General features: G+C 30.6%; 11 protein-coding genes and 1 pseudogene across 16 annotated transcripts in view; 7 read left to right on the forward strand and 5 right to left on the reverse strand.

Moving 5' to 3' along the window:
* LOC100814538 (serine/threonine protein phosphatase 2A 57 kDa regulatory subunit B' beta isoform) overlaps nt 1-2,641 on the forward strand; it is a 7,063-nt gene extending 4,422 nt beyond the window's left edge. The window contains exon 2 of the mRNA XM_003542513.4: nt 2,026-2,641. Coding sequence (XP_003542561.1) covers nt 2,026-2,346 — 321 coding nt within the window. The 3' untranslated portion in view covers nt 2,347-2,641. The remainder of the gene's footprint in view (nt 1-2,025) is intronic.
* Nucleotides 2,642-11,629: 8,988 nt separating this feature from the next.
* On the forward strand, nt 11,630-13,670 carry LOC100814530 (transcription factor MYB27). Of its 3 annotated transcripts, none has more exons than XM_041008117.1 (3): nt 11,630-12,070; nt 12,370-12,499; nt 12,635-12,861. In XM_041008117.1, the coding sequence occupies exons 1-3, from the start codon at nt 11,956-11,958 to the stop codon at nt 12,834-12,836; spliced, it is 447 nt and encodes a 148-aa protein (XP_040864051.1). In that variant the 5' UTR covers nt 11,630-11,955; the 3' UTR covers nt 12,837-12,861. The 3 variants fall into 3 exon arrangements, with proteins under 3 accessions (XP_040864051.1, XP_040864053.1, XP_040864052.1); XM_041008119.1 differs by lacking the exon at nt 12,635-12,861 and adding an exon at nt 13,271-13,670 and having other exon boundaries at nt 11,667-12,070; XM_041008118.1 differs by lacking the exons at nt 11,630-12,070; nt 12,635-12,861 and adding an exon at nt 13,271-13,670 and having other exon boundaries at nt 12,369-12,499.
* Nucleotides 13,671-18,064: 4,394 nt separating this feature from the next.
* Nucleotides 18,065-23,686, reverse strand: LOC100815062 (probable pectate lyase 12). The gene is made up of 3 exons (XM_003541382.4): nt 23,394-23,686; nt 22,376-22,836; nt 18,065-19,039 (listed from the first exon to the last, which is right to left on the reverse strand). The coding sequence occupies exons 1-3, from the start codon at nt 23,522-23,524 to the stop codon at nt 18,198-18,200; spliced, it is 1,434 nt and encodes a 477-aa protein (XP_003541430.1). The 5' UTR covers nt 23,525-23,686; the 3' UTR covers nt 18,065-18,197.
* A 14,661-nt stretch (nt 23,687-38,347) lies between these two features.
* On the forward strand, nt 38,348-41,464 carry LOC100819340 (alpha carbonic anhydrase 7). Its single transcript, XM_006594104.4, has 7 exons — nt 38,348-38,569; nt 38,669-38,886; nt 39,954-40,057; nt 40,475-40,589; nt 40,720-40,881; nt 40,972-41,025; nt 41,201-41,464. Exons 1-7 carry the CDS (start codon nt 38,455-38,457, stop codon nt 41,279-41,281), a joined length of 849 nt encoding a protein of 282 aa, XP_006594167.1. The 5' UTR covers nt 38,348-38,454; the 3' UTR covers nt 41,282-41,464.
* Nucleotides 41,465-43,681: 2,217 nt separating this feature from the next.
* LOC100812398 (triosephosphate isomerase, chloroplastic) lies at nt 43,682-49,787 on the forward strand. The gene is made up of 9 exons (XM_003542509.5): nt 43,682-43,989; nt 44,299-44,325; nt 46,129-46,198; nt 46,578-46,701; nt 47,921-48,005; nt 48,114-48,246; nt 48,559-48,732; nt 49,284-49,366; nt 49,477-49,787. The coding sequence occupies exons 1-9, from the start codon at nt 43,825-43,827 to the stop codon at nt 49,531-49,533; spliced, it is 918 nt and encodes a 305-aa protein (XP_003542557.1). The 5' UTR covers nt 43,682-43,824; the 3' UTR covers nt 49,534-49,787.
* A 9-nt stretch (nt 49,788-49,796) lies between these two features.
* Nucleotides 49,797-51,779, reverse strand: LOC100820403 (aquaporin TIP1-9). Its single transcript, XM_003542523.5, has 2 exons — nt 51,291-51,779; nt 49,797-50,405 (listed from the first exon to the last, which is right to left on the reverse strand). Exons 1-2 carry the CDS (start codon nt 51,663-51,665, stop codon nt 50,028-50,030), a joined length of 753 nt encoding a protein of 250 aa, XP_003542571.1. The 5' UTR covers nt 51,666-51,779; the 3' UTR covers nt 49,797-50,027.
* A 5,442-nt stretch (nt 51,780-57,221) lies between these two features.
* LOC100815595 (zinc finger protein ZAT5) lies at nt 57,222-58,411 on the forward strand. The gene has a single exon (XM_003541383.5). It carries the CDS (start codon nt 57,377-57,379, stop codon nt 58,241-58,243), a length of 867 nt encoding a protein of 288 aa, XP_003541431.1. The 5' UTR covers nt 57,222-57,376; the 3' UTR covers nt 58,244-58,411.
* A 4,878-nt stretch (nt 58,412-63,289) lies between these two features.
* LOC100527544 (uncharacterized) lies at nt 63,290-65,736 on the forward strand. The gene is given in 6 exon segments (NM_001250669.2): nt 63,290-63,545; nt 64,531-64,622; nt 64,798-64,876; nt 64,963-65,057; nt 65,218-65,313; nt 65,577-65,736. Coding segments are annotated over 6 exon segments (615 nt in total). The 5' UTR covers nt 63,290-63,370; the 3' UTR covers nt 65,655-65,736.
* A 2,791-nt stretch (nt 65,737-68,527) lies between these two features.
* On the reverse strand, nt 68,528-72,498 carry LOC100818801 (ras-related protein RABC2a). The gene is made up of 6 exons (XM_003542520.5): nt 72,059-72,498; nt 71,524-71,592; nt 71,270-71,335; nt 70,652-70,773; nt 69,494-69,622; nt 68,528-68,842 (listed from the first exon to the last, which is right to left on the reverse strand). Exons 1-6 carry the CDS (start codon nt 72,195-72,197, stop codon nt 68,732-68,734), a joined length of 636 nt encoding a protein of 211 aa, XP_003542568.1. The 5' UTR covers nt 72,198-72,498; the 3' UTR covers nt 68,528-68,731.
* Nucleotides 72,499-80,619: 8,121 nt separating this feature from the next.
* Nucleotides 80,620-88,950, reverse strand: LOC100804387 (phosphatidylinositol 4-phosphate 5-kinase 9). The gene is made up of 9 exons (XM_003542494.5): nt 88,546-88,950; nt 86,457-87,838; nt 85,307-85,474; nt 84,343-84,508; nt 83,480-83,590; nt 83,088-83,275; nt 82,530-82,678; nt 81,594-81,753; nt 80,620-81,032 (listed from the first exon to the last, which is right to left on the reverse strand). The coding sequence occupies exons 2-9, from the start codon at nt 87,704-87,706 to the stop codon at nt 80,756-80,758; spliced, it is 2,469 nt and encodes an 822-aa protein (XP_003542542.1). The 5' UTR covers nt 87,707-87,838; nt 88,546-88,950; the 3' UTR covers nt 80,620-80,755.
* Nucleotides 88,951-102,347: 13,397 nt separating this feature from the next.
* Nucleotides 102,348-108,073, reverse strand: LOC100816131 (uncharacterized; annotated as a pseudogene).
* A 6,183-nt stretch (nt 108,074-114,256) lies between these two features.
* LOC100776408 (iron-sulfur cluster assembly protein 1) lies at nt 114,257-116,921 on the forward strand. 4 transcript variants are annotated; one of them, XR_005887836.1, is made up of 4 exons: nt 114,285-114,741; nt 114,986-115,040; nt 115,898-116,144; nt 116,672-116,921. XR_005887836.1 is itself a non-coding variant. In XM_003542526.5 (3 exons), exons 1-3 carry the CDS (start codon nt 114,438-114,440, stop codon nt 116,055-116,057), a joined length of 519 nt encoding a protein of 172 aa, XP_003542574.1. In that variant the 5' UTR covers nt 114,257-114,437; the 3' UTR covers nt 116,058-116,921. The 4 variants fall into 4 exon arrangements, 1 of the variants encoding a protein (XP_003542574.1); XR_417581.4 differs by having other exon boundaries at nt 116,691-116,921; XR_001384124.3 differs by having other exon boundaries at nt 116,461-116,723.
* The last annotated feature ends 11,445 nt before the right edge of the window (nt 116,922-128,366 follow it).

Consider the following 128,366-nt stretch of genomic DNA (forward strand, 5'->3'; position numbering starts at 1 on the left):
ACCCCCCCCCCCCCCCCCCCCCCCCCCCCAAAAAAAAAAAAAAAACAAGTGTTGCTGGCTTTACTTTTGTTTGGATGGCAGGTGATACATTGCAAATGATCTTCAATTCTTCACAAATAAAGTATGAATGGGTTTAGTTTCTTAGATCATAAGGGTGTTGCAATTGATCTAATAAATCAGGAAGCAAAGTGCAATTGAGCCTTCTTTTAACTTTTTATTCATGCATTAGCCTTGTTTGCTTCTATCGTGTTGCTTTCTAGTAACATTATGATGAAACTGCCGTCTCTTGGTTTTTGTAACCCTTAACATGAAAGGCTGGAAGAAACTGAAGGGTACAGAACACATTTTCACCCTGAATTCTCTGGATATAGACGAATTGGGTATACTGTTACTGTTTCTTATAAGCCTCTGCATGCCTTTCAAATTCCCAACAAGTGGAAAATAGCCCCTTTCATCCAAAATTGGCTCAAATCTCTAAAATTTCAATTGAAAATCCAGTTGCCCAGAAAATTGAGAGAATTTTTATCTGCTGTTTGCCAAACCCCTGCACAGCTAATCCCATTTTTTCCTTTCTTTATTCTGGAAAATTGAGTGAATGGAATACTCTGGAAGTTTAAGCGGGTAATTTTTAAAGTCACAACACAGGCTTATTTGGTAAAGTTGAGTTCAAGAGGGTGTTTTGCATTGTATTCCAAATTCTATAATGCTTTTGAATTAAATTTTTGAGTAAATTACACTCCCTTTTCTTGATAGATGCTTAAGCCACATTCCTCTCCTGTATTTTAAAAAATTACACTCCTGTGAGAATTATGTTAACCTTTAATCCATTTTATTGTGGACTGGCCTTTTAGGACAGTTTTCTTCTCTCTTTTTTTGGGACAATGTTAGTTGTTAGTTTTCCTCTCTTGACAACTCAGCATCGTAGATATCCTGTTTTAACCCCCTATGGTCAACTTTGGGACCTTAGAAGATGATTTGAAGATTTTGGATTGATACTTGTAGCAGAGGTTTTTAAAACTTCATTGAATTTTCTTAAGACCTAAAATCAATAATAAGATGTTCAAAATTAGTTGTCAGTGACATTAAAAATTAGAGAAAGGGAAAAAAAATGCCTCTAGGAATCTCATTTATAGTTTCTCACAGTGGCTAAGATGTTTGTTTAAAATTAAATGGACTAAAGGATAGTATATTTTATCTCTCATGGGAGGAGAGTATAACACATTTATCTCTAACGGGAGGCGAGAGTAATATTTAAAGTTAGAGGGGAGGGTAATCATGTGAATGTTATGTACCCTAAAAAATTTTAGGCTTCTTTTTAAAATCTCTTTACGTTATGCATTGATTCCTTATATTGAACAATTTTCTACTTCCTTTTTTTATTGAGATCAGTTAGCTGCAATATCAGTATGGATGTTTTTTCATATCAGACAAGTCTTGGGTACTTTTATTACTCTTTTAAGAGTTGTTGATGCAGAATTTTGTCTCAAAAAATATTCTGGAAGATTTCGCTATATAGCCCTTTTTATTAATGGGTATCATATAATGGCTTGTACATATTTTTTTTCAGTTTGTGTCATTGTCTGAATATTTGTTCTTCCTAGAACTTAAATGAAGGAAATGAAAGGGTGAAACCTAAAATTTAAAAATCCTGAGCAAACAAGATAAGCTCTTCAACTGGTCGATAGTCATTTGTTGAGAGCACCATGAAATACCCTTCTAGTGTCCCAGCATATGAACCCCTCTAAAATACCCTTAGTTGAGCACCATAATAAGTCTAAGAATATGGTCTTTAGTTAATATAGGATTGAGGACTTTTACGTCTTAATTTTTCTTTTATCCTAAAAAGAAAACTTTAATCAAACAGCTTCTTTAATTTACCACTGTAAATTTTTATTCATGTCTTTTTAATCAGCATACAGGGTTAAGAATCGTGAACCGTCAGAACTGAATTTTGTTTACTGTTATTATTTTTCATGGTTTAAATGTTCTTTCAGAAGTCTTTGCTTAGACTCACTTGTTTTGCAGGTTGCAGAACGAGCCCTCTTCTTGTGGAATAACGAGCATATTGTGAGCTTAATTGCCCAAAACAGGACTGTGATACTACCAATAATATTTCAAGCATTTGAGAAAAATATTTCGAGTCACTGGAATCAGGCGGTGCACGGACTGACCATGAATGTTCGCAAAATGTTCCTGGAAATGGACGCAGAATTGTTTGAAGAGTGCCAGCGGAAGCACGCAGAGAAAGAGGCTAAAGCCAAAGAACTAGCAGAGCAGCGGGAACTTAATTGGAAGAGACTGGCAGACGCGGCTGCACAGAATGGAGTGGAGGACATGGTCACTTAGCCTTGTTAATTTACTACCACAACTGGAGGTGTGAATTAAATAGGTGAAGGATGATGAATGTGCTCTTATCCATTTTGGTGCCATTATTTATTGGTTTCTTTCTTTTCAGCCTAATTTTTTTTCTCCTCTTCTATCTTATTACATCAGTTGGATCATTAGAATTTTAAGAAATCAGTGATTGATCTAACTTATTGGAAGTTGTAGCAATATCTGCAGATTAAGAATGTTTCGTGAAATACTTTCTTGTATTTTTCTCCTTTTATAAAGAGAAATACGGAAGATTTTTCCCTTTTTACTTTTCTTTTTCATCGACAAAATTGCACCTTTTGTTTGTTCTGGATTCGTTCGTAATCAATGGAAATTTGAAGGCATTGTGCAGTAAACCTTTAAAACTAAGGTCGTTTATGAAGTGACCTTGCTATATCACTTTGGCAGATTGGCACATTTTAATAAGGAAATTGTTATGGCTCTCTTTTTCTGTTGGTCATGGCTCAAAAATCTGGAAAAAGGAGTTGATATTCCTTTCTATTTATGGTCCGGCAACATCAGAGCTGCTTTTTTTGTATAGGGGGATTGGTCTTTAGAATTCTTTGTAGAAGTGTACCCCAGCATAGATATAGATCTATGTTGCTTAATATTTGCTTTCAATTGCTAATATTAGGTTACCATAGCTCAAAGTAGGGTTATCTTGGGATGTACATATCACAGTACCTCTTGTACTGATTTATTATATATATATATATATATATATATAAAGGAAATTGTTATGAACTAGTATCAGAGTAAGAGTAAATGGACATTTAACTTTGGTGACAGTGGTTATTCAGCACTGCTTAGTGAGCTTAGTTCATCTCAGGTTTGCTATATATTAATATTAACATTACTTTCCGTTTTTTCACTCTTTTTTGGAGGAATTTAGACATTTTTTTTGCCTTTCAAAACACTGAATCTTGCTTCTTGTATAACATGCAAACACGATTAAGACTCATTCCAGCCTCAATTCATACTAATTGATGCACTTTGATGCATTCCCTTGAGCTTAAAAAAAAGTACATTATAAAACATGATACGTACAAACTCAAGCATGCCTGAAGCCGAAAAAACCAATAGTAATAAGGAGAACTAAGGAAAGAGAGGGAGGCATAGAGAAAGAAAGAAGAGTAAGGGGGAAAAAATGGGTATTCTTCAAAGTTCACATGGCAAAAGCACCACTTTAGGTTCTTTTTCCAAACTATTTATTAAAAGGGGACTGTTTTCAAACTATTTATCGAGGGAGTCTGTATTTATTTGCATTGCGCCAAAGGCAGAAGTGCAATTCAACGAGAAACTGACATGTGACATTGAGCTATCAACAGCTATGCGCAATGGGTTGCTACAGCTACTGTGGCGCAATCACTTTTGGACAGGTTTTGCCAGCATGTGTAGTGTTGACTGTCAGTGTTGATTGCTTTTAGCAGCGTGTGACCAACTGAAAAGGTATTGTACCATGTCAGTTGGAGTAACCCTTTCCTCAAATTCCCTAAGTACAACATATTGCGCCATTATTACTGGCGTAATATATGCCTATATAAACCCTCATTCCCCTTCCATCCAGACACAGTTTCTGGTACATTGTTTCCGCATCTCTCCAAATTTCTTTCTTTCTATATTACAGCTTTGTTGATATTTTTTCTGTGGGGTGAAAATCAGTAATATATTTATTAATTTGTATTATTTTTTGATGTTATTATTGTTAATGAAAATTGTTGATGACATTATTGATTTATTTTGTAGGTTTTATTATAAAAATGAGTTCTTCGATTATTGTTCTGGTTTATTTGAATGGAAGAATATTTCAAAGTGACGATGCCATTAAATTTGAAGGCCCTAAAAAAGCTATTCAAATTAAACGTGGTGTAACTTTTGATGGGTTAAAAAAAAGAATTTGTGATAAGGTAAAATTAGATAAAAATGAAGTATATTTACTATGACTTGTCGATTTTTAGTTGTAGGTAAATATATTGCATTGCAAATTTGTGACGATGAAGATGTTGAAAGAATGATTGAAAGTTTTCAACAATAACAAGAAATGGTTGTCATTGAATTGTGTGTTGAAGTAGATATTGCTTATGCTTCTGCGTTGAATGTGACAAATTCGCTATTATCATGTGGGAATAATATAGTTGGCAATGAATCAAAAGTTCAAAGGTTTGCAACAAATTTAGATGAAGATTCTGACGATGATGATTAAATGATATCTAATTCATATGTTGAGGACTCGTTGGATGAGGAGGAAAATATCAATGATATATCTACTATAGATGAAGAAGGTATATTTAATTAAATAATATTGTAATCTTATAATATGTTTTTGTAAATAGTATACAGAAGAGGCCCGTATTGGTATATAGTTTTAAACCAGTAATGGACATTAAATAGCACTAAAAGAGGTCTGTTTTCATAAATACTTTTGAGAAAAAAATCGTATATTAAGATTTATTTGCAAGTGGAAGTGAGACTGCATTTTGGGAATCTGCTTCTAATTATAGTAACATTAATTGGAGTCATCCCGATGAAGAAGACATCTGTGGTTTCGATATGGGATCAACCTTCAATATTGGCCAATAATTATTTGTTGGTATGGAATTTGAAAGCAAAAATGCAATAAAAAAATGCATTGCAACAGTATGTTATGAAGGTGCACCAAACTTTTAAAGTTGTTGAATCAAAATCACAAAAATATGTTGTTTGTTGCGCAAATCGAAATGATGACATCCCATGCCCTTTTTATATGAGGGCAATTGTATCTAAAAAAATTGATACATGGAAAGTTACGCAGTGGGGGGGACCACACACGTGTTTGAATATAAGTATAACATAAGACCATGACAAACTTGATTCTGATTTGATTGCTATGTGTGTAGTAGGTATGATTTTAACTATTTTAATTATTCATGTTTGTTTATCATTGATTTGGTTTATGTTGATAATTAATTTGTTATAATTATTTTCATAGGGATGATTAAAGAAGATCTGTCATTGAAAATTTCTTTGATTCAAGAAAGGATCAGTGATATGTTTAACTATAAAATTTCATATAGAAAGGCCTGAAAGGCTAAACAAAAGGCCATTATGATTGAATATGGTGATTGGGATGAATCTTATGGCCAACTTTCGTCATGGCTGAAGCACATGCAAAATCATTGTTCAAGATCGTATTATCAAATATGTGACGATGATTTTGTAGTTGGCAATACGGTGAGTCGTGAATACCGTCAGTTCCATCGAGTATTTTGGACTTTCAGTCAATGTATAGAGACTTTCAAGTATTGCAAGCCAATCATACAAGTCGACGGTACATTCTTGTATGGAAAATATCATGGGACACTGTTAATGGCAACAATACAAGATGGAAATGGCCATGTTCTTCCGCTTACATTTGCTGTGGTTGAGGGAGAAATATTAATAGCATGATCATGGTTTTTGGCACACTTGCGTGAACATGTCGCAGATAAAGATGATATATGTCTCATTTTTTTATCGTCATGCAAGTATAAAGTCAGACGTTGCTAATGAAGCACTTGAGTGACAACCTCACCATGCTTATCATGTTTAGTGCGTGCGACATATCGCAAGCAATATCAATCAGAAGTTCAAGAATGAGAAACAAAAACAAATGCTGAAAAAATTAGGTAAGATTTGACTTATAATATATCTTATTTTTATGATAATTTTACTGAAATTGGTAATGTGCAGGATACACTCCTTGCAAGCATATATTCGATAGGAATTTTGATAAATTGTGATTTGAGTCTTCCATAAAAACATGGATCTGGATTCTTGAACTATCGCCCCACATGATAAATTTTGTTATGGCGGGAGGACGTCCCACATAGTCATTCCCATCTCCGAGCTTGCCGATTTGGATTCCTTCTCCTATCGCCCCTCCTTTCATCAGCCTCAGTAGGAAATTCATTACCTAAATCTACCCCTAATAAATCAATAATGTTAGGAATGTTTCTCGACACACTCCATGGAGGGCCCATTGGGGCGTTAGGCGTTGATATCAGACAACCATGTGCAAATGAAGGGGTTCCCGCAAGAGAAGGAGACCCAACTAAGTCAGCTGTAACATATCCTAGTTGTAGCGGAGGTTGTGTTCCCATGAAATATGGATCTACATATCACAATATATAACATAATAAATAAATAGTAAATTAAATAAAATACAATAATTCTATCCTCTTCCTCAGCTAAAAGAGTCATCTTATCAAGACACGGCGCCAGATCATCCAAATTTGATACCCTTCTCCCATATGGGGACAACATGAACTTCATTGTTTCTATAATTTCACTCTGCATATAAATTCTTGTTAAATAATACATATATTTAGAAAATGTATGTAAATAATAACCAATTTTTAGAATATTAAAATAAATAAGTAAGAGCTATGATAATTAATAAATACCATTAGTCCTTTTCTTGCATGTTGTCGGCTGATATACAATTTGGTTTTACGCCTAAACCACTTCATATACTCAGAATTCACATTGAGGGGCCCAACTTGTGGTGGCGTTTCTTTAAACCGTCTTTCATAGCGACTATTTCATTCATTAAGCGTTGGTTACAGTAGTCGCCTCGAATTATGTCCATTTTTTCCTTTTAGTGTTAGGCCATGTATATTGCTAGGTTGCAGTGGAGGGCCAGGTATAAGTTGTTGCAATCCAAATTGCCTCATGACTCTATTTGGCTGATGCCATTCAACAATGCTTGGACTTCTTCGAAGTAAGGGACCCACAAAAACTACAAGGCAATTTAAAAATGTTAAATAATTACAAATAATAACATTGTTCATTTGAAAAATGTATACTTAGTTACCTCGCCCCTTTTCATGGTGTCTAATTTAAAACGATAGTGTTCCACACTATCACTAGCCATATGAGGATTTTTGTTTTGTAACCATCTGTATAACAATTATGCAACAATAAATAATAATGTGTTACATACAATAATAATTAAAATTATAAATGAAGATCATAATTTAAAAATTTGTGTACCTATAGCCAAGTGGATTGTTTTGTTGTTGTGTAGGCACAATCGATGAGACTAATTTAGGGCATCGTTCCCATGCCCACAATTGAATTAAGAGAATGCAACCACCAATAAATTGCACATTATAATCTGTTGCATTACACATCTCTCTGTATAAATAACTCAATGCAGCAGTTCCCCACGCATAAGTACTGCACTCTTCAAAAGCTACCATAAATTGTAAATATCTCATAGGGACTCTTTTACTACTTTTATCCACCAACATGACACCTCTAATAAATCTCAAAATCCAAGCACGTGCAAATATTTTGAGGTGCTCTTCGTCGTCCACATAGTCCTGAATATTTGCAAACTCTGAAGCCAACCAGCTTAATTTCAATGTGTTTCCGTTAGCCAATGCATTAGCATTTGGCCTGACTCCAAGGTATTGTTCACACATATTAATCCCTTCAATATTTGTGCTTCCAATTAAAGGATTGCCATCCACAGGAAGACCTAGCAACACAAACACATCTTATAGTGTGATGGTGGCATTCCCGCACGTCAAATGAAAGGTGTGTGTCTGTGGCCTCCACCTTTCAACAAAGGCATTTACAATTCCTCCATTGATTTTGATTCTACACAATTTTATTGCTGTGTATAATCCAGACTGCTGTAACAGAGGAATAATTTCTATCGGTGATTGTTCTATACCCTGATAAGTTGGAATCGCTTGCCTCATTCTTAATTTTCTATCTGCATCTCCGTACTAAATATGTTGGAACACATGTTGTTTTTACATCCACAACACATCATTTTCACGTGGTCCACATACCACATCAAAACTGGATGAAGAGGATGATGAACTTGTCATATCAAATACACTACATATTACAATCATAATTAAATTTATTTAAAACCTTATTAATAACAAAAAATATCACAAACAATTTAAAAATTCCATTTACAATCTCACATATAATAATTAAGTTACATGACAGCTTAAAAAAAATCACAATATCATATATTACAAAAAATTGTAAAAAGCTAATATTCCAAATAAATTTCTAAACCAAAATCATAATTATTTTAAAACATGTAAGTGTTATTTAATGTCATTAAATATTTTAAATATAAACACAATATCACATATTTTAAAACATGTAAATGTCATTAGCAATAATAAAGAATATGAAATAAAAATATTATGAGAGAGAACAAATTACAAGAGAGAGAGCAAGTTGGGATGGAAGGGAGCAAGAAAATACTTACGGGAAAGAAGGAAGCTGCTGAAAGAGAGGGGTGTTATGCAAGTGAGAGAACATGTATTTTCAATTTATAAGCGAAGAAGGAAACGAAGGAGTAAGGAGTATTGTGTCATGGGGGGTTGGCACAACATCCTCATGTGCGTACTTGCGCGCCACTGTGCCCTGTGCAGCACCTGCGCCCTGTACCCTGTGCCTACCTGTGTCTATGCGGACCAAAAGTGGTTGTGGCACTGTAATTGTAACAACCCATTGCACATAGTTGTTGGCAAAACAACTCTAAAACAACTCTCTTTTGGTAAATAGTTTGAAAAATGAGCCTAAAGTGATGTTTTTGCCAAGTTCTGATGTATAAACAATCTTTACAGCTCATAAAATATATACACAGCATAAAAAAAAATGCAAGTATTCTTCACAACTTGTATTGTATCCAAGTATACGGGTCTCTGGGCCATTCTCTTTATTATCCTGTGGCTGTGTTGGCCTGGTAATACAGGTCCATTGTTAACCACTACACTTGAGGATGTATCACCCTAATCCATGTATAGAGCCAGCAATATATAAAGTTAAACAGACATGACATTACGTTTAATGGGATAGAAATCGTATTCCTCACGGACTCTATCGGTAGCTTGATACTGTGAAAAAAATAGTCTTCATTAATGAAATTGTGGTCTAATAGAGAGCACTTACAATCCACCATGCTGCGTTTTGCTTCATATCTAAATCCAATTGGTGATGTGCTTTTCTTCGGAGTCACCAATTATTGAAACGAAATATCTACCATCCTAGCTTTGCACTACTTAAAAAATTTATTCTCACACAGAACCATAATTAATTTGATATAAATTTTAGACTTAAATATTTTCTTATTCTTTACAATTTAATTTTTTTATCCTTGTAATTTTTTTTTTGCTTTTAGATTTTATAAATTATATTTATTTTATTTTTCGTCTTTATAACGCTTTAGATAACATTTTTTCAGCTTTCAAAGTATTTATCTAAAATGATTTAAGGAGAACAAAAAATAAAACAAACATAGTAAGTATTAAGAAAAAAATTACAAGGATTTTGCAAATATATTTAAACCTAAATTTTATGACCCAAGAATTTTGCAAATTTCATAAATTTGACGATCGAGGAAGTCAACTAAATCAAAGCATGTATTTTGAAATCATGAAAAGGAAAATAATCTATAACTTTCGTTCTTAGCATAATTTAGATGACAGATTCTTTATATATAATGTAGGATTGGATTAGCTTTTAACAATTTTTGTATTTGTTTTGATTGCTCCAGGCAAGTTGAAACCTGAGACTTCCTGGCAAATTGGCAATGCACCCGAATGCTGTTACCAATAAGGTACTAACTTATTATATATTTCCAAACGTTACACAAGTATACAGTTTCTAAGGACAGGAAATAGGTGCACAGTTTTAAGAAAAAATATTAGTAACACGTCATTTTCACGTACCGTTTTTTTATTCTTAGGAATTAAAAATGGAAACAGAAAATTTATAATACTCACACACCTTACTCAATTAATTGAGTTAAATTTCTTTGTTTTTAATACACTCTTTTAAAAACATTTTTTATTTATTAAAATTTACAAGATTTTATAATCATATAAGTAGTAGAGTGTGTAAATAATGTGTTTCAAGCACTTCTTCTTTAATCTTAATCAGTTCAACCAAGCATACTTCATTTCCAAAAACTCCCAGCGGTCATGTCATTCCAATTGGGAAGATCACCATGATCTGTTGGATAAAAGAAAAGCAACTCGAGCAAATAAAAATACTTGCCTTGTTGCAACTTACAATTGCAAAAGTGCATTTTCTTTTTGAATTATTCTAATTTTACAACATTTTCTTATAATTCATTCTTTTCTTTCCATCTTTTTTTTTTATCACACCCATTCATCTTCTCTCACACTGTTTTTCCTTTTTGTTTAATTTCTCTCCTAATCGTAAAAGAATTTGTAGAAGACATGAGTAGGAATAAAATTTATCTTTTCTATATTTCTTCTAACTGGCTAAGAAGAATATTGAATTGTCTCGATTCAACTCACTCAGGTCTTGTTCTCATTAGAATGTAAGTCCGTGATAAATTTCTTTCAAAAGAGCATCAAGGCTCTCACTTTATGATGGTTTTGTTGGATAGTCTCCATTTACTTCTGTAATCATTTGCTTCCTTAATAGCTCAAAGAGTCAAGTAACGTTTCAGCATTAGTCTAATTCTAATAGGTAGTTTATCTTGTTCAAGCTTAGGGTAGGTTGGTTTTTTGTCCTTATTATTTTCTTTAGTCATACCATAAATAAATAAATCATGCAGTGGAAATAACTAAGTGGGACAAGTAGGTAACAAAGCAATACTAAATACTAATGAATCACAAGAAAAATATGAGAAAAGAAAGGTGTTATCCTTTAAAAAAAAAGAAAAGAAAGAAAGATGTGTCACTTTGCAAGAGTGTTAACAACGAAAATAAATCTTCAAGAATCTGTTTTCCTTCTATTAAAATGTATGATTATTTTTTCCTAATCTAATTTTTGCTGAGACAAAATTGAGGAAACAATCAAATTAGAATTAGTAGCTATAGCTGTCAAAGGAATTCTAAAATTTGCTCGACAACATCAATTTGAGCCCACTTCTTGCGCACGAGTTAAAAGCTTCATCCCTTCTAATGTTCCCTGGAGAAAAGCTAGAGACATAGTAATGGATTTGCAAAATGTTGGTTTCCTCTACCCACCCAAAACCCTATCCCTATCCCTTATCTCTTAATCTCCAAACATGTAATTAATTTATATAATGATTTAATTGAATTGTTTCCTTTTTTCTTTTCTCACGTTTTAATTTTTTTATACATTAAACAATAAACATCCTTATCTTGTTTTTAACACTATGCAATGACAAAAAGATTTGTATCCATGACCACAATCTATATATCTTAACCAGTTGTTGCTGCTGAAGTAGAAGCTAGAGTTATGGAGCATCTCTTCACAAAAGGCCATAATTGCTGAGGCCAAGAATAGTGCATCTAATCTTAGATGAAAGAATGACCTAATTATATAATATAGTTTGATAGTTTGATACCTTGCATATTACCTCGTTAATTAAATGTTAAGCCAATAGTTGGTGGACTTCCCACACACAATTCAGCAATATTATCCACTTTAGTGCCCTTTTTTGTTTCTGATCATCTTCTGCTTTTCTCTTTTCCAACTTCGTTTTTATGATTAGTCACTTGTCATGTCCTACACTTTGTGCATATATATGAGGCCTTAGGACCCTCTTCATGGACTTGGGAACATAAAGTGAAATATAAACATTTATAAGCCATGCAAGGAGAAAATTTGCGTAAAGGGACTTGGCTCCAAGAGGAAGATGAACAATTGACTAGCTTTGTGGCCCGTCTTGGGGAAAGAAGGTGGGATTCCCTTGCCAAAGTAGCTGGTATGTATATGAAGATTTATATATGTTTATGATGATATAGATGAATAAGTGAATAAATCATAAAATCAAGTTTTAAATTGTGATTGTGATTATGATTTAGTTACAATCTTTGGTATTTCGGAAATTATGGACAAATGTGATTAATGCAGTTGCAATTACAGTTGTGATGTGATTAGAAAGACCCCAAAAACCTTGATGTCCAAGTGCATTTGTTGTTGTTTTTTTATAAACCTTCATAAAATGTTCAATTTGATATTAATCCTTGATATTGTGGGCAAACTTTACTTTTTTTTTTGTAGGCCTTAAGAGAAGTGGTAAAAGCTGTAGGTTAAGATGGATGAACTATCTTCGTCCAAATCTCAAGCATGGTCATTTTAGTGTTGAAGAAGAGCAGCTTATTGTTCAGCTTCAGCAGGAATTGGGTAACAAGTGAGATTCTTCCCCTGCTTGAGGCTGAAAAACTAAGTGTAGTTTGTGTTCACAATGCCACGTTGCTAGTGTTGGAATTGGTATATTATAACCAAAAAATTTCAAATTTGTAACCTTATAGTACAATGAATCTAGGTGGGCAAAGATTGCTCGGAAACTTCCAGGAAGAACTGACAATGAAATCAAGAATTACTGGAAAACTCATTTAAGAAAAAGAGCTCAAGCTCAACAAGGTGCAATGTGCCTTCTATTCTTTATACAAACGCTGCTTATAAAAAAAAAATCTTTTTATAAATGCTTACTTCTCTATAGACATGTTTATTGTAGAATATCATGACTTTGATCCATGTCGTCCTATAAAACTTGAGTCTCATTTTGGAAATTTTTTTTAATAAACATTTATATATAAAAAGAAAATAGATGGTAAAATAAATTAAAATTTTCCATTTCTTTCATAAGTTAAAATTAATTTATTTATAAGTTAATTTATAGAAATTCTTTCGTTTAACTCTTCCAAAAGTTGATTTAACTTATATAAGCTAATTTTAATTTATAGAAGCTTAATTCATTTTATCATTTCACTTTTACTATCTTATAAGTAGTTATTCAGGAGTTTATCAAATGAGACCAATGCGTGTTTGGTATAACTTTCTATCAAATAAACCATTCCAAACATGCCCTTCATTCTTGTTGTACTTACTACTTGTAAATGATTGTACTTTTGATTCTTATCCACTTACACTGGTTTCATGCTTTCATTTTGAGTCTCAGGAGATTTTAAGTACAAATTAGAAATAGCAACACAAGAAGTCAACCAGAAAAGTATTGACATGGATTCCAAGAATTGCAAACATGGAAACGTTTGGTGTCAAGATAGTGAGTGGGAGACAAAGGATAGTAGCTCCACAGACACTTTATCCTTATCAGATTGGGAATTAAGAAGCTCACCCTATGAAACTAGGATATTGGATTGGATAGCAGAATTGCAAAATGGATATGGTGAGAACGAACTAGAACAAGATTGTAATAGCACAGGAACGTGCAACTATTATCCTCAAGAATTTGATGAGGGATGTGACTCATGGGATTATTCAGGTTCCTTATGGGATATGAACTAAGATAATACTCTGTCTTGAAAATGTTAATAATTTTGTAAATGAACTTGAATTACACCCCGCGAATAGAGAATTTTCCATTCTGAATTTACTTATTACCATAACAGTGGCTTAATATAGGTGACACTTGAGATTATCTCTCGAGAAAAAGATATATTTACATACACACAAAGCAGAGAGTATTTAAAAACATAATTTTCACAAGGAGTATAAATACAAAACACTTAATAACCTTTGGTATTATAAAATCTTCCTAAATAAGCTCTCGTTTTAAGGTGTTCACTGTATACTCATTTTTATCGACAATATTACTTAGTTGTTAGTTGTTAATTTTTTTTTTTTAAATATGATACCTCGTATCAAATTTCAGGAAAAAAATTAACTTTGTAATCAAATAATTTTTATTTTCATGTATTTTTTGAGTATATAAAACTTAATTAATATGCATTGTCATTGTAAATAAATTTCAAATTAGTATTTAATATGATTATTTATTTATGATGTTTTGTCACATTTATTATTAATATTTTTATTTTATTAAAATATTTTATTCAATTAAATAAAAATGGTGTGTGAATCATGTATTCATGGCACTTCTTTCTCTTATTCTAGTTAATCGTCCAACTTATATATTAAATATGTTAATAATAAAGATCGATTGATACCCTCTTTAAGTTGTCCATCATATTTCAATTTTTATTCAATCCTTGATTCGAAGTTTAATCATATTAAACTTATTGTCCATTCCAAAAATATATTATGTGATAATCAAATTTAAATTCTTTCTGACAAACTGAATTAAATTCATTTGATGGTATTTCAGTTGATTTATGCAACCCACCTAAGACAGATATTTCAAGGTAGATTTTTTCAATTGATCAATTTTTAGCAGCACACTGCAGCCAGATTTTTCAAGTCCACGAAGCAAATCGATTCCGTGTTAGAGTTTTATGTTTCTCAAAAGGCCAAGCGTACAAAATCAATTGAAAAATGTTAATGTTGGAGATTTACATGCTAGACAGGGGTTAATGGTGTGTCTTGTCAATTTAGCTTTTAAATAATTTCCACCCATTTCCTCTTATGGATTCTGAGGTGGCCAATGCCGGTGACGGTGGTTAAAAATATTGCACCTGTGCATATTACGCGTTGAACCCATTCTTATTTATATTTTCTTACCAAACTTTTTTTTTTGTGCTCAAAAGGGGCAACAGCCCCACTCAAAAACCTCTATTAAAATAGGTACCAGCTAAATCAGCTATATATTGTTGTATTGAACCCATTCAGCTGAATGATTTGGTTTTTGTATTGAAGAGTTTGTTTTGATTTGATTGTCAGTAACACGTTTTAATGCACTTGTTGGAGGTTCTTTTGTATCTTCATCAATTATATTGGAGTTATTTCTTTAATTTGGACGACCCGTGGTTTTTATCCTTGCATTGAGGGGTTTCCACGTTAAATAAATTGTCTTTGTTTTCATCTATTTTGTGTTCTATATTTTATTGGTGTTCCTTCCAAGTTCTTACAAGTTTGAAAAAATTTATTTCCGCTACTTATTAATCTTTGATAGAGTTTGTTATTGTGTTGGCCTATTTCCCCCATCCGAAAGTAGCAAAATGAGTTGAATTGTTCAAATTGACTTAAACTTATGATAAAATGTAAGACTTGAGCTTTAAATTTTAAGCATGAACTAAATTTGAGCCTATTAACTCAATTTCATCATGTCTTGAAATGGACATAACCCAAAAAAACTCCATATAAATCAAGTTTTTTTTTATCAACTTTGGATCTTATTTTAAAAGCTCAAATTGAATATAATTTTCTGGGGGGACTTTTTCCAACCTGTGATTAACATCGAGTTTTTTATTAATCCAACCTCAACTCACTCGAAGAAATATAAGATTTGGACTTTAAATTGTGAGCACAAACTTAATCTGTACCTTTTTAGCTTGATCTAGTCAGGTTCCAATTTATACTTAACCATCAAACCCCTATACAAATTCAGTTTGAGTCTCATTTTAAAAGTCTAAATATAGGTTTTTTTGGTGTGAGTTGCTATAGTTGTGATTGATTTTAAATTTTAAACACAAATAAAATCTGACTCTTTTTAGCCTTATTCAAGCCTAGCCCGAAAAAGTTACTACAAACTGAACTTTTACTAGACTTGGATCACAATCTGGATTGAAGATAAGCTTTTCGGCTTATCCTATAACTTCAAACCCATATTAAGATCGTGACTAGCCTAACTCAAACTTGTTTGATGAAATGTAGAGTTAAGTAATGATTTTAAGCACAAATTAATGCCGAACTTTTTAGCCCAATTTATCATATATGGCTGTAGCACACACAAGTTTGCATAAATCAAAATTGAGTTTCATTTTAGAAACTCATATTGATGAGTTTTTTGGTTTGAACTACTACAACCAGTCCCCCACACCGAGTCTATGACCAACCTATCTTGAACCACTCGACCAAATGTAAGTCTGGTCCGCAAAAATTGGAAAAGAAAACTTTTTTTTTTTTTAACTCCAGATTGTCTCGTCACAATTTCATGTGAAAAGTCTCACATTCTTTTTAGTAAACTTTTAAAGGAAACTTATAAAATTGACAATAAGTTTTAAAAATTAAAAAGCAAAAGAATAAATTAAACGATAAACTAAGATCGGAAAAGTGATTTTCATATTTAAAAATTTTAAATTAAAATTATAAAATTGACTACAAGTTTTTTGTATAAAAAGAATCTTTTTTGTGACAATTAATCCTTCCATTTTACAAATATTTTGAACTCAAATAAGATTGTTTGTGTAGAGGATACCTGCTTTTTTATAATAATAAAAAAAGGAAAACTACTCTATGAAAAATTAAATTTAAAATTAAAGGAACACCACCATTGTTCTTTCCGTTTTTTTGGGGGGCATTTTTCTTTTAAACAATCATAGACATATGGAAAAGCGTATATGCTACCATATAAAAACACGAAAATCACGGTCACCATCGGCCACAAGGTTGGTCAAAAGGAAAAGAAAACAATATCTATTCGTCAAAGTGGAACTTAAATTACAAGCTACATAATATGCATGGAACGTAGGCATCACGTTTTTTAATACGAAGATGATCTATGTTACTTTGTCTCATTTTTATCTAATAAACTAACATAATTATAGATAAAGTTTAAGATTAAACCCTTCCCGACATTTACATCATCTTCTTCCTATCTAATACAAAAAAGTGGCATAAAGTTCAGAACTCAGGGTCAATACAATTTCAAACACTAAGGTACAAGATTGTTCGCTCACAACAATTTGTTTGATATGTAAATGGGCAGGAACTAGCAACGAACTCGTTATATCTTTCTATCCATTTAAATATCCTTGAATTATAATACACCATAATTGCTGGCCATTGGTGAATATCCTTGTTAAAGTAAAAGGGGAATGAATGAATAAATAAATAAAGATAAGGGTACAAGGATTGCGTGATGGATATACATCCTCCTCGTTCTTTGTTAAAGAAATATTATAAAGCAAATGATAAGATATTCTATGTGAAAAATAGAATTAAGAAAAAGTTTAAAATTATCAAATAGTTAACGTGTTAAAACTTAACACTGAAATTTGCATTTCAATTTTTCAAAAGCTCTAAATACCTACACAAACATATTTTATTTAACCTTTTCAGATATGAGCTGGGTATGCCTATTAAGGGTGACTAAACTTTTTTTTAATTAAATTTTAGACTTAATTATACCATTAGTCCTCTTGATTACAATTGAAAGTACAATTATATCCTTTAACAGTTTAAAAACATTTTAATTGGATCCCTCAATTATTAAAAAATCCAATCATGTCCTTCAATTTTTTAAAAACATTATAATCGTACCCTTTCATACCAGCTATATTAGTTTGATAAATGAAAATTATGTAAATAGATATTTTTACATAGATTATATTAAATAAAGGTAAAAATATCTATTTTTGTCAACCAAACTAATAAAGTAGACAAAAAATAATACAATAGTAATGTTTTTAAATAATTGAAAGACATAACTTTTTAATAATTAAGAGATCTAATTAAACTATTTTTAAATAATTAGAGGATCTAATTGAACTTTTTTTATAATCAAAAGATCCAATTGAACTTTTGATTATAATCAAGATAGCAATTGTATAATTAAACCTGAATTTTAAAGCTAGACTTAAACTCAAGATTAATAATTAAACCCACAAGGGCTGGTGGGATTATATATCTCATGGTTTGCAAATCACCTTCAACACTTGAGCTGGAATTAATAACTTCCAGGAAGGTATATAGCATGTTTTCGTGACTTGCAAACTCCAGGTCATTAGTTAATTTTAATTCTTCTCCTTTCTTATTGCTGATGTGCTAGAAGACTAACAAATTTACAATTTCCTCGTTGGCATCTGAGATCAGATAATGACTAAGCCACAAAAAATAAGATAAGAGAAAAATAAAAGAGACCGGGGAAGAGGGAGGATATGGTCTTAGACTCTTAATTAATGGATCATTAGAATCCGGCGATTTCATTAATTCTAATAGAGACATGAAGCATCATCGAATTGAAGTCGCTAATTGGGTAGTGTTGTTAAGGTTGTTGTATGACCTAAGAAGCATAAGAGTGCAGATACAAGAATCAAAATACGTGAAGGTAGCAACGGCATTGTACTCCGGGACATTTCGTCTGTGTATTCTGGGCCAGAATCTGAAAAATATACAGTGCCATCGTTGGGTCCTCTGATCCACATTCCCAGATTATTGTCCCTAGCAACGCCGAGAACACCGGCGGACATAGTGAGAAGCGAAATGCGATCCACGTTCTTAGGTTGGGTGCTGTAGGCGTTCTGATAGTTAGGTTCAGCAACTGCTCCCGAAGCAACGAAGAACGCGCCATTCAACAAAACATCCCCTTCGGACCGCCAATTCCACCCGCTCCACTCCCCTTCTCCGGCATCCAGCCTCTTCGTAACCTGCTTCGCGTACGGATCCTCCGGCGCGGTGTAGCGGTTTCCCTGGCTGTTAATGGTGGGTCCCGCACTGCCGCCGATGGCGTACATCTCCCATCGTGTGAAGTCATTGTTCACCACGTGGATGTAACCTCGTCGGCAACGCGGCATGCGCTGGACGAGGCCCTCCCCGAAGTGGTTGAAGCCAATGGTCACCTGCATGCCGGAGTCTGGGAGGTAGTGGTCGCTGTGGCCCAGGAGCATCACGTCATTGTGGTGGGAGAAGTGGTTGTTGGAGATCGTGATAGCGCTGGAACCCATCACTGCATCGATCAGGCCGTCCTTGCACCGGGAGAGGGTGCAGTGGTCGATCCAAATGTCACGCGAGCCGAAGATGGAGATCCCGTCGCCGTCCGACTCCGTGCGGTACCCATAATGTTCCGGGCTCGACCGCACGTTAGCGTTGCCTGAAAGCCACCATAACAACAATATATAAGATTGATCTAATAATAATAATAAATTTGATAATCTTCTCATTTAATATTTCTCATAAACTAATCTTTATCAATTAAAAAAAATTATAATAGTTATCTTCACATATCATGGTAATAATCATAAGTCCATAACATACGATCTTGATAGCTGCTAAGTGCTTATTTAGATTAAAGTTGAAAAGGTAGAATATGATCAAACTTAATTTTAGAAACTTAAGTTTAATTAAAAGTAATTTGATTTGTTGTAGCTTGATTTATGTTTAGAGTTTTTACATTTAACAGAAAAGAAGTGTAACATTAGGATAAACTTTAAAAATAATTTGTCAATCAAGCAATTGGAAATTTCTAAATAAACTAAAACCTCAATTTGGAGGCTCACACACCACCAAACCAAACACACTAATAAAACACTTGTTAAAGGAATCAAAGTAAAATATATTATTATATGCATCTTAATAAAAAAAAATACTTTTTCATTCTTTAATCAGCACCTACGAACGCTTATTAACATTTTTCTAACCATAACTTATACATATAATAAAGACAATATTCATATTTTAAATTTCACTTTTTAAATTTTATTTATCTTTTATCTTTTTTTGGTTACATGTATCTTTTATGTATTATAAACCACCATTAATTGTTTTGGATGATATGCAGTCTTATATTTAGTTTTAACGCAGTTATTATATAAAAAATTATTTATTTTAATCTTATATTCATAGTTTTTATTTAGTCTTTCACATCTTTTCATATCTATTTATATTTTAACTTTCACGCTTTTCATAAATAATGCAATAATTTTTTAATACAAAAATTAAAAATATGAACAGAGAGATGCAAAGTACTTGTCTTGCCAGTTTCCACTAATAACCATGATGCGTTTTGACTTTGACTAATGATCGATGAATCTAAATCTTTATTTGCTTAGAGGGCCTTGTTGTCTGACCCAGTTACTCCTGTCTTGTAGCAAAATCTTTTTTTTTTTTTATCAATAATGTTATTTTATTTAAGAATTTTTTTATTAAATATATCATAATGATTTTTAAAACTGAGAGATAAAAAATAAAGTAAAAATTATCATAAGAATAATCTTATTTTTCGCTTTTACACTAAGTTTTGTTAAAGCGAAATGAAAAAAAAAGAGATTTAAGAAAAGAAGAAAACGAGAATTTCTTATTTGATAGAGGAGAAAAATAAAAAATAACAGGGTCTTTTACTTTTTAATCTCTTCTCTCAGAAAGATATGTACTTATATTTATATTTTTTCTAAGATACATTTTTATCTCTGTTTATAATTAATCATCCTTAACTAGGGAATAATTGTTTATTAAAAACAATCACTTTTTTAAAAAACTTTAGTATAATTTTTTTATACCAAATCATTCTTAAAAAAATTCACTCATTTCTTTTTTACTCATTTTTTCTGACAGTCTTTTCTCTTTCCTATTTTCTTTCTCAAACCGAAAGAATATAATGTTAAAGTTTTGGATTGTACCTTTTAATTATGGGTGATGAGTTGGTGAAGTTTTGTATTTATAATTTTTATATAATCTTTTTACGATAAAATATACTATAATAAAAAATATAGTGACTTGTAACTGATGTTATTAATTGATAAATATCATTTCACAGTCTTCTTAGAGGGTGTATAAGTGCACAGAGAAGGAAGATATAAAAAGTAAAGGAAAAGTATGAGAGGGAGGAGAATGTGATAATGAAAAGAAAAGAGGGTAGAGATAAGGAAGAGTGATTACTCAATAGTCAATACCCACGGTCAGGGTAATAAACATTGACTGCTTCAGTTATGTGGAAAAAATACAGACGGTAAAAAATCAACATCTTGGAGGGAGAGAAGGACGGAGAAGCGGGAAAAAGGCATCGCTATCTCTCTCCACTTGAATCTGACTTTTAATCTAACTTTATTGCATGTCTAAAGTAAAGAGGTCCAATATATTTATAGTCCAAAGATAAAGTGATATAGGTTGGTTTCTATATGTACCATGAATAGTTAAATTGATTTTATTAAGATTAAGATGCTTGGCATATCTAATTAGTCTTTCATAACATCAATGAGCTCACGAATAATTATTTTTGACATATTTTATTTATTAGTATTAAATAAATTTCACACAAATATAATTGCAAAATGATTTCTTTTTCATATTTAGTGAAACCCACCTTAAATTCACCTAAAATAAAATATGAGTTGCTATTATTTCTCATATACTCCTATGAATTAAGCTTTAGTTAGGAATCAAACTGACTTCAACATATACATTAAAAACTAAACTAGCGTCCCTTTTTAACATTGAAAGAGTAAATTATGTCTAATGTTTTTACAGGACAAATTTAATTTAATATTACTCTTCTAGGTAAAATGCTTGGTAAATTTGGATTTTCCATAAACTTAATTTGAGAATATAAAAAAAAAAACTGATTTTCTTTTCACTCTCGATTTTTTCACTCACTTTCTTTCACGCATTGTTCATTTGTTATAAGAAACTAACAAGACTTTATATATGAAATACCGCTTTTTAATTTTTATAACTGATAGTAAAAAGGTGACAAACCAAGTTGCTACTTAGTAGACCGAAGAATAAGACACAGAGAAAAGCAAATTGCTATAACTATTAACACTATTTTTACACTGACATTTTTTCTTTTATTTGGCTAAATTTATCTGGATTTTACTAAATATGTGAATTTCACTAAATATGAGGTTACCCTCCATTTGTTGAATTTTTAAATTAGTGATTAGTGAGGCATACCTAAATTGTAATTAACAGAAGTTTTTTTTATTACACAACTAATGGAACCGATTATGTAAAGCTATGGAATGATTTATTATTATTTTTCTCTTCTACACTATGTTTTGTTAAAGTGAAATGAGAAAACAAATTAAGAAGAGATTTAAGAAAAAAGAAAGAAACTTTTCTAATTTAATAGAAGCTAGAAGAATAATACTTGAATTAAATTATAAAAGCTTATTTTATTTCTTAAATGTCTTAAGGTGACAAAAAAAGTTGCTACATAATATCCTAGTGAAAGACCAAAGGGCAAGACAAAAAGAAAAGAGAATTGCTAGAACACTCTCTGGAATCTTCTCTCTTATTGTTGGATTTTTAAATTAGTGACAAAGACTTTCATTAATAGTAGTACAGAAGAAAGTTTCTTTCTTTTTTAAAATTAGTGAGACATACCTAAATGGTACTAATAAATAGAAGAAAGCATTTTTCTTTGTGTAACAACTAATTAATGAAAGAGAATGCGTAAATGTAAGGCTAACTATTGAATGATTGGTCTTACCAGAGGGATGGCAATGGTGGATGTGAATGTTGTGAATAATGACATTGCTAATATACTGAAGAGTAATGCAGCCTCCACCCACAATGTGCACGTCAGCTCCACGCCCATCAATGGTCTTGTAGCTATTAAAAATGAGTTCTTGAGACAGCTTAATCATCATGTTACTGGGGAACACTATCCACAGTGGCTCGTTCTGTATCACTGCATATCTAAGTGTTCCAGGTTTTGGGTTCACAGGGTCCTCATCTGAGGAATCAGTGACTATGTAAAATTGGCCACCTTTTCCTCCCTTTGCGTTCTGCCCGAACCCTATTGCACAATCTGCTAGCCTCTGCCTGTTGTTGGCCCAATCTGGGTCACATTTCCAACAATCATCTATGGGATTCCCTGTTAGACATGATGCCACCTCTTTCTCTGACACTCCCAGCATTTCCCTTCTTGCCATTGAAGCATTCACTTTCCTAAACAAAAAATTAAAATTAGTGGTAGAAGTGTAGAACAATTTATATGTATTTTTATATATATAAAAAAAAACATCACTAAAATTTGTTCAAGTCTGAATTTTTTTTATCCATAGAAATAACAAATAGGTAACAGAAATTTATAATAACTCAAGCGTTATTCTCAGCAAACCGAGTTAGATTCTTTGGCATGCAAGTCTGGATTAGTAAGGAAAAAACAATTTTCCTCGCTAAATTTAGTCACCAGTTGGTGAAATTTTAGTAACAAAATTGAGTGACTTGTAGTAACTAACTAGTAACACATAGAAGAAGAAAAATGAAGAAAGGGATTATGAGGTGGTAATGACCCAGATGCAAAGATTGTCTCTTTATGTTTTAACTTTTATGTAACTAGGATGGGAAGATAATTTGCAATGTAGGGTCTTCAAGATGATGTAAAAAAAAAAAAAAAAAGTGTTAGGTGAGTGAGTGAGTGACTCTGTGTTTTGCATCAAACACCCAAGAACAAAAGAGTAAAAAGACAGAAAAATGCAGGTTGTTTGGAATGATGTAAGTACCTATGAACTTCTCGAGCAACGGCTTCAGGGTCTGGGTGTTGTCCTGGGAGAGTGAGGTTGAGCATTGCTGTTCCATGAGGCAAAAATATGGCCACAACAGAGAAGAGTATAATGCAGGTTGTTTGGAGCATTGTTGATGAAGAACAAGAGGGTTGCTCACTGTGCACAAGTGTTGTTTTGTTGCCAATACAATACAAGTATGAACACTCCACTCACACAGTCACCCTCCTTAGTCACTGGGGGTCAGAAAAATTGGTACTTGTTGGTGTTCGTTTTTTAAAAAATAAAATAATGTAGCTCCGTGATTAAAGGGATTAGCAGTTAAAAGTGTGACTGCGTAAACAGTACTTTGAGTTTTTTTTTTTACTGTGTTACAGTGTTTAACCTTTTTGCAATTTGAGTTTTAAAAAGTAGGGAAGTGGGATGGGAGGGTGTGAGGAAGAGCATTGAGCAATGTTACCAGGAAATCACGCTGACCCTGTTATCGAGGAAGTAGTAGTGACTTGACTAACCTCGGGAGTGGAATAAAGTTATTATCGTTTCAAGCTATGGTAGTACTAGTGCCATTTCTGACAACTTCGTTAATTAGAGAAGGACAAAGAAAAGGGTGGTTAATTAACAACATCAACATTCTTCCTTCCAGCAACTCAACTGTTTTGCTTCTTTTCACTTTTTCATCGCCCAATCTCTCTTACTAGTAGTACTAATCATTGCATATTTTGCAAATAGATAAAAAAAATTATGTTTCTGATCAAAATATTTAGTAAAAGGATATGATTTCTTACTTTTATTTTAATTTTATTTTTATCCGTTGAATTATGTTTTAAAATATATTTTACCGTTCTAATGGCAGAAATGAAACATGTATTTATGATCTATTTAGATAAGTTTTTTTAGAAATATTTATAAAAAAGAAAATAAGAAGAAATAAATTAAATGATGGGAAGAGAGAAAATGGAGAAGTGAAAAGGCCGGTTGGAGAAGCTTCTAGAAAGGATAAAATGAGACACCATTGAGTAAGGGTTTTGCTTTTTCTTTTTCAAAAATAAAATGGGGGATAAGAATTAATTGTGACGTTGGAACAAAATTAATAGATTAATTTTACTACTCACTTAAACATCAATATTTTTTAACTTAATTATAAAAAAAAACATCAATTTTTAATATTTTTATAAGTAATAATTTAAAAATTAAATTAACAATTTTATTGAATGATAATTAAGTGAAAATAAAGAAAAATATAAAAGTGTGAATTTGTTAAAGTTCCTTATCATTAAAACAAAATTATATGAGTATCTTAGGAATCACAAGAGACCAAAACAAAAAGTTTATATGCTTTTAAGAAATACAACATGAGTTGCTTAAACATCTCTCATTGGATATGTCTTTTATTTTCTTCTTTTAAAAATATGTATAAACAAGATTATCTACGCATGTCCTTACTTTTTCCTTTTTCTTTTATAATGAAAAAAATTTGATTTTATACTTATTAAAAAATAGTTAATTTTATTAAATTGTGTCTTTTTCAATTAGAAAGTATGTATATTTCTTAAATTATCATTCATTAAAATTTGATACTAAGCATAAACTCTCTATTAAATGAATAATATTTTGAAGATAGTTTCATCAAATAAAATAAAAGTAGTTAAATTTTATTTATATTTGAGAACTAAAAGATTAAACTTTTTTTGCTTATAAAAAAGAACGGAGGAAGTATTATGTTCATATTTATAAGACCCAATTATCTAATTTTTTAAGGTTATGAAAAATGATTAATTTAATTAATGACATTAAATTTGCCTTAAATTGTAACTTTTTTCAAAATTATTTTTGTCATTAATACTCTACTCTCCCTTTTAATCGTTTGTCAATACATTTTTTCTCTTAATTATGGGTATTCTAGTCTAAAAATTATTAATGCAAGAGACATTATAGATCGTGTCTTATAAGAAAGAACAAACATTATTTTAAATTTGAGTCTTATAAATAGGAATATGGATAGTACTATTTTTATTGGGTTAACTAAGGTTTTACATCCTAAATAATTTTAAAATTAAAATTTTTAGTTTCTAAACAAAAATTGTTTGATCAAAATTTCTAAAATATAATTCAGTACAACTTTTAGTCTTTGTCATCAAATTAACCGTAAAATAATGATGTGACATTAGTATTTTAATCTTATAATAATATTTTGTGTTTTGGACATATAAAAATCATTAGAATTTTTTTATAAGGGACATTTGATAAATTAACAAGAAAAAAATTTGAAAGTTTAAAGTCCCCAGAAAAATAATTATCCCATTATTCATCAAAGCCCAAAATTTTGATTGAGCTAACTTGTTGCCATGTTTACCTTCTTGTTTTACTCATTCTAAAACCATACAATGCTCTTCTCATCCTCATTGCAAATACTTGACCCTCCACTATCGCATCGTCCATTCCCTGTCACTGCCATTACCATCCTCAATCTCACAAATCACTATCGTCATCCTTGATCTCGCAAGCTGCCACCATACACCACCATCATCATCCTCAATCTCACAAACCATTATCGACATCCTTGATCTTTAAGGCACTACCATATCGTTTGAGATAACATTTTCCAATTGTTTTTGTGGTTGGAATGTCATCCTTGTCATGCATGGTGGTATGCATTGTGTCACTGGAAGAGACAAAGCATCACATATCTAGGTTTTTTTGGACAAAAAAAAACAATCATTTTGGTGGAGGCACATATCAACTCCAAGATCTTGTCGTTGATGTCAATGCATGCATGGTTGACAAAACCTACAAGGCGGGCTACACCCGCCGACAAGCTCAATGAGCCTCTTCATTCTCTTAACCCCTCTCTCTTGAAAAACTCAATTCACATAGCTTTATTGCCTCTCATGAATGTTGAAGTGTAAATTGTTTGAAGTTGATCTTGTTTTTCTATATCACTATTGTTTTGATTATCATTGTTTAACAAAAATAATTGGGGTTGAATTAGGGAAAAAAGTTATGTGATTCTTGTGAAAGAGAAGTAGAAAAAAAGTGAAACAATCCGCAAAAGGAGACAACAATTTCTATCTATTTTTAGCTGTAAAAAATAATTTTATACCTTTTAAACAAGATAGTCAAATATTTTTTTGACGATTTTCAACTATAAAAAAATGAGCCCATAAAATAATTAAAAAAATAACATGTGGTGTTCTCAATTATTGGCACGTCAACAAAACAAATGGTATAGACTAAAATAGGTAACACAACGAAAGATCAAGGATTATGAATAGTCAAACTTCTGCATATGGATTAAAAATAATATTTTGAAAAGGTTTAAGACTACAAATTTAGCTAAGCAATTTTATTTATCTATTTACTTAAAAATTGAAAATAATACAACAGAAAACAGTGAAAATTACATTACAAAGTTAAATATTTTTAATATAAAAGAACATTTAAATTATATTTCTCAAACTTTTTTATCATGCAAATTTCTCAAACCTTTTATTATCAACAAATGTGAATAAAGAAAAGAGGATAAAATATGTTTCCAGTCTTGTATTTTCAATGAAATTTGATTTTAATCCTTGAACTTCAACTTTAATCAATTGGTCCCTAAATTTTACAAAAATAATGATTTTGTCCGTTCTTAATCATGGTGAAAATGGTTTCTGATGAGAGACAAAAACATTTTTTTAAAAAAATTTAGGGACGAAATTGATCAAAGTTAAATTACATGAACTAAAAACACATTTTATTCAATAAAAAATACAAAAAATATATACCATCTTGCCAGTTATTATAAATAATGTCTAAAATTTAAAAAATGAGAAAAGAAGTTTTTTATGTTTAATAGAAGAGAAAAAATCAAACATATTTTATATTTTTTTCTTAAATATTATATTTCTAAGAATCTTATTTCCAAGAAAGTTTATTTAATTAAGAATGAAATATTGTTAACACTAAATGTTACCAAAAAAATGGTGTTAACAAGTAAAATAAAGGTTAAATTAGTTTTTGGTCCTCTAATTTTTATTTTTTATTCAATTTGGTCTTTCAAAAAAAAATTGATTCAATTGGATCTTCTAATTTTTAAACATGTTCAATTAGGTCTTGACCATCATTTTTGTCTTAATCATTAATAATATTTGATCACAAGGAGACGACACTTCACTGACCATGTACGATTCCACTGTTAAGATTGACACAAAAATGACAATTACATGTTTCTACTTCTACACTATCTATCATCTTCACTTGTAAGTTGTTTCTCTTGGTATTTTTATTCTACTTATTCTAAATTTCTTAAGACATTTTTGAACTGAAGGAGTAAAATGAGAAAAGAAGGTGAATGATGTAGAAATTAAAAACAATGTCTAAATAGTCACTATGATTGGTTGTTCACATATATAATAATATGGGAGTCATTATGACACTTAATATGAAAAATAAGGAAAATTACACAAATAAATTATAACATTTTAAAAAATAATTGTCTTATATCGAAGGAGTAAAAGTATATTTTAGCTAAAAATGGTTTCAAGTACCAACCCTCGCAAATTAAAGAAGATTAAAAGAAAGGGTATTGGATGGAAGACGAGAATAAAAGTGTTTGAAATTAAGTTTGAATAATTGTTTAGGGAAAAAAAGGTGTTATATGATAAGCATTATGCCGATACTAGGGCAAGTCACTTGTGTGAGCCAAATTTTCTACCCTTGTCCATCTGGCCCAATTTTTTATAAAATAATCCATATATATATACCATAAGCAATGATATTATTGCATTCCAACAAGAAGTTAGCATTCCAATTATGTTGACACTTCAGCTCCTTATTGATTCTCTACAATATACCAAAATAATTTATTATAAATCGAAAAGAGAACCAAAGAAAATTGGGTTAAAGTGTGGTATTAAGTTTACTTATGTAGTTGTTCATAACTCATTGGAGTAAATCTCCTCAGGGTTTGTCCCCCTTGATTACACAATAGTTGGTATCAAAGTTGAATGATCTTGTGGCCCAGTGTTTACCCCCCTCGGTTACAAGTCTTCTTGGCGGTGGGTCCTGATGGCATGTCTTGTGGGTGGAGCAGGGGTACAAGTATCTAGAATATGTGGGCTCTAATGACCACCATGGAATACTCATGGATGATAATGGTTATCACTCGGGGGGAGGAGGAGACTACCATGTGAAAGAAACTCACACTTAAGGAAGAGATTGTTGGACTACAAGTGTGAGGTGAAGTCTCACATCGTATAGGAATGAGAAGGTTGAATACCATATAAGTGAAAGTAATACCTATAAACCTGAGTCTTAAGGTTGTAGGTTAAAGTGTGGTATCAAGTTCACTTATGTGGTTATTCATGACTCATTGGTGTAAATCTCTCCAGTGTTTATCTCCCTCGGTTGCACAACAAATTTCTTCTCTTAGACAAGGAAGCTTTTGGAAAAGAATGTTAGGAATGTGCCAATAAGTAAACTTCTATCCCCATTACCAATTTTCCAAGATTTAATGCCACTCCAAATGAAGGAACTAATGTTATAAAGCATATGTTTGGAATTACGAAACACCCTAGCCCTCAAACAACAAAACCCAATCCTATTGAGTTCCAACCCAACTTAAGAAGAGAAGCATCATTAATTACTTAGGGAACAAAACCCCAAACCACCTTCAGGACTACAAATCGTATGCCATGGAATTGTAACTATTTTTTTGGTATCAACATCCCCAGACGATATGAAGTTCCTCATCCTCTCAATAGACTTCATCAAAGAAATAGGCCAAGAGTAAATAAGCATACTATAAAGGACACTCTACACCAAAAGCATTTTTCCCATAATAGAGAGATGAACCTTTTTTCATCTGGCCATTTTCAGACGAATTTTGTGATCAGCAATGGGTTGCAAATGAATAACTCTTGGTTTCCCCTTAAATAAGGGAATACCCAAGTAAGTGAAAGGAGTAGCTCCTGAAGAGAAACCACGAATATCAGCAATGAGGCTCTTCATGTGTTCTGAAATCCCACCAGTGTAGCATTTGGATTTAGCAAGATTAACAAGCTGGCTGGATTCCTGACCAAAAAAAGAAATAAACTTTTTAAGATTCTGAAATTTTCAAGGGATCCCCTGCAGAAAATTAAAACATCATTGGCATAAAGCGCATGGGAGGGCATGGAAAAGTTTCTTGGGCCATCCATTAAATAAAGATTACCATAATTCACCAATTTACTAATCCCCCTCCTTAAAAATTCTTGCCTAACTCCTTTTTTGCAATTGAAGAAGCCAACAACCTTACCATTCACTAGAATAGACAACTTAGTCGAATGTAGAAGAACACTAATCCAATCACAGAACTTGGCATGAAATCCAAACTGGCTAAGAACCTTGAGAAGAAACTTCCAGTCAAGCATATCAAACACTTTTTTGATATCCACCTTAATAGCCATGTTGCTTGCAAAAGTTTTCTTGTCTAACAAATGAATGGATTTTAACAAACGAATTTCGAATGAAATTGACTTTTTTACTGTCCCTTTTCAAGCTATCCTCGTGTTATTCCTTTAAAACGATACTGTTTTCATGATTTTCATGGAGTGAGTTCACAATTAAATATTAACACAATTTGATTTCTTTTTTGTTTTGAATGAACAATACAGGAACAATAGATAGCCAAATCCATTTCGAATAAACTTTTCAACGAATTTCTATAAACATAAATGGTCATTTATGGCAACATTTGTCAAGAGTACGGTCACATTCAATTTCTTGTTTAAATAACTGAGATTTTCTATATGTGTGTTGTCGACATGAAAGAAAATTAATACTCCATATTTTAGTGGCCTCGTAACAAAATTATCAAGTAATGTAATGAGCCTAAGTACAGATAAATAGAATATATTTAATCACCTTAAAAAACTGTTTTCAGAGCTCCAACCTAGAGCCCTGCTGATACCTTCTTCACTATGCAGGAACTATGAGCAACAATGACCTTTCACAGATTCCCTCAAGTCCATATTACATCCACCCTAGTGAGAGTCCTTCATCCATTATTGTTACACCATCTTTGACTAGAAATAATTACCAATCTTGGTCATGATCAGTTAAAATGATCCTTATTCAAAGAACAAAATGGGTTACCTTACCAGCGCTATATCGATTCCAACTTCCACAGATCCTTCACACCCCTTGTAGGAACGTTGCAATACCTAAATCATGTCCTAGATCTTAAATTTCCAGTCACCATCCATTGCTCAAATTGTTATATATTTTGACCATGCTACAAACATTTGGAATGATTTGAAGGAGTGTTTTTCACAAGGGGATTTATTGCAAATTGCAGAGCTTCAAGAAGAGATATACAGACTCAAGCAAGGGTCGCACACAGTTTTGGATTTTTTCACTAAGCTCAAATTTGTTTGGGAAGAATTAGACAATTATGGACTCATGAACCCTTGCACTTGTCCGAGCAGAACTTACCATCAACAGGATTTTGTCATTCACTTTCTCAAAGGGCTGGATGAACGATTTTCTGTTGTGTGCTCTGAAGTCCTGCTTATGGATCATTTACCATCAACCAAGAGAATCTTTTCCATGGTGATTCAACACGAAACTCAACATGCTAGCCACACCTCTGCAGAAGACCAGAATAGATTCATCAATGTTGCTGAAAAACGATCCTTCTTTAAAAGTTGTGGGAACCCTTATGAAGAAGGGCACAATCAAAATGAAGAGTTTCTCTATGGACCAGGTCTAAACCCTACGTAGGCCCAAAATCAAAGCCCAATCATTCTCATCCAATAGCCTGGTAACTTTGTTTGTTCGAGCCCAGCTTGCAAATCCCAATCCAGTGTTGCCAACCTCTCTCACACTTCACATAATGGGTTTTTTAACCCTTCATGCCCATGTCTTAGTAACAATTGTGTTTTAAATATTTCCACTTATTCACATACATTAAACACTAACCTTGGATAATTGATTCTGGGGCTACCGACCATATAACCTCTTCATTGGATTGTTTTCAAGTTTATTCTAAAATAAATCCTATTCACATTAAATTGCCCAATGGTGCCTTAGTGACATCACACTGTTTGAGCACAATCTAATTTTCTTCTCATTTCATTATTCATGATGTGCTTTATGTTCCTATTTTTAATTTCAACCTTATTTCTATTTCCAAACTTTTGTCCAATCTTCCAAACACGCTTATTTTTTCTCATGATTTTTGTAAAATTCAGGATATGAACTCCTTGAAGGTGATTAGTTTGGCTAAATTACAAGAAGAACGCTACCACCTAGCCACCACACATCAACCAGAACCTACATCCTCATTAGTGACCCACTCCATAACTGCATTTATTACCACATCCAACCTTTGGCATTTTAGATTAGGAAACTTGCCTCGAAATTATTTGGATGTTTTACACCAACAATTTCCTTCTATCTCTAAATCTAGTAATGAAACATGTGATGTTTGTCATTTGGCTAAACAAAAAAGATTGTCTTATTTACCAAGTAACAACAGAGCTTCCAAGGTTTATGAAGTATTCATATGGATATTTGGGGTTTTTTTTTTCTAAAACCTAAGTACATGGGCATAAATATGTCCTTACCATTCTTGAATATTGCAGTCATTTTACTTGGATTGTGTAACATGCGGGAAGTAAGAAGGAAAATTGGCGCGAGTCAGTTACAAAGGAAGGACACGTGGCTAATGATCTACATGTGGGGGTCAAAAAAAGCACACGTGTTAGGAGGGAGAATATAAGGTTGCGTGCATACTCATTCTAGGTTATGTTGAAGGTGAACACTCTTCCTGTTTGCTTCTCTGATCCTTCTGTTAATTCCTTCTTCTCTACACTTTCTCTGAACCTTTCTACTCTCCTTAATCTCAGGTGCTATTCTGAACCGGTAATGATTTAGTTGCAAAACGCTGACTCTGTGTTGTTGATTTCCCCTCGTTCATTTTGCTGAAACACTGTAGTTATTTTCAATTTTGTTGTGAACATCGTTCCTTGTTGTTATAAACACTATTTTCTGCTATCAATACCAATTATACGTTTCAGATTGTTTTGTTAAAAACAAAGGTGCATGTCCAAAACTTAACTCAAATAGTAGAAAATCAATTTGAAACAAGGATTAAGTGTAATAATTCAGATAATGGACCTGGATTTTTTCTTAAAGATTTCTTGAATTCAAAAGTTGTGTTGCCACACCCTAACAAAATAGGAGAGTTGAAAGAAAACACCCCAACCTGGATTTTTTCTTAAAGATTTTTTTGGTTTGTTTATGTTATGCATCCACATATGTTGTCCATTGTCTTAAATATGATCCTTGCTCTAGACGAGGGGCTTTTTTGGGTTTTCAAAATGACACAAAGGGTTATGTTGTATTAGACTTGGATACAAAAGAAATTTTTATTTCCAGACATGTTATTTTTCACGAAATGACCCTCTCATTCCTTAAACCCAGTATTTCTTACCATGCCACTACTTTTTCTCTTCCCCCTAACCCACTACACCTTCCTCCCTTCTTCCCTAATTACCACCCCTTCCCCAAATCAAACCACATCACCATCACTCCTACAACATCACTCCTACAACATATGTAACCTTGTCATTCCACTCGCCCACATAAATCCTCTGACATTCTCGCAGACTTTCATTGCACTCCCATTTTCGAATTAAGGACCTTGGGCAGTTGAAATATTTCTCTCTTGTTAACTCGTTGGTTTCTTGGAAAAAGAAGAAACAAGATATTGTTTCCCATTCTTCCTCTAAAGCTTAATCTCTACTTGTGAGTTGCAATGACTCTCCTATTTGCTCCAAGATCTTCATGTCACTTGCTCTCAACTTGTGCTATGCAATGATAACTACAGTGCTTTGCACATTGCAGCAAAACCAATCTTCCATGAGCGAACTAAGCATTTGGATATCGATTGTCACATAGTTCACGGTCAAAGCAACCAATTGTGACAACTTGAACTCTTCCAGAACCACCTAGAATACTCTAGAATTGATGCTAAGTTGTATTTTGTTTTTTTTGGCAGTATTAGCTGAGTTGTTTAGTTTGTTATTTTTCTTACAAGAAAAGATTCCATCTTATCCTTTAGTGAGCTGTAATAGGTTCTATATATATCCTTTATGTTCATCCTTTATGATTATCAATACAAGAAAGCATTTCCTACTCCCTCGTATCCAAATTTGTTATAAGTGTCTTTAAGTATCTTCCATCATTGCACTTTGAAGGCCAAACCTAATAATTAACTCCTCTTTGCACTCGAGACTATGAAATTGTTTGTATCAATTACTTATTTAAAGCAGCTGCATCTCCAATAGTTCTAAAATTTGTAGTTATTATTTAGGAGAGATGGAACATTTGCCATATGCCATCCTTGGAGCTATATCATGTGTCTTTGAGGTGAAGACAAATTAAGAACTTTTAAGTGAGTTCAGAATTGTTATAATGTCTATTTATGATGTGTTTAATTTATTGTTTTGATCTTCTGGACATTCAAAGAATTATAATTGTTGAGGAGGCTGTCCAAATTTTTTAGCAAACATTCTACTAATTATGTTTTTGAATTGGTTTAACATTCTAAATAGTTTCACAAAGACTCAAAGGTTTCTGACTTCATGATAATGTATATATATGTTATTAGTTAGTAATGTAATTAAGTGTATATCTTCGTTGTTTTGATGTTATATGTTTTTAAAAAAGGATTTCTTGATGAAAGATTTGTTATTTACAGATTTATAATTTTTTTTTCATAATTTAATTTTTTTTCTTATGAACAACTTTAATTTATTAAGAATGTCTAACTCAATTGATTAAATTGGATACGTGAGTTAATATATATTTTCTATATCTATCTTCTATTCTTACGAATTAAAAAAACTTTAATTTGACAATATATAACTTTTTTGTAATTTTATTTTTCACACCCAATTATTAAGAATGTGCAATGTTTAACTCTATCCCTGAGTTTTTTGGGTGACTTAAGTTGTATTCATTTGATGAATGATAATTAGTTTTGTGGTTTGGGACTTTTTGTCCAACCCATTAAAAAAAAAAAATCTAACCCATACATAATTAAATTTATTGATTCGAATTAAGGACCTAACAATATAAAGCTCAATCCAGTTCAACTCATGATTTTTTATTTATTTTGGATTTAATTTTTCTCTCACTGCAATCACGCCAAAACCACACTCCGAGGGTTTCTTCGTTGAAGATGTCTGCTGCCTCGAGTTAACGTTAAAATATTGATCTCGGGAAGATTAAGGACAAGCACGACACCTTTTCCTTCCACGAGTTAACGTTAATTAAAATACTATGAGACAGCTTCGAGAATCTGATATATCTCAGATTACCGATTATATATAGAGATAATACTTATTTTTGTTTGGCGACAAAAGAATTAAATTAAATAAGACTTATTTCTGGTTCCAATATTTTCTTAATTTCTTAGTTGGGTTGGGTAGATTTCTGAATATAGATTTTTCTTGGATTCTTCCTTGAAGCAGGCGTTCGTGCGGTCTAAAGTGTCAACTCTTTCGTCCTTTTACCAACCCAATATTTTGGAAGACAAAACAAGTCAAAAGCAAATATTGTACATAATTATAAGTCATAACTCATAACTACCGTACAAGGTTTTAGTAAAATTCTTTTGTGCAATTATTTCATGATAAGATGGCATGACTCTATTTTGTGTAACTTGGTCGTAAAAAACTGCTTAATGTTAAATTGTACGTAAAGGTCTAGTTTTCTTCGATTAGAAAATATCAAACTGTAAAATTTGTATATTAATAAAGAAGAATTAAAAATTACAATAATAATATTGTATTTAGCTTCTATCAGATTTTTAATAATATTAAAAAACGGTATATAATTCGCTGAATTTAGAAGTGTATGTTAGCAAAATCAAATATCTCTTGGTTTAACTGGCTTGTCAATTACCAAGTTTTAGGTATTCATTTTTTTTTTTTTTTTTTTTTACAAAAGGTGTTCAGAAATATTATTATAAACCACCAGTTGGAACTCAGTTCGTCAGACTGAGATAGCTGTTTCAGTTTTTTTTTTTCTTTCTTGTTCCGTTTATGTTGTTTTCTTTCTGAAGAAACAAAAATCACCACTTGGAAGATATTATAAACTTAATTAGTTAATTATAAACACAACTTCATCATCACCCAATCCCGTTTTACTTTAAATTTTGTTGTTATTGTTATTAACCTAATTCTTCATTTTCATAAGGAAAGTCAACTTTGTTAATCTAGAATATCTGAACTAGAACTTGCGTTTACATTAATTTAATTTAATTTTAAGAAAACACACTAACTTAGATAGGAGAGTGATCAAATGACACGGTTATTACACCAATAACTTTGTATAGCATGTGAATTTGAATGATTTAATAGTTAAAAATTATAGTTATATATTACTTTTGATTATTTGTATTAAATTTTATAGAATTGAACAATAAAAGACAATCAAATGAAATAAATTCTCAATTCAACTGTAAATTTTAAAAAATATATTATATTAATTTTAATTTATATAAATGAAGTATTAAATAATTTTGTATTAATATAAAAATTTGATAAATATGCTGTATATATATAAAAAAATTAATCCAGTAATCAATTTTTAAATAAAGTTATCCCATTAGAAATTATTAAAAATGTAATAGTTGATGTAACTTATAATGTGTTAATTTCTCTATGTTTATACTAAAATGTAAGAATAAAACAATTTTAATCAATGAGAGAAGCTTAGTTGATAATATACACCATGTTTATGATATGAAGAAAATTTAGATATTTTCACATATGACATAATCCATCTTTACAAAAAGACGGTGAATGTTAAGTGTAATAAATAAGTCTTTGAACAAATTAGAATTAGTCTTATACATGACTTAAAACACTAAAAATTTATAAAGATACCTTAAAGTCTTATAGAAAAAGTGATGACCATCAAGGATGAGAAAATCTATCCGAATCCTTTAGATAGTTGTAAAAATATTCACAAACAAGATGAATAATTATTTGCAACATTGAACAAATTTATATGTACTATAATACTCAACCTATCTCATCCCACATATCATATATATACTTTGTTGTAAAAAATAATTATATTTTTATAACTAACACTAAGAATTTTTTATAAACGATTAGAAAATTAACTTTAACCATTATTATGTTGAATAATTATCTTTATAATTTTATTTATTTATAACTTGAGTTTGAACAAATTAATGTTATATTTTTTGTTTTTAATATTACATATATATACTTTTAATGTTATGTTTGAATTATTTAAGAATGAATATTTATTATATTTGTAATAATTGTTTTAATTAATTTTTTTTATTGATTTGTTATTTTTAATCTTATGTATAAGTAAAGTGTGGATTGTGGATGCAAATATGAATATACAGATATTCAATGGGTACGAGAATAAGATTTAAAATTACTATATTTAAGTGAACATGAAACTTAATATAAATACTATTTTTAAACGTGAATATAAAGATAAATATTATAAGATTTTATTCAGACTTACCCATTCTCATTCCAAATGATGACATGATAATTAAAAAATAAATAAAATATATTTTTTTACCTGAAAAATAAATATTTTTACTCCTATATTTTATAAATAAATAAATTAACTTTTGCGAGTTGCATACGAATAACCGCGTTAATATAAGAAAAAAAAAACGCGTAGTGTGTGGTGTGTCTCAACTCTCCACGCGTGCGACGCTCAAATATAAACAATCTTTTCTAGACAGTAGTGTTTCTAATTATTTATTTTTACAATTTCAACACACGTTCAAATTTCAAATTAATACCACCATCACCATTTTTTTTACTAGAAACCACCACTACTTTCAAAACAAATAAACAATAATAATACCACCACCTACTAAAGTTTCTTGGAATTTGGATCCTCTATGATTGGTTTTTCCTTCCACGCATTTACATAATCAACGAACCAGAATTATCGAATGAAATCGAACAACAACATGAAACAAAAAATAAAAAATGAAAATGGGACCACTCATACAAATTTAAAATTTAAGCCATGTGATCTATATCCAACAAAACTACGATGCACTAACTGTACAAACCCATGAAACATCGTAGTGTAGAGAATTACGCTTACTAAAGTTTCATCTACCTTCTACCTAACAATGTGAGCTAGATCCAAATAACTAGAATTGATCAAATTGATTTCACATGTCCCTGCCCTACTCATAATATTTCATTTCACGGAAAGGTTAATCCTCATAGAATAGACCAATTGATTTCATTTCTATATAATTCTTTTTAAGTATTAAAAATAAATAGAGCATAAATTCAATGTCTCTATTTAAGTTTGATTCGAATTCTTATCAACTAGACACGTCAAAGGACATCAATAAATGTTGAAATTTATTCTAATGTTCTTCGTAGTAACTAGAAACAAAAGGGAAATCGATGTATTAATGTAGGGTTACTTGTTAAATGCATTCCAAAAAAGAAGAAAACACGGAATTGAATTTAGCTACTCCATTTCTTACTAACTTTATACGTTTACTTATGTTTCACTTTTTTCCAAGACTAATCATATAAAATGGAAAACCAGTTCTTGTTGGACCGAGACTCTCGTTTCCTTGCAAGTACAAAACATTCGGAGTTCACATTTTAAATAGGATAATTTTTCTGATAAAAATTAATCATCGATCAAACTAATAGATATTTTTCATCAATATGATAGTAACTAAAGAATAATCAAATAGCTAATAAAAAATAGAAATATATTTTATTTTAAAACTGAAGGTCTTTTTCTTTTTTCTTTTGATAACAAAACTGGAAAAAAAAATCAGTTTTTTCTATAACAAAACTGAAATTCTATGACTAGGAAGTTTCGCTTTCCCTCACCAAACCTTAAAACATTTTTAATGCCTGGCAATGTATATATATAGTATGCCTAGCTAACGCCCTTCCATGTCTCAAAAGATATCCCTCCCTTTGATTGCATATATCTGAGAATCACCCTTTTATTGATTCAAACTTTGGAAATCTCAATCTTCACCCTTATGATTGAAATTAACATGAAGCATCAAGGCAAGCTTAGAGTGTTTCTTCCAAATATGATAATACTTGTAACCATCCTTCTCCATTCAACAACATGGATTAGTGCACAGGAAGTTGGTAAGTGGAACAAGTCTTTCAATTTCCTTCTTTTAATATATTCATGCTTTGTGACTTAATTTGATGTGCTAATGATATCAAATATATGTGGTTGTGTAGAGGATGAAAGTGAGTTTGATTACATAAAAGGGAGTGAGAAGGGTCCCTCACACTGGGGGGAACTGAAGAAGGAATGGGAAACATGTAAGAGTGGCAAAATGCAATCTCCAATTGATTTGTCAAGCCACAGAGTGAGAGTGGTGCCAAAGTTAGGGGAGCTTAAGAAGTACTATACGCCTCAGAATGCCACTATCAAGAACAGAGGCCATGATATTGAGGTAATCAATCAATCACTCATCACTTATATCTCAAAACCTCAAAGACATATATATATATATATATATATTCATGCAAGAACATATATGTTTTAATTTTATTGCGTTTAAAATAAAATAAAAAAGGAATAGAAAGAACTTTATTGTTACAGTTTTCTGGAGTGGGGATTCCCCAGCTTTTCATCTGAAAATGTTTGCTGAAAGCTGCTAATTCCTGAACCCACCTACAAATTCAATGAGTGTGGGAAGAGACATGATAGTGTCTTGAGTCCCAATTATGCACCATGATGGATCATAGATATTTCGTTCTACAGAAACATTAGTTTAACAATTTCAAACGGCTATAATTTTTCTTTCTTCTTACGTTTTGTTTACATAATTTTTCCCTTTTTTTATTACATTTCTCTATTTTTCTTCTATTTGTCTGCTTCTTCTATTTCTTTTATTTACCAAGTGAGCCTAATTGATTTAATTGAAGAGAGTATAGAGTAATTATAAATTTTTCTAGCTTCAAATCCTAAGGATTAAAAGAAAAATTTACAGTCTTCTTATTAATATTACAATTATTTTGTAAAAAAATATTAAAGATGCAAATTTAGTATAATATAAAAAAATACGTAATATACTTTTTTATTTAATAATTAGAAAGATAATATAAGGACTTTAGAATTATTATTTCACAAAAGTCTCGTACTTCTCGCAACCTGACGATGTTTTCTTATCTGTCTTGCACATGCCTTAAAAACATTTAGGCCAATTGACTCTCGTTTACATGATACTATAGTGCAACGGTAAAGAACAGTTTGCATAATGCAATTTATATACTCAATAATTCTTATTTATTTTTTAAGTTTTGTTGCTTTATAATAAGATGAAAGATTTTTTTTATGATTGAGTATATATGTATAAAATTATAGACAGCTCAACATATCTGGGCAATTAACTGCCATTCATATATTAGCTAGCTAGCACTTAAGATAAGAAATCCATGCTATTTAAATTTGGTTGGTCGCTTAAACTTTGATTAAAATCTAAAATCTCTTTATAATTTATGTAACGTATATATGCAGCTGAAATGGGAAGATGCAGGATCAATAAACATCAACGGCACCGAGTTTTTTCTTCATCAATGCCATTGGCATTCACCTTCAGAACATACCATCAATGGCAGGAGGTTTGTGTTGCTTCAAAATCATTGTCTTTAATTTATTGTTTTTATCTTTTATTAATAGTCTGAGTCCCATTTGTTTGTTATAGTGGCACTATATAAATGTTATTTTAACGTAAAGTATTTCATTAATATATCAATACAAGAATTCTTCTTGATGATGAATATCATTTTATGGATGAAAAGTATGCAAAATATTTTAAATATTTATGGTGTTGATCACGTGTTGTTCTTTATTTAAAATTAGAATTTCACCTTTGTAGTTAAAGTCAACTCTTATTATGTCAGTTATATTAAGGTGGAATTTCAATTCTGATTAAACACTTAATTAAAGTACCCTAGTACAACTAAATTTTTTTTCCTTTATTTTATTTGATAAAAAATATTAAAACTTTTCTTTTAAAAAACTGAAAATATTATTAGGTATGACTTGGAGCTCCACATGGTTCATGAAAGCAAAAACATAAAAGGAAAAACCAAATTTGCTGTTGTTGGACTTTTCTATAAGATTGGTCGGCCCGATCCTGTTCTGAAAAAGGTAACTTCATTTAATTTGTTTAATGATCCAAAGCGTAGGAATGAAAATTTACACACATGTATGATAGATGAGGAGCTTAATCAGTATAATTGTTTTCTGAATAATAAGTATATGCTTGAAATGGTTTCAGTTGTCAAAATTCATAAAAACCATGGTGTATGGAGAAGAAAAGAACATTGGGGTGTTTGATCCCTCAAAAATTAAGTTGGGTGGCAAGAAATACTACAGATACATGGGTTCCCTCACTGTCCCTCCTTGCACAGAAGGTGTCATTTGGACTATTAATAAAAAGGTACTATATATATATATATATATATTCTATGTCATGAATTATAGTGATTACCTTTTTAATATTGAACCTTCAAACTTGCATGTTCATCAGATAAGAACTGTGTCGAGGGCTCAAGTCAAGTTACTTAGAGAGGCTGTCCACGATGTAAGTATTGCACTTTGATTTACTGTACTAATAATGAAAATAAACATATATATATATATATACAAATTGAATTCAATAATGTTTAGCTATTTCTTTTTGAGGGGAAAAAATTAAGGATATATATCAACTTCAACCATTTCTAACTGTTAGCTATGTGTGATTCACTCTATGACAGCATGCAGAGAAGAATGCCAGACCTATACAACCCATAAATAGACGAGGGATACAACTCTATGCCCAAAAGCGGAAGGAATAATTAACCACATAATTTATTTTTGTCTACAATAATATTTATTTGTCTGTTAATATTAGTCGTCATTCCTATAGTTCTATCATGTTTTCTAACAACTTGCTTTGTCGCTATGATTTTGTATACTCATGCTGTCATGGTTGTAATCATATGTAATACTACAATAATTACATATTAATTTATTGGTTACTTGTTGTTCTCTTGCATTAGAGTTATAAGAAAGGACAATTTAAATAGTATTCTCAAACCACTTGTTAACATTTTCCTAAAATATCAATAAAATAGAAATTAGAAAAAGTAGTCTATACTTTGTTAAAAGAACTATTAAAACCAAACCGCGCACGTACAGCTGGAATATTAAACGCCTCTCTATAAAACAAACCAAATTAGTATTTATTTTTTACAGAAAAATAACGAACCAAATTATTTAAATAAAACCAAATCAAATTGTTTGTTAACTTTGTTCAAAATCATCAATTCAATAGCAGAACTGATAATTTTTTACTTTTGTTGACTATGTCTGAGTATATAGCATAGGGGTGTTTAAGGTTCCGATAACCCGCTATTCAAATTCAACCCAAATCAATTTGTTTATTTTGAGTTTTTTAGAATTCAGGTCAAATTAATCAAATTTGATTAGATGGAATAACTTGTTTTACTTTTTGAACCTGCGATCCGGCCCGACTCATTATTTAAATACAAAACATTATTTTTTTTAACATAGTCTATTAAATTATTAAATTAAATCATCCATGATTTTTTTTAACTGCTATTTTTATTTCTTTCATTATTTTATTTATATTTTATGATGCTAATATAATATTTTATTTTTATCAAAAATAAAAATATAATGGAAAATATATCACAAAAGAGCATGATAAGGGAAACGTGGCGGAACGTTCTTTTAGTTAGTTTTTTTTTCATTCTATTTTTGTTCCCAGAAACGTGCTGGAAAATGAGATTTTAGAACAAACACCGTTTTGAGTTGTAAGGGTGCCTTATGTAATGAGAATATAAAAATTAGGAAGTTTTTTTTATAAAAAAAGAAAGAAAGAGAGAAGGGATATCAATTGTAATATAACTAAAATATAGGAGAGTGTAATTTATTCAATTAAATTTTTGTTTCTGAGCCCTATAACATTTGTCACCACCTATCTATTGTGATCTTGCCTTTAACAATGCGTTATGTTTATGTAATATGACACTTTTGGTTTTATATTCCTATAAAATATTGTGATTTTATTTTTAGTTTTTAGAAACTATTTCTTAGTCCTTACTTTTATGTTTTTAATTATTTAGTGATTTTTATTTTCAATTACTATTGTCATGAGAGAAATTAAAGCAAGTGATGATAAATGTTACAAGAATAAAAAATATTTTTTTTACTAGGAACTAAAAACAAAAACTTTAATATTTGCAAGAATGTAAAAATATACTAAGCCTAATTAAATTTAATCCGAAGCAAAGAACTTTTGAGAAAAATCAAGAGGTAACTTGATTTAATTATCAAAAATGAAAACCTAATGATAAGAATATTTTGGTTGATACCACCTTTGAGCTTTTCTTTTCTTTGCTAAAAATGATGAATGGATTTCCAAAATTGTTTCTCAGATGATGTAACTACACCATCTAGGACACAATTTTATTTAAAAACCTAATTTTAAAATTAAATTTTGTTAAAAAAAAATTTTAAATTAACTTTGATTGAAAATTAATTTAAAAATAATTTTTAACAAAAATTTTTGATAAATAAGTAATTGAATCATTTATTGAAAATAACCAGTTTAATTTTGGAATTAATTATATTTTTTAATCTTTTTAAATAAAATTTAATTAGTTTTAAAATGATTTACTTTATTTGATTATATATATTTTTATTTAGTTTAATTTTTCTTTTGCACGATCTTGTAAGTTATATCCACACCAGTGTGAAGAAGGGCACATGCGTTTTAATTAATTAAGAGATTTAGTCTAAGATTTAGAGAAATTCTAGTGAAATTTTATCTAGTACATTCATTTAAATACATTTTTTTTTATTATTAGATAAAATTTATAAAAAGCTATAAAAGTATGCGTGTCTCACTCATACTTTATAGCAATTTTTAATAAATTTTAATCATAATGAAAAAAACATGTTAATAAAAGTGTGGTAAAAAACATGTTATTAATACACCTTTAATAACAATTATAAGGAAAATACTAATTTATTATTCTTTAATAATTTTTTTAATTTTTCATAAAAAATTATACTTTAAAAAATAAATGAATTTAATATAATTTTTTTCTCATAAATAATTTTAATGTAAGTGTTGTTTTTGTACAGATATTTTTTCTCTAAAAAAAAAAGATTGTATCCAATTAGACTTGAGGAACGTGACTTATTAAAGTCACAGTGGCGCGCACACACACACACTGTCTCCAACCAACCAAACCAAACCACTGAACCAGGATAATCTGTCTTCACTCTTCAATCCGAACTTAGATTGTTTTACTGTTAACACCATTCCTAGGTACCATCTGCACCACCCTTTCTCCTTCTTCTTCAATCAATGGCAGCAACCTCAACATCACTCTTCTTCTCCAATCTCCATTCTCTCAACCCTCAACCTTTCTCTTCCTCACTCTCCTTCTTCCGAAATGTCCATTCCACCCTCTCTTTCCCTTCCTCTTCTAAACCCTCCCGTGGCGTTGTTGCCATGGCTGGCTCTGGCAAGGTACAAAGCTTCCATTTTTTTTTTGGTTTCTGAATGAAGTTTATTATCATGCCCTTTTTAAAAAAATTACCACTTTCTATCATTGAATTATTCATTTCTTTGAGCAATGTGATTCTTCTTGATGGGTTGCGCTTACTAGTTCCTAATCAATTCCATTGTTGTTTTGCCGTGTATAATAACTCAATGTATTGTGATACGATTTTGTGTATGATAATCTAGCTGGCATTTATTTACTTCTGAGTTCTTGTTCGTGGTAATCGGTTTTTATTGTGTATATTGATATTTTCCTTCCTTTCTGTGTGGATGCAGTTCTTTGTTGGTGGCAATTGGAAGTGTGTAAGTGTCTTACCCGGAAATTCTTTTCCTTTTACACTCCCTTCTGTTTTTGATTGGTTGAAAGGGGTTGTTTGTTCATTATTAACATGTAATGTAATGCCTCGTGTAGCTGATTTAATATTTTAATTTACACATGAACTTCTTTCTCATGAGTGATCCATGTTTGAAGTTACATTGGTTATTGAGGGCCTATAACAATCCTTTTCCTTTACTTGGATTTGGGACTGACATCAAGGGCCTGTCACTATGAGACTGTGGATAGAGTTAAAAAGGGAATGATTTAAGGCCTTAGATGAGTGCATCATAACAAAAATGGTGGGGACTTTAATAAAAATGTCACACAAAATACAAGCTAAGTGGCTAGAATGGAGAAAGACATTGGGGGTTATTGGTGATCGCAAAGTACCTACTAAGCTCAAAGGAAAATGCTATTGTATTGTTCTATTACTAGCTGTACTTCATCATAATGAATTTTAGATTTTAAAGGGACAACAAGAGAAAAAAATGAGTAACAAAAATGAGTATGCTAAGATGAATGGGTGACCACACAAGAAAAGATGGGATATGGAATGATTGTATATAAAGAGATATTGGTGTGACACCTGTTAAGGAAAAACATAACAAAAAATTGATTAAGGTTATTTGGACATGTGCAAAGAAGGCAATTGAAGAAAATGACGAGGAGAGTAAATCACACAATTTTTAGCTCTGGGAAAAGGGTAGAGGGAGACCAAGAAAAACATTGAAATAAATTATTAGAAGAATCTCATAGTAAATAATATTTATAAGAATTTGGTTTTTAATTGAGTTCAATGGCATCATATGATTCATGTAATGGATGTCACCTAGTGAGATAAGGCTATTGTTGTAAAATTCTCTCATTTAGCAGCTCTTTAGTTATTTTTGAATTGTAAAGTCTGCATCTTAACTCTTGAGCATATATTTTAGCTGATAATCAATAGCCTTTGTAAACTTGTTTCCTTAAGTATTGAACAAATGTATTTTTCCTGATATTCCATCTGTCTCAATTCAACTCAACCCTCCACTATGTGAGCTCCACGTGGATTCAACTCAACCCTTAATTAAGCACTTATTCAATAAACTGATAAAATTAGAGCTTATTCATAAGCTTAGTTGTGAACCTTATTGAATAAAAACAGCTTATACGAATGTCATAAGCCATTTTGACTAGTTCAAATAAGCTCTTCCAAATTTCACATTCTAACTTCCTGTAGCAAAAGCACTGCAGAGTTTGCTTCAACCCTTTTTTCCAGCCATCTCTCCCTTCCCAAACCTGAAATTTTAGTGAAGCAACCTTTTCCCATTTCTTTGGAAGGAAGCTTTGGTAATGTCATAATCATAACTTGTTCTTGTTATCTGACTGGCAAACAACTCTTTTGCATTAGAGTATCATAATTCATTGCAGGCTTTCTGACTCTTGATATTTTTGTGAAACAGCTTCATGTAGAAGTTTTTTGGCTGTAAGATTTACCTCCACTGTTCAATGTTTAAGCTGTTTTCCTATCACTATTATTTTCTTTTGTGTGAAATAATTAAATTACTGTTATTTTTACCAGATTTCTGAGATTGGCACTCCCTTTTTGTTTGCTTTGTTTAATATTTGTTTTGTTTCATTTGCTCAATCACTTATAATTATATATGAACCATTTTATCCTTGTCTTCAGTCTATAGCTAATTCACTCAACCACTAGCCTATTGCATTACATAGAATATTATTTTCTCCTTCAATACACTGCCTCTTTCTCTACTTTTTTTAAAAAAAAAATTATTTCTTATCTCCAGAATGGGACCAAAGACTCCATCAGCAAGCTTGTCTCTGACTTGAACAGTGCAACATTGGAGCCTGATGTTGGTAAGATATATTCAATTTTCAATTTGATGCGTTTCCGGCAGAGTTGTAGTAAACAAAGAAAAACCTATTTTCTTATTTTGAACTCCTAAATCTGTAAATAAAAGAATATCAGTTACTGAGATTGAAAATGGCTTTTTCCCTGTGCTAATACATTGGGGGTTAACAAAATGTTGATGAAATATAAATATCTATTCCCAAATATTGTAATACTTTGGAATGCTGTCCAACATATGGGTGTAAGTGGAACCTTCCCATCATAATCAACATTTAGTATGTGATTTATACTAGAAACATATTCGTAATAACATTTGTTATTTGTCAGTTTATTTTGTCTTTTTATCCTGTTTTCTAATCCTTTTAATTTTTGTGAGAAGTACAGATGTTGTTGTTGCACCTCCCTTTGTGTACATCGATCAGGTGAAAAACTCAATTACAGATAGGATTGAAATTTCTGCCCAGAATTCTTGGGTGGGAAAAGGTGGGGCTTTCACGGGAGAAATCAGGTTAGCTTGCCTATTCCTGTTAAGTTTCACATGTTAATTGATCCTGGGTCTTCTGTTTTCTTTATAGAGAATGTTATGCCAGTTGGATGGTGATGACAGATATAACACTTTTGAATAGACTTTTTTTAACCAAAAATAAATAAAAACTGGAAAATGAAATTTTATGTAAAATGTTTATGTTCTCTTAAATCAAACTTGTCTTCAAAATCTGAACGCAGTTCTTTCAAAAATTGGTTTTTCTTTTTCTTGTTTTAGGTCATGAGCTATCTCTCTGAAAAGCTTAAGCAATTAGGTGAAGGCTCATGAATAGTTTTTGTATCCAATAATTATATTACATCAGGTCTTATAACAGAGACCAAAGTCACCATAAAATTTTCTTTGGATTAAATCCTTTTCTCTCCAGTTCAGTTTGAGCAAGAAGGTTTTCTTTATATGATTCACTTTGAATTTATTTGAGCTTACATAGTCCTTTACTCGTGATTGTTATATTAAGCCGAATAGTTTTGGGGAAGATATGCTCTTATACCATAATTTGTATTTTTTCTGATATAATTTCTGAAATTTTATCTGTCTTAGAAAGTGAATGTCACAAGTCATAGTACTTTCTCATCATGCACTGACTGCACTGAAGTTTCACTTTGAGTTTTTTAAAGACATAGGTGTAAGTGTAACATATCATCTGAAAGCCAGAAACCAATCTCTTAAGTTACACGTGCACTCCATGATCAACATCTCGCATTCCTTTTGAGTATTTCATTAAAACATTAGCATTATGAAATACTACATATTTTTGTGCACGTTATATATTACCTTCAGTGCATTATGAACTTATATTTCCCTAGGTCCTAAGTGCACCTAAGTGTTTTGCCTAGGTCTTAAGTGCACCTAAGTGTTTTAGTAGGCATGTATTAGTGTGATATATTAATTTTGAGATTTTGCATGCATAATTTCTCTTGAAATTGGAGTTAGATTCTTCCCCTGCATGGGTTCTGTACTATTTTCATCTTTTCTTTGGGTATTACTTATAGCCCTGCAAGTGGTTCATTTCAAGCTTAACATTCTTCTATTTCCTCTAAATGTTTCTATGGTGGACGTTACTTGTTCACTTTTTCTTTTTTACGGTTTTGAATGTGATGTTCAAGCCAATTATGTTGTTACCTTCTTGTGGTTCTTTGAACAAGTTCACTTGTTTACACTTACTTCCACCTGACTCTTTAAGTGTGGAGCAACTAAAAGACCTTGGCTGCAAGTGGGTTATTCTTGGACATTCTGAGCGAAGACATGTAATTGGAGAAAATGATGAGGTGAAAATTTTGGAGATAATTTCTATAGTAGTTTTCCTATGGACCAGTATTATTTGTAAAAGATGAAAATGTATAATAATTATAATAACCAAAGATTGCAAACTCCAGTTTATAGGAAAGAAAACTGCCTATGCTTTGAGTGAGGGTCTTGGTGTGATAGCATGTATTGGGGAACTTCTACAAGAAAGAGAAGCTGGTCAAACTTTCGACATTTGTTTCCAGCAATTGAAGGCTTTTGCAGGTGAAAGTTTGTTTTTATTTATAACATCAATTTTTATGCATTGCCAATATAATTTTTTTTTTACACTATTAACCAATCAAAAATCATGATAAGTATGACTTTTAAGGTAATTATTATAAAAGTCAACAACTTATCATACATGAAAATTATGATTGAATGATAGTATAAAAACCATTTACATTATTAGTACATAGATTATACACTATTTATAATTCATTAGAAAGTCATCTTCTTTTTAGGTGGAGAAAAGAATAGGAGCAAGAGGGGATAGCAGATTGTTTCCATAACATCCTTTATGTCCATTATGTGCAGATGCAGTGCCAAGTTGGGATAATATAGTTATTGCATATGAGCCTGTATGGGCAATTGGAACTGGCAAAGTGGCCACACCCGAGCAAGCCCAGGAAGTCCATGCAGCTGTTCGTGACTGGCTTAAGAAGAATGTCTCAGCTAAAGTTGCATCTAAAACACGAATTATTTATGGAGGTACATTAACTCTTGTAACTATGCATGCTGCACTTGTTAGTGTCAGAAATTTTCAGACTCAGTTTAATCAGATAAAGTGGTGTATTATTGGGGATGAGAGAACAACTTTTGCAATCTCCCTTGGTCTTATGCAAAAAGCCAGCTGCTATTGTGCTTCAGACTTCAGATTATATGCTGTTTTACTAGTATACTTGCATTTTTCTAGGTACAGGTCAAGTGAATTTATGAAAGATGAAATTGATTTAGAAAGGAATTTAAGATTAACCTAAGGAAAAAATGTATTGTTGATTTGTTACAATTTGTGAGCTGCTTGTAATTTCTTGATTGCACTACATGATATGCTTGGCGACCGTAATCTTATCCATGCACAAACCTCTTATTGGTATTGGACTAATAGATTGACCCCGACATTGTCAGATGCAAAAAATTCTGTTTAAGTTTGGCATTTTTTACCATCTCAGAATTGGTTCTTATTTGAATGTAATTTTTTTTTTCAGAATACAGTGCAGCAGCATTCTAGAATACTAACATCAAAGTAATCTGTCTTTCAGGATCTGTAAATGCAAGCAACAGTGCTGAGCTTGCAAAGCAAGAAGATATTGATGGATTTCTTGTTGGTGGTGCTTCATTAAAGGTACACACACGGTTTATTCAAAGTTTCTTTGACCAGATGTGTTTCATTCCTAGAGTTTGTAAATGAACTCGAATGATTGTTTATTAATGTGTTGATTTTTTGCTGTACAGGGTCCTGAGTTTGCTACCATTATCAATTCAGTCACTTCCAAGAAAGTTGCGGCTTAATTACTTATTATGTTTTTTTAGGAGCGCATTAAAAATATGGCAATGACATGGGTGTATTATGAGTTTTATTTTTATCACTTCTATAGTCCTATGGCTATGATGCATGCGTTTAGTTTGGTACTTTAGCTTGAAGAAATAATCGTTTATTTTTGTCAGCACCTTAAGAGAATAACTTTTTGCAAAATAAATGATTATTTCTCAAAATTCAAGTGTTTCTAAACATGTAAGGTATGAGAAACATATTCCTTTTCTCATGAGCCATGTTTTCTTGGTTTCTTGGAACAATTGCATAAACAAAAATGTGATAAAGGCGACAAATGTTCCTGAATTGTTGAATACATCACATCAATATTAACAAACATTACATGCAATGTAAGAATGTTCATGATCACCACTGATTTATCACAAGAAACACAAACCATGCATACACAACAAAGATATCAATGTATCATCTCTGGACCAAAGAGCTTCCATCTTTCCTTTCCATTTCTTTTTTAATAATAACTTCTGCGAAACCTCTGACGGCTATGGCTAACAAAGATGAGCTCATACATAAACCCAGCAAGCCCACCGCCAACGAGAGGCCCAACCCAATAAACCCAATGATTTTTCCAACTCCAGCCCACCACTGCAGGCCCAAATGATGCAGCCGGGTTCATGGATGCCCCATCAAAAGGCCCACCCACCAAAACATTCGCTCCAACGATGAAACCAATCACAATTGGCGCCATCACTCCCAAACTACCCCTCCTGCTCCTCGGGTCAACGGTGGTCGCGTACACCGTGTACACCAACCCGAATGTCATCACCATCTCCAACACCACCGCGTTCCCCACTCCCACGCCACTCGAAAGTTTGAAAACCGGTACATCCTAAATAATAGAAGGAGTTTGCTCCTTAGAACTTGAGAATCAAAGTATAAGTGTGTTTGAACTAGTATAGACACATTAATGCAACATATCAATATTTTTCTTTATCTTCTTTGTAACTTCTCTAATGGTAGTCTTATTACTTGTTGTAGCTTCTAGTATTAAGGGTCGTTCGGATTTTCAGTAGAACCGCATAAGGGTCTCAAAAATACTTTTTGAGAGTAAAATGAGTTTATGGTCATGTTTAATTACTCTTTAAAAAGTATGTTTGAGAGTAAAAGAATTTTCTTGAAATTCAGTTTAGAAACTTACATTTGACCCAAACTTAAGTTTATATACTTGTACCCAAACATACTCTACTTTCTATAAAAAAAATTGATTTTGCAAAAGTTAAAGAATTGGTTTGTTTAAGTTTTAAAAAATAATTTTTAAAAAAGTGCTTATATATAAATGGCTTTTTAAGAATAAGATATAGTTTACTTATTTAAAAAAGTAAAAAAATTACTTATTTTAAGTAAAAACTTAGACATAAAAAATCATAAAACTGTTTATTTTATTTAAAAAAAACACTTATTTTAAAAAAAAATAAACTAGACCAAAATTGATTCTAAAATACTATAATTTTTTAATGTTTTTACAATGAAAAATGTTATAATTAAAATTTAATATAATATTTTAGAACATTTCAAAAACTTACAACTCAATTAATTCTGAAATTAGAATAAACTCTTTTTACCAAAATCAAACATGTGAAATTTGCTTAAAATCACATTAATTGTATGAGTTCATATATGGTAAGTTGTTCACATTTTTACAATAACCAGTGGTCCCAACGGATGATTTATGATTGAACAATAATTTTAAGGTATGAGTGCATTACTGTGGTACCTGTCCGCCGGTGATGAATTTGAGGAGCAAGCAAGCGATGACGGAGCCAAGAATCTGCGCGATCCAGAAGAGCACGCAGCGGAGCAAGGTGAGGTTGCCGCCGACGAAGGCGCCGAACGTAACAGCAGGGTTGACGTGGCCGCCTGAGATGTTAGTGCTTACAGAGACGGCGACGAATAGGGCGAAGGCGTGTGCGACGGCGGCGACGACGAGGGCGGAGGGCTTGTCGACGGTGAGCTTGTTGACGGCCACGGAGGAGCCGGAGCCGGCGAAGACGAAGATGAGTGTGGAGATGAATTCGGAGAGAGCGGCTCGCCATGTGTCGCGGTGGCTGGCCTCTTGGGCTCTGCGCACGATGGCGCTGCGGTACGCCATTGTCCGTGCGATCGAGATCAGACGGTGATGGGTGCGCGTGTGAGTCTAGTTTAATGGTTCAGACCAAGAAGAACTAATGGTGCGGTAGCTTAAGTCAATGCTGAGTTTTCTTTTTTTTTAAGGATTTTGTCATTTTGAAGATAATAGAACACATCTGGGCTTTTTTGTTGGACCTCAAGAAGAAGTGAAAAGAAAAAAAAATAAAACTAACTTTTTTTTATGTTTTAGAATTTTAGACTGGGAAAAATTAAAAAAAAGAAGTGAAAGGGAAAAATAATTCTTAAATAAAATTTCTAAATTATGGAATTCGCTATACTTTTATATATATATATATATATATATATATATATATATATATATATATATATATATATATATATATATTTAGCTATTATTTTTGTGGGTAACCAAGCAGAGAAAGGACCAATTGGCAATATCTACTTCCAATTTCCGTACTTTCCCTTTCATTTCTTTTTCACTCCAATCATATAAACATTCCACCATCAAGACTTGTGTTTATTTTTTATAATTCCATTGACATTCCCAATTTTATCGCACATTACATATTGCATTGCACTTAGATTCGTAATTTATGTATGTGAATGTGATGCAACAAGTGGAAGATTTGCTTTAGAACTTCAAGAATGTCTGTACCTTGCGAGTCAAGATGAAGAAGAACGAAGCAATAAATATTGTCCGTTTTGAAATTCAGTACAAGGCCTAGGTTAAGAACTTAGATACTCAAATCTCTTATAGTTAATTCTGGGAGTTACATTCAACTAATTTGTATAAGTTCAGTTAATTGTCTCAGTTGAATTCGGTTGATTGGTATGAATTCTGCTAATGCTGAATAATCCTTGTGTTGTTCACTATTCCTAAAATCTAGCTTATTTAAAAGCATTTCTCGTTTATCTTATGAAATTTAAGAACTTTAGTTACGTTTAATTAGTACCTAGTTGAACCAATTTGCATGTATTTACACATCATTTAATTCATTAATTTACTTATGAATTAATTTTAATATATTAATTTATTGTTTATTTATTTTTGTTTAATTTTCTACTGAAAGTTTAATCATTAGCCAGGTTTTATAATTAATTAAGTATTGTCACTATATATACTATTTTAGAACATTTCTTATGGTAAAATGACGACTAAAAAATTGTGGTTTAATCGTTTAGACAACTATTATACAATTATTGGCTATGCTATTTGTCTACATCACAAAATACGTTGTCTAAAATATATGTCCATACTTCTATATATAACCGTGGCTTAAACATATAACATGTATAAAATTACTTAAAAAACCATGGCCTTAAGGTTTAGACAACGGTTATAGAGCCATAGTTTAAACACAACAATTGTAGATTATAGTATTTGTCCACATTTAAAAAACGGTGGTCATAAAATAAAGACAACATCTAAAAAAGTGTGATCTTTTTTATTGTTTGAGGCTGTGAAAAGATTATGATTTTTTTCACATATGAACACAATTTTTTTTGTGATCTAAAGCCAAAAATGTTGTAGTGAACCCACATAAATTTAAAATTTTTAATAAATTTCAGTTAATAATAGAAAAAATATAAAATTGAGTTTGTTAACATTTCTCACTGAATTGAATTGTAAGCCTAAGAGACATATTGAGTCAGGACTTATTTTAATCCTTAATTACACATATCAAAATCAAAAGAGGTCATCTTTGATCCACAATAAAGTAAAAGCAATCTAATCAAAAGAATTAATTAAAATAACAGTAACCCGATCATCTATACAATGAATTGTCATGTGCATTGGCATATTTATATAGAGTTCAGAGTGTGCAAATGCACTTTCTGAATTTGATTTGTTACATTTAAATGTCTTAAATTTTTATTTTTTTTAATCCCTTCTGGTTCATTTATATTTGAACCCACTATTCTCCTATTTTTTACTCTCCAATAACACTAGTTGCACGTAATCCAGGATCCTAGATCCGCTGTTGGATGTTTCATGTGTGAATTGTTAATTATCTTGTATGTAGATAACATGTCATATAGGCATGAACATTAACTTTAACAATAAAAATTAAAATTAATAGTAGAATTAAAATAACAAACAAATTACACTTTTAAAGATTTAAATGATATTTTAGTACTTTAAGAGAGACCTAAGTGATAGTAGATTTAATTTTTGATACCGAAATAGCAGTTCACCCAGGTAAACAAATTACATACACTTAGTATTAATTCCTATCATATCTCTCTTTCACTTTATTTTCCACTTGAACTTTCTTAATTATTTCCTATTTCTCCTCTGTAGTGGGTCATTGATAGATATTACAGAAATATATTACGCTATTAATTAATAGCTAGAACATGGCGATCCAACAGAAGGCAGTATGTAGCGATGTGAATATGTAAGGCGGTATATAAGAATGAGAGTTTTTATGTTCCACCTAATAGTTTGAGAGATTTTGATGTTTTTTAACCAATCAAATTATATGTTATTTTTTTATTAATTATTTTTTTAAAAAAATTAATTCTTCTTATTATTTTTAAAACTTTGAAATTGTATTTTATTAAATTAGAAAATATAATTAAAGATAACTTTAAAGTATAAACCCTAAAATCTTTTTAGTTATTTTTAACACTTTTTATAAAAAAAAATCTTTTGGGTTTTAGGGTATAAAATTGATTATTATTGTTTTTAAGCATATGTTTTATAAAAGTGTTGAAAGTAATTAAAAAAAATTAGGATTCTGACTTCTAAAGTTATCTTTAATAATATTTTTTAATTTAAAAAAATTTCAATTTTAAAATTTTAAAAATAATAATTGAGGAGTAATTTGAGAAAACAAAAAAATAAAATAAATGATATGTAATTTTATTATCGATGGCACAATACGAACTCTCATATAAGAATACGTTTTCCGGAGGTTTCCTTCACTTTTCAATCGGCTAGGTTGGCATACTTTTCCAATAGTACATAGTACAATGAGAATATGACCCATGAACGTTTAATATTATTGAATTATCCAAATATGACCTTTTTATCATGAGCTGCTTAAACCTTTGAAAAATAGTATAGGGAAGTGTAGATGCAATTTATATCTCATATTATTAATAATGTTTTGGAATACATCTAATTCAATCAGTATGTCCAGCATATATTCCTACAATTATGGAAATAAATTACAGATAGATGCCTGTTTTAACTTTAATAATTCCAGCTGAGAAAGTATAGCTAGGGATGTTGTTTTCTCGATCTTGGAAAAAAAAATAAAGCCTCTGAAGAAATTAAAGTGGGTAGAAATAATAAAATTATTCAAAGTATTTTACATATCCCAATTTCTGAAAAGCAAAAGTTTAAGATAATGAATAATTTTAAAATTAATTAAGGCAAATTATCAATTTGAGTTACAAGTTGATAATAAAATATGGTACATAGATATAATTCGTGAGCTGAACCTCAATTGGTGCTAATCATTGATCTCTTGCTCTAAAGGCTCAAATAACCGATAGTGGTACCTGCAGCATGTGAAGTGGAATATCATACACTACTGTAGTGGAATACATGTTATATACGAATTCTCACCATCAAACTCGCCTCGTGTCTTGTCTACGCTTAAGCAAGATTGTCAGATAATGTTCCCCCAATAAAAAAAATAAACAACTAAAATTATCATATAATAATTCATATATTTTCTTAGATACAAGAAGGTGGTGAGTTAGTGTTGTAGACTTATAGGCATTCTTGCATTAATTAAACACTTTTTTTTATATTAAATCCAAAATAATTGAGAATTGTTCTTATTAAGATTATTTAGCAGTGAACAAGATGCTTTGCTTTAAGCCACTAACTGCAGCTAACCAATACCTGATGCTGTTACGTGCCCCTGACAACCCCTCCATTCCATAAGAATTCCTTACGCTAAGAATCTCTCTTACCCTCTTATATCCATATACTCTATACCTTACACCACCAATTGATAACCCCTACGTCATAGCCACCGTCCATGCATGTATACTACTTCACCATACTCCACTATCTTTTTCTTTTCATTTTTTTTTTCATTAACATCGCTTCCTTTCTAAAGAAAACAAATCTTGTTGCATATGATGTTGTATTAGGCCTTTTAACACAGCACTAAAGCTTCTTATAATTATGTATTATTCATATATTAAATAAAAAGTTAGATAATACATTAAGGAGTGATTAGCACAACATGCATTTTCATACATAAATTCTCATCTCACAATGATCATTTTAGAAATTTAATTAACAAAGTTTTTGAAGATATCTCTCTGTGACTCTACTAAAAGTTAAGGACTAAGACTAACCTCTTCAAATAGATATTTTTTTCATACAAAAATTTGGATATTGAACCGGACCATCAATTTAAGTAACAAATTGTTACTAAAAATTGGTCTGTTTAATAAAGTAGTTATTAATTCCGGATTCAAACTAATTTAGGAGAAGAAAAACAAGTAGTTGACTATATATAGAACAAGTATTTAAAGTTTCCTTGGTGTGAAAGCGCCACTACACACAAGTAGTTCACATTTTAACGTAAAAAAAATAACAATGATAATGAGGGTGTACATTAATTGATGGTAGTAGTTAGGACTCAAGACAGAGTCACGCTCTGTATATAATATACAGTGCTTTTTACCCGACACCAAATGATTGGGAAAGACTATGAAATTTGAATCACATAATAAGGGCCATGCATATATGCGGCGTGATTGTTGGATATTATTGTCCATTGAAGTAGTGCCAAATGTGCAAAATAAGTGGTTGGGGTCAACTGCACATGAGTTCCCCTTCTTAGCAAGTGCCTATATTGCTACTATTAATCATCAAGTCATGGCTGCTACAAGCTAAAATATTAATTATTAGTACAAGATAATCTCGCATCACAAGTCATAAGGATCGTGTCCAACCCATAATATATTTGACATATGTTTAGTTTGTTAACTAATTATTGATTCAATTGGGTTCTAATTTAGTTAAACTAAAAGTTATACATGTAACCATCAAACATATGATCCGGATCAATTGTTTTTGGATTATTTTAGTTTAATAAAAGATTTTAGATCCAAGTTTTAAATATATAATTATATTAAATACTTAAAAGAAAAATTCTATCATTCATAATAATTTTATCTGATTCAAATAAGATTACATTTAATAGAAAATATATAATTTAAACAAAAAAAAATTATACATGTACAACTAGAAACTAAGGAAACTATAACTAGATAAGCTACTACATATTAAGAAAGAACAAAACACTAACAAGAAAAGGAAATAATTAAAAAAGGAAGATAAAGAAAAAAGTGAGGTGAAAGTTGCAAATTCTGTGCGGTTCCAGGCTTGCAAACCAATCCTCCAGAAAGGAATCGTTGAGAAAAAGTAATGGGTTTCCTTCAAAGCCAACCGAATCTTGCTCCTTTCCTCACCTCCTCATACTTCACATTGCATCTCTCTCTCTCTATACACTTCACACCCTTCTAATACATTATTATATATCCCTATATATATAATTTTTTCAAGGTTAGAGAACGCAAGTCTGGCAAAGCCAAAACGCGGTTGTATACTGTTCAATTCACGGGGTGTTTTTCTTTTGCCTCTATTACTTGAAACCTTTTCTCTCTCACACCAACCACCAATATATTAACCCCTCCACTCTCTTTCATTCTTCACACAACATCAAAAGCAACAACAACATGCAAGTCCAAGAGGAATTACTTGTGGCTTCCAAGGATCACACCCACCAAATGATGATGATCAAGGGCAAGCGAACCAAGCGTCAAAGGGCACCATCCCCTCTTAGTCTAGCCATGCCTTATAATAATTCAACCTCAAGTAGCACCAACAATTCCATTGATAGTGCCACAACCTCACCCTCTCCCACCAACACAATTGAATTGAGAGAAGACGAAGACATGGCGAATTGTCTTATTCTTCTCGCTCAAGGCAGACACCACGTGGCAGCACCAACGTCGTATCACAACAATGACAACAACGATAACCACAAGTCAACAAGCCTATACCTTTACCAGTGCAAGACTTGCAACAGATATTTCCCTTCATTCCAAGCACTTGGAGGACATAGAGCCAGTCACAAGAAGCCTAAGCAAAACGGCACCTTTTCATCAGAAGCAGTTACTACTTTTGTTGAAGAGAATAATGATCGTTATGACCCCACCACAAGTACCACCCTCTCCTTGAAAATACCAAATGGGGTTAATAATAATATGTGTAGCACAACAACAACAACAACAAAGGCTAAGGTTCACGAGTGTTCTATCTGTGGTGCTGAATTCTCATCAGGGCAAGCTTTGGGGGGCCACATGAGGCGCCACAGAACTCTTGTGAATGCTTCTTTAGCAACTTCTATGAGTGGTGGAAATGTTGTTGGTGTTGGTGGTAACAATGAATTTCAAGAAGCCAAGAAACCCTTGAAGTTGGACTTGAATCTTCCAGCACTACCAGAGGATGATCATAGAGAATCCAAGTTTTCGTTTCAGCAAAGAGAAAAAAACGTTATTGTCTTCTCTAAGCAGTCTTCTTTGGTGGATTGTCATTACTGAAGTTGGAGTCTGTGTTTCTCTATAAGTTAACCTCATCCCCAAGAACCAATTTGTATTCAGTGTTAATTATTTACCTTACTTTTATTTTTATAATTTTTTTCGTTTCAACTTGTATATGGTGATTCTTTCCATTCATTCTGTGGCATTCAATGAAATTGAATTCGATCATTTATTGGCTTATACTTAAATAGATTCACAATTTCGTGAATATTTAGTTTTTTTTTTCAAGGCTGTTTATTGTCTTAATTTTTAGAAATTTGTTTTTCTTTTGTTCTGATCTGATTGGCTATCAATATGCATGTGATCAGGAAAAAAAAAGCAATAATAACCTTCAATATGTATAGAAAAAAAAAAGGGAATTGAGCATGAAAGGAGGAAAAATAGTAAATATGATGTATCATGTACATAAAAGTAGAAGAGATAGAAATGAGTACAAAATTAGTGTATCAGAAAAATCAGGATTATTTAGGATGTATTTAGTCTAGAGGATAGAAATAAAAAAAAATTGAATCAAAGTAAAATATAAGAGACATAAATCTCATGAAATAAAATATATTTTTTTATATATTATTTCTTTCTTTCCTATCAAACGTTGCTTGATCAGAAGTCGAGATCGAGAAGTGTAAGAGAACAAACAAAAGGAGGCTTGATAGGAGTTGCCACCAACAAAACAAAATCACAGGCCGAAATCTATCAATTAGTTTCTCTGTGCCTCCTCTTTCGTGTGCAAGAAAGTTTAGTTTTATGAAACTGACGACAAGAAAAAAAAATTAGTTTCTCTAAAATAAGGAGAAATATAAGTGAAAAAGTGAGTGAAGACTTGGTTAGCATTGACTTGAATTAAAATATTTTATAAAAGGATAAAACTTGAGATTTTAAAAACAATACGGTAAAGGTTAACATAAATTATTAAAATAGAAGTTCCTTTAAAAAAATTATTAAAATAGAAGTTTAATCTGATTAGCAAGCAAATTAATAATTACCAAAGTCATAGTTAATTTACAGACCATGATGCAATTTTTCGCGTTACCACTGCGTAATCTGTTGATTCGGTCATAAGTCAAACATGCCAAACCCAGACTATACGTTTTTCTGCGGTATTCTTCTTAATTAACTGTGTTTAAAATTTTCTCTCCTCAATCATTGTTTCAGCTAAAAAGTACAACACTGTTTTTGACTTGATTAGTTAAATAATATTATTATTTACAAATTATTTGTAACATTTTATCATTGGATGAACCATAAAGATAAGGAAACTTTCAGATTTAAGTATTATTAATGAAATAATGTAAAATAATGTGATTAAATTTCTTTTATTAAAAATATTAATTTTTTAAAAAAATTAATCATTATGTAAATAATATTATTATTTACAAATTATTTGTAACAACATTTTATCATTGGATAAACCAAATACAAAGATAAGGAAACTCTCATATTTAAGTATTATTAATGAAAAAAATGTAATTAATTTTTTTTATTAAAAATATCATTTTTTTAAGAAAGATTAATCATTATGTAAATATATAACAACAATTGTTTAGGTTGACAAATGATAAAAAAGGTAAGGTATCTCAGATTACCGATCCAAAAGCTAAATAATTTAGCCACTACTTATTCTTTCTCTTTTTCAAGTTTCAACGTGTTCCATGAACCTAATAGTTAAGTCTTTCTTTTTTTTTCGTTTGAGAGGCAAGAGAGACGTAGATGATGTTATATTTTTAATCCTGTTCGGTAATATTTTGCTAATTATTTGGATTATCGGTGGAATCATGGTGGAAAATGAAAAGCATTATTCTCACATATGCATGTGACTATATTTACGACAAGAAAATTAAGATTCATTCACGAGATATGCTCCAATGTATAGCTCATTAAAAAGAAAGGGACATACTAGCAATATTTTTTTAACAATTTTTTTATAGGGTGAGTTTTATGTGGGCGGAATTAAATATATAATTTTGGACATATTCTTTATTTAACGAGAGTCAGATAAAATTCATTCAACGATAAAAAGTTTGTTAAAGAATTTAATGTGAATGAAGTTACAAATTGATCCTTCGATGATAATTCATGTCAGTTAGTTTTTTTATATAAAAAAGATGGATATTATTTACAGTTTGTTTAAACTTATCTTATAACATAAGTATTTAAGAGAGTGTATAACAATAATTTACTCTATATTCATAAGTTGTTTTCAGCTCATTTCAATAAACTTTCTACAATATTTTGTGAAAATAATTTACACTCTATGAAAAAATTTCAACTATATTATTTATCTCTTTGATTTTAAAAATGACTTATACATAAGTATTTATATGATAAACATTTATTTAGGCCCTATCTAGGTTGGTTTTAAAATTTTCCAATTTTTTTTTAAAAAAATAAAACTAGTTTTTAGTTTGTACTTTCGGTTGTTATTTTTCTAGTTTTAAAAACTTTTTGTGAATCTTACAATTTGTTTTTTTTTTTTTAAAAAAGTTCACTTGAAAGATATGAAAGAATCTAGAGTGAGAGTATAACATAATATAAAAGAAAAGTTTAAGTTTTTATCGAGTTTTGTGAGCTAAGCCCAAATTGGTCAATATCGGATTAGGCTAAAAAAAATTACATTTGATTTATGTCCCACATTTAAAGCTTTAAGTCTTATAGATTATATTTAACTAGTTACAAGCTTGATGTGAGTCATGGGTTGAGTTAAGAAAAAAAAATCAAATTCAAGGTCTAAATCCTATGGAAGTCTAATCTATATGATTTTTTTTTTTGGGCTAAGCTCAAATAGAGCCATGATCAAATTCAACTAAAAAGGCCTAGATTTAACTTCATGCTTTAAAATTTAAAAATCAATTCTTGTGTTTCATTGGACAGGTTTGAATATCAATTTGGTGTAGACTTGATGTTGGACAAAAAAGGAATTTTCTTCTTGCACCAGATATTTTTTTTTTTTACATCCAACATATTTTTTATAATTTTAATCTGTAACTTTCATGTTATTAGTACGACGTTCTAACCAACTGAACTAATAGGTCAATTATATTATAAAATAATTAATATCGTATATATAATACTAAAATTTCTAATATATATTTAATACATATATAAGTTTAAATAGTAAATTTTGTAACAATTAATTTTGATCTAATAATATTTTTTTACATATATAAATTTTAAATAAAAATCATAGGTTTAATAAAAAATTATATATGTAAAAAAATAATTGTTATAAAATTTATTATGTAAAGTATGTGTATTAAATATACATTAGAAATTTTAGTGTTGTATATAACGACATTAATTATTTTATAACATAATTGACTTATTAGCTCAATTGGATAGAGTGTTGTGCTAATAACGCGAAAGTTAGAGGTTCAATTCCATACAAATTATGAGTTCATAATGGTCTTATGAATTGTCAACTTGTATATATTATATGTAAGAGTATTTTTGGTTTTTTTTCTCTCAAACAAACACAATCAATTTAGGCTTCTAAAATGAGGTACAAGTCCAATAAAACTCAATTTGCATAAACATTTTGCAAGTTAACCCTAGATTGAGCTTAAAGACTCCAAATTTAATTTGTACTTAAAATTTTAAAGTTCAAGCCCATATTTCATGAAGAGAGTTTGAGTCTGTTAGTTGTGGTCTTGATGCAAGTTGTAAGCTATAGTAGGTCAAGTAAAAAAAAAAAAAGCTAAGTTCAATTCAAGCTACTTAATTAAGGACTAATTCTGATTTTATATAGGATTTTGCAAGTAAAACTCATACCAAGATCAAGACCAAATTGGTCTAAAAATGCCCAAATTTAGTTCATGCTCAAAAGGCAAAGAATATCCAATAAGAAAAGAAGATTGGACAAAAGGCAAAGAATTAAAGATGGATAAAAACATAAAAAAATATACAGTAATTTCTAAAACTTAAAATTATAATAGAAAACATTTTTTTTCTGTCTTTCTGTTTTCAGAAGTGAGATAAAATGGTTTTGGAATTTATTTGGAAAGCATTTTAACCTGTTTTACTCAAACAAGTTTGTTTCAAATTTAAGTTTGAAAAAAAAAACAAAATAAAACTTACAATTACCCTAAATTAGAACTTAATAGTTAAGTTTATTTACCCAAACACACTTAACAATTTGATAACAAAACTACAATATTAAAGGATCATTATCATGCATGTTACATTATTTTTCGGAAACTAATTTAGTGCATTTATAAATAAACAAATAATCACTGACATTATTATTATGTTATATTCCTTTTTGTTTTGGTCCTTATAAATTAAATTATTTTTATTTTTAGTTATTATAAATTATATCAGTTTTTTTTGTCTACTGACATGTACTTATGACACATTTTTTTTTTAACTTGACTCTTGTTGATATCATTATTTAATGAAGTGGTACTTACTTTTGTAAACTAACCGCTAACCATGTTAGCAATTTTTAATGACAAAGGAATAAAAAAAACAAATTCAAGAGACTTTAAAAAAATTACAAGAACAAAAATGAGAAAACAAATAAATTGTAAGAAATAAAATATATTTAAGTCATTAAATTGATGTAGACATTAGTTATTGATATTTTGATAAAAAAAATTATCAATATTACTACATTTACTTATTTATTAATTTACATAATTAAAGAATAAAAACAACAAAATAAAAAAAAAGGATAGAAAAATTAAAAACTTAAAAAACCACACAAGCATTAAACTAAAAATTTACAATTACTCACGTATATTATTTAACTAGTTGAACTAAACTATTGGTAATTAATACAAGAATGAATCTTATAATTTATCAACAAAATATATATCTTTTAACTTATTTTTCTATCTTAACTATTTTTAAAAGTAATTTTTATAGTATTAAAATTTTCACATTAGTCTGTATCATTATTTAACTATTATTAATTATTAATGTGACTAAAAAGTCAAAATTTAATTTATACTACCAAAGTTAAAATAACAACACATAAAAATTTAAAAAGAAGAAAATCAAAAGATAAATCCTGAAAACATATTTAAAGTTTTAAACCCTTCACACCTTAACGAGAAATACCGTGACACTGCAACAGAGTGAGAGAAATTGCAGGCGGCGGCACAGAGGGGAAGTAGTAGTAAATAAGGATCAATGGCGGTTCCTGGGAGGCGCAACGGCATCAACGACGACGAAGAGGAGTTAGACGACAATGCCCTTTTCGAAGAACAAGGTGTCGTCGAAGACGACACCGATACCCCTCCTCACCTCCGCGACCTCTCCGCCGCCGCTCAAATCGGCGACGCCCACGCCCTCCGTCTCGCTCTTGGTCTCTCTCTCTCTCTCTCTCTTCAATTTACTGTAATAATGGATCACTGACCTGCCCTTGCTATACCCTACCCTAGTATATATTACTTCTGCCAAGTTCAATCCAAACCCTAGCAAACTAGAGAATTAGGTTTATCTATATCTTCTGTTAGAAAATTGATTGACGGATAGTTACTAATAAGGGTGATATAAATATTTGTCACCCTCTGTCAAATTGTATGAAAAGAATTTGAGTGTCTTAAAATAAAAATACCATATTTTCATTAAGCTTTTATAAAAAGGTCTACATCCACGATTTTGGGATTTTAGGGTTGATGTGGCTGCAATTGCCGGCTGCATTGACAGCATTTATTCGCAATATCAACAATTGAGATAAATTGTGACCGTGACTACAGTTTAAAACCTTGATTTTCATGGACTTTGAATCTGATATGATCCTCTGTCTGGTACATTAGCAGTAAAAATTTAATTTTTTTTTTAAGATTTATGTACAGCGTGTTTGGTTTCACGTCTCTCAGATGCAGTTTTTCACTCTTAGAAGCTAGTATTTATGGCTTCTACCAGTGAGTTTGGATAACATACAAAATCAATTTGACAGCACAGGAGAATCAATTCTAACCCAGAAAACCATGGTGATACCATGAAAAAGTTTAAGCAACTATTTGTTACTTTACCTATTATAAAAAATAATTGATTATTTCTCACCATGAAGTTAATCCAAACACACTAGCAATACCATAGAAACATCTATTCAGCAAGGAAAGTTAATTGATTTTTCTCACCTTGAAGATGTTCCAAACACTTTTTTTTAGTGAATTTGACGTAATTTCTTTCTTCTCAACATGTTTTCAAATACACATTTAATTTGTAGAGAATGATTAAAAATGACTATGATTTGATTTGTTTGATATCTAAATACATTCTCACTGGCATACTGGGACTGGGTGCCCTTTTTTTTATGCTTACCCTCATGCTATTTACTGCAGATAACTTGACTGGTAGTATTGATGAGCCAGTGGAGGATGGGGATACGGCTCTTCATTTGACATGTTTATATGGCCATTTGGCTTGTGTCCAGGTTTATTATCTTTGCTTATTATTATTATTATTATTATTATTATTATTATTATTATTATTATTATTATTATTATTATTATTATTATTATTATTATTACTATTACTATTACTATTATTATTATTACTATTATTATACAACATTGCATGAATTGTTGATCTTGTTTGATAAACTGCAGCTGCTAATAGAAAGAGGAGCAAACATTGAGGCTAAGGATGAAGAGGGTGCTATTCCTTTGCACGATGCTTGTGCAGGAGGTAGTTTGATTTTGAAATCACATTCTATTATTTTTATCTGGGGATGAGAATTTCAATGCCATTTTGCTTTTTGATGGTCTTATCAGGATTTACTGAGATAGTCCAGCTGCTGCTTAACAGAGCAAATGATGCAGAACATATAAAGAGAATGCTAGAATCAGTTGATTCTGAGGGTGATACTGTGAGTATTTATTTACCCTTCGAAAAATTTGAGTTCCTACCCAACTACTCGCGATGCTAACGTCAATCAAGCATTTCTATCCCTAACTGTCTTTTGGTCATGTTTGATGAATTTCTCCTGATTTGTTCTCCATCATTGTCTTGTGATCATTTTCTCACAGCCTCTCCATCACGCTGCAAGAGGTGAGCATATTGATGTAATTAGGTTGCTGCTGTCTAATGGCGCATCTCCCACAAAGGCAAACTTATACGGGAAGGTAAGCTCTGAAAGGAATGTGGGGCATTTTTGGTTTGAGAAAACGTTTTGTTTTTACTAGTAATTTAAAAATATTATCTGTTTTCACTTTGTTTATACTTTAAAGGATTTGTGTATGAAATGGTCAAAGCATTTTATTGTTTTTGCTTTTTAAGTGAAAATTTTATAATTATTGAATGTAGAAAATGTCTTGTCAACTTAAACAGATAAATATGAATTACCCATTTCTATTCTTCATTAATTTCTAAAATATTTTTTTGGCAGGCCCCTGCGGATTTGCCTGAACAGGAAGATGCTCGGAGGCTGCTTGAAGCTGCAGCTCTTGCCATGGCATGCCAGTAGCATTTCAGTAGAAATATTTAGTTCCATTTTGACAGAGATGCTACACTTTTTGGACCATAAAATCTGTATTTCATACACTACTCTTTTTTCGAAGTTCAAAAATCAAAATGATTTATTAGAGGAGCACCATAGGAAGTTTTAACTCTGGAGACAGATAAAAATGAGGATTCCCGGATTACTTATAGTGGGGCAAGCTTGTTTGTTTTCGTTACTTTGCTTAAGTGAAATATATTTACTCTTCAACATGTCAGTGAACTATGACTGGATAGTTATACTTGTCGTTTAATTATCATATAAGTTTAATTTTGCTTATAATGTTTCTGGTTGCCCTTTAATTCTCCCTTAAGTTTAATTATCATTTATTGTTATTATTATGCTGAATTAAGCTTGATTAATATACAATCAGGTGGTGTTTGGTAATTTTTATAATTAATGAAAGAATTCCGATTTTTCCTTCAATTTGAATGTTATTACTTGAAACGCAGAAAGTGAGGTAAACGACGTCATAAGGTGCCAATTAAAAGGATTTTGTTTAAGGATTTGTTTACTGATAATGCTACTTTACCAATTAATTAATCTATTAATAAATAGGAGCCCCCCAAAATGTCTTTTTTCGGCCCCCAAAATACCCGGCCATCATCGAAACCACGCGCTCCTTGTAGCTACGTTTTGGATCAAGTCTTGGCCATAGAAGCTCATAGCCACCAACTCTTCCTAAAAAGCATTCTCTCCATAACTATGTAAAAGCAAACTGATTAAATATATATTTTTGATAATAATTGTAATTAGGGTTGGTTTTTTAATTGGATCCTAATACATCCTTAGAGTGCGTCTGGATGAAAAATTTTAATTGAGTAAAGTAATTTGTCAGAGAATTTAAATTTTTGTAATATAAAATTTATTATTTGGATGTTTTTTATGAAAAATTTAAATTTTTGAAATTTTAAAACAAAATTTTAAACAACTAAAAATGTGGAATTTTAATTTCCTTCTAAAATGTGAGAAATTGAAATTCTCTTCCTGAATCTTCTAAAACGTTGACGTATTTTCTTTGTAACCTCCATCCTCTCTTCCACCTGAAAAGTTTTCGAAATCTCATTCTCGAACTCGCGACTCTTCCCTCACGCCGATGATCCTCTTCTTCAAAAGAAATACCGTCTGAGCTCGTGCAACATTAATTTGAGTGTGGGCGTAGGGAGACACATAGGACTACACCTGCTAGTCAGGGGAGCAGCCGTCACTATCCATCTCACGGCGGAGGTGCTTGCCAACGCGGAGGGTCTGGGTCATGCCGTGTGCCGTTGACTAAATGTTGTGGTCAGGTGTGGTGGGGTACACCGTCGTGTTCCAGTTCCCCTACAACTTCTTATGCCGCATCAGTGTTCTTCTCTTTCGAAGCACACCAACCATATTTTCTCTTTTCTTTGCCTTTATTTTCTTTCAACCTCACAATTTTAATTTTTTTTTATTCAAATACAAAATTTTGAAAATAAAAAGAATTTCAGTTGAAGTATTTAAAATTCTTAAAATTTTAAATTTTCTCATCCAAACACACTCTTAGAGAATTTGAAATGCATAGTTGTATAGATAAGTTGTTTATCTTAATTTTGTCAATCTTATAATTTCATATAAATTTAAACACTTCACACAAATTCACTCTAATACTAAGGTTGTTAAAATGAGTGTTTAACTTAATTTTATGAGTTTTACTATGCTTGAAAAATGTTATTTATAATATAAATGTTTTAAGCAATTTCATGTTATCTTCTCCAATGTTGCTTAAAATTAAACTCATGTAAGCACCCTCACGGAGATGCTTTTACAAATTTCTCGTCTTCTCACAAGCTCACAAGCTCTAGTTCTCTTGATATTACATTGTATTTGGATAAAATCCCTACATGTTACACGCTTTTTTTTCATTACATTATTTATTTATTTTATTTTTTAACAAAATACTTTATCTTCAAACAATAAATGATAAATGTTCCAAATTAGCTAAAACATATAAAGATTTAAATCACAAAAAAAATTTAAACATGTCTTTTGTATTAGTTTATTTTTCATATAGTTTAATAGCTAAAACTTAATTTTTGCGCAACAGGAATTCAATACGATTCTCCTTTTAAGGTTTCTATTTTTTTATAGTAATCAGACAAAAATTAAAAACCAATATTTCAAACCATTTTTAAATTCAATCATAATTCATAAGCACCCTTTTAGAGGGTTGCGACTTGTGGTCTTCATTCTCCCCTTGTTCATCGCCTCTCTTATTCATAAGCTAGTGATTAATATAAAATTAACTCTGAAGCATTGTAGATACATAATTACATACTCCATAATGGTTTATATGCACGTCTAACTTTGCATTGTCACACACAAACGCAGGAATATGCTAGTTAAAATTTCCTTGACTGTATTTTGACTCAATATAGAGAGTATTTGCTGACCCAAAAAAAAATAGTATTAAAAATAGTACAAATGTATGTCCATTGTCCAATAATCCTATAAGAGTATATTATTATCATTTCTCTTTTGCCTTTTGAGTGTGTAGTCATTGGTCTCTTGAGAGAATAGATGATCTTTTCACGTGATAGATCATGTAAAAGTAGAGATGCACATGAAGACACCCCAAATTTTGGCAGGGCCCTACATATTATAACATTGCCATACACATGAAGACACCACAAATTTTGGCAGGGCCCTACAAATTTTAACATTGGCACAGGACATTTGCGTCTGTTTATATCTTAGTATGTTTAGATTGATACGTACAAATCTTAATATATTGATTAAGTATTGACTAGGGAGCAATAAATAAATGACATCTTTCGTAGTTGCACAGCACAAGGGTGTAGTGATTTTGATAAATTATAGGCCAGAAAAAATAACAGAATGCACAGAAATTTACACAAGCTAATAGGCACTAATTGTTGCCAATTGTCCATTAGTATTGGTACAAGTTATTTAGCAAAGAAAAACAAACCAATAGGAAATCACGAAAGAAGCTTACATATACAGGGATCAGAGGGAACATTCCAATATGCGCTAGTTATGACTCAATGTTCACATTGCAGCAATTAAGAGCAACAACCACCAAATTCGGATGCTTGGGGTTGTTGTTGTTGCTTTAGAATATTCCTTTTAACTGCTGTAGATCCTTCTTCCAAAAGACTAGGAACTTCCATTATCTATGAAATGGCGCCATATTTGTCACTATAGGAAAGGAAAAGCATTTGCACAGAAAATATTCTACAAAAGAATTTTTATTCACGCAAGAATATCATCACTTCCATTCACAAATCACAGTTCCACTCTTTCAACATTATTTTACATTTTCCAAGCTGTGATTGCATCTTCCATAAATACTCACTGATCCCCCTAAAGCAAAAATTAGGCACTTCTTTATCTGTGGATTCTCTCATAAATCACTGGCTAATAGACTATTTGCAGTGTTGATATCTTGATTGAACATGTTGGGATGTTATTAGACAAAAACATAACAAAGTTAAGAAAGTTTCCCTCCTCTATGTAACTTAAAGTGAGCACTAAATAAAGATGAAAAATAAGAAATAAAAGAGATAACAGCAGAATTAGAACATGGAAACCCCTCAACGTGAGAAAGAAAAATCACAAGACCTGGTTTCTTTTCCTACTTATCACTTGAAATAATTGCCATGACAAAGGCATTGATTTCTATTATCTTTATCATGCAAATTTGTTTTATGCTTAAGTTACCTCATTCATGGTTCCCCTTACCGCCAGTTAATTGGAAAATTGTTTTGTGTACATGTATGATGAATCAAACGTCAATTAATAAATGTATGCTTCTAAAATCATACCTTTAGTGCAAGTTCCTCGAAGCACCGCTCCACATTTTCTCGAGTTTTGGCACTACATTCAAAAAACAGACATCCCAACTCCTCGGCAAGTGCTAAACCCTCTTCTTTGCTCACAACCCTTTCAGAATCCTAAGAATAGACAAATAAACTATTAAAGAAATTATTCAACTGGAAATTAGGAGAAATATATGCTCTTAAAGTCTATTGCACCAAAAATCTAAAGCTTGTGTATGAAAGGAGCCTCATATTTGAGAATTGGCATTAACGGTTGAGGATGTCCAAGGTCCTATTCTTTGCATAATATTCATTCTTTTTCACAAGATTCTGTAATAGTAAAGAGTAAAGACCCTGTTCAGATAAAAAGGTAAAATGAATTGAACTTCTTCTGTAAGTTAAAATCAACTTATGCACCTAAACTTTTGGAGAAATTAGACGAGAGAGCTTCTGTAAAAGCTAAGTGCATAAGTTGATTTTTACTTGGGAGCAGCTCAATTCATTTTACATTCTTATTTTTTTTTCCTGCAGAAGTTTATCCGAACAGGAGTGTTTCCAGTAAAATTACTGTTAACAGCAGGTTTGGGTTGCTTTCATTAAAGGTTCCAGATGACACTTTTCTTTTGTCTAAAGTGCATCCATGCATCATTGCTATATTTACTGAATTGACATAGAATTCATGAAAACATGCTATATGCAGATGTTGTGATGGACTCAGTTGAGATGTCAATTTTCATCTAATATGGCTAAATGATGTAAGGATCTACTTTTTCTGATGTATATCATCCGTTAATCATAGTGATAGTGGCAGAGAAGTATGGAAAGTCTTTGTAAGTGTCACATGCTTGTCCATATGTACCAACCATAGGCAAGACGGGGTCAAAATTAGATCAATTTTAGACTTTTAGTTGGTTTCACGATAGAATTCAAGTTACTTATCTTGTCTTGAATTTGATAACAGTGTAAATCATGATAGAGATGAGAGACATATGGAAGACAGAACTTGAATATCGTTTTTTACCTTAATGCAGAGTGCAGATAAGCTCAGAGCCACATATTTCATAATTTTATTTTCAAACATTTCATTGAGGAAAGATTTCACAGTAGTTACTGATTCATTTCCTTGGGTCATACATTAATGCACAAGACTAAAACACAACTTACTCTATCAACTTTATTTCCAACTAGCATCTTCACGCAATTCTGATTAGTTGAATAGAGTTCCACTTCTTTAGACCACACTAAAGATAAGTTTGTGAAGGTGTCTCTTCTCGTTACATCATAAACTAAAAAAGAAAAAACTCTATAAGTAGAAAGCTTGGACTTAACACATGTTAACTATCAACGATTCAAAAGCATGCATTAATCATCTTACTCATCACAAACTGGTGGCTTCAGAATCAGAAGCCGCGCCATGGACCCAATAAAACTATTCTTACAAACACTTCATGCCATAAAATGGACATAAAAGACAATGGCAATAACTGCCAAAAAAGATGAGATAACAATTGGAGATGTATTTGAGAAATCCCTTGCTACCCTATTGCAAATTTAAAACCTATCCAATAATTGAAACTGTTTTAACACAATGTTCATAAGAAAAGTCATAATAATTCCTTGCAAATGCTTATCATATTCTCTGACTCTGAGTGAAGAATTTGTAATGTCCTTATTAGGTCTATGAAATTAAAGAATTAAAATAGAGTTCAATCTGAGCTGGAACCACAACGGTGAGGCCTCTAATGCAGGAAAAAAAAAATGCACATAAACCATTTTGCATACCAAGAATAATTCCCTGTGCTCCTCTATAGTAAGAACTAGTTAGCGTTCTGAACCTTTCCTGCCCAGCTGCAATATAGATGTAATGTTATTAATTCCACTTCAATCAACCATTTTGGTCAATGGAAAGTGATTGAACAGAAAGACCCTATAAGAAATATTTCATTATATTTGTTTGCATTCAATCCACATGATGCCAGAAACTTAAAAATGGTCCAATTCATGAACTAGCAGCTAAAGATTCGAGTTTTTATTACCAGTGTCCCAAATAGTTAGTTTCAATCTCTTCCCACCTACTGTGAGCATCTTGATCTTAAAATCAACACCTACATAACATAGAACAACAAAAGATAAGAACAAATAGCACCACATCACATCACATCAGAACTAATATCTGATTAAAAAACAGCATGACCATCAAATTATCAATTCAAAACCTCAAGGTCAATTTCAACGGCATAGCAGGAACAAAACAATAGAACAGTTATTTTGTACTGAATGACATCTTATAACCAAAGTATCAAGCAAATTCAATAACTGAGGACCACTGATCCAATCATAACAGACAAACAAGAACATATATAGTACATAGAATTAAACATCTTCTCAAAACGTTCATGAGTGGTCCACAACAGCACAATTGAAACCCACATGAGAACTTCACAATTTTTCATATTATTTATTTATTTATTTTTTAAAAGTATTCTCTTCATGGTTTTGTCCAAAAAAAAACTTTTGCAGTAACAAGCATGAGAGAGAAAGAACAATTTTTTGGAAGCAGCAATGAATTACCAATTGTGGGAGCAATATCTTCAGCAGAGTTGGAGATGAAGCTAACAAGGAGGCTACTTTTTCCCACAGCAGAGTCACCGATCAACAAGATCTTGAAGGAAAGATCATAGCCACTGCTCTGACCAGAAGAAGAACTCATTCTATGCACTCTCTGAATGATGATGATGATGATGACAATGAAACGAAGTGCTTCTCAAAAAAGTGTTTCTATTTCTATTATATGTATCTCTCTGAGTGAAAAGTACAATGAAAGGAACCTATGCTATGTAAGTGAAGAGAGAGAGAGACAACAAAATGGGGTGAGAGAAAAGAAAGAAAAGGTACCCTGTAATGAAATGCAATGGGGTATAACTTTAGCAGCATCTTTCATTTTTTGTGGCCGTTTGAGAGAGACAGAGAGTGAAAGAGAAGCTAAAGTAAACGGCTACCTTTGCCTGAGTTAACGAACAATAATCAGTTGACACGCCACAACAACAACGTATATATTCTTTTCTTAATTTCTTTTTATATGTCAACCTTTTTGTTTTAGGAATTGTTCTTGTATCACTTTTGATAATGCTTACGTAGATTATACGTAAAAACTAAAAAGTATTTTTCATGATTTACTTAGTGGAAATTGATCCATTGTCAAATTAATCTAGTAGGTCACAAAATTGATTAACATATTTTGAGGTTAAAAATGCTTTTGGTAGATGTTTTGAAATTGTTAAAACATGACTAGGTTTTTTTTAAAATGGATTAAATATGATTTTGGTCATTTCAATATGAACTTGTTGGTTTTACTTCTCACAAAAATAATTTTATTACATTTGGTCCTTGGATTTTTCAAAACAACATTTTAAGTCTTTTATTTAATTTTGTTAAATCTAAGTTACCTTGATCAATTATAGACAATATGACTGAGTAAATTGTTGTTAGTGTCAATGCACCTCATGATTTCTTTTGTAGGGGTCAATGCACCTGATGATTGTTCCTAAAATTGTTCCACCAACAACAGAGATAATATATGAGTTTAATTGTTTGAACTTGTTTAGAAATAAAATATATGTAAATTAAAATTTTTACTAAAATTACATATTTTTTAAAATATGATATAAAAAAAATCATGAATCAAGAACTAAAGAAGAGAAAAATTACAATCTAATAATACTGAGTAATTGAAAATTCACTCCACTCGCACATTAATACAGAGTAATTGTGTCCACGTACACATCATTTTAAACCTGTTCAGTTTTGGCATTTAATTGCACCAAGCTTCCAGCAATGTATTCATTAATGTTATTAACATTGATGTACAACATTCATTTTCTTCAGTACCAATAAAAAAACATTCATTTTCCTTAATTACTCAGCCAATATTTTTGGCCGTTTATTTATTGTTTTGTGAGGGATTGCTTTTAATACATAATAAAGTGATTTTTTTTTCCTAAAAATGAGTTTTTGTCAAGTTGGTTCCTAAAAGTAAAAAATGATCTAACAAGTTCTTGTGTCGAGTGATATTGGAGTCGATCATTTAAATAAGATTTTAAATTTGAGTTTTATGCATGAAAAATTTGATTGGAAGGAAAAATCCATTAAAAGTAATAAGTGAGTTGTTAATAAAATTGATAAATATTTTACACCAATATCATATTTACCCAAAAAAATAAAAGATGAAAATTAGTAAAATATTTCCAAAACTATATCTCATATGTCAAAACGGTTCGTTAGTGACATTGTTAGCAAATGATAAGGTGGTATCTTAAGTATCATGTCATGTTCTTGTTAATTCTATATGTGGTGTTCACTATTCACACATGTAAAGATCAAATAAAAATGACAATGACAATATTTTTCTTAATTTTTTTCTTTTTGTTCCATGTTAATAAGGACTAAAATGAAACATTTGGAGAGGAAATAAAAAAATTATTTTAGCCCTTAGTGATGAGATTGCTTGTACACTTTAAGTAAAGTTTCAAGTTCGAATTTTTATGGATGAAAAAATGGTTAGGAAGGGGTGACTTCACTAAAGGTAACAAAACTAAGTTTTACAATGGAGTTAATAATTGATTAACAAAGTTTGTAGGTATTTCGTACCAATGACATTATGACAAAAAAATATGTTCATGAAAATAACATTTCGAAGAGATAATATTCCTAAAATATGTTTCCCACAAATACAATTTTATCTGTTGAAACTAACACCCCATAATAAGATGTTATTTCATTTTTTCTTAAAAAAAACTTAAAGCATATATCTTTTTTTTTTCATTTTAGATGTAAATGTGTTATCATGAGTAAATTATAATTTGAAAAATTTGATAAAATCTCATGGGATGTCAGTATAATTTACTCTATTATTAATTAGTATTTTCAAAATGTAAATCCCGAAAAGGTTAATCCAGAATATAATTTTATATTTTAAAATATAATTTTACATTATGGAATGTAGTTTTATTTCGGATTAGCCTTTTCAATAAGTTAAAAATGTGTAGGAAATTAATTTTAAGGTATAAGAAACAACTGCCTATTATTAAACAAAATGGGGTGAGTTTAGGTGTCTGCCCCAGCTGCAGCCCAAAAAGGGAACCCTATGGCCCATGGACCCATGGGGTGAAGGGGCACTATTAAATTGGGGTCGCAGCTAATAATGATATGATCACGCAACAATACCTACTGTTTTTGTTTTTATTATAAGGGTGCTTGAGATGTCAATTTCCTTCTTCATTATTACATGTTTGTTTGTTCTATATACTTTGAACCCAAAATGTTTCATTTCCCAAGACATTTTATTTTCCCAGCTGCTACTTTTGATCGATTGGGACTATGAACCAGGTTAACTTTGTGAAGAAAATGGCCTTCTCAAAGATAGAACTGTATGATTTTCCCTCCCTCTTTAAGAGGTTTTGAAAAAGACTACACAGTTTTTTTAACTAATAAAATGAAATGAGATAGGCAGGAGAAATAAAACTATATTTGAGTTCATAGTATTGATTTAGTTTATATAATAAATTAATGATATAGAAAGGAGTCTAAATCTTTATTATGTTAAATATATGACATTGAATTTTTATTTCATAGATCGGCAGTGAAAGAAAAAGAAGCTACAGAAACAATTTAAACTTTATATCAATCTTTAGATAATGAAAATTGTATATATCCATATAATAGAAAAATACATTAGTTCCAGTAAAAATAAAATAAAAATACATTAGTTTAAAACTTTAGATCAAAATACTTTGAGTGATGAAACTTTATTAAAAAGAAATATTTTTTTGTTTCACATTTTCAAGTAATAATATTATTATGTTGAGGCAACATGTAATGAGTTTGATTTATTGGAGAAACAATATATTTCAATTTCTCTACGTTTATGACTTTCAATTATGAAGATACTTTATTTTTAGCAATATATATATATATATATATATATATATATATATATATATATATATATATATATTATGCTTACATTACATTGGAATTAAACTCTTATAAAATGCATTTAACATAATAATATAGTAGTTAAGATCGTGAATTATACATTTAAATTTAAATTTTAATAAAAAATTCTAATAACATTCACAATATCATTGTACCAATATCAACTTATGTCAAATATTCATGTAATTACTATGTTTCAACTTGTTTATCCAAATGAGCTTTATTATAATTGGACTCAACTTCTAGGAGATTCTTTTATTCATAGAGAAATAACTTGATATGTAAGGTTTATAAGAGCATCTTTAGTGTCGAGTTTTAAGTTGGATTCTTGAGCTCAATATCTAATCTTGGCAAGATTTTCCACTAGAGATAGAGTTGAGATTTCCAGCGTGGAGGATGGGTTCTTCCACGAGAACCCTGAAGATATGTATCATTCTAAAAAAATTATTTTTTACTCTTTCTCTCTCCCTAACTACTTGTGGAGGGAACCAACGCTTACTCAGAATGAAAATGAGAACAAAGATGGGTTGAAAAACAACAACAGCAGATGAGCATCCAAGTTGAAAAACAACAACAAGTTCGATCTTTCCAAACAACAACAGCAACGACAAATCTAAGTTGAAAAACAAAAACAAAACCAAGTTAAAAAAATAATAAATACAAAAACAAAAAACAAAAAATGAACTAAAGATGGGTTGTGTGAGGGTGAGATGGAGCTTCGATCCTGGTAGACAAAGGAGCATTGATCTGACCATGATCTGAAGGCGCAATGTGGTGGCCCTTGTGCAGATCTGAAGCTTTTACGCAGAGAGAGGGTGGGGGGGGGGGGGGGAAAGGAAAAGGGAAAAAGGAAAAAGAAGGGTGGGGCAAAGAGGAAAGGGGAAGGGAAAGGGAAAGGTGGCACCACCCTCTATGTGTGTTATTTGTGTGAGGGAGAAGAAAAGGTGTGACGAGAGAGAAAAATGTGTTTGGGCGTGAAGGAGAAAAATGTTGTATGAGAAAAGGTTGTCCTTTTTAAAAAAAAAAAAAAGAATCTCATCGTTGTTTGTCACTAATCACCGTATGAGTGTTTGTTATAAAATTTATTGTTATGTAACCGTTTGCTAGTGTAAAATTTACCATGATAGTTTTTTTTTCTTCCAAAGAATCTGATCAATGAAATTAAAATATTATAAAATTGGGCATTTGAAACTATATAAATTCACTTATTGGTGATCATATTTTTCACACCATTTTTATTCTTCTTTCATTCTCATTCTCATTCTTAATGGATCTAAATCAGTTTTATTGGCAAACTTATTACAAGTTGTTGCAAAATTACCAAATGGCTCCCTTCTTGCCATAACCACCGTCGCTAATGAATTTTATGCAAAATAATCAATTTCCTTCCACCTAAAATTTTTTAAGTTCTCAAACTTTTCCTTCAATGTCATAAAACAACTTTTTTACCCAAATTGGACTAAAAAATATCACACTAGAGGAAGGATGAGAGAATTCTACAAAAAAGAACAAACGAGTTTACTTTTCAATTGAAGATAATACACAACTCATTGGTTCATGGCTTAATGTTTCAATAGATTCAATTGTCGATTATGATCAATCAAGAGAGGGTTTTTGGTTGAGAGTAATAGAAAATTATCATAACTTTCTTGACAATCTACAAGAGAGAACATTGAATCAAGTGAAATCTTGATGACAAAAAATTAATGTTGGCATTCAAAAGTTCAAGGGCCATTAAAAGCAAGTTGTTAATTTAAAGAAAAATGGTTACATGGAAAATGATGTCATGATTAATGCATGTCATTCAGAAAGAAGATGAATGCAACAATTTTGCTTTAGAGCATGCATGGCGACTACTGAAAGATCAACCTAAGTGGTTAGAATAATGCACAAATACTAATTCAAAAAGAACAAGGCTTCCTCCTATTCGGGATCACTCATCATCTATATATTTCAGAAACATTGAATTGGGGTTTCAGAAAGTGACACATCCACGTGAACCATTCGCCCAATAGGACAAAAGGAAGCCAAAAGGAAAATGAAGGGAAAATGAGTTGTAACATCTTCGATTATGGGCTTTTCTAGCATGGAAGATGTAATTAAGGAAAAAAAATTATTGTCACCAAAAGAATAACAGAGGCAAAGGAGACAGAGAACATAAAGGTCTTGTAAGAAATTCTGATGAAGGCAAATTTACCATGTCTGAAGATCAACTTGAGAAACATGAAATCACTTGTAATTATAAAAGTGTTTGTTACAAAACTAGCCGTTTCAAAAAGTTGTTGTGAAAGTAGTTGTTACAAAACTAGCTATTATAAAATTAGCCATTGCGAAAGTAGCTCTTAAAGACTAGTTGTTGTGAAACTAGTCGTTAAAAACTAGTCATTGGAAATTATGCTATTTAATTGTTCAATTTTCTTTCATCCATCCATATTTTCTACAAATTCTACAATCTTCTTCTTTCATTTTTTCTAGCTTCACTCACTCATAAAATGGATCCAAACTCTGACTTCGATAGACTTTTGGAACAAATTATTGAAGAAACACTTTAAGACAATATTGAAGAAGAAATCATAAGGTACTTATGTGAGATGCAACAAGAAAAGAACAATAGTCATTCCAAACGAATAAGAAGATTCATAAATCGTAATCGTGAAGACATACATAGTTTCTTATTGAATGACTACTTTTATGAAAATAATGTATACATAGATTAGTAAAAATATGAAAAAAATTACTAGTTTAATTATTGAATGTCATTCATTGTGTAAGAAATTAAACCATATGATGTTACTATATGGTTTACTTTTTATAATTATAATTGCTAAAATATGTCTTTCGTCTTCGTAAATGTGAAAATGTTCGAAATTCGTCTATACAAATTTTTTACTACATTTTCCCCCTTAAAAAATTGAAATGTATCATTTTTTTTAGCTCAGATGTAGGTTTGGATAAATTTGAATTTACAATGATGACTTTTTACATCAGTTATATATATAACCGATATAAATGTGTTGTTTTTACATTGGTTATACATATAACTGATGTAAAATGTGACATTTTTTACATTGGTTGTGCATATAATGAATGTAAAAAAATCATGTACGTAGGTTTAGATGTTTGACCTTTGCTTCGGGCCAAAAAAATAACACATTTCAATTTCGTGATGACGAAAAATGTACTAAAAATCTTGTAAGGACAGATTTCAAATATTTTCATATTTATAAGAACAAAAAATATATTTTAATCTAATTATACCAGTAGTGTGATCTATTCTAGGAACCTCCGATCAAGTTTATGATTAACAAACCATTGTAAGGCCAACCATAGCCATGCAAGTGTGCAAAATACTTGTCAAATGAGAAATTACGACAATAAATTCTTGCCTTGGAAGAGACGAGTAAATTCTTATCCTTCACTTGATGATTCAAACTTTAGTGCATCGTATCGGGGTCATCTATCTCTTAATACTCACACTAGATCAAACTTCTCACTCAACATAACCATGCCTAAGTGGTCCATAATAATATTGAATTTTAAATATGTTTTTGAGTTTGAAAATGGCAAGTTTTGTTTTCAATCCCTTTTGATTTGTATTTTGTTTTGGTCTGTTAGAATTTTTGCATTGGTTCAATATGGAGTGTTGATATTAAGCATGAGATGTGTACTGCCAAAAAAGTTTGAACTAATTGAATTCAATCACTCTATACTTATACTTGTAGTTGTTTTCTATTTTCAATTTGTAGCTGGTTTTTATTAAAAGTTCTTGGTTGGACTTGTTGGTTGTTCTCTTAGTTTGCTTGGGCTAGTGTATCTCAAGTCTTAGAGGCCCAATCCTTTTTTTAGTTGGATTGAGTTTTGATACTATGTTGAAAATTTCGCCCAGGCCCAATGTAGAATGAGTGCAGATTAGTTTGGACTTATATCAAACATGAGACGGGTTGTTGCTTCTTGCGTTCTTTCTAGTAGGGGTGTTCAAAACCAAAATAAATCGTTCATAAACTGTCAAATTGATAAAAAAAAAAAAACCACTTAAATTGAAAACTGCAAAAACAAAAAATCTAAAAAATAACATATTTTTGCAGTTTAGTTCTATTTTTGGATCTTGTTATAAAAAATCGAACCAGACCAAACAAACTACATATTATAATGCTATTGGTTTTTATTGTAATAATTAATAATAAGCATTAAATAATTTATTACTTTTCATTTGCTTTATAATCAAGATGTATATTTTACTTTCTTAAGTTAAAAAAATGTATTAATATTGTTAAAAAAGTGTTAAATATTTAATGATACACACATTACTATTAGGTTGCAAAAAAGTTGGTAATGTTATTTTATGTTAATGCTTAACGAAAAAGTTGGTTTTTATTTTTTTTTTCTTAATACAAATAATTTTTTTAAAATTATATAGATAATTATGTAAGTTTAGTTGATAGATTTAAATTATGATAATGTATTAAAAAAACCGTGAAACTGAACCACACTACAAAAGATTGATTTGATTTTTTTTATTTTGAATTTGATATTGTATTTAAACTGAACCGAATCAAACTGCATCATTATTTTATGATTGATTCAAATGATTTTTTGTCTAAAAATCGAATCAAACCGCACTGTAAACACCCCTACTTTCCAGGATGTTTTTTGTTTACCTTCTAAATTGGTCATTCTGGAAGTAAAAAAAAAAAAAAAAGGGAGCGCATTCTGAAATGTAATTTTACATTCCAGAAGACAGAAAGGGAGTGTAAGAAGCAACAAAGAAGTGCAAGAAGCAATAGCGCATGAGAGATGCATCATTAAAATTGCTTTTTGTTGACCTTTGTAACTTGCATATCATCTTAGCCTCACCATTTTTGTTTAATTTTTTGCTATAACTTATTTTTTTTTTCCCAGGGATTGTTTGTTGTTCTTTTAGTCTGCGGGAGTGGTTCGTTTTAAGGATTGGCGACTTTACATTCAATGACTTTGGCATCACACGTTCCCAAAATGGATAGTGTACTTTTGAGGTAAGATGAATTCAAATTCCAACCTTCCTTCCCTTTTCAGGGCCTATCTCAAGAAAATTCAATACTTTTTGCTTGTGGATAGTCAATTTTAAATTTTCAAAAAGACTATAACATAAAAGATGAAAATAGAAAAGACCATTTAGCATATTTATATAAAATCTAAACATATTCAAGTCAATTATACAGCATGCACAAAAGGAGGCAATGTGACAATGTACACACTTTCTGAATAAACCAACTGGTTGAATTTAACCCCCAAACCTTATCTTGCCATTTCATGTGGTGGGAACATTTTCTGAATAAAATCCAGGAAGCGACGCGAGTAGAATGTTGGGTCCACCGCCGAGATAGATAATGAATCAAACTGAATAGATTTGTATGCATGTTCAATCTTCTTAGTCATGTTGTACTCTTGCAATATGTCAATTATACCAAGGTAAAGTACAACATCGTAAGCCTCATGGAACATTTGAACTTCCTCTTTTCCAGGAATCTGCTCTGCCCTAGCAGGCATGTTCACACCTAGCTGGATTTGTAGTCTGCATAACAAGTTGCAAAGTAGGAAAAACCCTCAGCCTACAATATTCTAGTAAAGTGAAATGCCTAGACTGTTAGGGGGGAAAGAAAGGGATAAGATCTGATCTCTTCCAAGGAAAATAGCCACATATAAAGTCTATCAATGTGCAATGAATATGAGGGAGGTGTAGGATTCATAAAGATTCGAGCCATGAGGGATTGCTAAGAAAGACTAAGATTGCAAATATTTTAATTTGTGGCAGAGTACATATATTTCTCCACCTTGAAATTTATCAACCAGCTTTCAGCATTTTAAAATAACTTTTCACAGGTGATTGAGAAAGATTAACAAGAATTAATTTTCAAACAGGAGGACGCATGCATCCTTTGGCAATGACTAGGTGATCTCTCAATCACACACCACAATTGTCCTTAAAAGTAGAAGTGTCATAACATCCCAAATTTGTTTATATTTTATGAACATAGAAGTGATAATGAATTTGGAGGTGCAAGGTTCAAACATAAAAATGGGATAGCTGGACCACTGTGATGTTGAAAATGATATAATATTAAAGAAACCATACCTTGCTGTACCGGGTAGAAGTAGATCCACCTCCTCATCCCCAGCAGCTCGCAATCTGCTACCCCTAATGTGTGACCCTACAACAACACTATCATCATCCCCACCTCGAGGGACCAGAACAAGGCCTTGTGGATAGTTGGATCCTTCATCCTCTAGAGGGTCTGTCAGTTGATCATTAGTGAAATTTTGAAACTAAATCAGCTCCGTGATTATAATTCTAGTATAAAAAGCAATAATATAAATCATGCTGAAACTTGAAAGCATAATGATAGACACAGATAAGCCTTTCAGGCTTTCTAAAATGGTGTGGTGCCTAACCATTTTCTTAGTTGTGAGTAAAACTCTGATTAAATGTCAACCAAATTAAGCACCAAGATAAAACAAGAAAAAACTCAAAAGAAAAAAGAAAGGAAAAGTCAGCCACTGGGTTAAGAGTTTGACTGAAAATGAGTCAGCGTGTTTAACTGGACTGGCCAAGGACCTGGTTTTACAACACAGCCCCTAATAATGGCTTCTAACATGGTTTAAGCAGAAAATCCAAAACTTAAGCCAAGCCTATAAATATTAGGCAACTAAACAATCAGCACAAAATTGTCAATAACAAAAAGAGATGGACATTCGCCAATTTGGTTTCGGATAAGAAAAAAGGAGTTTCCAGAAATAGCCCTCGTCAATTTCATCATCTACCTTACCTAATAAAACCAAAACAAGCAGCGTTTATATTGTCTGTTGGTCACATCAATAATTAGGGGCATATCATTATCTCTCCAGTCTCCATTCCAGGTCATCAGTTTCAAGTTTCATATTTCCAATGCATGAAAACATCTAATTAAAGACACCTCAATATAAATACATAATTTATAAATACCTATGCGAAATAAATATCAACCATATAAAGGAAAATCACAAATCATTAGCTTTCTAATCAGATACCCACCTTCCTCTGCAAGAATTGCCAATCCATCTGCATTTCTACTTTGGTTGTATGGATGCAACTGCTGGGGAGCTCGATAATGAACACCTAGAAGGAGGCTGTAATCCATTATCTGTTGTAATTCCAAGAACTTGCTGTCAATCTCAATCTGCCTGCACAAAGAGGTAATATTCAACTTTTGAAGCCAAGCATTGTACACCATACAAATTTGTAAACTCACCAGACAATTTTGAATTTCAAACAAATACAAGCAGTTGTTATTTTTATCAAGCAAACAATATATGGGGAGAAACCACAAAAAGATTCATTCCTTAAAAAATTGTATATGCTCAATGTATACAGTTTTAGAATATGTGATAACAGGTCAGCTGCATTACAAGAGACAATATATTCATAAACCCATAATGTATAAATTAAATGATATACACGTGTTTCTATTTGTTTTGTTCTTTGTTACTTTGTCAACAAAGAGTAATTTATCTGCCCTTCTATTTGTATTTATTAGTAATACAAAATTATAACAATAAGAACAGAAAGAAAATATTTTGAAAATAACCTTACTTCAATAAAGACTCCCGCCAAGATGGTTCCAAGTAAAAGCAGTAGTTCAGATCCAAATCTTTAAGAGTGGTGTTTTCATCAATTTCTATCTTGTCCGAAGAACGTCCAAGAGATGAACCTTTCAAATCATATCTCCTATGGATCCTTAATTCTGTGCAGAACATATTTCCCATTACGACAAAGCGAAACTGCAAAATAGAAAATTAGATATAAGTATTAGCCTCTTAATGAGATAAAATTTAGATTATTAAGTCATGATAGGTTCAAATATTTGATGTGGTACATTTGCTTTATGAAAAATCTTGCACTTTTTGATATTCCAGAATTGCAAGTACTAAGGTGCAAGTTAAAGCAATAGTAATAGATAAATACTCCAGAAAAATGCACATTACCTTTTGACCACTTGAAGGAATAATCCTGTGCAGACCAAAAAATTTTGTGATAAGTGTATTATCATATGTCTTCACATGGTGATGATAGTCTGGAAGCATTCTTAGAAGAACCTACATTTCAAAATTTGGTCATTACAATTTGTATTTTATAGTGAAAACGAAAAGTACAGAAGAGCATGTGAACACTAAAATATATGCTCCAAAGACTTGATTCAATATTCAATAAGTGTTAAGGCTAAATTTCCTTTTTCCTTTTTCACTAAAATTAGTTTTATTAGAGAGATATGGAATTAGGAGAAGCATAAAAAATCATACAAAATCAACCCAAAAATAAGAAAGAATTCAGCAGGGAAAAGGAACATAAAATCAAGAATGCGGTAAAGATGTCAATTTTCTCCACACATCAGAAACTGGAACTCCTTTGAAACAGACACACGAAAATCTACAATTGAGTTAATGAAACTGTTTTATGTAACTTGTTTTAAGTATTTCATATATATATATATATTATTTGTTTTATTTGAACCCTATTATTGTTAAAGGCCAAGTTTAGTATACTTTTATAATTTGTGTCACATTTTAATCGTCATCCAGTGCACAATGATGTCATCATTAGCCCTTATTGCAAGTGGGTCACTGATAAGTGATAACAATGCCAAAAACAAACAGGTGTTATGGAAATATGAAATGTTATTAGATGCAGAATTCCATTAATGTGAACCTCAGAATCTGAATGGGTTCAAACTGTACAATGTATTTTGAACTCCAAAAGAGAACCAGTAGAAAACAAGCGTCCAAGGCAGCTAAAGATATCTGCAACTGCAACAAATGCCAATGAACAAGATCCAGATAAAATAAAATACCTTTACTTCAGATCTTCGCAGTGTCTTAATCATGAATCGATCATCTTGAGACAGGAAAAAGACACTACCACTTTTCCCTGGAGAAGAAAGTTCCCTCAGAGCATCGTTTCCACAAATGGACATCATATAGTCAGCAGCATCAATCTTGAACAACTCTCTCAAATTTCTGCAACAGATCACAAGGTCATATACAACAATCACATGCAAAGTGAAAGGAAAAGAGAGAAGAAAAAAAGGGGGCTGTAACAATGGTTCCTTACTATGTATACGAACACAATTGTAAAAAATTAAAGGCCTTTTTTATTATGATTAGTGATTTTCTTTTTTTCCTTATGTTTATTTTCATATTTATCAAGAAAAAGAACACATAATTATGATCCTATACAAGTCAAAGTACAACAATAATTCCATGATTGTATTCATGTCTGATGCTATCAACTAATGCATAGAGAATGACAAAAGAGTCATTACTGAATCAGGTGGCCAAGATATGAATATTGTAAACGCGTCCTCTACATATATTTAATATACTCCCTTTGGACTCATATATAAGCAAAAAAGTGGTCTTGTATGTTGGACTTAAATATAAGTAAATATTATTAATTTTGTCCTATTTAATGTTATCATTCCTAAAACACCCTTCATTTAATTCTAGTTCTATTTTCAATGACTCTTTTATCCATGATATCAAGTTCCAATGAAAAGCATTTTAGAAATAACCTTGTTTTTTACTTGAGATTAGTAAAATTAAATGATGTCAACTAATTTTCTTAAGCAGTGTGAAATTAGTCATTTTTGCTTATATATGAGTCTAGAGGGAGTTACCAATAACAGAGTAATTCTGGAACTAGAGCTGCATACAAAAAAAAAAAAAAAGAATTGGTTTATAAGCATGCCTAGAGAGTAGATGAATGATAAAAAGGCCCCACGAAAGAAATAACCCTAAACAAGTGTCAATACTTACCTGAATACCATAGGGCAGTAATCTTTCCATTTAAAACCCTCTGATTGATGAGGAGGTGTCAATTGAGAACCTTCTTTAGGAAAATTCATCCAAAAACTTGCTCTAGGACCAAAATCTGATGCTCGAACTTCTCGTCTCTGTATTGGTGTAATCTTTCCCACAGTATACCTAGCCATTTTGAACCCATTTTGACATTACTTACGGAAAAATCCATGGAAAAGCAAATATGGATTCCAGAGTAACATTTTTTTCTTCTAAAGCAGGTAGGTTAGGTGCTTTTATTGTTTATGGTTACCTCATGAATCATGACATCAATAGGAGTAAGAAATCAAGAAAGTTCATCCAAGTTGTACTGAAAAATTGTGAAATACAATTTGTTTACTGAGGGATGAAACATCTTTCAATTGTCAAGTTATTCCCAATATCAAATAGAATTCCTTTTCATTTTTTTGTGTGTGGGAAAATTGTAAAAAATAATTATTGATATAAACAAGTATTATAATAATTTATCACTCAACTAGTAATAATTACAGATGTTCAAAGAGTGTTTGATTTTGATGATTAACCACTTGAGCCTTTAATTGTTTCTAAACTGAAAATATTTTATCAAACTGCCTTATTTTTAATTTTCTCTATTTTCAATAATCACATCACATTTCTTTTCAGAGGAAAAACAAAAGAAAAGGGTGACCTCCACATTCCTTTCTCCTTGCAGCACTGAAGTCATACTGTGATAGCTTAGTGAATCTCTAAGGAAATTGGAAAACAATCTGAAAGTTGAAGCTTTAAAACTCCAATCTTCTTTGGGGCCATATACATCGGATATCTATTCTTTACTGTAGGTGATAGAAGAATAAAAGGATTTCCCACAAACAGAAAAGGAAGATGACCATTAATATTGATTAATGGATGCAAATACCCATCCATTTGAAAGTTCTCATTTAAAAAAAAAAAAAATCTAATCATATGACTTTATGCCCCCTCCTAGATGCCTTCCAACACAGATCCATCTTGAATTTTTTGTGTGAATAACAATAAATAAAATGAAAAAATGCAGCATATTGCAGAAAGAAAAGTCATGTAGCATTGTTACAAAGGATAACAACTAAAGATACAAGAGTGTACAAAAAGTCAAGGTAGTGTCTTTTACCTTATTCCAAGCTGTAAACTAAGCATCAGATCATAGCTCCTGTGACCTTTAATGATTGCTTCACCGGGTCTTTTAATTTCTTTGGCAATTTTTTTTTGAAGCTGTTTTGCCCTTCTAGACATTGATGAAAAACTATTATTTAAAACTAACTCACTTATTAACACACCTTGCATATACTCGCGTTCCAAAATTGGGACTTTATCTCCATTTTCTGCTACAGAATCTGTTGATCCTAATTTTGAATCATGCCCAATCAGTTTCTCAATAGATACTTCAAGACTCCAGCGCCTTTCGAGAGAAATATTTTTGCTGCGAGATTGTTCCAGATTTAACAGGTTTCCTTTGGCTAGCTTATCAGATGAAACACGATTTGATCTCTGACTCTCACCAACCTTGACATCTCCCATATCAACCGAAGCAGCATGATGAATATGTACCTGTTTCTGTTTTCTCAAATCTGGCAACAGCCCTCTTTTTCTCAATGCATTGAGATATATTTCTTGTGCAGATGGAAGACAGCTGCCTCTCGGGTAGAAGGTTCCTTTGCCATCTTTTAGACCCCGTGTCCAAGTCCCAACATAGCAGCCTCCATCACTCCATGTATATACCCCAAGCCCATGCATCATGCCATTTAACCAGCTTCCTTCAAATGAGTCCCCACTTATCCAGGTGAGAGTTCCTTTTCCTGACATTCTCCCACCTTTCATATTTCCCAAATATACATTTCCATTGGCCCAGGTATACTTGCCTGGCCCCTCCGGTGCTCCTTGAATCCAAGAGCCTTCAAAGATATCTCCATTTGGATAAACTTGATAACCCAACCCATGTTTAAGATTTAATCGCCACCGGCCTTTGTAGGTCAGACTATCAGGGCCAATATATGCTCCTGTACCATGGATATAGCCACCTGAGAACTCGCCCTCATACATTACTCCAGAAGGCCATTGTATTTTCCCATATCCATTTCTCATCCCTCGTCTCCACTCACCCTCATATACACAACCATCTGACCATACATACTTACCCTGACCCTCTGGAATGTTACCAAGAAAGGACCCAGAATATGATTCTCCATTAGGAAGTGAGAGTTCCCCTACTCTAAATCCAGCAACTTCAGAGGAATGAGCAGCTTCACCGATTGTAAATATAGATAAACAGTCTATTTCAGAAATGGCATCAAGAGATTTTGTTCTCTCTGCACAAGAAAGTGCTCCATCCAAATTATCAACTGTGGCCACAGGGCCAGACATGCATAATGATCAAAGGGAGTATTTCCTTATAGAGTTATAACTATCCCAAATTCTCAACAGCTAGAAGACAAGAAGGGTTACATATAGGAAATCTTACCAAGAGTTTGATCCTTGAAACTATTGTCCTTTTGACTAGAGATGAGGAGTCAGGAAAAAAAAACAAATTAGATATATGTCAATACACAAATAAGCCTGAAGAGATCCGCATGTCATAAAAATATAGCAAATAAAACAATACAAAGAAAACAAAAAAATATAGTAGTCAGTTGATGAAATCTAAAAAAATGCAGAGAAAATGCCCAAAAACCAAAAAAAAAAAAAATGCTAGTCCTTCACTTTGAGAATTGAAACAAACAAAGCTTCAAAAATCATTGCACAGTCAAGCAATAAGTTCTATTCCAATTTCACAAGATAGCCCCTATCACACCACCAAAACTGCTAAACTTTTCAACCAACCAGTTTCTGAAAAATTCTGTACACCATCAGTTTTCAATTCCAAAACATATAAACACTCTTAAGAAAGCAAAACAGTTGAGAAATTGTGATTCGAACAAAACGACTAGTTCCTTGACTTCAATTCCGTAAGGGACAAAACCTTTCAACAAATAAGAACATATTTAATTTCCCTTGAAATCCATTTTGCAACCAAAACAGAACACGCAAAAAAGCCACAAGCAACGAACAAGTAGAAGATAACAACAAATTCCCACTTGACACACACGAATGACGATAAGCGATTCCACATTACGCACAGATACATCAAGCATCCATAACCGTAATTCAATAGAAACAACGATGCACGGAGAGAGAAAGAGAAAGAGAAAGAGAGAGAAGAGTACCTTGAAAGTTGAAAGTGAAAGAATGAAGTCAAGTGTGTAGGAGATGAAGGCGAGGGAAATTAAAATAGGTATTAGATGAGGGTTGTTTGGTACAACACTTGAAGCTTATTTTTCCACTCTCCAAATTTCACTTTCGACGATCCCGATTAGTAGAAAGAATATTTGGTAACACAAACACTGTTGATTTGATCGGATCTCTTTCTTCTTTTTTTTTCTACCATCACAAATGTTTCTTAACTTATGAAATATAAACTAATTCCCTTTGTAAAACGTGGTTGTTGATAAGTCAAGTAAATTACATAAAAAAAATAAAATCAAATACATATTCATCTGTTAAAGATATATGAATACAATATGATCTAAAACTAGTCTACAAATTATCATGTGTTATTTGATCGAATCTTTAATACAAATCCGTTATTTAACTCTCCCCTTTGTTTTTTTTTTCTTTAGCCCAAACTAGTGGAGATGATGAGATGATGCACTTTATTCTAATTCCAAACAACATTTTTCTATGATTAAATATCAATAGATATTACTAGTATTATTAAAAAAAAAACAAAAATTCAGACCATATGATATGATATTGTAGGCGAATGCGATGTATCCTATATGGCGCGGCTGTTGAAAAGACAAAATTGTCCACGCAGAGTTGGACGGTAGTTAATTAGTGGATATTAATCTGATGGAGTACTTATGTGCAATAATAATTGGGTTGTTATTGCCAAACAGGGCATGTTCAGACAAAGAGTGTCCCAACTATTCAAAACTCAAAATTTTGGCAATCACCGAAATTGCAGATCACTTTTCACTATTTGATGACATCATAAGCTATTATTACAGGCTTTCTGCCTTTGGGTTAGTTATCAAATTAAAGTTTTGTTTGAATAATTTTTTCTATAAATATTTACAAGAAAAAAAAATATTTTCTCTGTATGATGTTTAAGATTTTTACACAAATATTAAGAAATATAATTATGTTATTGAATTTTTTTAAAAAAAATTATGTAAATTGCTAATATATTCTTTATTTATCTAATTAATGATTTATTTATATTTTTTATGCACTATTCCTATTAAGTACTTATTAAAACTAACTTTGGAAAAAATATTTAATATAATATTGATTTTATAAAATGAAATATATTTTAGAATGAAATTTTTTTCTTTAAAACATTATATATTCTGAAACGGAGAGAGTAAAAAAATGTATAATAAAGTTTTCTCATAAACTATAATTAGTTTATAGATAAGTTAAAATTAATTTTTGAAGAAGCCAAATGATGTTAACTTTCTTAAAAAATTATTTTTAACTTATCCATGAGTTAGTTTTATTTAAAAAAAGAAAACTTTTTTTCTTCTTATACAAGGGTTTAGAAAGAAATTTGTTTAATCAGGATCTGATCTTAAAGTTTCTTATCCTTCACTAAAGTTATATTATACAGGAAGTGAAGCAAAATCTTTTCCTATAAACCCAATATATGTAATCAATTAACGGTGTGTTTCAATTAACTTCATGTAGTAAGAAATAATCAATTAATTTTTGTAATAAAAATAAAAACAACAAATAACTGTTTTTTTAATAACATTATTATAATTTTGTGGGATAGAATTAATTGTTGTACGTTATTTAGACACTCAGTCAATCAGACTCAACGAATCAAAATTCAATTTTGATTCTAAGAGTAAAATTAGTTTAAAAAATTAATTTATTAAATTATAAGTGTTTAGTAAAATTAGTTATTATAATAACTGGAAAATATAAAATGATAAAAAATAATCAAATAATAATTCATTTTTAAAAAATAATTAAAAAATTAGATAAATATATTAGAGATAAAAAAAATTTAAAAAAATTAAAATTAAAAGTTAACATTTTTAAAAATACTATTTCAACTAACATTTCAAAAACAACAGTAAAATTTTTTAAAAAAATATTTAATTACTGAATAATCAAACAAACTTTTCAATTAATAAAAAAATTAAAAACTAACTAAAATATATTTTCAAACATAATTTACGTTCCAAGTTCTAACTAGTCTCCAAAACCTGCCTCTACCTCCCATGATACCGTACTATAAATGTGTATCATTATATTAGTTGATAATGTTTAAATAAAACATGAATAGAAATTCTATAATAAGGGTTCGTAATTTTTGTCCATTTGGCATGGTTCGGCGCTAGCTGGTTTTGATGCGTTTTCGGTTTGATGGAGACGTGGGTAAGGTTGGGGGGTGAAATATTGTGGCCACTGTGTGCAAAACACGTTTTTGTAAAAGGTCGTATAATATATGTTTGTAACCTTTTTTGTCCCCTAGATATTTCTTCAATATTTCAACACATGAAAATTAGCATACGAATGCCAAGGAAGAAAGAAGTTTGCAATCTATAATAGTGGTAACATCCAGTGTCTAATTGTTGCTTTAATTTCAGTGCTGTGGGTCCAATTGCCCCTTTTGCATTCCATCTAATCTCCCATTTTGATTCTAAAAATATTGTTTTCTTATTGACATGATAATATGTTGAACTAAATTTGTATGTACATTGTTTTCTATGTACGTGGAATAACCCTACACGATTGCATACATCAATTTATGTCGCTTCAACTTTTATTATTTGATTAAAGTTCGTTATCTTTCTTTTTCGCGCCTTCTTTCTTAACTATGATAGAAAATAGAGACTTTGGAAGAAAAAATGATAATGATTTCATTTCTCTCCAAGAATAAAACAAGGAGCAAATATATGAGAAAGAATAAGATCATTTAACCAATTATAGTATCGACTAATTACCAACTAATTGTAGTAATAATATATTAAAGGATATAGAACAAAATGATAAATAAGTAAACAAAAGGATATATCACAATCACCACCATCATTAATTACCGACACCAACACCGCTACCACCATTATCAATGTCATTGTCATCGATCCCACCAACATTACTACTATCATGATCATCATTGTCGTTACTATCATTGTCACTATCACCAATATCACCTCTGTCACCACGTCGTTGTCACCACCACTAGTTGTCATTGTCGTCGTCGCCGTCATCACAGCCACTACCATCACCACTAACATTACTACTATCACCACCACCACCATCATTACCATCATCGCTACCACCACCAATACCACCTGTCATCGCCACCACTAATAACAACATTTTTGCCACAACTACCATCAACGTCGTTATCACCACCACCACCATCACCATTGACACCATTGACATCGCTATCATCACCACGCCACTGTCATCACAACCATCACTAGTATCTCTACCGTTGTCGCTACTAACACTACCAACATCACCATTGTCATCACCCTCATGCAAAGCACTCTTAAACTAATTTTAATATAATATGAAACTTTCAAAATGAGTTTATTTTGAAATTAATCATATTTTAAAACTTGGTTTTAAAATATTTTTAAACTAAAATTAAAAATTGGTTGTTATTTTAAAAAAATTTGAAACTCAAACCTATAAACCTCCCCAAACAAGCTTAAGGTTTGTGGTTAGGTGAATTACATATTTTGTCACAAAAGAGCACGACACCATCCATTGAGATCCTCAAATGTGATTGAGAGTTGTTTAAACCAAAGTAAGTCACAACTTAATGCTCTTTACATATTTAGCCTTGCAAATGATATTGAACTTAAAAAATCATTAAGGGACACACAAAAACTATGGTGGAGTTTTTAGTGTTTGGACAATTTTTCTAATTTGCTTATGCAAAAAGACTAGGGTTGAAAGAGGATTGGTAGAGAAAAATAAACTTTATAAGCTTTTAAGAGATGAAGTATATGGTAGATAACAACCAAGTTGGGGGTGGATGATTCAAGATGAACTTTTGAGTTTGAGTACAACAAAACTTATGTTTGGTCTCAAAAATAAAAAATGATGAGATGGCTTAATTACTAAAATAGCCCCTTTTTTTATTTAAAATGCTCAATTAGGTCTTTATATTTTTTGACCATGCAATTATGTTCTTTTGTTTTTAAAAAAATGTCTTAATTATACCATTTTTGTATAATTAACATTGGCATAGTTAATTTGTAAATATTTATTATCATTATTTTCTAATTAAAAACCTTGTCATTATAGTTGTCTTTGTCTTCTTCGATGTCATTGTCATTGCAGGGTTCTGCATTGTTGTTGGTGGAGTGTTAGTGTGATTGTTAGGGTTTGAAGGTGTTAATTCTTCTTTTTCAGTGTTTGTGAGTGTTAGGACAAGGAATCTAAGGGGATTCAAGGGATTGAGTTTTTGGAGGGGGGATTTTTCAGGAAAATCAAAGGTTGAAGCAATTTTATCAGAAAAATGAGTAGTTGAAAAGAGTTGGAATAGAGTGCAAAGGTTCTTCAGATGGATTGAGGAAAAGATGTTAGTGTTAGACAATTTTGTTCTCATTGTTGAAAGAGAAGACAACAACAACAACACAAAGTGAATTCAAACATAAATTGAATTTTTTATGGTAATTAAATCTCTTCTCTATTTGTTGGTAGCTATAAACCTCTTCTATGGTTTGTGCTATTCGAAGTTTTTTGATATTTTTTTTAAATAATAATAAATATAATGATGATTAAAAATTGTCACTATATGTACATGTCATAAAAATTATAAAAAAAAATGCCCCCAAGTGTGACATATGACATTTCTATCAATCTACTTAAAAGAAATAGCATAAATGGTAAAATTGAATCAATTTTGAAAACAAAAAGATCTAATTGCATAGTCGAAAAATAAGAAGACCTACTTAAGCATTTTAAGTAATTAAGCCATATGATAAAATTCATAATTAAGGTTATGTTTGATTCTCTTTCAAGTTTTTATTTAGAAAACTATTTTTAGATAATTTTATACTACTCACTAGTTAATTTTTCTCAGCCAAAATCTATCAAATTTTGAAAATTATTTTAAAAAAATGTTTTAAAAAGTAATAAAGAGAAACAACTCACATGTTTTTTTTTAAATGGTTCCTAATGGCTCTCAGTGTGAATCGATCCAAACATTCTTTGTATTACACACTTAAATAAATTATTAGCTCAACAAAGCTTGTCTTATTTATTCATTTTTGTTTGTTGTCTTTAAAATCAAATGCTAGGTGATCTTAAAGTAGAGAAGTAAAATAAATGAAGAATCATTCACGGTGATAAATAAAAAGGGAAAGAAAGAAAGGCACAGAAAAGTTAACCAAGATTTGATTTTTCTTTTAGAAAGATTTGATATTTTTTTATGCATTGAAGATTTGATATCATGTTGCAAGAGATTTTAGGAAGAAAAGAATGGAATGATCTCATTGTTCTCCAAACATAAAGAAGTATAAACATATGAAGAGGAGTTCATCAACTAATAACCAACTAATTGTGGTATTAATTAATAGACTAATGAATAGATAACAAAATAGCAACTGATTGACTAGATTGTAAAATACTTTACCATTAATTGTGATATTCAGTTTAAAACTTCTTTATAATATAATTGAATATTGTGTTGAGAATTTATGAATTTGGTTTTATTATTAATTAATTGGATACTAAAGTTGTTGATATAATAGTATGTACATTGTTTGATACAAAGTGTAATTTTTTTATAACATCGACAAATAATAATAATTGAATTATGATTATAAATAGTGTAAATTACAAATAAATCCTTCTTGTTTGTAAAGTGTTTGGACTTGGGATATCAAAATAATTATTTAATTAAGAATAAATAGTCACTTCAGTTTTTGAATTTGTAATACTCTAACACTTAAGTCTTTGAAATATGAAAAAAAAATTCTTGATTTTGGAAAAGTGTGACAATTTAGTCTAAATATTAATATATCCGTTAAAGCAAACAAAATGTTCTACATGACATTGTGAATGAATTTGTCAACGAAAATTTTCCTATATGTGTTGTTGACTCCGGTAACGAGTAGGATGTACTGATTTGTGAGTAAAATTTCAATGGACTAATTTTGATGGACAACAACTACTCCTTTCCCCAACCACCATTATATGTTGTTCTCTTCCAAAGGCAACTCCATTTTTTTCTCCCAACTTCAAAGGCTAATTTTTTTTCTTCCCCCAAGTTGAACGCAATATTTCTTCTTCTTCCAACCTTGAATGCAAGTTTTGTTGTTCTACGTCTGCTGCTCAAATTTTGTGGAAATGGGTTAATAGGTAACATAAAAACTATGCTACCTCTACTCCTAATTCTACAACTAAAAGGGATAAAATAAAAATTCTAAATTATTCATTCCTTTCTTAGAAATGTCAAAAGGTCACATATAGCTAAAACACTAAGGTTACACGTGTCCATAATTCCAATGATAACTATAGCTACTACCAGCTAATAAAAGGTTGGACTTACAACAAAACTAATTTTATTGAATTCAAAGTTGAAATCCCCTACAAGGGACGAGGTCTTTATGTTCTTTCTTGATCTTTCAGCAACATTAGGCCTATCATGGCTATAATGTTGAAATACTTTTTGATCCTTCAATATTGATGATGGGCCTATCATTCACATGATAGGTATGGTGGAAAAAGAAACCATGGTGAAGGTGGGCCATCCAACAATGGTGGTGGCAATCATGGGTGTAATGTTGAATGTTGGTGTGGGTTGAAGGTTGTAATAAGCACATCCAAAACCTCTAAAAATCCAGGGTCAATCCTTTTGATGAGAGGTGGATACAAAAGAACCGAGAGTGAAGATGGAAGCCTTGCAAATGGAGTTAAAAATAATCAAATACTTTATTTTTCCTTTGCCTTTGGTCATGGTTGTTTGTTCATGGTTGATTTAGGGGTGGTAAATGGGTGTTGGATTGTGTAATTGACCCAAGTTTCATTTGATTTTGTTTTTTGACGAATTTGCCAGTTAGTTGCTAAATTGAGGAATGTATTTGACATTTTTTCATATTAATGAAAGACTTATTTGTCAGTTAACATAATGTTGAAAATTGGTCACCGACGATGTTCTCGTCAGAACTTCTCTCTTTAACTCTCACTTAGAGAAGGCGGGAACATCAACAGGCATGGATGCTTTGCATTGGTGAAAATGGATAAAAAATGGGTTACTTCTTTGTGTATTACCTAGGTAAAAAAGTTAAATTTTTTATGACAAATTTGTTCAATCATGTTAGCAACATACATAGAAAATATTTAACGTTTGGACTAAATTGTAACACTTTTTGCAAATTCAAGAATAAAATTTTATTTTTTCATCTTTCAAGGATTAAAGTGTCAATGCATAATAAATTCAGAGATTTCTCTGAAGTAATTATTTTATCCTTTAATTAATATACTAGCACTCTTGGTTGTTTTTTTTAAAAAAAAATTAATGTACTAATACTTTATTAGATGAAGGTAGTATTATTAATTAAAAAGGTTTTGTTATAATCCGGGAATCAAATTCAAATTATTTATGGAATAAATATGGTTTTTTTATATGAATATAAATTCAATTTCAATTTTTTTTTATATAATTTAATCTTTTATGTTATTTTTTATCCGTCTTAATGACTTTTTATTGAAGAGATATAAGATGAATTAGATGATTAAGAGAGAAAATAAAAGAAGAAAAATGGTAAATTCCATTGAAATTTTTCTTTATTTGTATTAATATACATCTATGAAATATATATCACGATCAAACTTTTCTCAACACAATATCTCTGCCTTCGTCCCTATATATGAAAAATACACACATCTATCTATCTTATATTATATTATATTTTATATATATATATATATATATATATATATATATATATATATATATATATATATATATATATATATATATATAATATCACCAATTTTCTTGTCAAAGGCAACTTGCTATTTTGAAACACCAATATGCAAATTATGTATGTTACCACACCGATAAGAATGGCTTATGCGGAAAAGAGATGAAAAAGGCATATATATAAAGTTACAGAGAACATTACAGAAGTTCAAGAATCAACCTTTAGTGAAGCAGATTCCCTCGAAAACAAAACTCACCTCAGAGAAAGTAAAACTTGAGTCAGAAAATTCCTAATTCAGACCACACAACTTGGCCGAAGAATCATATTAGGATCAAGTGGAAATGATAGGATGCTTCCACTTTCTGAAAGCGTCCTTTAGTTCATATTTAAATTAAATCCCAAGATACGAAGAAAAGTGTTTGCGGTTGTTTTCATGGTTCGAACTCCTTTGTACAGTTTACGTCATGAATAAATTAAAAAAAAAAGTGTAAGTTATAAAGTTCATACAATAAATGTGTGTGAACTAATGTACATGGAAATGGAATCCACTTTATAGACAAACTCATTACTATAACAAAAGTGGGTGTGGTGATGAAAGCTGTCCATTATATTCTTATGGTTTAATTTTCTCTATTGGCTTCCGCGGCCTACCAAACTTAGCGTGGCTTTTAATAGATGATTATTTTAGATAAACTCGTTGAACGAAATGATCAGATAATAATTAAAGGTAAGCATGCATGAAGATAATGTATTTTAGTTGGTATCAACCAGCATTTTAATTTTGAGTTTCAAGTACTTTCGTGGCGGTGGGCTACGTTGCATGCTTCGTAATTTGTATGACGAGTGTGACAATGATCACAAAATTTAAAATTTTCATGAGTTCCATGTTTTCAATCCAAAAGATTCGTTCTTTGGGTTGGAAAATATCAAAGTATCACATTAAGTAAATTATTTTTATTCAAGGTAGGACTCCTAATATTCTATTTGAAAAAAACTTCTCAATAAAATTTTATAAGAAAAAAATATAAAATAATAAATCATTTTTTTCACAAAAGTTAAATATAATTTATGCATAAGTTAAAATCAATTTTTGAAAAATTTATAAAGAAACTTATTTTATTTTCTTATGAGTCATCAGCTAAACAAGATTATAATTAAATATCATTATATGGGAGAAGAAATGTAAATGGAATTCTGAACAATGATTAAAATCATTTTTTGTAAATACAAAATTAAAATTTTTGAAGTAGTCAATGCAGATGAAAGAAGTATATGTTTGAATTAAAGTTTGGAAATTAAGTTCGCAAAAATAATGATCAGTCTTACTTTTTTAAGAATGAGATTTCATACAAAATTTCACTCTCAAATATATTTTTGGAATAACCTTTCAAACTCATTTTATTTTTAATCATATTTTTAGAATACTCTTATTGTAAACTCAAACATATCCAAAATTGTTGGTTAGAGAGTAAAAATACTTTTAAACTCTCCCGACCTTAATCTAAACATGCAGAATTTAATATAATGAAAAGGATAAAAACCGTTTGTGCAGAGTTTTTCTGTCAAAATCCGTAACATCCAACATTTGTCTTTTTCTAATCCCTTTTATTATTATATATATCTCTATCATATGTATTTATTTATTTTTTCTTTCTTTCTTTTTTTCTTTTCCGTGGGTGTATACACCACTTGAGGTTTCAAGCCATCTTTATCCTTTTCTAATGACCATATATAATTGAACAAATTTAATTTAATTTACTTTTCTTTGTAGCTTGTAATTCATGAACTTGGATTCCCTCTTTCTCTTGCATGATTTTTCTGCATTTCAAAAATTCGACATGCATATCACATTTTCTCTCATCAATGACAAATTCAATATCTTGGATCTCAACTGAATATTAACGAAATCAAGCGGGAGAGGATCTTAGCTCGTAATCCATTCCCTTAACGTTTTCAGAAACCTGTCTTTATCTTGCTAGCTTTAATAGGTAAGATTCATACATTAAAATGTTTTATAAGATTGAAATATCGTAGTAGACCCTTGAAAAATAAGAAAGAAAACAAAATGGCTATACCTAACTTTAGTTTTTATTTGGTTATTCCTTCGACCCTTTGGCTTACAAGTTACAACTCACTCATTCTTGTTAAGAGGTAGTTTATTTGACTAAGAAAAAAGAAAAAAAAAAACTGAAGGATAGGGTGTTCTTTTGTAAAAAAAAAAAAAAAAAATCCTTACACCTAGAAATGGACTTCCAATTTGTTCCTTGGATCCATGAATCGGCGGACTTCAGAAAAAAGTTAATTTGTTTATTGAAGCATTCAACAATTATAAGAAAGACAGAAACTATTTGTTTATATTTTCAAAGCCAGTTTCGAAGGCAATTTTTATATGACAATTTGGAAGTAAGCTATATTTACATATTTTTATCTGACATATAGTATCATTAATTAAAATAAACGAAAATATAAGTATTTTGTATCTTTTGGTATTAAAGTGTAATTATTAATAAAAAATATTGGGGGGGGGGGGGGGGGGTTCAAAATATTTTATTAATACAATTAATACTTGTTTAAAAATCACTATTCCAAAAATAATTATATAGTTTTGACATCCATTTGCGTGATAATAATTATTTAATTCTAATTATACTTTTTATTCTTTGATTCAAATCACATGTGATTTCAGTATCTAATTTTTTTAGTCGAATAAATCTTTTTATTTTAAAACTAAATTTAGTTATGCTATCAAATTTCTCCTATTTAAAACACTTAAACCGTCTTTTATTTATATATTTTAAAAGTTTATATGATCTATTTAAAAATAATTAATTTTAAAAATTTATTGCTTGAACTAATCGCGTATGTATATAATTAATTAAGAGGATAGAACATGTAGAAAAAAAGATTTGAATCAAGAAAAAATTATAAAGGTAGCTTATAGTTGGTGTGGTGGTGAATGATAGTAACATCTTGGTGTTGAGTTCATATATAGGTTTGCAAAAATCATATGTATCCATGTCTGTCGGATAATGAAGATTGGAATCCCCACCTTTGCACTTCATCAAGTTTCTATTTTGTCCTACTATACTCTTTTGCTTCATTACTTTCTCCTCTCTGGCTGAGGTTTTAACATTACATCGTGGGATTTTAAAGCACATGGAAATATATGGTATGCTAAATGTGACACTCATCGATTTTGGTGGGAAGGTAGGGTTTGAGCTGAGAGACAGACATGGTCCCATGGAAGTGACCAATTAATTATCTGAACCTTGCCAATAGCTTATCATATTCATATGTATTAATTAGGACTATAATTTTTCGAAAGCTTATGATTATCCATTATTTATATTAATGACTTCAAATGTAGGTAATTGTCGTTACTTTTTACATCGCAAGTTTTTTTTTTTAACACAAATCATAAGTTTTATTGATTTAATATTTTAATGACAAATTTTAAGTAAGGTCTTGAATTTGAAATTTATGAATGATTAAAATAAAACAATGAGAGAATTTTATTCTTTTATATAAATATACTCAAGTTGTTTTGAATTTTTTCTTGACAGAAGTTGATTTGAATTAATTAACCACCAATTATAGTTTCAAGAATAAAGTTTAGTAAATGAGGTTGCTCCATTCAATAGGTTCCTAATTCATGCTACAAACTTTATTGAGGACTTGTCATTGTAATTGAAAATCAATTTCTAAGTCAAAACATACTTCTACTTCCATCTTTTAATTGTTTTACAAAATAAAGATGATATAATTTCTTTTTATGTTTTTAATAATATACAATCTTTTTATTTTTTTCAATAAATACACATAGTACGTAAAATGAAAATTACAAATAACTTGTAGCCACCTTTTTCTGTTTCTTTGATTAATTAGTAATATAATATTTGTTTTTTCCTATTTTAAATTTTCAATTTGATAATTTTAATAATTTCCAAGGCGGCTGATTACTTAGCCTTATGGACGTTTATGGTGAGTGATGTGCATTACTAGATAAGTGATATGAAAGCTGCAGCAAAAAAGAAAAACGTGAAAGAAATTTGAAGAAGAATTGAATACTAATGGGCTATCTATATTTTCTGAAAAGAATTCAATAATATAAGAGTATGTCCACAATAGTCTTATCTAATTTAAACATAAAAAATTCAGTAGAAAATATCTGCCTATGAAAAAAAAATGGAAAAAGAAAATATTCTCGTGGTTATATCTCTCTTTCTATGTCTCTATTATTACTTGGTTACAAATAAAGATTCCCTTAATTCGATATGTTCACTATAAAATACAGCAATTGGATTAATATTGTGTCTTATTCAAAATATAAATTAAGTGCGTTTTGTTCGAAAGCACGCCCAGTATCTAACTTCTTCCTCAAACGCACCCAATGTTTTATTTCATGTTTTTTTTTTATTTATAAAAATCAAACGCACCACTATAATCTACTGAAAAATATACGTGATAATATTTAGAGAGAGAGAGAGAGTAGACTCAACTACAATTTTGGAATGCGTATGGACACAGTAAGGTGATAAAAAAGGACTAACTCACCCGATAAAACTGGTTTGATCCATTCTGCCCCACATAAGGAAAATGGGTCGAGAATTTAAGTCTGTCCTATTTTATGCTTGGATTGGTGGGTTGGCCCATCAAAAAAGACAAAAAAAAATGAGAAAAATATATTTTAATTGATTTTATCTTTTATGAATATTGAATAATACATGCTTTCTAAAAAAATTGAATATATTATCTTAAATTTAAAATAATAATTTATTTAGACAAATAATAAATTAAATAAAAATTAATATTTTTAATAAAAACAAGCTGCAAGTTGATCTGTCTTGTTTTTTTTTTCTCTCAATTCATTCTTTTTTGGATCAAAATGGACAGATTAAAATGAATTGACAAGTTGAAAACCTAAACTTGATAAAAAATAAAAAATAAAAACAGGCCAAACGGGTTGGCCGGATCCAACCTATTTTACCATCCCTAATGCACACCATTGTTTAGAAGGAAGAGGAGGAGAAAATCCTAGACAAAAAAAGAAGAAGAAGAAGGAAGGATAAGATAAAAGAAGAAACATGCTCCCCCAGACCTATAACCTTGGTATGGGCATGTTGTAAATTCCATTTTCATTTGAACAAAATTTAGATATAGCTTTTTTAGATGTTTTTAGCACTATTATTCAATGAAAATTGAGTTTCATCTAAACAATCAGTGTAGTAATTACAGGTTTCTATTAAATATCAACATAAATTAAGGAAATAAATTTCTAATTCTAAGAAAAGAATAATAGAAACAATATTTAAAGAAATATATCTAAGTTTTATGGGAGAAAATGTTATTTAGTCCCTAAACTGCTAAACATAGGTTCGAAAGTGCAAGTTGTTTTTATTTAAGTTTCTAAACTTAATTATTTATTATCATTTTGGTCTCAGTTAAGTTTATTGCATGATTAGACTAATGCGATTACAAATTACACTTTCGAAACTTATTTTTAATTTTTTTTACTTTCAAAGATTTACGCCACAAAGTTGTACACTTCATAAATCCAACCCTCTTCTTGAAGGTGTCTTTCTCACCAAAATAATGACGAGTCCCTTAATTGTTGGTTTGGTTTAATTTAGTGTCATTGCTGTGAATATCAAGCATGAGAGTGACGATTTAGACATAATCGTACAAATGACCAAAAAAAATTCAACTTGTAATCATGTCATTGTGCTTAGCGTTAGGCATGAAGCACTAATGATAAATCTTGAAGTCAATTTTTTCCCATAACATAAAAACATATTGAGCGTCATTCGTAAATTTTTTATGTTCATTTCTAATTTATTTAATTAAATTAAAAGTTTGTTTGACTAAATTAGATATATTTGGTATAAAAAAAACAACAACCTGTTTCAGTCATTTATATAACATTTTATTTGCATTTTTTTAAATGTTATTTTATATATGTAATGTTTATGTTTAAGACGAGGTAAAAAAACAATATCTAAATCATTGTTCAGATTCTGGGCCCAATTGTTATGCAAGCTAACTGCTAGAACACATGAATGCACAAACATGTCCTTGTCTTGATCTGATTAAAGTGAGTTTGGATTCTTATAGTCACAGTTTTAAGTTTTGTAGATGAAAAAAAACATAATTAAAAAAAATCTCATTAAAGGCAATTAATCAAACTCTTAAATAAAAATTAGTCATTTACAAAGTCAATAACAAAATAATATATAACAAGTTTTAAAAAGAAAAAAAAAACACTAAGACACACATAAAACATGACAGGAACACAATGATATATAGCAAGTTTTAGAAGAAGAAAAAAGATTAACAAAGAACTAAATAAAACACAATCATAATTGATGTTTTATAAACAAGTATATATCATTGTGGACATAATAATAACACATTGTTTAAACTGTGTTTGATACCGCGTCAATTATCATGTGACACACATATGTTTGAAGTAAGAAAGAGTTGTTTCTGCGTATTTCAGCTTTCAAACACGCACTTAATTATTATGACATTATACAATGCAGCTAGAAGTATTCAACATGATTACTTTATTGAACTGTACGTCCGTGCTTCCTTGACTAAGGGGCAGTGATGTTGGTTGAACTAATCTTATAGAAGCGGATTGCATTTCGTGCAAGGATGTCTTTTGCAGCTTCCACAGCCTCAGGAATTGAGAGCTCACCATCAGTGCATGCATCATGCAGAACAGAGAAAACAACTTCGCGAGAATTCTTCGCACCTGTGAAAGCAAAACTAATGATTTTAAGAGTTTGGACTTATAAACTTAAAATAATTCAAAGTCACATCAGTTGAAATCATAAACATATGTCCATTTGACTTAGCATTTTGCATGTTCCTTGGAGTTTCTAGCATTGGTGTATGCAAGGTAAAGGTTAATTAGGAATTGAAATAAAATAAGGTACACTTGAAGGTGGTGATGTTCAAGAGAGTAAAAGCATTAGAAATTGAAACAATCGCAACGAAGCACTTAAGCATAATCTTAAAATTTGGGTGTTATAATAGATGTTAACCAACCTAAGTAGAAGGTTTCAGGAAATGTATAAGCATCACCTGCAATGCAAAACTTATTCTTGTGAGACATTTTCTCTCCCAACTTACATGTTTCATTTGACTTTTAAAACAGCTGCATTTTATATCTTATTTCAGTATATTTCATAAAGTGGCTCATTTCATACGCATTCAGTACCCTTTTCTACTGAAAATAAAAAAGTAAGGGAATTTTAAAAAAATTGTAAATTTTTGTTTTACATTTTGACTTTCAAAATTAGACATGCATTTGAGACTTGCCAATTCAACTGGTATATGGAGATTAGAGAGTTCAAATCCTATGCATAACTAATTCATATTTAAATTTCAATTCAGCAATCAGTATAACTGTAGCAGGGGAAATACAGTTGTGAACTTCTAATATTATTTACATATACCACATGAATATTTTTTCTTCTAGTTCTTAATTAGTGCTAGGTACGTTTATCTGAAAAATTCTGTTCACAGTGAACAATTATTTGGATTTCTTAAATTGTCACCTTATTTATTGGAGCCAGATTTAGTAGATCTTTAACTGCAGAAGTCATCCCATGTACACTAAGCTTTGGAATTGCCAACCCAAAATCAAGGTAAACCTGAGGGAGAAGATTGTGTTAATTGAAAGTTTAATCTACTGATACAAGTCAATATGCACTAATCATAAAATGCTTGCCTGAGAATAAACAGAAGCTAGATATGATGCTTCCTTTGAGTATGGATGAGATGCATATAAAATAACAAATCGACACTTTGAATATCTCTTGTCCTCAATAACTGAACGTAAATGAAGAGGATTGGTCTTCCTTAAATCCAAAAGTCTATCCCAAAGCTAGTTGCAGACAGCAAAATTGAGTGTTAAGTAAAAGTAAGAGGTATAATCAATTAGAATATCATGGTGATGATGTATCTCTAGACAGATGGAAAAGGAAAACAAACTACAGCTTTGACATTTATAAGGAAATGCATGGTAATTAATTTCAAGAAACAGACAAGGCACAGACTATGTGTGTCTGGATGAACACTTACAAAATTGATTTTAAATGAAATTGATTTTGAACTATAGTGATTTATGTTTGGATAAAACTGTAGCCCAAAACAGATTCTCCTCAGCATCAAATACAAAAATGATGAGCAGGAATAGCCCAAAACATATCATATTAATATGAAAACCAAATTGCATACTCACCATTTGTTAACACCTCTTTCAGATTCTCCTCAGCATCCGTTTTAGTCACATTTAAATTGATTTCTAAACCACCGTAATATGCAGCTATGCTTTTCAAAGCATGGATCTCTTTAGCAACTGTAACAGTGATGCTAAGGAACACAGCTAAAATTTTGATTTTTTTTTCCATGAAGCTAAGAACTTATTTTGTGTGTGTGTGTAAAGAGACATGATTTAACCTTTGAGACATATGCTTCAGTAAGTGAATTGATTGTCCATGAAGATCCATTAGCCAAACCCTTCAGGGAGCATTAAATATAAATATAAGATTAAATAAATTAAAAAAGTAGGTGAATGTCTAAGAGATAATGAAACACAATTAAGAAAATATGCAATGGAACCATTGTTGCTTCTTGTTAACTAGCAAGTCTCAACACTGGCCTTGATTCACAGATTTTGTTGAGAATATTTTCCCAAAAAATATTTAATTTCTTCAAACATGGAAATTTCACTTTTAGACTTAACAGAGATAATGAAACTTTCACTATTTGGGAAAAAAATGGAGAGGAAATAATTTAAAATGACTAGATATATCTTCAATTTCAACCACTAAAAATGAGAAAACGGTTAAACAAGATGCACGTGAAGGAAATGACTTGAAATCATATCACGATGAAAAAAAGCACCAAAACTAAGTATGTTACTTAAGGGAGAAGTAACACAGATGAAATTTTCAGCCAGGAAAAAAACATAAACCAAGAGCAAGATATGTAGATGACATGGTTACCAATACAAGTAAAACAAAGATATCAATCGAACTCCTAAAACCAAGACCAACAAGTCGTTAGATTGAGTAGAACTTGACTCATACCTCTTAAGTATCAGATTCGAGTCTTGTGAATAAAAAAAAATTAAGAGGACTCCACTATAAATGATTAGCTAGTTGAAACTAACAAACGAAGATTAGTTATCAGCAGATTAAAAGTGAATGTCCATAAGTATCTTACTTGTACAGGGATTTGCTCGGCACACGTTCAGTTCTTAAGATTCTGCCAACAAGGTGTAAAATTCTTGTGCCATTGTATGTCATGCCTTTTGTCCATTTCTATGCCATCATTAATGAGTATAGCGGAGAATTTTGCAGCTTTGAGGCATGTTGAACTGATGGATTCTATTCCGGACGCTTTACGGTATTCTTCTACACCTTGCAAAGATACCTCGGTTCCGTATAGCTCAACAACATCTCTCAAGCTTCTCTGATATCACATTATACGGTTTCATAATGAGATTCCAGACAGAAAATATTGAAAGTTCGATCTACCAAACAGAAAAAAAGAAAAATTCATGCAAATGTAAGTTCAACTAGAAAGGCACTCTCTTATTCATGGAAATAGGACCTATATATACTCGTGTAACATAACTGTTGAAAACTTTGAATTGTTGGCATTCTTTTTTCTTATTTTGCTGAGTTTGTTTACAATAATTCTTAGATCTGGCACTTCCAATTGCTCACACATTTAAAGCATCACATAAAACACCATGATATATATACACACACAGAGGGCTGTCTACTGACACCTCCAAGGTAGTAATGAACTCCTTATCTTTTAATGTGTTTTTAGTCCTTGTGACAATGTTTGCTTTTAGTATATTTTCATTGACTATACATGAGACGAAGTAAGATTCTCAAAATGATCTCCATACAAAAATATAAATATATTAATAGATTTCACTTATAAATTGAATTAAAAAAATACTCATAATTAAGGTATTTTCTTTAAGAAAAAAATTAATGCAGAAAATATTTTAGATTGATTCTTAAAAAAAGATAAAACTTTTAGTTTAATTTTTACCAAAAGGACCAAATCAAGTAGAAATAACAACAGTTTGAGTCTCACATTTTATTTTATGTTACACAATTTTTTAATTTCAAATAAATTTTAATCGATAGAAAGTGAGTAAGTAAAAAAAATATTTTATTAAACGAAATAAAATTTACATTAGCGATCTCTATACCAAAAAGAGACTCTTTAGTTATTAATTGAGTCAAAGATGTTTTTTTATACACACAAAAAACAAAAAACATAGGCATGGAGTAACTTTGCATTAATTAATTTCTTTCAAAGGATTAATTCATGTCTATATTTAACTCTCTTTTTCTGTGTACGTATAAAAAAATATTTTTACTAACTCAATTAATAACTAAAGACTTAATTACACATTTTATTATCAAATTATCTTTGTTTCATAAATTTTATCACCCAAATTTTGTTTCTGGCCATTTTAACAACATATTTTACAATTTATACATATTTTACCAATCCATTACAAGTATAATGAAGTATTGACTTGTCCCTAAAAAATGATGTCATTTTGTGATTAATTTTTGTAAAACAATATTGTTTTGTTATCGACATGATAATAAAATAAACAAAAATTAAAAATATAATTAAATACGCAAAAGAACTTAAATGATAAAATGCACAATAATTTAAAACAAGATCATGTAAAAAAAAATGGATAGTAAAAATCACAAAATAATAATCATTGAATAATAAAGCATGAAATTAAGCCATAACTAAATAATCTCTTTATGACATAGAAGAGATCGTTAAAGTAAATTTTATTTTTCTTCTAATAAAATGTTTTCTATATTAATAATCAAATTCGAATAAGTACATAAGATTAAAAAAGTAGTCCTATTAAGTAAGTGAAATAAAATTCACAAAATAATAATAAAGTGAGTAATAAGGATAAAATTAAGCCATAACTAAATAGCCTCAAAATAATAATAAAGTGAATAATAAAGGATAAAATTAAGCCATAACTAAATAGCATCTTTCCAGTATAGAAGAGATCGTTAAAGTAAATTTAATTTCTCTTCTAATAAAATATATTTTATATTGATAATCAAATTCTAGTAAGTACATTAGATAAAAAAAAAAGTTCTTATCAAGTACATGAAAATTAACTATTCATGAACAAAAACTATACATATAAATACTTTATTAATCAATATGAAATCTCTCGATTTGATAAAAGTTGATTAAATTAGTAAAAAAATGATTCATCTAAAAAAATATAAGTTTAATTTCGACTATGTGAAAATCTTATTTATAGATAATATTTAACTTACTAACTTTTCATTATATGTACAAAAATACTAGCTCGGGAACCTTTTCCGATAATAAGATACTTGCTAGTTTAATTTAATTATTCATAAATCTCTGACTTGAGATACAATGAGAAAGAAGACGAAAAAGTCAAAACTATATTTAAGAATTTTAATTCATGACTAAGACATTGCTTCGGTGGATCACTTTGATATGTGGTTCATTATGGATCATAAATTTTGGCCCTTGGATTAATTGATTCCAATGTTACTACGATGCACCCTCCATACTGTATCGTTTTCCCGCCACTGTCATTTTTCGCTCCACCATTGATACTTGCATTGCCTTGCTCCTGGCCGGAAACTCGCTGCTCCAGAGACGTCGTGACGGAGCTCTACCTCACCATCGCAACCACCTTGCTTGCTTTAGTAGCCGGAACCGTGGCGGCCATCGAGCATCGACACTCCTCCGGTCACAATTGCAGCGGCGCAACACAGTAATCACGACATCCACCCAACATCTCTCACCTTTTCTATCATCTCTTTTGCCATTTCAACAGATGAAAACCAAAAAAAAACTCACTCACTCTCAGTGAAACCCAGAAGAATCAAAATGGTAAAAGAAAAACCCATTTAAAAAAGAAGATGACCGTCGCTTGGGTAGCGTAGGGGTTGAACAATAGAAGATTGCGTCTTAGATGATGCGACTCAATTGCATTTTTATTAGGAAAAAAACTCGCATTTTGATTATTGGGTAGCATAATCTTCAATGGCATGTGTGGTTTTCATTTTACAGGTAAAACAATTGAAAATCTCAGGGTGAATTGCCTTTCAAGTTTCAACCCTATAAATTAACAAAAACGATTATGTTACAAACACCCAATTGAAGAGCAAAATCATGACAGCAACTTAACTCGTCTCACTGTACTCTCTCTCTCTCTGTCTCGCCATTAAACTTGCAGAATGCAGATTAAGACGTCGTTGTCACCACGGAGGGTCTTGAAGCGGTGGAGGAGCTTGACTGAGAGTTTAGCTAAAGTAAAAAGTTTGGATGCAGATGGTGTACAATAAGACTATCGTAGAAATGGCCTCATGACTATATTATTAAGGGGAGAGAAGATACTAGAACTGGTGCAAGCATCACTGATGAGGTTGTGCTGGTTAATATGTGGGTGACAAATGACAATAGAAGTCATAGTTCTAAAATTGGCGAGTTATCAATCGTTCACAGAGGATGACAGTGTAGGACTACTCTAGCTCTACTACTCCTGAGTACTTCACCAGCATAGTCAAATCGAACTTTCAACGACCAATATCACATATTCACATTCCCTTATCTAGTTGGTCCAAGGGAATCCATTTCATGACTTACCGAGTGAAGATCCATACGCGCACCATATCACATACATCGAGATCTGCAACACGATGAAGATAGCAGGAATGCTAGAAGATGCCATTCATCTCAACCTATTCTCTTTCTCCTTGGCCGGTGAATAAAAGAGATGACTTCACTCATTCAAGGGGAATAGCCTGCGGACATGGAAAGAAGTGGTAGAGAAGTTCCTGTAGAAGTACTTTCCAGAGTCCAATACCGCTGAGGGAAAGGTGGAAATCTCATCCTTCCACCAATTTCCTGATGAATCGTTGAGTGAAGCACTTGACTACTTCCATGGGTTACTTCGGAAGACTCTTACACATGGGTACATCGAGCCAGTCCAGCTCAACATCTTCATTGATGGCTTGCGACCCCATTCCAAGCAGCTCCTCGATGCCTCTATTGGTGGAAAGATTAAACTGAAGACTCTAGAAGAAACCATGGAGCTTATTGAGAATATGGCAGTCATTGATCATGCCATCCTCCGTGATCGAGCCTACACACCCATAAAGAAGAGTCTTCTTGATCTTTCAAGATGAGATGTCAGCTCAAAACAAGCTCTTGGCCAAGACTTTAGAAACCCTCACAACAACTCTAAGTAATCTCCCTCAACAGTTGCATGCAGTGCAACCTTCTCCATCTTCAGTCATGCATATTGGGGGATGCAACATTTGTGGTGGTGCTCATGAGTCAGGCTCGTGCATGGCTCAAGAAGACGCATCTATCGTAGTCAACTACATGGGCAGTTAGAATCATTAAGGATTCCATCAAGGAGGACCACCAGGATTCCATCAGAGAGAAAATTTCTCTCAGGGCCAAGGTTGGAAATCCTATCCAGGGAATAACTTCAACCAAGGAGGTTCATCCCAAAGAGTAAAAACTCTTTGGTAAACATGTTTTGAGAAAAATCATGTGCTACTCAATTTTTGAGAAAAACTTTTCATACTTATCTTGATTAAGCCTTCTCTTGATTCTTGAATCTTGATCTTGATTCTTGAGATCTTGAACCTTGAATCTTTCTTGATTCACTTGAGTTGTTCTTTGATTGATCTTTGAGCTTTTTGTCATCACTTTAGTCATCATCTTTTGTTATCATCATTGTTATCATCAAAACACCTTTGAATCACCTTTGATTCACCATGAAGCTTTGCTTCTACATATATATATATATATATATATATATATTGTATTTCAAATAAAGAGTTGATAACAACTAAGTGCCAAATAAATTTTGTGTGGTGTTAGGAATATAAGCCAGGAAAGTTAGGGACTGTGAAATATAAAGTCATGGGTTATAAAAAAAATGAGGTAGGTGCTCTTTTAGAACCTAACTTTGATTCCAAAGAAAAACCATGAGTTCTTTGTTAACCTAGCCATGTTACAAGCCTGAAAAGCCCTTAGTGATCCACAATATGTATATATGTATGGTTGCCTTAACTGAGAAAAAGTGCAAAGTTGGGAACATTAGTTCAGTTGTTGAATTTAAAAACATTCTTAGCCAAGACACTTGTGCGCTGAGGGAAACACTAGCCTTGTGAGGAATGAAGTATTGTAATTCTGCCTTAATGAAGTTTTTATTTGCTAACCTTTTTCATCTTCATATGCATTCCTTTATGCTTTCATCACAAGATCAAGACAAATGCAAGCTCAGGGTCAATCATTGAAAGATTTGAAAGGGTTCACAGTTATCTCATATGTCAGTTCATTCATAACTTGTCTTTTGCTTGAGGACAAGCACATATTTTAATTTGGGGGAGTTGATAACTACGAAATTTGAGTTGATTTGATAGTCAATTTTGGTTAAGAATGATTACAAATTATTCACTTCATTATTTTTTTAAGGAAATAATGAAGAAATTAATGTTATTGTAATTTTTTATCATCAAAAGTCAAAAGAAGAAGATTTCAAGTGCTTTGGAGGAAAATTGATATAAAACCTGGAAGAAAAAGCCTTTAAAAGTTAGAAAAATTGAACATCTCACTTAATGCACAAGACCGGCCCAGAGCGCTTGCTCGCTTAGCGGCCAGCTCATGCTTAGCGTGAACAAGACGAACGAGAAAGCCTAAGGTCGCGCTTAGCGCAAACACCGTGCTAAGCGCGTTATTAAACCACCATTCTCGCTAAGCCCAAGAATGCACGCTCAACACGAAGTCAGGGTGAAAAGTAAACTACCTTAGGCCTATAAAAGGAGTAGGAAGCAGAAAGGAAAGACACACCGAGTCTCAGAGCTCTTTATTGAAGATATCCAAAGTCTGAGCATCTTTAATAGGGGAAACCCTCCTTCTCTAGCCATTCCTCTCTTATTTTCTTTTAGCCATCCAATTCCTTCTTCCATCCACATTAGCCCCTGAAGCGTAAAGACTCTCATGGCTATGAGAGGCTAAACCCCCTCTGTTGGAAGCCTAGCAGCCAACACCCTTGTAATGTAACTTCTTTTACTATCTATTAATGTCATTTTTGTTTCTATTATTCCTTTTCTCCTCTTCATTTTTATTGTATGTTCTAATCATCCATGCATTTATTTTAGGGGTTATACATTGGGAAATGATAATTTCTAAAGAATTAGGAAAGGACATCTAAACAATTCATTGCTAGGGATAGAGTGACTTAATTTTGTCTCTGCATACATCTCCATGCTTTTATTATTCTATCTTTGCAAAGAGATTTAGGAAAGAGAATAGATAAATTAGGCTCTTCATCGTGAGAGATCAGGACTGAGTGTCTTAATAGATGTGGGTGGAAATTGGAAAAACATTAAATAAAGAAAAATATTAATATTACATCAAAGGTAGTTAGACATGCTAGAGCCCAACATATTTAAATTTTGAAGTTATCTTTTGCATTTAATCTTGTTTATTTTATTGTTCTTGCCCTTTTAATTTCAAATTCTTTCTTTCTTTTATCTATTGTAATTCTTTATCTCTTGCTTACAAATTAGGTATTAATCAACGCAAGTACAAATAAAATTCCTTAGATTCGACACTTAAATTTATATTTTAACTTTACTATGATAAATTAATACACTTGTTAACGAGTTAACACTTGTCTTATTCAAATCTCCAAGTGGAAACCTTTCCACCAATTGATGTTCCATGAGGTTATCTAAACCATGCTTTTCATGGCTCATAAATGCACCTAAAGCTCCGAATTAAAAATCCTTCATGTCGCAAGAACATTGCTTGTGCTTCCCCGTTAGACCTAAATGAAAAATAACATAAATCCAAGTCAATGTAGTAACTTTAATTAAAAGAAGAAAAACAATCTAGCTATATAGGTCAAGTCATTAGGCATACGTACCAGAAATGTATTGCATAAGAATTGACAATCTGGTTTTATTTTAATCCTTTTTTAGGTTAATTTATTTCCATACTTTTTTATGTATGTTTACACTTTTAGGGTCCTAGTTACCATAAGCTATAGAGACATACAAAGTTAAACAAATGTGTATGTATAAACATGTATTTAGAAAAAAAAAATATTAAATCAAAATGTCAATGCATAATAAAAGAGAAATGTTATAATATATCAAATATCACAAAATAAAAAAGAATTAGCGTAACGTAAATACAAATATACAAGGCTCGTGTTTCCTCTGGTGTACTTAATGTCAATCACAATTATTTATGATCCTTAATCATATTAATTTGTTTTGTAGAAACGATTTGAGAGGATTTTCAAGCTATTTTGTGCTTGATCAAAGGATGATCACTCTTTAATAATAAAAAAAAAGATGATCACTTAGGGGACTGACGCTTAAAATACCAAGTGAGACACGTTAGTCTCTTGTTTTATTTATCAAGTTATTCAACTTATCAATTTATTTAATAAAAAAATTAATTGTATAATATATTGAATTAAATAAATTAACTTGATTCCAAAAATAATTTTATGAAACTACTATAAATATATCCTATTTTGAAAAAAAAAATTCGAAATGTATTTAAATTACATTTCAAAATTTAGTTTGCCAAATAAGTTCCATATAATAAGTTCCATAAATTTAAAATTTTTCTAAATATACATTTGAAAAATTAATTTTCGAAAAGAATATTTTTATAAAAAAAATACAAAAACGTGAAGAAAATACAAAAAAATGAAAATAGAATTGCCCTAATAAAAAAATACCCTGCGTTTTTCTTGTGCACCCAACACTTTTTCCTTTTTTCCCAAAACTATCTCAGACAAACCTATGGATTCGTAATCCGCAAGCTTACCGATTATAATTTTTTTAAAAAATATTTTACAAATTAATTTAAAATTAATGATCCATGAACACTCTAACCAATTAAGTTAATATGTCAATTATGTTATAAATTATTAATATATCTATGTATAATACTAAAATTTCTAATTTATATTTAATACACATGTAAATTTACATAATAAATTTTGTGATAATTAATTTTGTTTCAATATATTTAATGCACCAAAATTTCAAAAATTAAATTTCAGAATATAAGTAATCCTAAATGACATTTCAAAATTTAGTTTGCCAAATTAAGTTCCATAAAATAAGTTCCAAATTTAAAATTTTCTAAATATACATTTGAAAAATTAATTTTTGAAAAGAATATTTTTATAAAAAAAACGTGAAGAAAATACAAAAAAAAATAGAATTGCCCTAATAAAAAATACCCAAGAGTTTGTATTTGAGAAAATTTCTTTGTGCACCCAGTATTTTTCTTGTACATCCAATATTTTTTTTATTTTTTTCAAAATTATCCTTGGTAAACTTAGGGATTTGTAATCCGCAAGCTTACGGATTAAATTTTTTTAAAAATATTTTACAAACTAATTTAAAATTAATGGCTTATGGATCCTCTAACCAATTGAACTAATAGATCAATTATGTTATAAAATAATTAATATCTTTATATATAACATTAAATTTTTTAAAGTATATTTAATGTACATATAAATCCTAAATTTACATAATAAATTTCATGATAATTAATTTTTTTCCAATATATTTAATGTATCAAAATTAATTATCACAAAATTTATTATATAAATCTACACTTACATTAAATATATATTAAAAAATTTAGTGTTATATATAACGATATTAATTATTTTATAACATAATTGACTTATTAACTTAATTGATTTAAGCGTCTTTCTAATAATATGAAAATCACAAGTTAACGTCCTTCATGAGTTATTAATTTTAAATTAATTAGTAAAATATATTTTTTTAAATAAATTCATATAAACAAAAAAAATGTTAAATGCACGAGCAATTGGTTTTATTTGAGGGACAACTTGGGCCCAAATACAGAGTCGTCCGAAACCAGCTTAACATTGTTCCAGTGGATATAGAAGATTCTCCGCTCGCCACGTGTCCATTTAAAACCGCCTTAAAGGGAATCTATTTATTGTCTTCCTCTTCAGAATCCCTAACCAAAACCACTCGTCGACCGCAAAAGAGAAAAAAACAAAAATGCTGAGAATCGCTGCTAGCGCGAAGACAATTGTTCGAACGGGGTCGTTGGAGGCGCCACCATTGGGGATTAGGGTTCTGCCTCGGCTCTACCACGAGAGGGTGGTGGACCACTACGATAACCCCCGCAACGTTGGATCCTTCGACAAGAACGACCCCACCGTCGGAACGGGTCTTGTCGGAGCACCCGCGTGTGGTGACGTCATGAAACTCCAGATTAAGGTTGATGACAAAACGGGGAAGATCGTCGATGCTCGCTTCAAAACCTTCGGGTGTGGATCCGCTATTGCTTCCTCCTCCGTCGGTAATAATGTTATTAATTAATCAATTAATATTTCTGTTAGTTTCAATTTTGTGTTTGGCTGTTAGGGTTTGTGCATTTTGGGTGTTTTAATTTTCGTTTTTTTCCTCTCGTAAGCGTTTTCCTCTTAATTGTGTCGTGTTGAATGAAAATTCGGTCATTGCTTTGTGGATGGGTACCTCATGCCTCCCATAATTAAGGATGTTTCTAATTTATATTTTTTTTTTGTGTGTGTGTGTGTTTGCAGCTACTGAATGGGTTAAGGAAAAGCAAATAGAGGAAGTTTTGACCATTAAAAACACGTGAGTACTTGCCTTGGAACTCTTGCAAATTTGTTTCAATTGTGTGTTACTTTTGTTCTAGCCATGGCTTGTAATTGTATGTTATGTGATTTTTCATCTTAATTATCTTCTTCGGAATTGTAGTTGTGTGCATAGTAGTTACGTGCTTGAGAATGTTGGGTCTTCCGCGAAAGTAACAAAATAGTATATTAGCCATAAGCATGGAGAAAATCGGGAGTTATAGTAGTTACGTGCTTGAGAATGTTGGGTCTTCGGAATTGTAGTCGTGTTGAATGAAAATCGGGAGTTATATTAGCCATCTAATGGGTCTTCCGCGAATGTTGGGTCTTCCGCGAAATGTTGGGTCTTCCATCTCTCAAGTGCACTATCGGCCTAGTAGAGTGCTTTTGTTGTTGGTGTTCTTTCTGATCTCTATGCATTTCACCATTGCACCAGAAATTCCCTCTACCCTTATCATAGATCACCTTGGTAGTTTCCACGCCTTAGGGTTGAGCCTTGGGATCTGATAGCTAACTTGAAAGGCCACTTTCTTTATGTCCAATATTTCCAAATATTGCTTGCACCCTCTGTCTTACTGTGGCTGCTGGTTTAATGGTTAATGTTGGAAGACATGTTATTCTGTCATATGTATCTTCTTTTCATATCCTCATTAGATGATTATGAGCTGACAAATCTAATGACTGCCTTAGAATATTTTCATCTTTTTCCTGTTTTGTTTTTTACCTATTGGTTTCTAGATAAATGTGTCACCTCTAGGAGCTTAGTCATGCTAAAGGTTTTATTATTAATCACATTTGTCTCCACCTCTCCGGTTATTAGTTTATGAATTGAAGTGACACATAATGAATGTTTTTCAGTGAAATTGCAAAGCATCTTTCACTTCCACCAGTCAAGCTTCACTGCAGCATGCTTGCTGAGGATGCTATAAAAGCAGCTGTTAAAGATTATGAAGCTAAGCGTGCCTCAGCATCTGCTGGTGGACAGACTACAACTGGAGAGAAAGCTGCCACTGCTTGATTACTTCCATTTCTAGAACGATGATGAAAACAACCAATAGTATGGTTTTCTGACAGGACTCAATGAACACTGTATGAACATCTTGAGGTCAGACTTCTCTTGGTTGGAGCTAGTCATTGTGATTGGATTGTATTAATGTGAAGTAAATACTTGTGTCGCTAGCTGTAGTTTGTTATCTGCATGGTTTATAGAAGTCAAACCATGTTTTTATTAAAATATGTACACAATAGAATAAAGCTATGATATTTACATGGGGAACTTGGAACCATGTAAATACCTTTCCTAAAGCAAATAGCGACTCATATTTACCCTATTTTGTTTTGGACCTTTTTATCTGTCATTCAACTTAATACGTTTCTCTGACAATGAATATTTGAATACCACTGAAAAATGTGAAATGCAGGCATCCTTGACTTGAAGTATTAGGATTTAGGACCCTTGGGATTGGGAGTAGACTTCAGAGGGTGTTTGAGTGTTGGGTGCTTATAAACAGGAATATGAATTGTCTGCATCATGACTTCATAAAATTGTTTAAGGCTTCTCAATATATACCACAAATGATCAATATAGAGTATCCTTTATTCAACTAGCATCAATTGATTAAAACTTGTCAGTTGTGAATCTTTGATACAGGGTGGGAGCGTAGACCCTTGATCATATGGATGGTTCTTGGTTGTTTGCAAAGCATCATTGGATGACTTATCAGTATGCTTTTAGCTTAGGTCTTGCAATCTCTTTCTTTTGTATGAAGTCTTTTTTTCTTTGTTTGATACTTATGAAGTCTATTTTATCTTCCATAACTTTTTGTTGCACATGAGATTATGTATTTTCAAAACAGAAAATGATGGGCGATGATCTTTTTTTTTTTGCTGTATTAATTTATCTTTTTGAAAGCAGATATGAAATAAAGATAATATTGTTGCATTAGCAGGAGTTTCCGGACACATGATCCATGCTCTGCCCTTAGTTAAATGATGGATTTCTTTTGTTATGCAGTGTACTTGTACTGTTTCCTATTGTTATACAGTGTGCTGGATACCTTTTTTTTTTTTTGACAGAAGCTTGCAAGTTACAATGCCTTTAATTTATAAATTTATCAATATTGGCTCTATCCTTTTTTAACAACTCAATAGATTTTATACTCAGATAAACTTATTTTAATTTAAATATTTTTTTATTCTTGTAATTTATTTCGATTTTCGTTTTGGTCCTTACACCTCATTAAGTTTCATTTTTGGTTTAGTTTAGTTTTCTAACTTTTTCTTATATTTTGATACTTCATCTTTTTTTTTTATTCATCAAATGTGGTGGGTTTTTTTTTTATCATTCTCTTTTGTCAATTGACTATTTTTTATCATAACAAATAAGATTAAATTGAAAAAATAACAGAAGGCAAAAAATTTAGAGGATCGAACTAACGGGAAAAATGAAGTTACGAAATTATCAGTTTTACGAATTCTTGAGGCAATCAGGAAAATGGATTCATAACAAATAGGATTAAAATGAAGTTATGATTTAGTCTATGGTAATCATTAACATAAAAATAAAAAATTAATCTGTTATCTTTAATTGTTACAATTTTGGCCTAATCATGTGCAAATAAGGCAGCTAAATGTATTTGTCTTTTTTTTTTAATTTCTCATATATTGTTTCGTAAACTTAATAGGTACCGTTTAAATTTATTATTGGGAAGTTTCCAATGCCCATTGTTTGCTTCATTCCATGTAATTGTTGAAATCGAATAGACACAATTTGCATAGTTGTTATCATGAATATTGGTTTTACGTGAGACCATTTAATTCTTCTATTTTTTTTTAAATTATGATTTTACTCTATTTAATTGAGGAGCATGCATCACATTCAACCATTGATATTCACTGGTGCATCTGAAAACAAATATATGAAGAGTCACATTGTGTGGAGTAGAATCAGCGTTAGGTTTTCTCTCAATAAATGAGTTGTTTCAGGACTAGGTTGGTGAGAGGAGATTGATCGTGGAACAACAATGTCACATGGGGAGGCCGAACTGGCAGAGGAGACATTGCTTCACGATGAATGCATTGTTTGTAGAAACTGAAGAGACAAATTTGGAATTACTTCTCATCTCTGCCTCCAAAATCTTCTCACAAAAAAAAATGGTTTTCTTATCCATTTGATTTTGATTTCATACTAATCCTTGGTTATTTTGGAATTTCTTGAAATCGTTCCTTTTTTTTTACTCCAATTTGTTTGTGATAACTGGAGCACAAATTTGGGATTGCTTCTTCTCTCTACCTCTAAAACCATGGTGAGTGTTTCTCCTAAAAGATACATCCTTTTTTGTATAAAAAATTATACGAGTTAACCTTTCCTCTTGATATATATATATATATTCTCTTCGCTTAGGCCTTTGAGTTTCTTGAAATCCTTTTTTTCTTTTCAAATTCTCATATGATTTTGATTTTGAATTGTAATTTTTGGGTTTTCCATTTTTTGTTAAAGGTATAAATATTTGAGTCTCTCTAAGGATAGGGCTGAATTTAATAATTGTTAGAGAATAATATGGTATCAAGTTTTGCATTCTGTTAGCTTTTTTTTTTTCTGGTTTTGTACGTGAAAGTAACAACAAAGAAAAACATGTTAATGTTTTGTTTAGTAAGCTAATTATCAACTTTTTTTGGCAATGATTTAGGTATTTTTATTCATAGTGAAATTGTTGATGATTTAGAAGCTAAAGAATAGTAGCAATTTTTCGTTCCTAATATACATGTTATACTCATCTTGCTTTTTATGTTTTTTCGTCTCTAATTGCTCTTTTATTTTCTTTGATTAAGAAGCATCTATTTTACACAATAAGATAAAGTTTATGATCTTATTTGGACTGTACAGTCGTAAAATAATTTTAGGTTGGTGCTTTTTTAAGGTGACCGGGGACTTAGCAAGAGTTTTAGTGGTTGAGAAAAATATTTAGGAAAAGAAAGGCATGTGCTAGCCCATGCAACCACAATAAGGCTGATGTTTTGGAGAAGGAAAGGGATCAGCACATTTCCTATTTGACATCCCAACCTGCCAAAGGCTGAAGCAATATCCTTAACCTAAGGTCCTTTAAAATATTATTATACTTTTTGAACAAAAAATGCCCATAGTTAACTCAAATTGTGGTTTCGAATCTGCCCCAAATCAGTAGGTATGAAGTTATGGTTGTTAAAACAATATAAAATTAGCTTTCACATAATTTGTAGGTGAATGGAAATAATGTTCTGTGTTAATGCCATAGAGTTTTATAATGTAATTATTTTTTTCCGGTTCAAATGCAGGGAAATTTGTAATTATAAATAAATCATTTTTAGATTTATAATGGAACCCTAATATTGAGTTAAGTATGTGTCAAATAAATGCTAATTGATATTGTTTTAAATATGATCAAATGTATAAACGTATAATTTTTAATAGGTCGCTCATATATTAATGATTGATTTCTTTCTTGTACATAATCTTTACTTTATTCCATGTAAACAAATTTAGAAAACCGAACAGATGCATTCAATTATCTGTTGTCATAAATTATGTTTTTCATGTAACCTCTTTTAAAAGAATGATTTCAATATTTTCTAAAATATCATTTACCAGTACGAATAACTTATAACTTACATTTAATATTTTTATAGCAGTTTATTTCGATAGTCTACTTTTAATTATTCCGAGAATATTTTTGTTTTAATTTTAGATGTTGTTGGTTACTCAACATGAGAAAGATAGTTTTAGAAATCTTAATTAATTATAGAACTCCATTATTCCGCCTACAGGGATAGTTTTAGAAATCTTGAAATCTCTTGATCTATCAAAGAATGAAATAAAACATAAGACATCCCAATTGTGTTGTATAAAGAAGTGTGGATAGTCATGTAAGACTAAAATTAACTTAACAAAGCGAGATGTAGTGGGGTTAAATGTAATGTTATTGTTTGATAGTTATTAAATAGATGGAGTTGCAGCCTATATGTCTAGGTAATTATTCCGGTGTTGATGATTTTATATCAGTGTTTTCAATCAGGTTAATATAAGAGGGCACTTGACAACATCCTTCTCATATTTACGTTGATATAATATAACACCATCAAGCATTAGCTCTGCATAATTGAATAGGAAGATACTATTTTAATCTCTAAGCAATCAATCAATGGGGGTTTGTAAGTCAACTGAATTTAAAGCCAATTTTATATGAGGGTTGCAACATTCTTACGTGACTGTTTTTGACTGATACTGCTAAAGTGCTAGATGGTTAGAGGAGGCTTTTTTTAAAAAAAAAAAGAAAAAGAAAAAGTAACTAGAATCAGATACATTTTTTGAAAAGCTCTTAAATAATTAAGCAAATTAATTTTTATAAAAGATTGAAAGGAAACAAAAAGTAAGGTTTTAAAAAAAGTTGGGTAAAGAAATTTGTAGGTAAAAATAATGGAATACTATGGTAAAAATCTACACGTCCAATGTTAAAATATGATTAGTATTAATTGACATCAGCGTGTTATTAGTTAATATTAAAAAGAAGGAAAAGACATTAGTTAATATTAAAAAAGGAATGAGATTTCATTTATAAATTTTGATTTTTCTATCAGATTTAAAGTTTTTTCTATGTTTTTATGGGGAATTTAAAGACAAATATCATTTATAATATTAAATTTTTTTTGTATTTTTGAGAAAATAAATTAATTTATTATATTTGTGCTAATAATTAATTAGAAATTGTTGACAAGTGCTCAAACCATCAAATTCATACTCACACTGATTGAACGTTAGATAAGAGCTACGGATGAAAGTTGCTTGTCAAGGGCCTATGGCTCAACCTATTTAAGGCTCGGCTTGTTTACTATAAAGGTCAAGCTCAAGCTTTTTTAAAAACTTTTTTAGATAAAAAGATCAAAGTCAAATTATAAAAAAAGCTTGTTAAACTTAACAAGCCAGCTTGTTTAAGTAATAATAATAGTAAGAAGAATAATAATAACTATTATATATACCATTTTTATGACATTATGAATGAGAGGATGAAGTGACAATAAAGTGCTTAGAAAACTCATTTGCATGTGAAAAATTTTTAAAAAGAAAAAGGCTTAAGTTAAAAGGATGATGCAACCAGATTAATATTTTTAAAGAAAAAAATGTTTTGTAAAGACATTTTCAGACAATTTAAATATTTTTATTTGGCTATATTAGTATAAATCATCTCTAATCCATATATTTTTTAATATTATGTTTTTTTTATTTTCTTTTGATATACTTTGTGTTTTAATAACTTGAATTCAATATGATTTTGTTTATCAATTATTTTTGGATTTGTACATCACTTATACGAAATTTTATAAGTTTCTTTTTTTGGTTAGTATTTTACTAGGTTTTAAAACAATTAACTGATTAAAGATGTCTTTAAGCAGACTTTTATGTAAGTTAAGCCGAACCTTTAAAAAAAACCTATGGGTAATGGGTCAAGCTCAAGCCTTGCGTATTTCACTCAAGCCAAGCTCAATCCTAATAAAGCTTGGCTTGACTCATTTCCACCCCCATTTATCTAAAACATATTTACAAACAAGGATTTATTCAGCACGAAATCTGAAATGACTTTATTTAAGTAAAAAGTTCAAATACATTTAATGTTTTTATTTTAATTTTAACTTTTAACTCATAAAAACTAGGCTCATCATAATAGTTCCTTAAGTATATTAATTATTGTTCTTGAAAAAAAGGAGAATTTTAATTAATAAATTGTGTTCTAAAAAGATTTAGACACACACACACATATACATATATATATATATATATATATATATATATATATATATATATATATATATATATATATATATATATATATATATATATATATATATTTTAATTTAATTTTAATGTATATAATTTTTATACGAATCATGTTTATATTTTTTTAATTTGAAAGTATAAAAACGATAATTTTTTAAAATGTATATTTTATTTATATTGTCATATTTCATATTTACTTCAATTTATTACTCATCAAGTATGTGTTTGCTATCAATTCTTTAACGTGATTAATCACGTCAAAACAAAATAGAAGCATGACAAATATTTGTTTTTGCGTGATGAGAATATTGAACGTGAAGAGAGAGTATACAATTCACATTACATAATTCGTTCCAAACATACTAGAAATCATATTAGAATAATTTTATTGGGATGATCAATTTTTTTTTATAATCATTAATTTTCTTCTTTTTTATTTCAAGAAACTTTTAAATATCTATATTTATGTTTAATGTATACAATTCTTACATGTATTATGTTTAAATTTATTTTATATAAAAATATCATTCATTTTTTTAATTTGAAAGTATAAAAATTATATATTTATTAAATTATTGCATATTCTATTTATGTTGAGTTAATTCAAATTTCTATTGATTTGTCGCATGTGTATTCATACTAACGAAAATCCATTTTGATATTTTTTTTATAGTCATTTTTTTAATGTCAAGAGACTCTTAGATATTTATATTTAATTTTAATGCATATAACTTTTTTATGAATGATATTTAATTTTTTTATCAAAATTTTCTTTATTTTTTAATTTGGAAGTATAAAAAGTATATTTTTTAAACTATTTTATATCCAATTTATGATGTGTTAATAAATATTTATATCTATTTTTCACACAGATATTCATAAAACCATAAATTTATTTAGATATTTTTTAATTTGAAAGTATATAAAATATATTTTTAAAATATTATATATTCTATTATGTTTCACTAATTCATATTTATGTTTATCTGTCTCTTGGGTATCTATACTAGGGTAAATTCATGTAAGTGATTTTTTTATAATCATTAATTTTTTTATGTCAAGATATTCTTAGCTAGATATTTATATTTAAATTTAATGTATAAAATTTTTATATAAATGGTGTTTAAATTTATTTTATATTAAAATATCCTTCATTTTATAATTTGAAAATATAAATTTATATTTTTTTAAAACTATAATATATACTATTTATGTTCTCCTAATTCATATTCATTTTTTTAGTATCCATATTAGAACAAATCAATTTGGATTTTTTATAATCTTTTTAATGTCGAGATATCCTTAGATATTTATCTTTAATTTTAATATATACAATTATGTTTAATTTTTTTTTATATCAAAAAATTATTCCTTTTTTTAATTAGACAATGTTAAAAATTATATTTTTTAAAATATAATATATTCTATTTATATTGTGCCAATTTATAATTTATATTCATTTTTCACCCATGTAACTATACTAGGACAAATTCATTGGATGTGCTTTTTTTTATAATAATAGGATTTATTATGTTAAAACATATAAAAATTATATATTTTTTAAAATTTGAAAGTATAAAAATTATATTTTTTAGCTACTATACATTTTTTTATGTCATACTAATCCATATTTATATTCATATGTTGTAAATCCATTTTTTTTATAATCATTACTTTTTTTTATATTAATGAACACTTAGATATTTATATTTAAATTTAATGTATACAATTTTTATATAAATGATGTGTAGATATCTTTTATATGAAAACATTACTTTTGTAAAATTTATTTTATATAATTTATATTTATTTTACAAATATTAAAAATTATATATCAATACATTTGTTCCTATATGTAAGAAACAAATGGTATTATTTTTGTGTTCCTAATTAAAAAAGCATATGACCACTTATGAATGTATTGATTTCTATTGTAATTTTGCATATTTCAAATATTTTTTTTATAAATATTGTTCAATTCTATTAAATAAAAGTAAATATATTTAAGATAAAATTGTGGCATTAAATAAAAAAATAAAGTAAAAGTTGTTATATTCTTTGGAAGACCTCCAAGTCCATTTTTACATTTAAATAAAAATATATAATTCGAATAAAGACACTGAAACGTTTTATTTATCCCATGCATCACATGGTATAATTATTTGTCCCATTTTTGGCCAAAAGTCATCACATATAGAATCCAAATTTTTTCAAATAGACATACTGGCACTTTTTTTATCCGGTTCTTGTTATATTAGAGAGATTTTTTTTATTTTTTTCACACTATTTGACAATTGTTTATACTTATTTTTACATTTAAGCAAATTATATTGGGTAAATAAAGACAATAACATTCAAGATAAAATTATGGTATTAGTTGAATAAAAAAAGTAAAATGTATTAATTTTATTGTGGTTTTAGATATTTTAATTTTTTTTAATAAATATTGCTCAATTATTCAGTTCCATTAAATAAAACTAAATATATTTAAAATAAAATTATAGTATTAGATACATCAAATAAAAATTGTTATATTTTTTGCTAGATGTATATGCTTCTTTTTAAAATTAAATAAAAATAAAATTCAAATAAAAACACTCAAACTTTTTATATATTTAGTGCATGTCACAGGTTAAAAAACTAGTTACATTTAAATACAAAAGGGGTAATTTAATATGATTGAGAGATAATTGTTTTGACCAGTTACATGGTAACATGTGAATCGAAGTGAAGATTTTCTGATTTTTCTACAATCACGTTAAAAGCATTAAAGTACTAAAGTACTTTATCCCGAAAGAAACGAATCCACGATAACAAAAACTAACAACCAAATTGATAAATAAATAAAAACTACCCTATCCTATGTCAACTTGTATGGGCTTGTTTCAATTAACAACAAATAGTTATTATTTTGAATTTGAGTCCTGAATACCTATACTTACATTAACCATTTCGAGGAAGCAAATGAGTTCTTATCTTTTTTTTTTTTTTTTCTATCATTGATGAAATATGATTTAAATATATTTTATATTTCAATAAGTTAGTGTTTTTTAATTTTTGATCCCCATAAATTTATTTTTCTAATTTTAGTTTATGTAAGTATATATTTTTTCAATTTTGATTTTTGTAAGATATTTTGCTCATACTTAATCCTTTTATGTTTGTGTTTTTTCCTTCAATTTTGGTCCCAGTGCAAAATTATGGAGACTTAAATTAAAAATTAAAATTTTAAAGAGATTAAAATTAAAAAAAAACACAACCTTACAAAGACTAACAATGAATAAAAAAACTTACATGGATCAAAATTAAAAAATGCAATCTTACAAAAACTAAAATTAAAAAAAATAAACTTATAAGGACTAAAACTAAAAAAGAAAATGTTAACTTAGAGGAATAAAAATATATTTAAGCCATGAAATATTTTCTATGATTTCTATCAAAATTTAAATTTAATTAAAAAAAAAAGAAAAAGTAACAAGGAAACCGAAGACCACACTCTCTATTGGTGTTTTAAAAAATAATAATACCCATACTTTATCCTATGCCTATATGGGTAACAATTTTGATCTATATTTTTGTATTATGACTCACATTTTACTTATATATAAGGTTAATAATAATAAATCAATAAAAATAATTACTAAAATTATATTAAAAATTTATTATTAAATAATCAAAACATAACATTAAAAACAAGTAAACATAATATTGATTTGTTTTAAATAAAGTCATAAATAAACAAGATTACAATGATAATTATCCAAAGTAACAATTATTAAACTTAATGTTCTAATCCCTCAATAAAACTCTAATTAATGGTTTAAGTTTTTTCACTCTATGATAGTAACATTGTTATAGATTAGAGATTTAGAGTATTAGTTATAAAAATATAATTATTTGACACAAAAAATTATATACATATATAGGTTGGATACCACAGCCGCACCTATACCAGCGTAAAGTTGTGGATATATATTCATCCTGTATTCAATTTCAATATTGTGAGTAATTACCCGTCCCACTTGTAGATGTTATTGGAAGTGTCCATAAGAGCATCTTTACTACTGGATCTTGAAGAAGGATCTTAAGCTCAAGATCTATTCTTCCAAGATCCAGCACTAGAGACATGCCTAGGATCTATAACGTGTAGATCAAGTCTTTCTACAAGAACCTTGAAAATCTACACCTTTTTTTAAAAAAAATATTTTTTATTCTCTCTATCTCCCAAACAGCTTTTAGAGGGAAGCAACAAAAATGAAGAGGGAAGGAAGACGAAACCAAACGAACACAACAACAACAATTGATCCAAGATAAAAACAACAACAACAACAACAACAAACAAAATAAATAAATAAAAATGAAAAAAGGGATCTTGGAGCAACAGGCAAAGGGACTCGAGGTTGAGTAAGGAGATCGTTGATTTGTGTGATTTTTGCTGGATCGGCGACCTTGGAGGCATGATCAATCACTCCTTGTTGAAGATCCATAACCCTAGAGGCACGAAGAAGAAGATTTGGCAGAAAAGAGAGGTGGTCGCATAGGAGAGGGGGTCGTGGTGGTTTGGGGCGAAGAAGGGGAAGGGGCGTAATGGTTGGGGGAGGAGGAGAAAAGGAAACATGAATTTTTTACTGTTTGCTACATGTGTAGGATTTTTATTTATTTTTTAGATTGAAAAATTGTTAAATTTATATGTGAAAAATACTATAAATAGATCCAAATCAATTTCTCAATTCTCATCCTTCATTTCTCAATCTCAATATCTTGGTTTAGTTTCATTCTAAATGGATCCAAATCAATTTCATTGGCAAGCTTATTACAATTTGTTGCAAAATTATCAAATGACTCCTTCTACCAAAAATTCTCAAAATCCTCCTCCATTTTTTCCCTACTTGCCACTACCACCATCAATGAATTTTATGCAAAATAATCAAACCCTTTCCACTGAAAATTCTCAAAATCCTCCTCCATTTTTTCCCTACTTGCCACTACCACCAATGAATTTTATGCAAAATAATCAATCCATTTCCACCAAAAATTCTCAAAATTCTCCTCTAATTTTTTCTACTTGCCACCACCACCACCACCAATGAATTTTATGCAAAACTATCAAATCCCCTTCCACTGAAAATTCTCACAAAGTTCTCAAACTTTTCCTTAAATGCCACAAAACAATTCTTCCATGTTTCGTAAGCTTCCCAATAGTTCTAGTGATGCATAAAATCCTTTCAATGATGATGTTGAAATGCAATTTTCATAATTTTCTACTCAAATTGCACTAGAAAATATCACACAAGTGGAACAAGGATAGCATTCTACAAAAAAGAACTCGTGAGTTTTCTTTTTCTATTGAAGAGGATACACATCTTATTGGTTTGTGGCTTAATGTCTCAATGGATCCAATTGTTGGTGATGGTCAAGCAAGAGGCCATTTTTGGATGAGAGTAATAGAAAATTACAACAACTTTCGTGGCAATCTCGATGAGAGAACATTGAATCAAGTGAAATTTTGATGGTAAAAAGTTAATGTGGGTGTTCAAAAGTTCAAGGGTCATTACAAGCAAGTTGTTGGTTTGAAGAAAAACGGGTACACAAAGAATGATGTAATGGTTCATGCATATTCCATTTGGAAGGAAGATGAAGGAAATGATTTTACTTTGGAGCATGCATGGAGTGAAAAATGAACCAAAATGGTTAGATCAAATTAAAGAAACTAGTTCCTAAAGAACAAAGATTTCTACTAAAAGGGATTACGCGTCGTCATCTAATCCGAAGACACCGATTAAGGCTATAGAAAGTGACATGCCATCACAAATCCCCTATCCAATGGGGCAAAAGTTAGCCAAGAGAAAGATGAAGGGGAAATAAGCTACAACATCTTCACCGATTGTAGACTTGACGGGCATGGAAGCAATAATAAGGGAAAAAAGTGAAGCAACCAAAAAGGTAGCAAGGACAAAGGATAAGGAGAGCGTAGCGGTATTATACGAAGTTCTAATGAAAGACACATCTACCATGTCTAAAGAGCAACACAAGAAATATGAAATCACTTGTAATTATATTTTGCACAAGTTTACAATTTAGTTATTATGTTGTAAGTTAATTTTCGTTAGTCACTATGTTCTAAGATTTTTTCAATTTGTCATTATGTTGAGAGAGTTTTTTAACTATGTTGAATTTCGTTTTAATTTCTCTAATTAATTATGATCCACCACCAATTAGAAAGTAGCCGTTATAAAAGTATCCATTATAACAGCAGTTGTTAGAAAGTAACCGTTATAAAAGTAGCCATTGTGGAACTAGCAGTTAAAAACTAACTATTGGAAATGATGCTATTTAATTGGTAAATTTTCTTTCGGATGTGCACATTTTGTACAAACTCAACAATATTTTTTTTCTATTTTCTAGCTCCACTTACTCATAAAGTGGATCCAAACTCTAACTTCAATAGAATTTGGAAAGAAATTGTTGATGAAACATTGAAAGACAACACCGAGGAAGAAATCATGAGGTACTTATGCG

Source organism: Glycine max, chromosome 13 (assembly GCF_000004515.6).
Source record: "Glycine max cultivar Williams 82 chromosome 13, Glycine_max_v4.0, whole genome shotgun sequence".
NCBI lineage: Eukaryota > Viridiplantae > Streptophyta > Magnoliopsida > Fabales > Fabaceae > Glycine > Glycine max.

Excerpts from the sequence above, each read along its gene's own strand:
- LOC100814530 (XM_041008117.1), top strand. The coding sequence starts at position 11,956 with ATGCAAGGAGAAAATTTGCGTAAAGGGACTTGGCTCCAAGAGGAAGAT. Across the intron at positions 12,071-12,369 it reads TTCCCTTGCCAAAGTAGCTG|GCCTTAAGAGAAGTGGTAAA; the intron begins GTATGTATATGA and ends TTTTTTTTGTAG. Across the intron at positions 12,500-12,634 it reads CAGCAGGAATTGGGTAACAA|GTGGGCAAAGATTGCTCGGA; the intron begins GTGAGATTCTTC and ends CAATGAATCTAG.
- LOC100776408 (XM_003542526.5), top strand. The coding sequence starts at position 114,438 with ATGCTGAGAATCGCTGCTAGCGCGAAGACAATTGTTCGAACGGGGTCG. Across the intron at positions 114,742-114,985 it reads TATTGCTTCCTCCTCCGTCG|CTACTGAATGGGTTAAGGAA; the intron begins GTAATAATGTTA and ends GTGTGTTTGCAG. Across the intron at positions 115,041-115,897 it reads GTTTTGACCATTAAAAACAC|TGAAATTGCAAAGCATCTTT; the intron begins GTGAGTACTTGC and ends AATGTTTTTCAG.
- LOC100812398 (XM_003542509.5), top strand. The coding sequence starts at position 43,825 with ATGGCAGCAACCTCAACATCACTCTTCTTCTCCAATCTCCATTCTCTC. Across the intron at positions 48,006-48,113 it reads TAATTGGAGAAAATGATGAG|TTTATAGGAAAGAAAACTGC; the intron begins GTGAAAATTTTG and ends TGCAAACTCCAG. Across the intron at positions 48,247-48,558 it reads GCAATTGAAGGCTTTTGCAG|ATGCAGTGCCAAGTTGGGAT; the intron begins GTGAAAGTTTGT and ends CATTATGTGCAG.
- LOC100815595 (XM_003541383.5), top strand. The coding sequence starts at position 57,377 with ATGCAAGTCCAAGAGGAATTACTTGTGGCTTCCAAGGATCACACCCAC.
- LOC100818801 (XM_003542520.5), bottom strand. The coding sequence starts at position 72,197 with ATGAGTTCTTCTTCTGGTCAGAGCAGTGGCTATGATCTTTCCTTCAAG. Across the intron at positions 71,336-71,523 it reads ACTAACTATTTGGGACACTG|CTGGGCAGGAAAGGTTCAGA; the intron begins GTAATAAAAACT and ends TCTATATTGCAG. Across the intron at positions 69,623-70,651 it reads TTGGAAATAAAGTTGATAGA|GATTCTGAAAGGGTTGTGAG; the intron begins GTAAGTTGTGTT and ends GTCTATTCTTAG.
- LOC100820403 (XM_003542523.5), bottom strand. The coding sequence starts at position 51,665 with ATGGCGTACCGCAGCGCCATCGTGCGCAGAGCCCAAGAGGCCAGCCAC. Across the intron at positions 50,406-51,290 it reads AATTCATCACCGGCGGACAG|GATGTACCGGTTTTCAAACT; the intron begins GTACCACAGTAA and ends TCTATTATTTAG.
- LOC100815062 (XM_003541382.4), bottom strand. The coding sequence starts at position 23,524 with ATGCTCCAAACAACCTGCATTATACTCTTCTCTGTTGTGGCCATATTT. Across the intron at positions 22,837-23,393 it reads GTTGCTCGAGAAGTTCATAG|GAAAGTGAATGCTTCAATGG; the intron begins GTACTTACATCA and ends TTTTTTGTTTAG. Across the intron at positions 19,040-22,375 it reads CCACCATTGCCATCCCTCTG|GCAACGCTAACGTGCGGTCG; the intron begins GTAAGACCAATC and ends GGTGGCTTTCAG.
- LOC100819340 (XM_006594104.4), top strand. The coding sequence starts at position 38,455 with ATGATTGAAATTAACATGAAGCATCAAGGCAAGCTTAGAGTGTTTCTT. Across the intron at positions 38,887-39,953 it reads ACAGAGGCCATGATATTGAG|CTGAAATGGGAAGATGCAGG; the intron begins GTAATCAATCAA and ends GTATATATGCAG. Across the intron at positions 40,590-40,719 it reads CCGATCCTGTTCTGAAAAAG|TTGTCAAAATTCATAAAAAC; the intron begins GTAACTTCATTT and ends AAATGGTTTCAG.
- LOC100804387 (XM_003542494.5), bottom strand. The coding sequence starts at position 87,706 with ATGTCTGGCCCTGTGGCCACAGTTGATAATTTGGATGGAGCACTTTCT. Across the intron at positions 82,679-83,087 it reads TGGCGGGAGTCTTTATTGAA|GCAGATTGAGATTGACAGCA; the intron begins GTAAGGTTATTT and ends CTCTTTGTGCAG. Across the intron at positions 81,754-82,529 it reads GGCAATTCTTGCAGAGGAAG|ACCCTCTAGAGGATGAAGGA; the intron begins GTGGGTATCTGA and ends ATCAACTGACAG.